The sequence below is a fragment of the Protomyctophum bolini genome (genome assembly GCF_963924005.1).
Source record: "Protomyctophum bolini genome assembly, chromosome: 3".
In the NCBI taxonomy this organism is placed as follows: Eukaryota; Metazoa; Chordata; class Actinopteri; order Myctophiformes; family Myctophidae; genus Protomyctophum; species Protomyctophum bolini.
Genome location: NC_137864.1, coordinates 2,548,988 through 2,692,689, shown reverse-complemented (window position 1 = coordinate 2,692,689; position 143,702 = coordinate 2,548,988). Strand labels below are relative to the sequence as shown.

The 143,702-nt window shown below is 44.9% G+C and overlaps 4 protein-coding genes and 1 pseudogene across 5 annotated transcripts; all 5 read right to left on the bottom strand.

Moving 5' to 3' along the window:
- Positions 1 to 3,325: 3,325 nt before the first annotated feature.
- Positions 3,326 to 9,121, bottom strand: LOC308313422 (acidic mammalian chitinase-like; the record flags this gene model as incomplete). The annotated part of the gene is made up of 11 exons (XM_080760519.1): positions 3,326 to 3,342; positions 3,902 to 4,043; positions 4,536 to 4,658; positions 5,870 to 6,055; positions 6,497 to 6,620; positions 7,029 to 7,153; positions 7,748 to 7,895; positions 7,985 to 8,038; positions 8,455 to 8,659; positions 8,757 to 8,786; positions 9,097 to 9,121. 11 exons carry the CDS (start codon positions 9,119 to 9,121, stop codon positions 3,326 to 3,328), a joined length of 1,179 nt encoding a protein of 392 aa, XP_080616645.1.
- Positions 9,122 to 19,626: 10,505 nt separating this feature from the next.
- On the bottom strand, positions 19,627 to 20,240 carry LOC308313421 (protein rapunzel-like; annotated as a pseudogene). Its single transcript has one exon. The product of its transcript is annotated as a protein rapunzel-like (transcript).
- Positions 20,241 to 24,150: 3,910 nt separating this feature from the next.
- Positions 24,151 to 25,605, bottom strand: LOC308313420 (phosphatidylserine synthase 1-like; the record flags this gene model as incomplete). Its single annotated transcript, XM_080760518.1, has 1 exon — positions 24,151 to 25,605. One exon carries the CDS (start codon positions 25,603 to 25,605, stop codon positions 24,151 to 24,153), a length of 1,455 nt encoding a protein of 484 aa, XP_080616644.1.
- Positions 25,606 to 47,507: 21,902 nt separating this feature from the next.
- strn (striatin, calmodulin binding protein) lies at positions 47,508 to 107,367 on the bottom strand. Its single transcript, XM_080759751.1, has 18 exons — positions 106,915 to 107,367; positions 85,793 to 85,896; positions 83,256 to 83,329; positions 81,384 to 81,468; positions 73,832 to 73,993; positions 72,849 to 72,984; positions 66,575 to 66,737; positions 64,353 to 64,445; positions 61,899 to 62,045; positions 59,039 to 59,172; positions 57,867 to 58,042; positions 55,460 to 55,507; positions 54,641 to 54,762; positions 53,717 to 53,902; positions 51,858 to 51,998; positions 50,416 to 50,517; positions 49,560 to 49,646; positions 47,508 to 48,147 (listed from the first exon to the last, which is right to left on the bottom strand). The coding sequence occupies exons 1-18, from the start codon at positions 107,176 to 107,178 to the stop codon at positions 47,978 to 47,980; spliced, it is 2,394 nt and encodes a 797-aa protein (XP_080615877.1). The 5' UTR covers positions 107,179 to 107,367; the 3' UTR covers positions 47,508 to 47,977.
- Positions 107,368 to 109,211: 1,844 nt separating this feature from the next.
- On the bottom strand, positions 109,212 to 111,582 carry map1lc3c (microtubule-associated protein 1 light chain 3 gamma). The gene is made up of 4 exons (XM_080758342.1): positions 111,492 to 111,582; positions 111,333 to 111,388; positions 111,080 to 111,186; positions 109,212 to 109,917 (listed from the first exon to the last, which is right to left on the bottom strand). The coding sequence occupies exons 1-4, from the start codon at positions 111,547 to 111,549 to the stop codon at positions 109,728 to 109,730; spliced, it is 411 nt and encodes a 136-aa protein (XP_080614468.1). The 5' UTR covers positions 111,550 to 111,582; the 3' UTR covers positions 109,212 to 109,727.
- Positions 111,583 to 143,702: the final 32,120 nt, after the last annotated feature.

The following is a 143,702-nucleotide window of genomic DNA, read 5'->3' as shown; positions in this document are numbered from 1 at the left end:
GAGGAATGAGGAACCACGGGTAAAAATAATAAAGAAATTAGTAGGTCAGTCTTCATTGATCGCCATGGAGAATTTGGCGGCCGGTGTAGACATGAAACAGGATTAGGCAACAAAAATGGGAAAATAAGTAATAAAGAATATTAAAAATAAATACAAGTAGTAGTCTTCCATAGCTGACCGGAACAGATATGAACGATAAATATATCACCATATTAACATATCTACAATATAAAAAACAAAAAAATACTGCATGCTCTTTAGAGTATAACTAAAGGACTGAACCTAGAATGAACCGTCCTTGAGGCCATGTGCTTTTTCAATGTGTTACATTAAACACTAGAGATAAACATGGAACAAAGATGTTTATCTTTTTGCTTGTACAGCAAAATAAATAAAGAATAGTAACCGTTTGCGGTAAAAATTGTCAGCCAAAAAGAAACACCAACTTGCGAGGCATTTATGTTTACACATACAGGTAGTCTAACTTAATTGCATCCACCACCACTAAAAAAGAAAACCTAGCAACTCCAAAACAAGCTAAAAAAGGTATTATAAAAGGCGTTTTAATCACTAGGCAATTTTAATATAGGATATCCTTCGCTCATTATCCTAATGGCTTCTCTTCATATACAGAATAATATGTTCAGACTGTCAGCCAGCCTACACAGTAAGGCTCAGTATACATTATGTACATCAATCAATAGTAAATATAACAACCTATAGACCCACACCCTCTGTCACTCCCTCCATGAACGAGTCAGTCGTTTCTGTTTACTGATGATTTTATTGAGCTCTCACTCTCAATAGACCAACGTCAAAACTGATGAACACACAATGAATAAACAACGATCAGTACATGAACAAACTTAAAGCGCATAAACATGACGAACATGACAATATAATGACATACATGATGAACACATGGATTTACCTCACTGGCTGCATAAGGGGGAATGAAGGGAATGGAATGACAGGAAACCCATATGAACAACAACAAACCTCAAACTGTAACAAAAACAAATGGCATCAATTAAACTCATATACAAATCAAACATACACCTTAAATGTTGACAAAGAACGTAAGACGTTGGTTCAGAAACAAACAAACAAACCTTGGTTAATGACACGCTTCTCTCAAACAATTCATGTCCTTCCGTCTCTACACGGAGGCTTGACAAACAATGTTGTGAGCCATCTCTGGTTGTTCAACACCAAATAAGGACATGGCACCGGACGTGACGCAATTCCAAATTACCTTTCCCAATATAATGTGAAATAAAACAAAATAATGACAGAAACATATTTCTGGCAGCCAAACTCCCACCAAATCACATCTTGGGATTTCATTCAGGCTTAAGTTAATTTTCAAATATTCACCACAATTCAATAAATCACAATACTGCTTCAAGCAGTTCAACCACACCTTAAATGTATATACAAAAACTTGACTTCATTAGTCCCAACCTTTTGAACTCTGAAATCATGTTTGAGAACCTTTGAGTTGAGTTTAACCTTGACCAGTTTTCAAGTTGACCTTTGATCTGTCTGGTGGTTTACCATTTTTCCTCTCTCCCACCTTGACATCTCTCAAGAGCACTTCTTTCCTTTTGAACTCGACATTTTTCTTTGCATTCACATGCTCCTGTGACGAAGTAGACCATCTCCTCTTTGTGATTTCCTCGTTTGCATTCACCTGCACATTGAACACTCTTTCGTCTTTGGGACCCTTAGTCGCTGGGGCCCTTACTGTCACAGGCCTTGTTGCCTCTGTGCTCGCTGCTGCCCTCTTGTGGACCGTGGTGACAACAGGTAGCTTGACGGGCCACTCAGCCTTCTTGTTGAGCTGGAAAGAAATCGAAGCGCTTATGCTCTCCCTTTGAGCCTCCTTTTTCTTCCTCTTACCCTCTTGCATGCTCCTTTCCTTTAACTCACATGAGCTCCCACCATGACCGGCTATAACGCTCCAACCTAAATCTGTCCTTTGAGCAAAAGGTTGGTTATCCTTTCCACATACCATTTCTTTAGGCATTAATGCTTGTAAGCAATTGCAACCAACTAACTGCAGAATAACCGCTGCTCAGGAACAGCGAAAGGAGAAATTAAAGCTACTTGAGGCAGAAGATATGACTAAGGAAAAAGACTGTTGAAGAGATAAAGGGACAACTTAAACGATTGGAGGAAATGAGACGGCTAAATGCAGCCAAGGCAAGTCTTAAAGTACATGTACCTGAGCAACAGTTTCCATCACAGGGCATTATGCACCAGCAACTACCAACAAGAGGTGTGATCACAAGTGAGCCTGATGATAATAATAATAATAATAATAATAATAATAATAATAATAATAATAATAATAATAATAATAATAATAATAATAATAATAATAATAATAATAAAACTTTATTTGTATAGCACCTTTCATGACATGAAATGCAGCTCAAAGTGCTTTACAGAAAAATGGAGACTAAAAGAAAAGCAAGGCAACAACATTAAGACTTACTGATATACCTCAGAGTACATCGTTTCTGGCCTGTTTAAGACTTATTGATAACCTCAGAGTACATCGTGTCTGTTTAAGACTTAAGCAATATTACACGAGAGGGTGTTGTTTAACGTGATTATTGCCACGACAGTGATGCGGTATAGTCGAGTTCCGCAAGCATCACTGAATACTTTTCCGAGAACGAGAGAGAGACAGACCCCCACCCCCCCCCCCCCCCCCCCCCCATCCCCCCCCCATCCTCCTCCTCGGGAGAAACCATGTAGAAACAGGAGGGGAGCTGGGGAGAATCGAGTGTTGTGGTGTTGGGTGAAATGTGACTCTTCTATTCACACACACTGTGTCCATTTTAGATCCCCTGACATCTACACGTAAAGGAAGCGGCCCCGCCCATAGACCGCCGCCTCTTTTCAGGAGGGGGGGGGGGCTTTTTTTCCCCCTCCTCTTTTTTCCGGATCACCTACCCGGATCTTTGAAGATGCGATCGGGGCTACTTTATATATTGTCCGGGCGCATACAAAGATGAACTATAAAGTATTCAATAAAAAGGTTATATTTGCGTATAGACCGGCTGACAAATGACGTATAGATACTTACTTAGCAAATTAAGTGATTTCTTGTTTTCTTACATGTTTATTATTATTATCAAGAACTGAAGAAAGTATAACGGAAGTAAAAACAATCGGATCCCAGTAATAACTTGTTTTGAATTGTACAGTTTTATTTCCATCAGTGATCAGTATAGACAGAACTGTGAAGGAGCAGGTCCTTTCCCACCACGCACATGGGCCTGCGTCGTGGTCTCTTGGACCATCTCAGCCAGCTCTAAGCAGCACTGCAGCCTGCATGACACGAGGAGGAAGAAGAGGATTATGTCTCAAGAGGTGGAACTCTGTACTGGAAATATAGGCCTATACGTAGTATTGTCACCGCTGAATTAACCCAATAACCCACAATACTGTAGAGCTGTTATCCATTATCTGAATAATCAGACTTGTGTGTAGGAGCATAGCCAGAGGTCAAGTACTTAACACCTCAGAAACAGGCACAGATGTATACGGCCTGGTTCTATAGCCAAGCTTTGATGCTGCTTGCCCGATCTGCAGCACCGTTTCCCGGGTCCAGGAATGTCTTTTACTCCAATTTAGCAATCCTGACTCTCACGGTATATGGTAGCAATCTCTAAACAGTTTTGAGGGTGTGTGTTCTTGTCACTAAACTGCCCCTCTCTGCCACCTTTCCCCATGATCAATCTGAAGTTTGTATTGCGTGCGTGCGTGCGTGCGTGTGTGTGTGTGCGCGCGCGCGTGTGTGTGTGTGTGTGTGTGTGTGTGTGTGTGTGTGTGTGTGTGTGTGTGTGTGTGTGTGTGTGCGCGCCCACGCGTGTGTGCGTCATGTTACCAGAAGCTCCGGCTCCCAGGCCCTTCTTGAGGGCATTGATCAGAGGGTATTTTCCCTGGCCACAGAAATTGCCACTGAAGTCGTCCTGGTCAAGAGTCCAGACCATGGCTCCACCAAAACCACTCCTCTTCAGCCAGCCAACCTGTACCAGTTAACAGTAACCAGTTAACCTGTACCTGTAACAGTGTACCAGCCAACCTGTAGCCTACCAGTGCGTTAAAATAAATGACAAAAGCAGGAACTACTTGGCCTACTTGTGCGCGAGCAGAGCACGCAACTTATATCTGACGCTTGTCAACTTCCTCCCTCGTAAATAACTTAAATCCGTTACGTCATCCACACATGTCACACATGTTTTTAGATAAACATACATAGTTACGTCATCACCCAATCCCTGATTGGCCGAGCGACGCCACCAACACACGGCCCCAAGCCAATCGGTTCGAGGGGCCACCGACATACGCAGCAAGCTGCAAACTTACGCTCTGATTGGCCGAGAGACGCCACCAAAGACAATACACATTCCCTGATCCCAGACATACGCAGCCGAATACAGTACTTGCGCCGCTCTGCTCGCGCAAGTAACTAGTAGTGTCTACAAATCTGAGCGATTATGTGAAATGCTGCTATGCACCTTGCCCTGATAGCTGACAACGTTGTCGAATCCAACCCAGGTCTGGCTGTTGTAGGCGTAAGGCACCTGCTGGGCGACATCCCAGACGTCTGTGACTCCTTGCTGGTTCAGGAAGTGGCAGATCTGAATGAAGCAGAGACAAGCCATTAGAAAACAAATGTGAAATCTATACTGTATGTATTAGTTTCTATATAGAACGCAAAACCTTGTTGTTGCACTGGAGACGTGTACAATCTCTGCCTCTGACATGGCTGTACAAGTCTATTTATGTGCAGTTTGTTTTGGTGAATGCACGTCACCTTTTGCCTATACATTTCCACCTATAAGAAAACATCTGATATTTAACGGCGACAGCAAATACCAAATATAAATGTCATATAGAGTAAAAAAACATACTTTTTGTAAGCGAGGATCATATCGTTTTTGAAAGTGAGGCAAATCTAGCTTGTTTTGACACAAAAATAATCCAAGAAATTAGTGTTCAAAAAGGGGCGGGGGGTGGGGGGGTTTCCAGCTGACCGCTACCGGAGAGTTATGAGGGCATACTGGACGCAGTTGATCACCGTAATCAATTGATATTAAAATAGGCGTCAAAAGGCGCAATTGGCGATGGGTGAGTTAAATACCTCATAGTAGGCCCAGGTTCCAGGGTGAGTTAAATACCTCATAGTAGGCCCAGGTTCCAGGGTGAGTTAAATACCTCATAGTATAGCCCAGGTTCCAGGGTGAGTTAAATACCTCATAGTAGGCCCAGGTTCCAGGGTGAGTTAAATACCTCATAGTAGGCCCAGGTTCCAGGGTGAGTTAAATACCTCATAGTAGGCCCAGGTTCCAGGGTGAGTTAAATACCTCATAGTAGGCCCAGGTTCCAGGGTGAGTTAAATACCTCATAGTATAGCCCAGGTTCCAGGGTGAGTTAAATACCTCATAGTATAGCCCAGGTTCCAGGGTGAGTTAAATACCTCATAGTAGGCCCAGGTTCCAGGGTGAGTTAAATACCTCATAGTAGGCCCAGGTTCCAGGGTGAGTTAAATACCTCATAGTAGGCCCAGGTTCCAGGGTGAGTTAAATACCTCATAGTAGGCCCAGGTTCCAGGGTGAGTTAAATACCTCATAGTAGGCCCAGGTTCCAGGGTGAGTTAAATACCTCATAGTATAGCCCAGGTTCCAGGGTGAGTTAAATACCTCATAGTATAGCCCAGGTTCCAGGGTGAGTTAAATACCTCATAGTAGGCCCAGGTTCCAGGGTGAGTTAAATACCTCATAGTAGGCCCAGGTTCCAGGGTGAGTTAAATACCTCATAGTAGGCCCAGGTTCCAGGGTGAGTTAAATACCTCATAGTAGGCCCAGGTTCCAGGCGTGGCGGTGAATTGACCGGCAGGTCCCGGTCCAGTGCTTGGAGCACCGATACCGGTGTTGGAAGAGGAAGCCAGTTTGAAGGTGTTACCGTAGGTGGCGAAACCAACCAGCAGCTTCTCAGCTGGGGCGCCCTGGTTCTTCCAGTAGTTCATAGCGTAGTTCTATAATATGGACAAGGAAACAATATACAGCATAGCCTTTCAGCACACATTTATTTTCTCCCGTGCTGTCCTTGAACACAGTGGTGAGTTGTCTACTACCATCTTCCATCCTTACGGTATCTGACCGACACTCCAGAGCGAGTGAAATCTTTTATAACCACCGTTTTCTTTCAGCGTCTGTGTCTCCAGTCCTGTTGTTGGCATAACTCTACTGTAGGCTATGTCTGCGACGGACGGGTGAGTCAAATTATTAATTCATGCGGGACCTGCGTGTCATAAAAAACCCTGACCCGCGCAACATTCTGCTCTGAAGATGCCCGCCGCCATCGGATTTAATTTCGCCGAAAACGTGGCTTCAAATCGGTCTGTCGCGGTCCGGGTCTGTTCTAGAAACCAATGGGGTTCACTGTGTTTTGAATGTCGAGGAACCTCCACACTCACCACGTTGAAGTAGATCATGGCACCCTTGTCAGCTGGGCCCTGCCACACAGGACTGTGCTCTCCAGTAACGTGCGCCCAGGGGCCGTGGAAGTCGTAGGTCATCACATGGAAGTAGTCCAGGACACTGGTGATGAAAGGATGTGCAGGAGTCAGGGGGATTTGAAGAAAATATTAGTGAAAGTGCATAGGACAACCAGGAAGGTCCAATTGTTCCGAAATCTATGATATCATTTTCTTTCTTTTTTTTCTTCTTTTTTTAAGGTCCCGCACCGACCGCACACTGTCTGGGGAAACTGCTTAAAGGATGCTATTTATTAAATTGTCATTTCTGATTCTGAGCGACTGTAAAGACGAATCGTATCAGCGGGGGAAGGAGGCGTCACATCATATTCAGAGCTTTCGTTGCACCAGACCTGTATGACGGAAGCATTAAAAAATTGTATGAGCTCAACAGACACAAATACAATATAGCCTATAATGCCCATGCGGCCAAATACTTGTTTGTATATGTTTGTGTGTTATCTATACTGACGCTCCGAGCTGGGAAACTTCGTATCCAGCGTCGATCACTCCCTTGTCGGCAGAGACGGCAGCGGTGAGTATCAGACGAGGACGGTTGGTCCCATGAACTTCAAGCTCGAAGGCAGCCAACAGATCCTGCAGAGAGACAAGGAGGTGGTGAAGAGAAAGATTTCCACAAATGTCCAACATTTTACATATAGGACGCCTCAGGCCGTCATAAGGATTCTAACCGACAGGTGCCTTGGACGTCTGTGGCCGTCCTATAGCACACCCTCAAAGATACGGGGCGAGATAAGAATATTCAGAATTTTTCCTATTTTCTTTTTTGGCATTTCGCTTTTCGCTTGCCGTATATGCTAACGCTCTGTGCAATTATTAGCTTGTCGTTGACTCCCATGTTAGCGGGCGGAAAGAATGACTCGTATCTCCTAATCCAGGGCGCTCTCCGTGGTGTTGAATGCGGATCGATATGCTGGCGCTTCATTTCTGCTCCTCATCCGTCTCTCCCGCAAAATATGAACGCTTTTTGGATCATATATTGTATAAATTAATGGGATGTTTAGGTCAATTTGTCAAGTCAACTTTTTTAGGAAAGTGTTTCCGGTTCATGGCTTTCAGAGTAAAAGCGATCAGACAACTCCGGCACCTGCAGAGCTCCTATTTTGATGCACTTCCGGCACTAAAAGTGTTTTAAGGTGGTTATGTCTTGTAACATGATAGACTGCTGACCTGACACAGGACGGTGAAGAGAGCCTTGTCCACACCCTTTGGGTACTCCCAGACGATGTCCAGACCGTCAAAGCCTTGATTACGCAGGAACGGGACCACGCTTTCGATGAAGATCCAACGGTTAGGACTGGACACCATGGATGTGAACCTGGGGGAGGGAGAGGGAGAGAGATTTATCCAAAAGAGTCAAAGAAAGAGTGCCTTTACAGTATCTGAGGTTTCATGTTTAATACTCACTCAGAAGTGAGTATTAAACCACCAACGGCCAGCAGGGTCTTCAGAGCGCCGTTCCTGGACAAAACAAAACAAAATTTTAAATCACTTTGAGTCCTCACACCTTTATGTCAGCCTGATATGTAGGATAGAATAGATGTAGAATAGATAGAAGTGACACGCTATACGAGGTTGTATATCTGCTATTTGTGAACAGCCAAAGTATGAACTAATGGTTAAAGTGGTTCAAATCTAAAAATGACATGCAAATTTTATGGCTTGATAAAAGCATGTATCTTCCCACAACAGCAGCCAGGAGGGTTGAAGCATCACGTCAACTGGGAGATTAAAAACATAGCCTTAGATTTTGTGATCATGTGCATGATAAAAAATATAATGTTTCAGAATGTATGTGTGTGTGTGTGTGTGTGTGTGTGTGTGTGTGTGTGTGTGTGTGTGTGTGTGTGTGTGTGTGTGTGTGTGTGTGTGCTCACTGCTTCTTGAGAGCCCGGAGATGCATATAGAGTTCATAATCGTTCCACTCAGTGGTCGTGATCTGCATGTTTTTGTCTATTCCAGCGAAGGCGTAGACGATGTGGTCACAGAGACACGGGTCAATGTTGGTGACCATGTACTTCCCAGCACCGGGACGGTACTGTCCCCAGTTGGTGAAGTAACATGAGAGGATGTAGGAGGACCCTGCAATTAAGGGACGAGTGACAAAATAAGGGCTTGTTGTTGATGTTTTAGTTTTTTTGCCGTTTGAGAGTAACACACCAAGTGGACAAAGTCTTACCTAGCTGCACGTGCAGCAGGAGAGCCAGTCCTGCAGAGAGAGAGAGAGAGAGAGAGAGAGAGAGAGAGAGAGAGAGAGAAAGTGGAAAAGGAGTGGTGGTTGGGTCAGTAAAGGACAAGCACTAAGATTTATCCTCCGGTTATTAATCTATATAGTATATATGACACATAAATCCTTCTACATATTATTATAATCATCAGTTATATATGAATCATACTGTTAAACAACTATTTCGAACAGAAAAGTATATCCGTTTCATGGTAAATCTAAAGATACAGTTCATTTCCTCTGCTGCTCTGCACAGAAAAATGTTTTCCTCAACAGCAATTTCTCGACTTACCAACGCAGATGAGAAGCTTGCCCATGGTCCGTCTGTACAACTAACTGACGGCCAGAAGCCTCTTATATACCTTCTCTTCCTCTCCATATCTGTAAAACATGTTTGATCTGGCTTCGTTATTCTGATAAATCATTTGTTTGGTCAGGAAGTTAATTGCCCTTTTCTGTTTTCCACTGGCATTGTTAATTGTGGCGATAACTTTCAAGTGTTATTCAACAATGATATGATTTGCAGACAATTAGAAGTCAAATGAAGGTTATACAGGTTTGTATACATTCCACCGCACGCACTTTCACAAGGCTTCATGTGCAAAATGTGCAGTGAAAGATGATGATGAAAGTTTCTTTAGGAAAAAAAGACCCCTTGAGATGTACCATCTCATTTTCGAGGGGCTCCCAACACAGATACATGTCACAATCATTATTGTACATGTAAACAATAAAACAAAACAAATTCAAATAAAATAAAATATTGAAATAAAGAAATAAACAACACAAATAAACAACACAAGATATAATGGCATATTTACCGATAGCAAGAACATACAACTTTTAAGTAAGAAGACAGTGCACTTTTAAAAACTGTGAATGTTGAGATGGATCTAATGTTAGCTGGTAAAGTATTCCAGTCTGTAGGGGCTTTAAAAGAAAAGGAATGTTTACCAAATTCAATACTAACCAAAGGTACAGTAAAGTGTCTGTCCGGTCTTACAGTGGAGAATAACTATACATTAGACTAAGGTAGACATGGAAAGGCTACTGATGCACATTAACACAAATGTAGTCAATCTTTTGTTTCATGTTCTTTTTATCTGGATGATAAGAAAAGATAAGCAACACTAGCCTGAGCTAACGTGTTAGGTTTCTGGTCTAGAGAGGGGCGGGTCGCGGCTGAGATTTGCGCACGCCCTGATTGGATCTCATCGATCTGTCCGTCACCCCCGGACCCTCCTCTCCCCCCTATAGAGCGCCGCAGGCCCGCCCCCTTTCAGAAAAGCGAGTGGCCCAGGAAATGAAACCCCAATGCATTCTTCCATCGGCACTTCGAATATAATTTATTTAAAGACGGTTACGCCGCGGACAAAGCCAATTCGGATCGTGACAAATCATGACAATGAACACAGTGTTTTGGGACGATCAAATAATTTATAAGACGAAAAACAAAACAAATAGTGTTGTCTCATGCCTTTATTTTCTTCTTTCTAATGATTTGATCGTCCCAAAACATTGTGTTCATTGTCATGATTTGTCATGATCCGAATTGGCTTTGTCCGCGGCGTAACCGTCTTTAAATAAATTATATTCGAAGTGCCGATGGAAGAATGCATGGTGGTTTCATTTCCTAGGCCACTCGCTTTTCTGAAAGGGGGCGGGACTGCTGCGCTCTATAGTGCACGTCACATCATTTGGAGCGACGCCCACCCGGATGGGTTGACTCCCACTTTTAGACCAGAGCGGCCAATGCGTTCCTCCAGGCTTTAAATTTTTGCATCAACAAAAAGGAAAGCCTGGTACCGAGGCTAAGCAACACACACAAACACACACACACGCACGCACGCACGGTGGAGGTTGGGGTGGAGGAGGATGGCAAATTTGAAAAATAGCGAAAATAGCCAATCTACAAGTGCTGTACTCAAGAGTCAAAACCCATGCTTGGTCTGTCGTGGAGCAGGACAAACAACTTGTTTGAGCGATCGCAGGTGTATTTATACTGTGGTGATTGACCAGGGATTGGCTGTGGTGAGAGGAGGCAGGTGTAGTGGATACAGGTGATTGTGAATGGGGGCGTGGCCAGTGAGTGGAGGCGGGAGGTGGTTGAGAACAGAGTGCGGCAGTGTTATGCAGAGGCTGGTCTCCACTCCTGAAACTATGTTGATAAATACAACCACCCTTCAATGTGTTTCAGTGTTATGCAGAGGTTGGTCTCCACTCCTGAAACTACTTTGTGTAAATAGTAAATACTACCACCCTTCAATGTGTTTCAGACAGTGTTATGCAGAGGGGAACAGAGCGGCATTCCGACGCATCGCCGTTCCGACTCCCCCCCATTTCGACACACCCCCATTCCGACGCACCCCCATTCCGACACACCCCCATTCCGACCCAACACACAACCCCGCCTCCCCCAGCCCCCACCAAGCACCCCACCCTCCGAAACGGCGTCCGAAACGTAGGCTACACAATCACCCCCCCCCCCTCCGGAATTTAAACACCGCCAACGCACAGGGAAAGGCGCACGTGTGTGTGCGCTCGCGCGTGCGTGCCAATTCTCACCTTTGTCGAAGCATAGGCCTATTAATCCGACCATTTATTACATTAAATAAAGATCTGTCTCGGCTGTTCATCTGTCCATGAAAGCAAACGGCACGGTCAGGATGACATGTGACATGACAGCGCACGAGAGAGAAAATAATAATAATTGACTGCATACGTAGGCTATAATGAGTCCAGGCATCCCTGCAGGACACCCGCACCCTCCGGGCGTTCACTCCATTTGCTCGTGCGTACATGTGTGCGTGTCGTGTGTGTGTCAAAGTCAAAAGTTTTTTTTTTTTTAATACAGGTCATATTTCTATCCTTTTATTAAATACAAATAAACTTATACATGATGTACATCTGTCTCGCCTGTTATTACTTATTCTTGCTTTGTCTGCCATCTGGAATAGAGAGATTCCGTTTTTTTCCGGAACCGGTGAGGAATGTAATTATGTAAAGGGAGGCTGCCTTGCGCACAGCGAGAGAGCGAGAAGCTGAATAATTCCGGGAAAGTGCCTTCTTCTATGATTGATACTTTGATAGGACAGCCCACTTAATTTCATATATTCCCACTGTAGGCTGCATGTCAATTTTTGAACAGTGTAGGCTCTATCGTTTAATGTTGTCTCATACACATCTGACAAAATCTGAACTGGCTGTAATTCTTTGCTTCTTAGCAAAACTGAACTTGTATGCATAATTACATGCTGGACATATCTGTTGCGTGTGTGACTGTGTGTGTGTCTTCAATTATGTGCCCACGTCACCACGTCATTGCAACATAGGTAGGCCTATAGTAAATTTGACTTGCGCACCAGAAGGGAAACAAAGAAAAAGATGACCAAAGACGGTGAAAAGTGGAAGCGCTCTGTGAAGTCCTATATGTGCCACACTGTAGGCCAGTGATACTCAACCTCAGGCCCGCGGGCCACATCAGGCCCGCGGGACCATTATGACTGGCCCACCAATGAAAATCTAAAAAAAAGAAGAAAAAAAAATCTGGAAAATGAAATAAAAATAAATAAATCTGAATGAAGTTATCTTTAATTACATTATTATAAGTAATACTATTAGAGTTGTACTATTACTCGAACGAAAATAAAAGCTTGGGGGGGGGGGGGGGGGGGGAGATGCAATGCAAATGAAAGACATATACTGTGTATCCCTATTCCCTGACATAATTTTATAGCTAAACGGACAGAATTCTATTTTATTTGAATGATGAAACCCAGCTGCCATTAATAGTTGGAAATGGAAATTGCGGAAATGGAAATTGCGGAAATTGCAATTGCGGAAATTGCGGAAATGGTGGACATGGAAATTGCGGAAATTGAAATTGCGGAAATGGAAATTGCGGAAATTGCGGAAATGGTAATTGCGGAAATTGCTCTTCACTTATAGCTATCTATTTTCAGGTAGATTGTTTTATTTTACTCAGTCAGCCATAGCACTACTCATTTTTTTTCATGAAAAAGGTCATAGCTGGGTAATCTATTTTCAGGCAAATTGTGTTTATTGTATTTTATTTTACTCAGCCATAACAATTTATTTTCTGTTAACCAACTTGCTGGCTGGCAGGCAGGCAGACAGCTACTCATAGACAGGCAGACAGACAGACAGCTACTCATGGAGAATTGGACAGGCAGGCAGTCAGACAGCTACTCATAGACAGGCAGACAGACAGCTACTCATGGACAATTGGACAGGCAGGAAGGCAGACAGCTACTCATAGACAGACAGACAGCTACTCATGGACAATTGGACAGGCAGGAAGGCAGACAGCTACTCATAGACAGACAGACAGCTACTCATAGACAATTGGGCAGGCAGGCAGACAGCTACTCATAGACAGACAGACAGCTACTCATGGACAATTGGACAGGCAGGAAGGCAGACAGCTACTCATAGACAGGCAGACAGACAGCTACTCATGGACAATTAGGCAGGCAGGCAGACAGCTACTCATAGACAGGCAGACAGACAGCTACTCATGGACAATTAGGCAGGCAGGCAGACAGCTACTCAGACAGGCAGACAGACAGCTACTCATGGACAATTGGACAGGCAGGCAGACAGACAGCTACTCATAGACAGGCAGGCAGACAGCTACTCATAGACAGGCAGACAGTAAGACAGCTACTCATTGACAGACAGAAAAATAACTACTCATGGACAGACAGGCAGGCAGGCAGGCAGGCAGGCAAAGAGCTACTCATGTTATGTTATTATAACAGCTACTCATGTTATGTGCAATAATTTGTGCAGTTATGGAAACAGCTCTTTGTGTTTATGCAAGAAAATGTAACACATTTATTTATTTACATATTGTGTGCATGCACATTGTACTTTGATACATTTTGCGAAAATAAAGCAATTGAAAGAGAGAAGTTATCAAGTATCATTAATGTCGTAATTTTATCTACTGGCCCCTGGCCCCTTGCCATTTTTGTAATGTGGCCCACAGGTAAATCTATTTGAGTATCCCTGCTGTAGGCCTTTGTTATATTATGCAGCATAAGCCTAAAGGTGTATCAGCGATGTGTACTGCACTGTACAGTCCATATATTTGATCTTTATTAACCTATACTGAATGTCAGTCTCCAGCTTTTCTTCAGATTGTGTACACTGATTTACTAATTATTATGACACATGTAGGCCTATACTGCACATTATGAAATCCACTTATGTTGAGATTCCTCTCTGAGCAGCTTTAAGCTGCATGGCTGTTGGTTTGTTCGTTCCTACTAAGTAACGGATTTTGCTTATTCATACAGTACCCTCTACAAGCCAGCACATTTCAATGTTTTAAGTTAACATGCTGGAAAAAATAACAGATTTACAAGCTATCGACACATATAGGCCTATATATGTACAGATTTGAATGTTAGCTTTTTTTTTTAGTATGCGCCGCCGCGCAAAGTTATGCCGTATAATGCATTGCAGAATGCAGCTACATTCACGTCTTGTGGTCTGCACCATGGGTGGATATATAAGCGTTGTTCAAAAACGTTTGTATGGTTGTCGACAAGTCCTGCAAAGGAGCGATGCACTTATTGGGCTATGCAATAAGTCTCTCTCTAGTCATGGGCTTTAAAGCGAGCTGGGCAGTGCGTGTCTGTGATCTGTTAGAGTGAGAGAGAGTTCAAATCGTGTCCTCCTTTTTTCCATTAGAATCAGTCCTAAAAGAGAGACCGGGTTCGCACTCCGGGTTCGCACTCCTTTTGGGTGTGGAAGATAGGCTTAAGGCTGCGCATTAGATAGGCCTACTACTCACAAGTAAGATAACATGAAAATATTGGATTAGTAGCCTATTCACAAGGAAGATTGAAAATAACAACAATACAAAGAATCATAGCCTAGGCCTATATAACAACAACAACAACTAATAATACAAATAATAATAATATGATGACAACAATGTTTATAATAAAATATATGTGACAAGCATTATATTATTGCGTTTTAATATTCCCACTGCAGGGCAACACGTAGGCCTACGTGACTGCTTTGAGGTTACGCAGCATGCAGGCTATATAATATCTTATCGATCATTGAAGAAGACTCGCTGTCCGGCAATCATACTCTGTCATCAGTATAATAATAATAATAATAATAATAATAATAATAATAATAATATAATAATAATAATAATAGAGATAGAGTCTGTCCGTCAGACAGACATCTCGACCGTACGGAAAAAAGGCCGCCTCCCCACGCACATGCACGGAGTGGGGTGGTGGGGGGGCTGGATTGATGTACGTATCGGAGGCGGGGGGGGGTCGGAGTGGCGGGGTCTTTCCCAAAGTGGAGAAACCCCGCCATTCCGATCAATAGGGTTCGGAATAGCGATGTGTTTAATCGTCGGAGTGGCGGGGTCTTAACCAAAGGGGAGAAACCCCGCCATTCCGATCAATAGAAGTCAATGATCGGAATGGCGATGCGTCGGAATGCCGGTGTGTAACCTATGCAGAGGTTGGTCTCCACTCCTGAAACTACTTTGTGTAAATACTACCACCCTTCAATGTGTTTCAGTGTTATGCAGAGGTTGGTCTCCACTCCTGAAACTACTTTGTGTAAATACTACCACCCTTCAATGTGTTTCAGTGTTATGCAGAGGTTGGTCTCCACTCCTGAAACTACTTTGTGTAAATACTACCACCCTTCAATGTGTTTCAGTGTTGCTGTAATCACACACACACACACACACACACACACACACACACACACACACAATTTTACCATGCTGTTTGTTATTTTCTGTCGTTGAATAATGCATAAAGTTGAATAATCAAGGTGTTTTAATGACTTAAAGTGTACATTCACTTGAAAAGTCTAGCTAAAAATGATGTTCGTAATTCGACCAATTCGTCTTCTTATAGTGGCTCAGTGGTGTTTAGTGAATATTTATTTAGGTATTATTATTATGATTTGGAGAATATGACCAAGAAAAATCTAAATATTATGTTTTATACTGTGCAAAAATACATGGCCGAAGGTAGGTATGGGTGCATGTTTCCCAAACATTGATTGATTTTGATTGATAAACTACTGACATATCATGACAGTGTATATCATGGTCGGTATCATGTCAGTATCATGGTCATTGTCATGGTCAGTATCATGGTCATTGTCATGGTCAGTATCATGTCAGTATCATGGTCAGTATCTGGTCGGTATCATGTCAGTATCATATCATGACAGTATCATGTCAGTACCATGATAACATGATAACATAACATGTCAAATCTACCACCAATGCCACGTTGCATTGTGACAAGTTTTGGGCTTTTCAGGATGCAACACATCGTCTTACAATGGAGTATAACTATAAATGGCCAGGGAAACTCCCCCCTGTCAGGTGAAAAGAAGCAGCTTGGACTCCTCATGCATAGAAGGAAGCATGAGTTCAGTCCTCTGAAATTTGAAATAAGTGCAGTACAGTTGGTAGACTGTATTTGGGGTATCTAAACCAGATATATATAATTGAACTGTCATGATGTGTATAAACCATTTAACTGTAGGACATTTGTATGTTGAGAAATACTGCAAGAGACATGTGTTCAGTCATATATGTTCTATGTGAAATTGTGAATGATGATAAAATACAGTGTTTGTGGATTAATACAGTGAATGGAGACACAGCAACACGTTGTCATTACTGTTCATTCAGTTAATCATCTTTTCCCGGGATAGTACTGTGGCTTGCAAGCTCTGGCTCCCAGGCCCTTCTTGAGGGCGTTGATCAGAGGGTATTTTCCCTGGCCACAGAAATTGCCACTGAAGTCGTCCTGGTCAAGAGTCCAGACCATGGCTCCACCAAAACCACTCCTCTTCAGCCAGCCAACCTGTACCAGTTAACAGTAACCAGTTAACCTGTACCTGTAACAGTGTACCAGCCAACCTGTACCAGTTAACAGTAACCAGTTAACCTGTACCTGTAACAGTGTACCAGCCAACCTGTAGCCTACCAGTGCGTTAAAATAAATGACAAAAGCAGGAACTACTTGGCCTACTTGTGCGCGAGCAGAGCACGCAACTTATATCTGACGCTTGTCAACTTCCTCCCTCGTAAATAACTTAAATCCGTTACGTCATCCACACATGTCACACATGTTTTTAGATAAACATACATAGTTACGTCATCACCCAATCCCTGATTGGCCGAACGACGCCAACAACACACGGCCCCAAGCCAATCGGTTCGAGGGGCCACCGACATACGCAGCAAGCTGCAAACTTACGCTCTGATTGGCCGAGAGACGCCACCAAAGACAATACACATTCCCTGATCCCGGACATACATAATGAGACAAGTTGCAATAAGGAAAGGAGGTCAACACAGAGAACACATGTACAAACGGTTACAGAAGAAATCACAGCCAATAGAATTGTGCAAGATGGTACTAATACCTAAGCCACAGGAACGTAGCCTACAGTTCAATACAAGGTCTGCTAAGAGGATTTTATAACCCAAGAGAGTACTATGGCTTGTTTCCATTAAGGTAACTGGTGTCCTTCATATTAAATGAATCTGAACATTAAAGACAACATTTGTCACCACAACAATATCGTTATTGCAATGTGTACTGTATATTTAATATACAGTGCAAATTGCAACAATGATATTGTCGTGGTTCAATGTCAACAGTGCCACCTCATAATTGTAAAGTGCAAATACAATAATTGAATTTGTGTTTATTAAGTACTTGGGTTAGGTTAGTTATAATTAAGCATAATGTATGTCAGAAAAAAGGGGAAAGAAATAATATTAGATTAGGAACCGTTAAGGGAACCGTTAGGAACCGGAACCGTTAAGAGGGATCCGGTACAATTTGTAAATGCCATTACTATATATTGTAAAATACACAGGTTTTTAATGTACTTATTTCACTCCTAGTATGTAGGACTATTAATTGTTTTAAACCTAAAAGAAATACCTTAAAATTATTATTAAATTAAATTATAATTTATTTGTATTTTTAGTTTGTGTTTATTTGAGACAGACCGATCTGAGCAGATTGTTGTGGTTTCACTACTTTATTCCCGTTTGGGGGTCATACCTATGTTCCCTCAGCCCTATGTTCCCTCAGCCCTATGTTCCCTCAGAAGGAGCATTGGTCAGAGGTGCGCTGGGGGTCGGGAGAGGGTGGGTGGTTAGGTTTAGGTGTCTGCCCCGGGGGAGGTTAGGGTTAGGGTGAGGGTTTGAGGTAGGTTGTCGATCGGACCGTCGGCATATTGACACGGACCCGAGGGAACATAGGGCTGAGGGAACATAGGTACGGTCCCATTGTTTGTATACATAACAATAACACAACACATGATCACATTATACACTTACACAACACATATGAGGGCAACCTGAGTGTCTTCAGTTGGCCCAAGTTTCTTGTTGGTGTTAATTTTCTCATGTATCTTTTATTTTACCACTTTAGGATTCAACACTGCAACAAATAACTGTTGATTAACTGTTGATGACAACGAATACAAAGAACATTTCATAACTGTCTACATATTGTCGTATCTTGTACTCAGGGTTTGTGGATTATATTACCAATTCCTTGGTTTAGCCACTTGGTTGAAATGCATGTCCATCATTTACTAGATAAAACAGCTTCCATACAATCAATTAGTTCCAGTTACAGCATGTTTAGGCCTCCCCGTCCAAGGGCACAGAGCGCCTGGTTCCCCATTTCCCTCTTCTCTCTGTCCTTCTCTAACTCCCATGCTTCATTCCACAAACATCAAACAGCCCATAGTGGGTCTAACCTAAAAACAGGGCTTACTTTTTCGATAGGTTGTGTGTGTGTGTGTGTGTGTGTGTGTGTGTGTGTGTGTGTGTGTGTGTGTGTGTGTGTGTGTGTGTGTGTGTGTGTGTGTGTGTGTGTGCGTGTGTGTGTGTGTGTGTGTGTGTGTGGACAGCTTGCATGTAAAATGACCCTCCCCTGTCCCCAGAACAAAGGTCTTCCAACATTGATTGATTGAAATATTTATTAACAGTTTGCAGAATTACAGTATACATTTCAAGCACAAATTCAATACAAAGACTGTTAACTGTGAGTGGACGACCCAATTAAGCATTACACTTGTTTAAAAGAGGGTCCACCATGTTCAATTCATCAAAACATTTGAAGACGTACAATTAGACACTTCTATATAGTCAAAAACAGAACAGGAATTCATCATAAAGGAAGCAAAAAGGGAAAAGAAACATACGTATACAGTGAGGGGAAAAGGGGGGGGGGATTCAGATTTTACGGGGGCCAGTTTCAAATTGCAGCCGTCCGTAGGTGCCCTTTGAGAGCGGTTTTGAAAGACTCTTAATGACTGTTGGTAGGGCGTTCCACATTTTGGTGGCATAGGAGCGAAAAGAATGGGTCTTCACCTTAAAGCAAGATGGCTGGCCCTTTCTCTATCAGAAGCTAAACAAATCATTGTTTAGGTTAAAAGCAATTCTGATCAATTATGACATACTTTGAGAGACATAATGTCAAAATATACAACAATATCATCGTAGTCTGGCAGAAACCTAATATCTCCATATTTAAACTTTTTGTTTTTTTCTTGTAAATGTATGGCCTGTTTTGTCATACAAAACAGTCTTGTGCAAAAGTAGTGAAAATAGATGATGCATTGTGAGCTTGTAGATCAACAATTTTAGCTATTTTTGAAACATTTTGAAAGAGAAAGTAGTTACCGGTAAGTGTTTTTTAATCAGACATACTCATTTATCTTATTCTGCACATCATCCATCTTCGTGGACCAGTAGCCTACTCCATCAGTAGTCCATCTTCTTCCTCACCTGGACTGAACTGTGTGGCCGGGCGATGAGGCCGATGCAGAAGATGATTTTGAGACGGGTGCAGAGACGCTCCATTGTGTGGCGGTCGCCCCCTGAGTGCCTCAGGTACACTTCCAGGATTGGTTGGCCGAAGAGTTTAGACGTGCCTACCACACCATCGTAGAGGGAGTGCAGGTTCTGGTCAGCGAGGTCATTGTTGTAGCTCTCCTTAAAGTCACGCGTCTTTCTCTCCCGGTTTTTAGCATCCAGTTCCAGCATCTCCATGTACATCCGGAACTGGTTCTGCAGTCTCTGCACCACAGGACTGTAGCCTACTGAGAATTCACAACTTCTATCTGGATCTGCAACAAGGCGTCGTTGTTCTGCTGGGACAGCGTGTCAAGGGCACCTTGGATCGTGCCAAACTGAAGCTTCAGCGTGTCGATGTCTTCATCGTCGACGTGGTTCAGCACCAACCGGATAAGGGAGCCAGCCATACCGAAAATAGGGTGCACCGTGGCTGCTGCTGTAGAGATGGCGGCCACACAGTTCAGTACCGTAAACAGGCCCTCCTTCAGGCTGGAGCTATCAGCACTGATCTCCGCTGACATGATGGAAGTCTTTTCTCTCACAATCTCCCTCTCCAAAGTACCAATCTGTATAGTTTATTCTTCCTCTTCCCACCAATCCCTGCTCGGAAACAAATTCAGCGACACTTTAGCCTTAATATGTCTTGACTATAATATGTGTGAGTCCGTCGCACCACAGTTTCCAAATGACAATGACGTGCATTTGTTGCCAGATCCTCTATTAAAGGGCCGCCCTTGGCTACCTCCTGAATAACTGACCAATCAGATTGCTTGCATTTCTTTGAGCGGACAGGCCATGTATTGACATGCAGTGATGACCACTGATGACAAAGAATGCATTGAATAGTTTTCTGCTCTTAGTACGTTATTCACTTACCAAGAATGACAAAATGAAACATTTACTTACCGTGTATTAAACAAAACAGAGGAAATAGTTTATGGCATATTAAATGGTTATAGTTTTCCTGTATTTATAAATGTGATTCATAATCATAATGACGTGTGAAATATAGCTCACTCATTCTTGAGATGAGTGGAAAAAACATGTCCCACACATAAGAGCCTTATTTATGTTAAAAATAAATAGATTCATAAAAATAAAAGCTTTTGCAAAGTTATATGTAATACAGTTGTGTATTCTTATGACATTAATTTCATTATACTTTTTTTTTCATATTCTATCTGAATTAGTTAAAAGCAGGCTCTGTACCCACGAATGCCTGTATTTAGCCTGTCCCCAGCAAGTGGTCACAATTTCAAACTGCCAAAAAAGTGTCTAATACTGTCACAATCACATAAATATACATACTAAATGAAAGTAGATTGTCAACATAGCAAACAATATACACAGTTAATTTATATTTTCCAATAAATATCTCATATCAAATGTGTGTCCCACGTCTCCGTCAACTCCGCCAGGTTTTTTAAAAGTCTTAAATTAATCAGAAAATATTTTTAGATTTTTGCCTGAAGACTCCTTTTCCAAGTCCTGTTTATATTTGTTGCAACAGTGGAGCACCTGGTCTGACAAGCATTCAATTGTTTGATATTTTAAACAAACAATGTTGATATCAATGTGGTCACAGCTTTTACATGTCAACTCCGTCAGGACATTATCATGATCTTTGTTAAGAATTCCAAAATAATGTTTAGTATTTTAGTTTAGGGTTAGGTTTATAGCTAACAACTGAAGAAAAACACAAAATGGCTACATTGTACTACAGAGGGTTAAGATGAAAACAAATGCCATTTTGTCAACTCCGTCAGACATCAACTCCGTCAGGTTTTGTGTCTGACAGAGTTGACATGTATCTGACGGAGTTGACAAAAGTGTTCCTAAAACAATAAAATTATAGCTTTTGAATAATGGGAAGTATTCTAATTTGGCACACAGTTAGAGCATGCGTCAAGGACCATTTTCGGGAACATCAAGTACAATTTATGCTTCGTCCCTCGATGGTGTCGTCGCGCAGGCAGACCTCAGTCGCATCCGCGATGCGATGTGAGCTTGTATATCAGCTGTTATCTGTGTGCAATACTGTTGCGCAATGAAGTATAAATGTCTCCTATATAGGCTGCACCTCACTAGCCCGACAGGTTGAATGAACTGAAACCAGCGCTCCCCGGAAACCCAAAAAAACAGGTTTGGAGATCTGTTGGAAATTGATTACTATATAGAACAGTCACCCGTGCGCGACCGTCAAATAATTGGTCTAGCGGATCGAAAACACGTCCATTGTCTGTCCATCAGAGGTAAAATATACAATGTGAAAAGTACATTCATTGTGTTCTGGCTACTTTATTCATTCCTATTGAATTATTGGAGGGTGTGCGCATGCATACAGTGAGTGGCAGATCGAGTGGCAGCGTGAGTGACAAAGTGAATTTAATGTTGTTTAAAGTCATTCATTGGAATCAAAAAGGACTTTTCTGTTTGGATGTATGGAGTGTCAAGGCCAGGAAGTATATAGTGTTTTGCCACTCAGTATATAGGCATTCCCGCATAACTTCCGGGTATTTTCTCTATGTCTCTATGTCAGCACTGCTCAGCAGTCAACACAGCAGTCCACACACACACACACACACACACACACACACACACACACACACACACACACGGCACACATGACACAGTGTACTGTACATACTGTACGTATGGAATACTGTAGGCCTACATAAAACAGTGCTGAAAATGTGTGGTGTGGGTTAGGGTTAGGGTGGACATATAGTATCAAAGTATAATTATCCACCAAATATCTTTGTTGAAAATAGCTGATCTACAAGCTCATAAGTGATGGTTCTTTGTGGAGCCGGCATTAGCCTTTAGAAAAGAAACAAATAAATACACATTTAACACTTAGCTTGCTATAACGATTCCCTCAGCCATGGAACCTGTGATGCCAATGCTGATAGCATTGGACGACCAACCTTTTCCAAGGCCGACAGCAAATGTTCTCTTATGGAACGATTCCATAGTCTCATGGTCGCAGCCTACGTACTTCCTGTAGGCGGAGACGACACATCTGCGGTTTCCCCGCACCAAGCTTCTACTATACAGTGACTGATGTTAGTCTGCCTCAAACGTTTTTTAGTAACACTAACATTACAAATAATAATGCCCGGAACATCGGGATGAACCTGTGTAGTTTATGGCTGCTCCAACAGTAGTGGCAACATAAGAAAGAATGGCATGTCAAAATATCTATCGCTAAGCATTAAAGTATGAGGTATAAAGTACAGCAGCCTTGTGTTCCTAAAACAGAAAGATTGGGTATTTTGGTAAGACTGACGTTATGTATATCTTTCAGGACCTTTCACTGCTTTGTCTCAACCATTACTCAATGGCTCTGGTCTCAGCCACCGCGGTAGATATTTTGACAATTTTTCTTTTTGAATGTTGCCACTACTGTTGGAGCAGCCATAAACTACACAGGTTCATCCCGATGTTCTGACCGTCCTGACCGGAGTGTTGTGGGATGAATCGGGGCTGCTTGATCTATTGTCCGGGTGTGTGGAAAGGCGATTGAAAGTAATCAATAAAAAACATGCAGCTAAACGGAGATCTACGTGTCCCTCATCGGACCGTTGGGATTGGAACCACGTAGAAAACCGGTTAACGCATTTGGGGTGTTAAGAACCATGTTAATATCTTTTGGCATACTTAAACAGCTGCAAATGAGTAAACATGTCCATGAAGGGTTTCAGGCAAAGTAACTTAAAATTTAAAATAAAGTGTACTATATCCTAAAAATCACACCCGTGTGAAGTGAGGGCCGCTCTTATCATCGTACATCATCATGACGTAACATGTCGATTTGCACACATTGTGACGTCAATTCTCCATTCATTGTCAATGGGAATTTAATGTTTGTGTAAGAGGAAAATCTACACTAATAATATAGGAGGGGCTAGTGCCCCATCGAAAAGTACAATATTTTAGATTTTTACTACAACATCCCACTTAATATTTCACTTTGAAAAATCTTTTGGTAATTTTATCGCATCACTTTTTTATTTATTTTTTTGTTTCCACCTGAATGGTGTTTATTTAAGTTGTTAAAGGGCATTTCCCATTAAAAACATGCACTTCTGGGGTCATTTTAACAGTCTCGTGATTTATCCATTTCAGTTGAGAAATCACACTTGTGTGATGTGAAGTGAGGGGCGCTCTTATCATCTTACATCATCACATTCTGTGCCCAGCCAATCAAATAACCGACACACAGACCTGGGCATCGGAGGGGCTAGCGCCCCCTCACTTCACACAAGTGTGATTCTTTTAAACTATAGGAGCCTATAAGCCCTCGACACGCGATCTCTGCATCAGTCAGTCCTTGTCCCTGGCATCATAACCATGCCCATATATGGGCAAAAATAATAATAATAATAAAAAACACTGATTGTTCATCTCACTCCCAGTGTGTAAGGACCTCTACTCCTCTCCAAAACGGTCTCTCGCCGCCAGGAAGACGAGCGACCACTTTGTGGAAGCCAGCGGCGATCCAAGTAAAGAATACAGAATATTGAATCTGACTACCAGGCCATTGTCGTCTGCCTCCAGCTCACCTTTAAAACCCTCCGCCTTACAGTCAGCAGACTCTGTGTAACTGCTGTCCTCACATTCCAACAGTCTCTTCTCCTCTCTGCTCGGACTGTAGCGCTCTCCGTACCACACCATGCCAACCAGGCACAGGCACGTGATGAGGGCCACGCACAGGAGCCACAGGACCACCGAATGGATCTGGGTCTGAGAGAAGAGGTCCTGTCCAAACTTCACGCACACCAGGGCCTCCAGGAAAGCGATGGCCCCGAACACCCAGCACTGCGTTCCGACTCGCTTACACTGGGCGTCCGTGAGGTACGCGTGGTACTGCCTCACCGTGGGCGCCGTGATGGCCAGCAGCAGCAGAATGCGACACCAGCTCAGCGGGTGCTTCGCGGGGAACACGAAGATGTGCTTCAGGAAGAACGTGTTCAGCTCCGTGAGCTGCCAGACGATCATCAGCACGTAGACGCCCGCGAAGTGGCGCGCCGACGACTCGGGGCCGAGCCAGCGCACGCACGTCCAGCTGGCCGGCGTGAACTGCAGCGCCGCCCGCCTGATCTTCCCCGCGGTGGTGTGGATGTCCATGATGCCCGCCCACTGGTACGCTCTCATCTCCAGGAAGCGGCAGAGGGTCATGCCCAGCCAGATGCCCACGCCGTTGCACAGCAGGATGTCCAGGATGAGCTGGTCCCACCAGCACTCCGCGAAGTTGGGCAGCAGGTGCATGAAGAAGAGCTCCGTGACCTCCCAGGTGATGCTGATGGTCCAGCACAGGCCGTAGCTGCGGACGAGCAGCGCCTTCAGCACCCAGCCCCCGAAGTGGCTGAACGCAAAGATGTCAAAGTGGCTCCAGATCCGCTCCGGCGTAATCACGTGGCAGTTGGTGGCGTACTCCATCACGTCCGCCTCCCGCCTGGCGTGACGCAGGCCGGGGTCCAGCCAGTACAGCATGTGCTTGACCTGCGTCGGGTTCAGGAAGACGACGGACACCAGGAAGAGGGAGTAGAGAGCGCTCAGCCCGAAGACCAGCCGCCATATCGCCGGGTGAGGCCTGGTGAACGGGCCGTTGGGAAACGCCAGGACGCCGATGACCAGGAAGAAGGAGACGAACGCGACGAGGCTCACCCACAGGTTGTCGTCGGGACGGGCGTCGTCCCGCGCGAGCGCAAAGTACATCAGGCCGAGCACGGTGCACGCGAGCAGCGAGATGGTGCGCGGCCTGTAGAAGAAGTCCAGCGTGATGTTCTCCACCTGCTGCTCGTTCACCATTCTGAAATGCATCCTGTAGTTGACGTGGTCTTTACTCAGGGTGCGGGACCCGCTGTACACGGACACCGCCATCGCTTCCCCCAGAGTGTGTGAAGCCTTCTCCAAGTCAGACACACCGCCGTCAGTGTACGTCTTCCTTGGGATTATAACGCTTTGAATTGAGAGGAATGCCCGACACTGCACCTCATTGGTAAAGTACACAAATGGACACCTATAAAATGATACACTTCTTTAGGTGTGCGCTGCTTACTTATTCGTATTGGTTCAGTTGCACAAATGTCCCCCAAAGCATGGATGGATGGATGCCTGTTCATCTATCTTTTATCTATATGGGGAAATCTGTGTATCGTGAGTCCTTCCACAAATCCTAAGAACTGGACAGTATCGATTGACTTCAAGCTCGGGTGCGAGTGTCACCGACGACCAGGGGGAGTGACGTACGAATCAGTCAGATCAGCGGTTGTCCAGAGCTATCTATATATCTATAACGCGGTCTGTTTGTGTATACCCTTTATGCCGACATAAGGAGTTCCATGTATCTGTCCGTATATGTCTGCCTGGGTCCCTTTTATGTCCATGAGCTGTATGGAGATCGTTGATGTCATCAAAATGACATCAGGGAACGTGTTGTGAGTTTTCAGGTCACATTTCCCAATTACTTGCGCAAGCAGAGCGCGCAAGTAATCATTTCGCTTGGTCTCTTCAAAGTGAAGCCAAGTTTTTTTCAACCGTAACCGTGGTTTGCTGGGACCAGTTACAACATTATGTCATCGTTGAGAACTGGGACCAGAGTACATGGTGTGTATACGTATGTAACTGGTCCCAGCAAACCAGGCACAGACTTACGGTTGAAAAAAACTTGGCTTCACTTTTTGGAACCAAGTAACCACAGTATACTGCTAATCAAATTACAACTACATACTCTGTATGTAGTTGTAATGTGATTTGTAATTTGTAAATCTGTGCCTGCATGGTCTGCTGGGACCAGACTACACAGATGACCATATCTCTTACGTCATCACTGAGAGCTAGTCATACATATACACACCATGTACTCTGGTCCCAGTTCTCAACGATGACGTAATGTTGTAACTGGTCCCAGCAAACCAGGCACAGACTTACGGTTGAAAAAAACTTGGCTTCACTTTTTGGAACCAAGTAACCACAGTATACTGCTAATCAAATTACAACTACATACTCTGTATGTAGTTGTAATGTGATTTGTAATTTGTAAATCTGTGCCTGGTCTGCTGGGACCAGACTACACAGATGACCATATCTCTTACGTCATCACTGAGAGCTAGTCATACATATACACACCATGTACTCTGGTCCCAGCTCTCAACGATGACGTAATGTGGTATCTGGTGGGACCAGATTACACAGATGACCATTTCTCTTACGTCATCACTGAGAGCTAGTCATATATATACACACCATGTACTCTGGTCCCAGCTCTCAACGATAACGTAATGTGGTAACTGGTCCCAGCAAACCAGGCACAGACTTACGGTTGAAAAAAACTTGGCTGTCACTTTTTGGAACCAAGTAACCACAGTATACTGCTAATCAAATTACAACTACATACTCTGTATGTAGTTGTAATGAAAAAAGTAGAACACGTATGTATACATGTAAAAAATTAAGATCTATATATCATTCTTATGTACAGATCACCTAAAACAAACCTTTCGGAATTAAACACATTTCTCAAAAAAATGGTAAAGTATCTATCATCTCCGACTTCCACAATTATGATAATAGGAGATTTCAATGAAGACCATTATACTGAAAAAGATATAAATATAAAGACCTTCATGTCAAGATTAGGCTTTAAACAATTAAATACAAATCCAACTACAGATTTCGGAAGTATTTTAGATCATGTATATTTCAACAAATTTGAAAGTATTATTACAGAAATTGAAGTTAGAGACACATATTACTCTGATCATGATTTAGTATTAATATCACTATAGTACAAAATGAAATACATTTAAAACAATTGACAATTTACAATAAGTAATAAAATAATTATACTGTATAATATATTTTAATTCAGTTTATATACCATTTTTTTCATCACATATCAATGATTCATTTTTCTGTAAAAAAGTAGTTAGGTAGCAAATAGTTACACGTAATGATTATACATTTCAAACGTTCCTTCACAGAGATACTGAGATGTGATAGTTTCCAGCGGTCGAAAGTACTTGCGCGCTCTGCTTGCGCACTAGTAGGCCATTTATGGCCTACTAGTGTGCAACAAGCAAGTATGCACTCGGCAGAGTGCAGTTCTAGTTTCTGAAATATTTTTTATGCTTTTTATATAATAAATTAATAATAGCAGGGCACTCACTGGCAGCTAAAAACAAATAATCATATCCATCCAAAAACACTAGTTACTGTAGTAGTTGTAACGAAGGCTCTCACGACCTCTCACGAGAGTTCCATAACATAGACATCTAAGCGTTGACATCGGGGTCAATGTATAGAAACTCCATATATGGACATGGACAACTGGTATCGTCATCGTGACGAGCCTCCAGCAGTGTTGTTTTTGGCAGCAAATTTCGATTTTAGTTTTAGTCATAATTATAGTCTTTGGACTGAAACTTCATGTAGTTTTAGTCACATTTTAGTCACCTGGAAATGTCTTAGTGTTAGTCTAGCTTTAGTCACCTAAATCTACAGGTGATTTAGTCGACTAAAATGTGTTTTTGGTGGGCCTTGATGCCGTCGTAATGCGTGTTTTTACACTTGCTGAAAATAGCCGATCTACAAGCTCTACAAGCTATTTTCAGCATGATGGCCTTATTTATCTGTTAATGCAATGTTGTTCTCCCTTTTTGTATTACTGTCTTAATGTGATGTTGTGTGTTACAATGGTTGTGTTCTTGAACGTCCCCTTTAAGCCACTGATTACCTGCTCAGTGCCAGCCCTGTCAACGAATGGGTGGAGCTCCACTGGCTATAAATGGGGCCAGAGGATTCATTTCAGAGAGACTGCAAAGAGGACAGATAATACATACACAGAGAGGCTTGTGTTGTGCAGAGTGAACAATGAGTGAACAATGAGTGCAAGTGTGATTATGCAGAGAGGCGAATTGAGAAGGAGTGGAGCAGCATCAGTGGGGATCGTGCCGGACCGAGACGCACCAGAGAGACTGGGAAACCAGACCAGTGCATAACGGAACGCTGCATGTCAAACCATCGCAGCGGTCGGGATAACCCCGGCCGTGTGTGTGAGTAGCCTACTGTTTAAGCAGCGTTCTATAGCTGCTGTGGGCTTCTGTACAACAGAGATACTGGCGGCTCTGTTTTTGTGTACTTACAGATCCATGAAGGAGGAAGTGGATGGATTTCGATGATTTAGGACTGGATTGGGGTTGCTTCCTCTGCCCATGCCTGGCTACCTTGTTGTTAGACTGACTTGCACACTGCGTAATTTGCACATTTTGTACTCATTAAAGGATTCAACCTCATACGAGCTTGTAGTAGGTCTGCTATTTTTGAAAGTGTGGCTCAAATCTTTAAATATATTATTTCAGAGTGAACATTTTTTAACTCATATCTTTGCTTCTGGGGTGGGGGGGGTCCCTGGAACAACATATTTTCAGATGGGGGTCCGCTGCCAAATTCAGACAATTCTGGGGGTCCTTGACATGAAAAAGGTTGAGCAACCACTGGCATAGAAACAGACGTTTTTCAGAAAACTATTAGGATTTAGAAGGGCTTTGTCCCAAGCAGTCTCTACCGTGTGGTTTGGGCTTTAGGGGCTCCATCTTGTGCCACCCCTTAGTTTTCTGAAAAAGCTATGTTTCTATGTCAGTCGCACCCAGGGCCGGCCCTCCCATCAGGCAAGTCAGGCAATAGCCTGGGGCATCAGGAGGGGACGGGGGCAGCAGAGCCCAGTCACAGATACTTTCGCTTTCAAGCGCTGCGCGCAGCAAAACAGCTGAGCTGACGCTGTGGCTGTTCTGCTCTGCTGCCTGCCCCCCCCACCCCTGCTACTAAAGCCAGCCAGCCAGGGGTGGGGGGTGTGGCCGGTGGAATGCCCCCTCCCCCGCCCCCAGCCTAACCTACAGGCAAACGGGCAAACGGCATGGTGCACTGATGGGGAAAATAAACAAATAAAGTACTGTGTTGTCCACTCGTCGTGGTGTTTTTTTTGTTGGTGTTGTGATGTCCAAGAGGCCAAACCAACCCTCTGGTCATCAGGGAAGAAAGAAAAAAATGGTATGAATGTATGAATGAAGGTATGAATGTGATTACTAAACAGTGAATCATGAATAAACTGTCTAGTTATTTGAGCTAAACAAGTAGCAACAAGCTAGCTGCTACTGCATGTTGTGTTGTCATTGTCACTTGTCAGACTTGCAGCTATTAGCTAGCTTATTTAGTTGAGAATGAGTAAATATATGGGCATATAATGTCAAATAAGTTAATTTGATAATTTCCCAAGAGCCCAACTTTATTTGTCCCCCTGAGGGCAAATGGTTTTAATAATAATAATAATAATACATTTTATTTATATGGCGCCTTTCAGGTCACTCAAGGTCGCCTAACAAAACAGAAAAGAAATACAATACAACAAAACAAGTTTAAAATACACACAAAGGCCTGCAGCAGACTTCTACTCAAGGTGGGAGTAGGCTTGTCTGAAAAGGTGAGTTTTGAGGTGGGATTTGAAGGTGGGGAGTGAGTCCATGTTTCGAATGTCGGGGGGAAGGCTGTTCCAAAGGCGAGGGGCAGAGCGGCTGAAAGCTCTACCCCCCATGGTGGACAAACGAGCTGGGGGAACAGTGAGGTTGGTGGAGGAGGCAGACCTAAGTGACCGGCTGGGAGTGTTGATATGGATGAGATCAGACAGGTATGGGGGGGAGAGGTTATGGATGGCATTGAATGTGTTGAGGAGGATCTTATAATCTATGCGGGATTTGATGGGTAGCCAGTGGAGTTGGTGAAGAACGGGGGTGATGTGGGAGATGGCAGGGGTTTTGGTGATGATGCGGGCTGCAGCGTTCTGGACCAGTTGGATTTTATGGAGGAGTTTGTGGGGGAGACCGAAGAGAAGGGAGTTGCAGTAATCGAGGCGGGAGGTGACCAGAGAAAGGACTAGGATGGCAGTGTTGTTGGGGGTGAGTGAAGGGCGGAGGCGGTTGATGTTGCGGAGGTGAAAGTAGGCGGACCGGATGGTGTTATTGATGTGGGTATGGAAAGATAGGGTGCTGTCGAGGACGACACCCAGACTCTTGACCTGGGGGGAGGGGGAAACCGAGGAGTTATCTATGGTGAGTGTAAAACTGGGCTGCTTGGTGAGTGAGGATTTAGTGCCAATGAGGGTTAACTCGGTTTTATTGCCATTTAGTTTGAGGAGGGATGAGGTGAACCAGTCTTTAATTTCATGAAGACAGGCACAGAGGGAGGGTGGTGGGAGGGTGGAGGTAGGTGTGGAGGAGACATAGAGCTGGGTGTCGTCCGCGTAACAGTGGAAATTGACGTTGTGTTTGCGGAATATTGAGCCAAGTGGGAGGAGGTATATTATAAATAATATGGGGCCAAGGACAGAGCCCTGGGGAACACCAGAGGAGAGGGGAGAGGAGTGGGATATGAAAGATTTTAGCTGAATGAACTGAGTGCGGTCGGAGAGATAGGAGTGGAACCAGTGTAGGGGTGTGTCAGATATGCCAATGGAGGCTAGACGGTCGAGGAGGATGGAGTGTGAGATGGTGTCAAAGGCTGCAGTCATGTCGAGAAGGATGAGAATGGATAACTGTCCAGAGTCGGCTGCTAACAGGAGGTCATTGGTGATTTTTATTAGGGCTGTTTCTGTACTGTGGTGGGGGCGGAAACCGGACTGAAATTGTTCATATAGGTTGTTGTTGGAGAGGTGGGCCTGTAACTGAGTTTTGTTTACTTTTAGCCAGTAAGCAAAGCCAGCCCATTGTTTCAATTTCAATCTCAACAAATTGTACACTCAAAGTTAGTAACTTTGAATTTAAATTAGTCCTGTAAGGGTTCATTTGGTGGTTGGTTTAATTATTATATATATTTTTTACAGTGATTAAAATTATATGCTATGATACTGATATTATTTTTTAGAATTGAGAGAGGATCACAATAGAGAACCATTTTGTGGAACACTCTCCTATTTAATACTACCACCAATTTATAATCTGTTCAGTACATATTACATTTGTATTATTTAAAAAAATACCTGTTTTTAATGGATAACAATATAGAAGCTTTAGTCTGTGTCTAATGTTGACTTGTCCATTGCATATGTCTGCTGTTACTATATAGAAGTGTATTTGTATGTCTCTAAATGTTTTGATGAATTGAACAAGGTGGACCCTGTTGTAAACAAGTGTAATGCTTATTTGGGTCGTCCACTCACAGTTAACAGTCTTTGTATTGAGTTTGTGCTTGAAATGTACTGTAATTCTGCAAACTGTTAATAAATATTTCAATCAATCAATCTGTCGGGAAGAGCCTAGTTGCCATCCCAACAGAAACAATATGTATTTTTAACATTACTCTACATGATCTTGCATTAAGGAGTCTCAGGTCAGGTCAACAAACTGGTAAGAATTTGAAGCGTCAAAATTTGAAGAGTGCATCATGGCACCATGGCGGCGGCGGCGGGGGGGGGGGGGGCATCAGGAAATATCTAGCCTGGGGCAGTATTTTAGTCAGGGCCGGCCCTGGTCGCACCTGAGAGGAGAGGAGAGGAGCTCACATGACACCTTGAAACAGGTGTGTGTAGTTGCTAATAAAATGTCTTGACACACACACACACACACACACACACACACACACACACACACACACACACACACACACACACACACACACACACACACACACAGGTGGACCCTCTTGTAAACAAGTGTAATGCTTAATTGGGTCATCCACTCACAGTTAACAGTCTTTCTATTGAGTTTGTGCTTGAAATGTACTGTAATTTTGCAAACTGTTAATACATATTTCAATCAATCAAAACACACACACACACACACACACACACACACACACACACGTGTGTCATTGCATTATCATCACATGTGACAGATTGCTCAGGCTCCATTTTGACTCCAGCTGAAACACAAGACTTTTACACGTCTCCACATAATATGGAGTTCAATAGTTTTACACATTATGTCAGAGTTACAGACTTGTAAGGGTCCATTTGGTTCCATGTGTGACCATGTTTGAGGGAAGTAGGGGTGCATACATTTGAATTTCTCCGGTCAGCCTGACTGTTTATTGTTGTTGTTGTTGTCAACATGGCTCGGAAGAGAATGAGTGATTTCTTTGGTGGGTCTTTTCCACGTGAAAATGCACGGAACGCGCGTGCACGAGGCATGAGGCACATGCAGGCGCACCCCCTACCAGACGCTCAGCCCCTGCTAGTGTAAAGTACTTTCCGCGGGCCTGTGTGGCATTATGTTCTACTTCAGCTATTGGAAAAATAGCAGATCTACAAGCTCCCCAGTAAAAGTATAGTTTGCTACTTGAGTTGCTATTAAATGCCTTGATGTCATATTCGACCATTGGCTATCCTTTTTAAACTCTCACATTTTGTTTTAAAATCATGCTTTATTGTTATGCTACTTTAACAGGCTTAAAAACGCATCTTGCAGGAAGAGACAATTAATGACAGAGCTTTACAGCAGAAGGCCTATTATACATATGGCTTGAAAACTGACCCTATAGTGCAGGGATACTCAAATAGATTTACCTGTGGGCCACATTACAAAAATGGCAAGGGGCCAGGGGCCAGTAGATAAAATTACGACATTAATGATACTTGATAACTTCTCTCTTTCAATTGCTTTATTTTCGCAAAATGTATCAAAGTACAATGTGCATGCACACAATATGTAAATAAATAAATGTGTTACATTTTCTTGCATAAACACAAAGAGCTGTTTCCATAACTGCACAAATTATTGCACATAACATGAGTAGCTGTTATAATAACATAATAACATAACATGAGTAGCTCTTTGCCTGCCTGCCTGCCTGTCTGTCTGTCTGTCTGTCTGTCTGTCTGTCCATGAGTAGTTATTTGTCTGTCTGTCAATGAGTAGCTGTCTTACTGTCTGTCTGTCTATGAGTAGCTGTCTGCCTGCCTGTCTATGAGTAGCTGTCTGTCTGTCTGCCTGCCTGCCTGTCCAATTGTCCATGAGTAGCTGTCTGTCTGCCTGTCTGAGTAGCTGTCTGCCTGCCTGTCCAATTGTCCATGAGTAGCTGTCTGTCTGCCTGTCTGAGTAGCTGTCTGCCTGCCTGCCTAATTGTCCATGAGTAGCTGTCTGTCTGCCTGCCTGCCTGTCTGTCCAATTGTCCATGAGTAGCTGTCTGTCTGCCTGTCTGAGTAGCTGTCTGCCTGCCTGCCTAATTGTCCATGAGTAGCTGTCTGTCTGCCTGTCTATGAGTAGCTGTCTGCCTTCCTGCCTGTCCAATTGTCCATGAGTAGCTGTCTGTCTGTCTATGAGTAGCTGTCTGCCTTCCTGCCTGTCCAATTGTCCATGAGTAGCTGTCTGCCTGCCTGTCCATTTCTCCATGAGTAGCTGTCTGTCTGCCTGTCTATGAGTAGCTGTCTGACTGCCTGCCTGTCCAATTCTCCATGAGTAGCTGTCTGTCTGTCTGCCTGTCTATGAGTAGCTGTCTGCCTGCCTGCCAGCCAGCAAGTTGGTTAACAGAAAATAAATTGTTATGGCTGAGTAAAATAAAATACAATAAACACAATTTGTCTGAAAATAGATTACCCAGCTATGACCTTTTTCATGAAAAAAAATGAGTAGTGATATGGCTGACTGAGTAAAATAAAACAATCTACCTGAAAATAGATAGCTATAAGTGAAGAGCAATTTCCGCAATTACCATTTCCGCAATTTCCATTTCCGCAATTTCCGCAATTTCCATTTCCGCAATTTCCGCAATTTCCATTTCCGCAATTTCCTCAATTTCCATTTCCGCAATTTCCGCAATTTCCATTTCCACCATTTCCGCAATATCCGCAATTACCATTTCCGCAATTTCCGCAATTTCCATTTCTGCATTTCCGCAATTTCCATTTCCACCATTTCCGCAATTATAATTTCCGCAATTTACATTTCCAACTATTAATGGCAGCTGGGTTTCATCATTCAAATAAAATAGAATTCTGTCCGTTTAGCTATAAAATTATGTCAGGGAATAGGGATACACAGTATATGTCTTTCATTTGCATTGCATCTCCCCCCCCCCCCCCAAGCTTTTATTTTCGTTCGAGTAATAGTACAACTCTAATAGTATTACTTATAATATGTAATTATAGATAACTTCATTCAGATTTATTTATTTTTATTTCATTTTCCAGATTTTCTTTTCTTCTTTTTTTTTAGATTTTCATTGGTGGGCCAGTCATAATGGTCCCGCGGGCCTGATGTGGCCCGCGGGCCTGAGGTTGAGTATCACTGCTATAGTGTACTGTTGAGTGAGGCACTCAAATTGTAACAATTTAGATAATTGTTTTACAAGAGGCAAACTCACTGTTGATTGTTTTTGTTTAGTTTAGTTTGTTTTAGATTTGATGATACTCTGCTCATTTGTTCAGTGGTTAAAAGAAGGACCCCCACAAGCCCACATTAAATATGTAGCCTATTTGGCCATGCACCCGCATTTGAAAAGATGTTGGTTTACATAATAATAAAAAAAAGTATGTCATTTTATTTTCAAAACTAGACTAAAATGTCAGGGAGGGACGTGGGTGTTATGTCTGACTGACAGCTGTTCGATGGTGCTGCACTCATTGCATGTTCCTGCATGCCTGTGATGATTGGGGGGATTATCTGGGATCGATTACTCCAGTCTCTTATACAACAGATGATGTGATGCTGCTGCTTCTGCCGTTGTTGTTATATTTACTCTAAATTTGAAAGTAAAGAATACTTGTGTTAAGCTGTGTCATGGTCCACTGATTTACAAACACAATATTGGCGACGAGGATGGCTGCTTTTTCTCTTCCACCACCTAACCCCTTCCTGGAATTGCCGGGCGAGTCTCCAGTGCCCTGGACTCGCTGGAAACAGTCCTTTGAAACATGGCTAGTTGCTATGGGGCTAACCGGTGTCGGCGCGGCGCGCAAAAAGGCGCTGTTGCAACACTGTCTGGGAACGGAGGGTCAACGGGTGCTCGGGACGCTGGAAACTGAGCCCGATACGGACTATGACGCCGCCGTGGTGCTTCTACAAGGACATTTCGCGGCCCCGCAAAGCGCTCTTCTCCGACGCTTTTTGTTCAGACAACGACGCCAGCTGCCCGGTGAGTCTGTTCACCAGTATGTGGCTAACCTGCGGGGGCTGGCTGGCTCGTGCAAGTTTGGCGTGCTGCAGGATGAAATGATCCGAGACCAATTGATTGAACACACAAGCAACGTGAAAGTACGTGAGAGACTGTTAATGGAAAAGGATGAACTGTTGCTGTCCGAGGCTGTTGCTATTGCCTTTAATGTTGAGAGTGCAACTGAGTGTGCAGCTATGTTAACTACACAACAAGTGGCCACATTCAGCCGTACGTCCGACCACTCTCTGCTCCCGCCACCGCCACGCAGCGATGCAACGGACCCTGACTCCACAGCTGTGATGCAACTGGAACGACGTCAGCGGCCCCGCCCACAACCACAACCGCAACAACAGCCCTGCGGTAACTGTGGGTCTAGGACGCATGCATCAAGAGCCCAGGACTGCCCTGCCCGTGGCCAGTCGTGCCGTAACTGCGGTAAGCTAAATCATTTTGCTGCTGTCTGTCGCTCTGCCCCGGTCCAGGACTCCCAGTCTGGTCCCACTGTTATCCACAATGTGACCTCGGGTGCGGTGCCATTCAAGTCGTGTTCAGTTTACCTCAATGATGTGTGCTGCCGTCTGCTGGTGGATACTGGTGCGGGCTGGTCTCTCCTGAACATGGATACCTACAATAACTTTTTCAGTTCGCTGCCCCTGTCCGCGCCCTCTACTGCCCTGTATGGTTATGGGGGGTCAGGCATCGACCTGGTGGGGTCTCTCCAGGTGACTGCCCGCTATGGGACTAAGACTGTGCCCGGTTGTGTCTTCCAAGTGGCTCGCCAGGGGGCTAACCTGATGGGTTTAGACGTGTTCACCGCTCTGGGGTTCTCTGTTCTGGATACGGGGGGGTCGGCCATTATGACGGTCACCACGCCATGGCAGCAGAAATGGCCGTCTCTGTTTCATGGTCTGGGTTGCCTCTCTGCTTTCGCCCACCAACCCCTCATCGACCCCTCAGTTAGATCTGTCATTCAGCCACTGCGCCGCATCCCACTGGCCCTACGTGACGGGGTCTCAGCTGAGCTACAGCAGCTACTGGAAGCTGGTATCATTGAACCGGTGGATGCTTCGCCCTGGGTTTCGAACCTGGTGGTGGCCAAAAAGAAGTCGGGGGGCCTGCGTGTCTGCGTGGACCTGCGTGCAGTTAATAAGGCAGTGGTCCCAGACCAGTACCCCCTCCCCACGTCAGAGGAGCTCACGGCTCAGTTCTACGGCTCTACAGTGTTCACTAAGCTCGACCTCAGACAGGGATACCTCCAGGTGCCTCTTCACCCCAGCAGCAGAAACCTCACAGCCTTTGTCACACATGCCGGGGTGTTCCGCTACACTCGGATGCCGTTCGGCCTATGCTCCGCCCCTAGCTGCTTCCAGAAAGTCATGGTCTCTGTGCTGGCTGGTATACCGGGCGTGGCCGTTTTTCTCGATGATATGGTGGTGCATGGGGCCACTGCTGACGTTCATGACCAGCGACTCGACATGGTGTTTGCTGCCCTGGCCAAGCACAACCTTACTCTCAATACTGACAAGTGTGTCCTCTCTGTTCCCGAAATTGAGTTTGTAGGGTTCCGGCTGTCTGCAGGTGGCATAACTCCACTTAATTCCAACTTGGACGCAATTCAGGCCATCCCAGACCCCAGCTCAGCTTCCCAGGTTGCCTCATTCCTGGGCATGACTGGCTATTATTTGAAGTTTCTCCCACAGTACTCTGACACCACAGCCCCTCTGCGTCGGCTGCTGCGCAAGGACGAGCCTTGGGTGTGGTCTCGGGAGTGCAGTGATGCTGTGCGTGCCCTCAAGACACAACTTACTTCTTCCCCAGTGTTGGCCCACTTTGACATAGCCAGCCCCACCCTTGTGACCTGTGACGCATCGTCTATAGCTATAGGAGCTGTGCTGTCGCAGATCCAGAACGGGGTCGAGAAACCCATCGCCTTCGCCTCCCGGGCCCTCAACCCGACTGAGCAGCGGTACTCCGTGGGAGAGCGAGAGGCGTTGGCCTGCATCTGGGCCTGTGAGAGGTGGCATCTCTATCTCTATGGCCGCTCTTTCACTCTCAGAACTGACCACCAGGCTCTTACGGCGCTGCTGTCCACGTCCGGGACAGGCCACAGACCACTCAGACTGCACCGCTGGTATGACCGCCTCCGTCAGTACAATTTTGATCTGAAATTCACCCCGGGCAGAGACAATGTTGTGGCTGACCTGCTGTCCCGATCTGTCCCCGCCCCGGCCCCGGCCCTGCACGTCGACACTGACTGTATTGAACGGGACATTGTTCACATGTTGCATGCGCCCCTTCAGACCACTGTCTCTCTGCAGGAGCTCAAGGACGCTTCTGAACAGGACCCCATCCTTTCTGCCCTCCGCACGTACATCCGCGATGGCTGGCCTCATGTGGTCCCGGGGGAGCTTGCTGCGTTCTCCCGTGTGCGTCCGGAGCTCTCCTGTTGGAACGACACCTGTGTGGCACGTGGGCAGTGCACAGTGATCCCTGGTGCCCTGCGTGCACGCGTCTTGTCCATGGCGCACGAGGGCCACCTGGGCATCGTGAAGCTGAAACAACGCTGCAGGGACCTGGTCTGGTGGCCAGGGATAGATCGAGACATCGAGGCCTTGGTCAAGGACTGCGCTGCCTGCCTCGTTAGTGGCAAGACAGGCCGCCAGCCACCCCCTCCCCTGCAGCCTCTCGCCTGGCCCTCTCAGCCCTGGGATCACCTGCAGCTGGACGTCTGTGGTGAGATCCACGGGGTCCCACACCATCAGCGCTTCCTGATGGTTGTCTACGACCTGCACTCAAAATGGCCGGAAGTTGCCCCTACTGGTTCTGTGACCTCTCGGGTCCTCACCGACTTCCTGGACTCTCTTTTCTCCCGCTGGGGCCTTCCTCGGACCATCACAACGGATAATGGCCCCCAGATGGTGTCCGCTGAGTTCACTGACTACCTCCAGAGCAAGGGTATCCGACACGTGCGCACTGCATACTACCACCCCCAGGCCAACGGTGGTGTTGAACGTTTCAACCAGTCTCTGAAAAACGGCATCAGGGCACACAGGGCCCAAGGGTGCTCGTTTTCCCAGGCCCTCCGTCATACTCTGCTGCACTATAGAGCCACCAAGCACTCGACCACGGGCGTCTCCCCGGCCTCCCTCATGCTGGGCCGGGAGCTCGCTTTGCCCCTTGACAGGCTCCGTTCCACTACGCCCATTTCTCCGCCCCCTTCCCCTGTGGTTAGAGCCTCGGTCTCCCGTCAGCAGGCCCAGATGAAGCGCCGCTACGATCAGTCTAAACGGGCCAAGGAGCCGCTCATCGCCGCCTCCGACTGGGTCAGGGTCCGTCGGCCTCACCGGGACAATAAAATGGCTTCATTCTGGTCTTCCCCCCTTCAAGTTGCTCGCCGGCTGGGCCCCGCCACCTACCTCCTCAACGATGGCTCTCGTTGGCACTCCAGCCGTCTTCAAAAGGTCCCTGCTCCTCCTGTTGACACGCCTCGCTCTGTGGATTACGCCGTGACTGCGCCTCTTTCTGTGGATTATTCCGTGGCTTTGCCTATTCCTGCACAGGTCATGGACATTCCTGGGCCTGCTCGGCCTCAGGCCTGTGCCACTCCGCGTCCTGCTCGTGTGCGTTCTCGCCCTGCCCGCTTACAGGACTTTGTGTCGGGACTGTATGCTTGAGTTTTTGCCAGGGGGGGGAAAATGTTATGTCTGACTGACAGCTGTTCGATGGTGCTGCACTCATTGCATGTTCCTGCATGCCTGTGATGATTGGGGGGATTATCTGGGATCGATTACTCCAGTCTCTTATACAACAGATGATGTGATGCTGCTGCTTCTGCCGTTGTTGTTATATTTACTCTAAATTTGAAAGTAAAGAATACTTGTGTTAAGCTGTGTCATGGTCCACTGATTTACAAACACAATAGTGGGGACGAGATCCAGTAGAACTAAAAGGCAAGAAATGTTGTTTAGTTTGATAGTTTCATCAATATTGTCCAGCAACTCTAACCTGACGCTGCCAGATCCAAAAAGCTTGCTACACAAATTTGTTTCACAGCTTATTTGGATCTGGGATCGCGGAAGCAAATTCGATGACGGGGCTGTTCCTTTTTTTCAAGATACATGGTAGATGATTGGATGGGAGCGTCTGTCTATCACCGTGTGGGCGTGCAAACACAACCAATCATATCGACGTGTCTATATACCGTCACATCCGCATCCCGCCTTTAGCTCACGCTGATTGGTTCGGTGCGAAGCAGATCTGACTCAGGGCTCAACTCTGTCAGAGATCCCAGATGAGTGTTGTGTTGGGGAATATGTTTCCGCAATACCGCCCTCATCTGGCAGCGTCAGGTTACAGCAACTCTACAACTGACCTCAAACCCTTAGATCTCCATATATGGAGCTGACCTGTTCTGACATTCCATATTATGATGTTGATCCATTCCTTCCCCATCCGTCCATCCTTCCTCTTCGATGTCTCCATTTAAACTCTAGACGGGCCCGCCCCAAAGTTATTAGTGCAGCCGCGCCCGGCAGCCGGCGAAAGCTGGAGTTCTTAACAGGCCCGGAAAGTAAGATCGGTTACCCCCCCCCCCCCATTCCAAAGCGCCATGCAGCGCTGGCCCAGCAGTCTGCTGTCACCCAGGCAGATATGTTTATTTGACCCCCCCCCGCCCCATTCCAAAGCCCCAGCGCTGGCCCAGCAGTCTGCTGTCACCCAGGCAGATATGTTTATTTGACCCCCCCCCCCCATTCCAAAGCCCCAGCGCTGGCCCAGCAGTCTGCTGTCACCCAGGCAGATATGTTTATTTGACCCCCCCCCCCCATTCCAAAGCCCCAGCGCTGGACCAGCAGTCTGCTGTCACCCAGGCAGATATGTTTATTTGACCCCCCCCCCCCCCATTCCAAAGCCCCAGCGCTGGCCCAGCAGTCTGCTGTCACCCAGGCAGATATGTTTATTTGACGCCCCCCCCCATTCCAAAGCCCCAGCGCTGGCCCAGCAGTCTGCTGTCACCCAGGCAGATATGTTTATTTGACCCCCCCCCCCCATTCCAAAGCCCCAGCGCTGGCCCAGCAGTCTGCTGTCACCCAGGCAGATATGTTTATTTGACCCCCCCCCCCCCCCCATTCCAAAGCCCCAGCGCTGGCCCAGCAGTCTGCTGTCACCCAGGCAGATATGTTTATTTGACCCCCCCCCCCCCCCATTCCAAAGCCCCAGCGCTGGCCCAGCAGTCTGCTGTCACCCAGGCAGATATGTTTATTTGACCCCCCCCCCCCATTCCAAAGCCCCAGCGCTGGCCCAGCAGTCTGCTGTCACCCAGGCAGATATGTTTATTTGACCCCCCCCCCCCCCCCCCCATTCCAAAGCCCCAGCGCTGGCCCAGCAGTCTGCTGTCACCCAGGCAGATATGTTTATTTGACCCCCCCCCCCCCCCCCCCATTCCAAAGCCCCAGCGCTGGCCCAGCAGTCTGCTGTCACCCAGGCAGATATGTTTATTTGACCCCCCCCCCCCATTCCAAAGCCCCAGCGCTGGCCCAGCAGTCTGCTGTCACCCAGGCAGATATGTTTATTTGACCCCCCCCCCCATTCCAAAGCCCCAGCGCTGGCCCAGCAGTCTGCTGTCACCCAGGCAGATATGTTTATTTGACCCTAGCCATTCCAAAGCGCCAGCGCTCGCGCAGTGGCTTCTCGCCCTCACGCGTCTTACTGGTTACTGTTATGCAACAGTATAGAGACTTCAGCACACAGACTCCTTGTTACACCACTGCCTTTAATGCCACATAATATACACTTTATACTGTGTTAATAAATACATCTGCTTTTAATACTTTAAAACTGTACACATCTCTGCTTTCCCTTCTTTACATATAGTCTAAATATACCTGAAGACAAAAGTTAAAAAGTTTTTTTTTTTTTCCCCCCCTTCTCCTTAACACAAGCAAATCAAACTCCCCACAGTTTCCCCGTCATTCCTGGAACACTGCCTGTGTTTTTCACACCAACACATTTTGGTAAAACAGCAAGAATCTTTTTTTTTTATGTTTTAGTACGACTCCAGATGAAACCATGCAGGAACTCGGAATGTGTGACCTATTGAATTCTGCTACTCCTGGGGGGGGGGTCTCTTGGAGTTTAATAATATTGCTCCATCAGTATATAGGGCCATGGCTGCAAAACTACAATAATCAATATCATAACATGAACAACAAAAGACCTAAGGAGTGGCAGAATATAATGGGTCACGCGTTTCAGCATAAAACACCCGTTATGTGTGGCTCAGAGCTGAAGGTGTGGACTGTACAGTAGTGTCTTATATCTACAAACCACGACACCGATCCCTTTACCAATGGTTTCAAGTAAAACAAGAAAAATACCTCCATTCAAAAATAGATCTACCTGTATATCACAAGGATTATTATTACCTCTTCAAACAACAAAGAAAATACATGGAAAGTACAGTAAGTAAACACAAACATAATCTAATAAGTGTCTCCAAAGAAAAAGAAGAAAATTACACAAAATACAATTTCTCTGCAAGTTATTTAAAGTGAATATAAACAATGAGAGGAGGGAGCTTTGTGTCTAGCTCTGCAGAATGAAGAGGGCTGTGTGATGCTAAGCGCTTTTACACACAGGAGAACTTTAACAAAGCCGCCATTTTCTCTCGTCATGATTGAGTGTCGAGTGTTTTTGAACCGATCACATTACAGGTGGTAGGGCCGTCACAATAATCACATTTTAGTTGACAATTCATTGTCATACAACTAATTGTGATTAATGATTTAACGGAGTTATTTTAAGGAACATGGCGCTAAAGCGCAATTACTCGTTTATGTCGCTTAAATAACCACGGTTGTTGCATAACCTCCAGTTTGTTGGCATTCAACACTGGGACGTACAAATACAAATTTCCTTTTAGGTTTTGTCAAAACCTTCATGTATGTCAAATGTATTGTTGCTATCGGGCAGAAACAATTGCCAATGTAAAAGCCAACACATGCGTTGTGAGCCCGCAAATCTGCTAATTTCACTTCCAGACACGGACAAGATTTTGCTCTGAAAAAAACGTACATACGCCCAGGATATTTAAAGTGGCTAAGAGAGAGTGGGCAACAATGTGAAAAATAACGATGAAAATCAGACATTCTTTGTTACAATCTCACACACTAGCAATCAGTAATTTATGTAATAATTGTGACAGGATTAGACAGCCGTTTATCGCGGCAGACAGACTATAATATAATATACTTATACTATACTATAAATATACTTGGTAGAATTATTTTGGCTTGAATTACATTTAAAAAAAAAAGCATTAATAAATACACAGAAAATATAATAATGAAGAAAACAAATTCAAAATAAGATACATGGAAACATAAAAAAAAGAAAAGTGTCAATGCGCGATTCAACGCAGTTTTTCCGTTTTAAAAACAGCAGCGTTTTGTTTTTAAAGTTCTAAACACCTAATGGACCTCGCTTGGGGGGGGGGAGGGGAGGAGAGGAGCAGTTTGTTCCAACATCTCAACATCAGAGTTTTACAGGATAGTATAATATTACAAGAGAGAGCACATCAATCAGTATAATATGACAACTGTCGTCTCATATAGTAGCTTGAACAAACAAAACAAATGCAGAACATCCTCAACATTTCCTATAGGTTTGGAATAATAGCGTCACTATAGATATATTTAACGACACTCCAGAGTCTCCGACCTGTAACCTTTGTGATGTCATTGGAGCAAAAAAAAAAAAAAAATCTATATAGAAAAAGAAAAAGAAACATAACTCATTAAGATTTAGTGACAAAACAAACTGCTTAGTCATGTGATCCGTCACAAATACAACCAACATCGACAATTCTAAAAAAGTAATTTCCCTTCGGAGACGATCAGCCTTGATTATTTACTCCGTGGTGCATTTCGCTTTCTGACCAGATCGGTTCTTGTCGGCAAGCAACAATGTTGTGCGATGGAGTATGAATTAACCCATTTTGTACGGGAACCCCTTTTGGTGTTAGCATTACGTTATGCTTTAGCTATTTAAAAAATAGCAGATCTACAAGCTCATATAGCGCGCCACCGAGAGGCGCGCTACGAGCTTGTAGGTCTGCTATTTTTGAAAAATCGAAGAACGACTGACATTTTTTAAATCTGATCTCAGGTCAGAATGGGTTAATCGGACCAGTGTGTGTGTCCAGTGGAAACCTCGTATGAATCTGATCTCAGGTCAGTATGAATTAAGATTTGGCCTGCGAGTATAATGTGATCGGGAGGACGTTTCTTTTCTCTCCATTTAGAGCTGAAATCACCCCTCACTGGGGTACCAGATCAGACTGCTGTGAATATGTAGCAAATGATATAGATGAAACATGAGTCCACATGGAGTTCTCATTCTGAACGAGATTCCACTTTAAATGAGCTTGAACGTTAACTGAAGTGAAATCGTCTACAGCAGTGCTTCTCAAACATTTTCTTGTCGGGGACCCCCAGATTAACGTGTATGTCCTTGGCACGGATATGAAAATATATCCTGCCAGGGACTGTAGGGCATTAAGCAACTAGTGGACTAGTAAATCCACTAGTTGACCTTGCTGGTACTATAGTTGACTAGTTGATAATAGGTAGTTAAACAACTATAGTCAATATAGTAAAAATGACTAGAAGTGAATTTTTTAGAATCTGATCTCGGGTCAGAATGGAAAACTGTCAGGATGTATAGAAGAATTTTTTTTTAGAATCTGATCTCGGGTCAGAATGGAAAACCGTCAGGATGTAGAAGACATTTTTTTAGAATCTGATCTCGGGTCAGAATGGAAAACTGTCAGGATGTATATCAGATTTTTTTTTTAGAATCTGATCTCAGGTCAGAATGGAAAACTGTCAGGATGTAGAAGAATCTTTTTTAGAATCTGATCTCGGGTCAGAATGGAAAACTGTCAGGATGTAGAAGACATTTTTTTAGAATCTGATCTCGGGTCAGAATGGATGGCAAGACGAGACGACGCGCTGCTGAAGCTTGCTCCCGCTGTGCAGGTTGGGGTGCCTTCAGGGTTCAAGGTTTCTTTATTTTTTTGTCTCCCAAGGGACACATTTCTCGTGGACCCCTTGCATGGTTTCCTCCACCATCCGTGTATGAATGTGTGTGAAATCAATGGGTGAATGTAATGCACAATCTCTGTAAATGTACAATATTAATGTAATTATTACTATACTACCGTTATTACCATTACTATTATTTTAATTATTATTACCCATAAACACGTGTGTGTGTGTGTGTGTGTGTAGTCTATCCATGGACTGCTGTATGCCATCGTCATGATGATAAAGCTGGTTCGGGGAAGCCGACAGGGAACTCCTTCGTTAAAGACCTGCATTACGTCCATTTAACCCATTTTGCGCGGGGACCCATTTTGGTGTTAGCGTCATGTCGTGCTTTAGCTATTGAAAAATAGCAGATCTACAAGCTCGCGCGCTATGAGCTTGTAGGTCTGCTATTTTTGAAAAAATCGAAGAGCGACTGACGTAGAAGACATTTTTTTAGAATCTGATCTCGGGTCAGAATGGAAAACTGTCAAGGATGTAGAAGACATTTGAGAAGACATGGAGTCGGAGGCACTGCGACGAGAGCAGACTGGCTACAGAGCTATGCCTGTTCAATAGAGTACTGTAGCGCCACCCTTTGGCCAACGGTCGTGGGCTTCGCCTCACCGTTTGGCATGGCCCTCTACCATATTGCCACGTTTCGCGAAAACCGAGTGCACGCTTAAGCCAGAACTGCTATTTTTGGCAGAAAAAAACCAGACAAATGCAATAAGGGACCAAGAAGTATATCTTCGTTCGGGCGCTTGGTCCCTTAATGAATCCATCCATCTGCTGCAGAGCCAATCAAACAAAGATGTGGGCGAATGTCTCGTGAACAGGAAATGGGCACGACACCTTCTCAAACCCCTGGACTACAGTTATGCACAGCAGTAATGTAAGGTATATTACTTCTAGACTCATAAACATGGAGAGAAATGCCCCTTTAGTTTATATATGTCAGTGTGAAATGATCACACCGATTGCGTTGCGAGATTGCGAGATCCCGCGGGAACCCGACGCAGATGTTGTGGGATCAGACGTCTCGCTCATTCTATGCATCGCCTCCGACGCGAGTTCCTCCAACGCGAGATCTCCGTTCTCTCAAAGAGTGGAGGAGATGGAAGGACTGGACCACATCTAGTGTGGTGGTGGTGGAGGAGATGGAAGGACTGGACCACATCTAGTGTGGTGGTGGTGGTGGAGGAGATGGAAGGACTGGACCACATCTAGTGTGGGGTGGTGGTGGAGGAGATGGAAGGACTGGACCACATCTAGTGTGGTGGTGGTGGTGGAGGAGATGGAAGGACTGGATGGACCACATCTAGTGTGGTGGTGGTGGAGGAGATGGAAGGACTGGACCACATCTAGTGTGGTGGTGGTGGAGGAGATGGAAGGACTGGACCACATCTAGTGTGGTGGTGGTGGAGGAGATGGAAGGACTGGACCACATCTAGTGTGGTGGTGGTGGAGGAGATGGAAGGACTGGATGGACCACATCTAGTGTGGTGTGGTGGTGGAGGAGATGGAAGGACTGGACCACATCTAGTGTGGTGGTGGTGGAGGAGATGGCAGGACTGGACCACATCTAGTGTGGGGTGGTGGTGGTGGAGATGGAAGGTCTGGACCACATCTAGTGTGGTGGTGGTGGTGGAGATGGAAGGACTGGATCGACCACATCTAGTGTGGGGTGGTGGAGGAGGAGATGGAAGGACTGGACCACATCTAGTGTGGTGGTGGTGGAGGAGATGGAAGGACTGGACCACATCTAGTGTGGTGGTGGTGGTGGAGATGGAAGGACTGGACCACATCTAGTGTGGGGTGGTGGAGGAGGAGATGGAAGGACTGGACCACATCTAGTGTGGTGGTGGTGGTGGAGATGGAAGGACTGGACGGACCACATCTAGTGTGGGGTGGTGGAGGTGACCTGATGTGAGAGGGTCACTTCTTAGGAGATCCCTCCAGTCTCATGTGGCTGAGATGATGGTTACAATAAAAAAAAATAAACCACCTCGTTCACACGTTCACCACTGTCACAAGATGTATACTGTAGCTCTCCTAAACGGAAACCAGACCCCCCCCCCCCCCCCCCCCCAAAAAAAAGGCACATTCACATTAAATATTTTCAAAACAATAACAAAGACACAGGCAGTAGTGTGTGTGTGTGTGTGTGTGTGTGTGTGTGTGTGACCCACACAAACATAGGCTTCCATTTGGTGAAAAGATGTTGAGGGAATCAGCCCAAACGGCTCGTGCTGCTCGTTTCATCCACACCTCGTCCACTAGTACTCAGGCCAGCCGTTCCTTTAGGACGGTCCACCCATTCCTTTAGGTCCACCCAGGCCAGCCTGGGTCCTCCTGGGTCAGCCCGAGTCCTCCTGGGTCCGCCTGGGTCCAGGTGAAAGGACTCAACAACATTTTTCGTACAGTTTTACTGTATGAAGTATAATGCTGTGATTCTGTTTCCATTTCAAGGTCCCCCCCCACACAGCCTGATATGCGTTATCAAACCACGAAACACCCCCCCCTCCCCCCCTCGGGGTCTTCTTTGAGCTATATATGCGGCGTCGTTCGTCATAGCTCTGCTGTCGCAGCTGCGGCGCACCTAGAAAGGAAGCGTATAACTCTGATAGTGTGCGCACATTCTTTTTTTTTTTGCTGCACACACACACACACACACACACACACACACACACACACACACACACACACACACACACACACACTCTCAGAGTTATACAGACCCGTGAGTAAAGGGGTCCAAAAAGCTCGGGAAATATTTTTGTACACGCTCAAGACCTTTTAACCCATTCTGAACGGGAACCCATTCTGGTGTTGGCATCATGTTATGCTTTAGCTATTGAAAAACAGCAGATCTACAAGCTTGTAGGTCTGCTATTTTTTGAAAAGTCGAAGAACGACTTGACATTTTTAGAATCTGATCTCAGGTCAGAATGGGTTCATCAGACCAGTGTGCATGTCCAGTGGAAACCTCGTATGAATCTGATCTCAGGTCAGGGCGTACGTCGTCGTCATACGAAGACCTTGGCGAGCGCGTCGGCCCCGGCGCTCCCGATGTAGCACTTGGTGGGGTGGAACGCCACGTCGTGGATGGACTCCTCCAGCTTCTTCCGGTGGGCCGTGAACTCCTGGATGCACGTCTTGCTCTCCATGTTCCACAGGCGGACGGAGCAGTCGTGACCTGGTGGGTGAGGGAGGGAGGGAGGGAGGAGGACCTTAGAGTATATATACACAATAGAGAAGACACCCAAGTTCTCCTCCCGTCCACTTGCATTGAGTTGCTCAGAAGCGCATGAGGCGAATCCACTCCTCCTTCCGGTTTAGGAACAGTGTGCATTCTGGATGGATTGTCCTCAAACACATGAACGCGCGACGACCGGCGGAGTGGACGGAGCCTAGTGCGCGTTCATGTGTTTGAGGACCAAACCTTACCAAACTGCAATACCTTCTTCGGCCACTATGTCCATTGCGCTTCAGGATTTCCTCTGGGTGTCTTCTCTATTGTATAATAACTCTATGAGGAGGACAGACAGACAGACAGTAGAACCGGCTATTTTCCTAATGACTTTGACAAAGAAACTAATTTAATGAATAATGAATGAAATGTAATTTTGTCCAATCTTATAATGGTGGCGGGGTAGACGGTTAAAGGGACACTTCACCCCTTTTGCAACCAGAGCTGATTTTAATGACGTTTGTTGGTAGACAGGCAACACTTTCCTGGAATGTTTGTGTGGAATATGCGTTTGTAGATCTTTTAGTATTTCAAAGTGTCCATGATGCCATGGACACTGGGCTAACTTCCTTCCTGGACTACAATTCCCATAATGCTTTGGTGGGCTGTTTTAGTGAGACAACATAGAAGTATAAGTGAGCACAGTGTCCATGACATCATGGGCACTTGGAAATACTAAAATATCTAAAAACACATAATACCCACATAAAAGCCCCAGGAAAGTGTTTCCTGTCTCACAAACATCATTAAAATAAGATCTGGTTGCAAAAGAGGTGAAGTGTCCCTTTATTACAATATACAATTTGGTGTGGTTTTATTTGGTCTCTCTGCTCTTCTATTGAGACATTTAAAGCCTGTGTCTGAGGTGGACACGACCTTTGACACAATCTTGTTTCTCCCCAGAGCAAGCTGGCGGCCATATGCAGGCTCTTTTAGCTCAGTGGTAAAAATGTCAGCACTTTCAAATCCGGGGTAGAGCAGGAAAAGTTACACATAGTGCAACTTTAACCCATTCTGGACGGGAACCCCTTTTGGTGTTTTAACTAAGCATCATGTCATGCTTTAGCTATTGAAAAATAGCAGATCTACAACCGCACCGAGTGGCGCGCTACGAGCTTGTAGGTCTGCCATTTTTGAAAAATCGCAAAAATGCGGCACAAATCTTTGAATATATTCTTTCAGAGCGAACATTTTTTTAAATTCTGACATCAGGCCTAAATGGGTAAAAGTATGCATTCGTTTACACAAGTATATTTTGACTCATTTCTTAAGTTCCTTCTCATTGAACCCAGAGATCTGAGTTCTTTCTTCCATCAAGCATAGTTCAGAAACCAAATAAGAGAAAAGTGAACGCTCACTCCCAGACATCAGATAGAGTCCGTTGGGATCCACAGCAAGACATGTGACCGCATCCAGATGGGCCACCATGGAATGAATCAGTTTGCCTTTCAAAGTGGAAAAAAGAAAAGAAAAAAGAAACACACACACACACACATTACATCTCTTACCTCCACACTGTAGTTTCCATTTCATTATTAATTCATAATTAACGCTCTCATGGACTAGATTTATACGTCACGATACGCTGCTGGTTGTCATGCGACGGACATAATAGCAGATCTACAAAAAGGCAAATCAGCAAGCTCACGACTCACGGTGAGCTTATCAGTGTTGTTTTCGTCGACTAGAACCAGACGAAAAATGTTCCGTGGACTACCTTTTTCCACTGGCGAACACTAAATGGAGACTACATGTAAACTAAGCTATGACGACTACATCCAAGACTAAATATACTGACGATTTCGTCAACAAATAAAAACTAGGCTAAAATGTTAGGAAGGGACTAGTGGACAAGAGATCCAGTGTAATAGCAGATCTACAAGCTTGTAGATCGGCTATTTTCAGCAAGTGGAAAAAGAAAAGAAAAAAACAGTCATTACGACGGCATCAAGGCCCACCCAAAATACATTTTAGTCGACTAAATCAACTATAGTTTTAGTCGACTAAAACTAGGACGAACACTAAAACATTCCAGGTGACTAAATGTGACTAAAACTAAAACGCAAGCTATTCAAAAGACTACAGCCAAAAACAACACTTCTGGAGCTTATAGATTGTGGTGCTCAAGTCATCATAGATTACAAAGTTTCACTTTCAGCAGCAGAAAGAATAAAGTATAGCTTTGAACTGTGTGAGCCGGCTGAGCTGGGTTACCTGTGTTGTTGTCAAAGAACTGGATGTGTCTGTCCTCCTGGGCTGTGATGGTTATCGGCAGGGTGGGGTGACTCAACACCCGGTTGATCCTACAGGTGGCGTCTGTGTGTGTGTGTGTGTGTGTGGTGGAGGGGGCATTAGAAGGATGTTAGTACTGTTTTACATTTCATCATTAGCAGACACAACCGGCTATGAATGACAAATGCAAAGCATTTTCTAGAGAACCGACGATACGTTTTGAAAAGTTCTTCAAGCTGTTGTACTAAAAAAAAAAAAAAAAGCAGCACAGACAATATAGCTGCTGTATAACAACAACACATATATAGAAACGACACGGCAAACGTATCTGCATATATAAGTACAGTATTAACAAAAAATGTAGTTTAATAATTATTATTATTATTATTAGTATGTGGACAGAACCCTGATGGCAGAGGACCCCTTGGTAGATAGATGAAGCAGGCACCCCCCCCCCCACCACCACATATATGCACATTTTCATATTAAACTTGTATTAAAGTTTTCCCATCGATTTTATAGATGGCTTCATAGACTTGGTTGACAGTACTATCATCGGTTTTGTGTACATTCATCTGATCAGATGAATATCAAATATCGAAATACTGAATAAAGCAACTTTAAAAACAGTCTGTGGTGCTCACAAAGTACACTATATGTTACTTAAAATGACCCCGAACAATACTCGTTCTGCTCTTTTCCCCCTTCCTTAGAAGCTCTCAGTGTGTCGCAACGTGACGCATTGAGAGCTTGTAGATCGACTATTTTATAGACGCTACTGGTTAATAAAATAAAAAATAATTTGGCGGCACTATTGTAGACCATACAGTGCTGACCATATTTTGAGGGCCCAAAAGGTCAAAGTGACTGGTGCAGGAATAACAATAATAATAGTAATGTCTATTACCAGGCTATAGGTCAGGAAGGCCATCAAATAAAACAATTACGTTTGTCCAGCTGAGAGCCTTCATTTGATTTCAAGGGTTAAGGATCATTTTAAATGTAACAATGTAGAATATGCAGTGAAATTATTGCATTTTGGGGCGGGAACCCCTTTTGGTGCTTTAAACATTATGTTATAATTTAGCTATTGAAAAATAGCAGACCTACAAGCTCATAGCGCGCCACCGAGTGGCGCGCTACGAGCTTGTAGGTCTGCTATTTTTGAAAAATCAAGAACATGTGGTGCAAAGAAATAAATATTTATTTCAGAAAACCGGAATCTTTTTTTTTTAATTTCGAGGTCAGGCCTAAATTCAGAATCTCAACAAGAGACACTGGTGTCTACATGAGACGGAGGAGAAAGTGGTACAGTCATCTGACTGGCATGCCATTTGTTTTTTGAGGTGGCCCTTCCCTGAAAGTCCTACCCTGGCCAGGAGTTAATGTATGTACCGTACCGTACATACTACTGTACATAGTACCTGCTAGACCGGCCGAGTCCAGCTTGAGGAGGAGCTGCTGCGTCTCCATGTTGAAGAGTCCAATATGGCCGCTGTTGAACGAGGTGACCATGTGTGCCGGCTCACTGCGCACCAGGTCCACTGACGTGGGCACACCCAGCTCTGAGAGACGCACACACACACAGTCACGCACACACACACAGTCACACGCACACACACACACACACACACACACACACACACACACACACACACACACGACTAAATCAGCTGTTCTCAAACGATTTCATGCCAAGGCAAGGAGGCCCACATTGATAAGCGGAAATGTTTTTCTTCTATAGAAGAGTTTTTAGAAATGCTCAAAACATCAGATGTATACATCTGATATATTTTAATAGCATAAAGTGTAAAATATGGATAAAAGTGGTTTAAATGATTGTGATGCTGAATTAACACTTATTTTTTTTTCATTTCGCAACAGACCGTGTGATGACATAGACTCCTGATTTCATTCACCAGTGAGTGATTTGGGTGCCGCGTCATTAGTCAGAAGGTTCATTGTGTTCCTAAATGACTATATCCCTATCTCTCTAACCTTAACCCAAACCTAACCGCAACCACGGGAGCAGCGCATGTTCGCCAACCGTAATGCATGTTCGGACTGACGGGACTTCGGATCTACGGGCAGTTCCCGTGATTTCCATTGCTGCGCATGTTCCTCCAAAACACACCTGATTTAAATTACAGGGCTATACCGTTATGAATATATCACCGCCACCTGGCGCAGGTCGTCCAAATGATCCATGGGTCGGCGGTTCGAATCGCGGCTCCTCCTCCTGTCTACGTGTGTCGAAGTGTCCTTTTGGGGCAAGACACTGAACCCCAAATTGCTCCCGATGTGCTGGTTGGTACACCTTGCATGGCTTCCGCCGATGTGTGTGTGAACGGGTGAATGTAATGCACAATCTATGTAAAGCGCCTTGGATAGAGGCGCTATATAACTGCACCGTTTACCATTTATTTGGTTACAAACGGCTACAACTACAACCCATCTCAAACCCTCACCCTAACCTCCCACGGGGCAGCACACCTAAACCTAACCTCAACCCATGCCTACTCTATAACCAGTGACTAGTCTAAACTAAATATGCCCCCCCCCCCCCCCCCTGTTTTCTCTATAGACCGTTAATTGCCCGAGATCCACATTGAAGCTATACGGGGATCCACCGTTCCAACGTGTTGAACCCGAGACACCTCGGAATTCAATGTCGTCATTCATTTATTCAATGAAGTAATTATTTCAATTCCTTCATAACGGAGAGACAGGGAACCCGAAGGAAGACGGGAAGGCCTTTTGCAGCACAGGGTCTCTCCCAAAGGGGCCAGCTATGCACTCCAATGTTGAAGCGCTGGGCCCTAGTGGTAACGAGGAAGGACTGCAGGCGGACCCGTGGATTCTTGACGAGGAAACCCCGTGCAACCGAGCGCCCAATGTAAAGCCCAGGTGCACTCTGGGTGCACTTCCGCATTTGGACACCACTTCAAATTTGGTGTCCAAATGCGGAAGTGAAATGCTGAATCAGCGAAAAGACGGTACTTCCGGCAGCCTTCCGGGTGCTTCAAAACGCCACTGAGCAACTTCCACTGACATGAATAGCGGAGGGGGCGGAGCTTCGCGCTAGTTTAGTCTCTATCCTTTTAATACTCTATGGTCTCTCCAGACAGAATTGAACCAGTGACGTTTACAACAATGTCGGTGGGACTCTGCACGCTATCCAGTCAGCAGCGCCCCCCCCCCCAGTGGAGGCCGTCATCACCACCATCAGTATATCACCATCATCATCATCACCATCATCGTGCATGGTCGTCCTGACCCTCACCTCCTGTCTGGTTGAAGACAGCCAGGGAAGACAGCGAGGAGGAGGAGGAGGAGTCCGCAGCAGCGTCCCACAGCCTCACCGTCCCGTCTCCGGAGCAGGACAGCAGACGGCGATGTGCCGAGCTGTACACCACTCCCCACACGGCGTCCGTGTGGCCGCTGAGGCACCCGCGCAGCACCCCCGGCTCTGTGTATACGCACACACCAGGACACACGGAGGACACACACACACACACACACACACACACACACACACACATACGGAACGAGGAAGATGGAGAAACGGAGAATGAAAGAGAGAAACGGAGAGACGCACACACAGAGCGAGGGGCGGACGGACGGACGGACAGACAGAGATGGAGCAAAAGAGAGAGAGAGAGAGAGAGAGAGAGAGAGAGAGAGAGAGAGAGAGAGAGAGAGAGAGAGAGGGAGAGAGAGAGAGAAAGACAGTCAGCCAGGGGATAGGTGAAAATAGAAAACAACAGACACAAAGATTACTCACTTTCACCCCTATATACTACGGTAATAGTGGGGGGGGGGGAAAGCCAATCGATGCATTTGTATCTATTTAACAACATTTTAAAGAATTACCATTCTGACTTCTTGAAACATTTCCGTCTCAAACAACCGTTTGAAAATGTGTCCAGAATAAAGCGACCATTGCAGGGTTGATGTATACGAGAAGTCAAAACGTAAACCCATTTTGGGTTTTGGTGTTAGCATTACGTTATGCTTTATAGCTATTGAAAAATAGCAGATCTGCAAGATCTTGTAGGTCTGCTATTTTTGTAAAAATCGAAGAACGACTGACACATGGAAACACGGCTTTTTCAGAAAACTGTCAGGATGTAGAAGACTTTTTTTTTATTTATTTTTTTTTAGAATCTGATCTCAGGTCAGAATGGGTTAAACGTGTGGAGCGTACCATAGGAGTCGTAGGGGTCCACGTTGGGGCTGGGCGTGTTCCAGCACTGGATGGTACCGTCCACCCCGCCACTGAAACACTGGTCTCCGGTGGAACTCATGGTCACACACAGCACCGCACCGCTACAACAACAACAACAACAACACAATATGGTCTGTGTTATTTCACATTCACCACAACCTCTCACAGTCATGTTCACACAGTAGAACAAGTAAGACGCGCGGACGCGGGAAAGCGAACGCAGCTCGTAAATTGCAATAACAATTACAATAAATAACTTTTTTTTTTTTAAGTTCTTTATTGTTATTTTTTTTGTACGTTTTTTTAAAAGTTTTTTCTTTTAAAGTTTTTTTTTAAAAGTTACGTTTATTTTGTGTGGGATACAGCTGCGCCCTCTGGTGGGGGGCTGGTGGTGTTACAGCGTGACACACAAGAAATGAGACATAATTGAAATACAAGCGTACAGTATACCAATATTAACCAAGTATATATATATGCCTAATGCAGTTATTGTGGTATGTGTACAGTAGTGCGGATGTCGTTACTATTATATGTACATGGCGGCGTAGTTATATATAATATATTACACATTATTTATGTTCATCTGCGGCCAAGTCGGCCTCTCGCGCTTCCGTCTTCACAGCCGCAGCAGACGCTGCGCTAAAACCTATAAGTCTCGGCCACAAGAAACCCATGGGCTTACGAGACTGCGATGTCGATGATGAGGAAAGTCGTTGTCATATGTAGTTATAAGTAAATATAGTTCCAAGTAGTCGTATATGCACAATTGCACATAATACAGTAGTTCAAAGGACTCACCAGTGAGCTCTGAATGTGTATATAGGTTCGACGTCCAGAGCGGCACACCTGCACAAAACCAAAACAAAGAACATCTGGGTCAGGTGGTTCTGAACAAACCACCTCCAGGCATCCATTTTGTAGGCTCACCATCCCCTCGTGGGCTCACAGTAGCTACCACCCCCAAAGAGTTCCTCCTTGCCGTCTCATTCGCTAAACTTTCCCTCAAAGCCTGGACAACATGAAATACACACATATATATATATATATATATATATATATATATATATATATATAAATATATATCATCAATTAAAATAGGTTAAAGAAAGTTGTCATTTGCTCACGTGTAAGGTGCATGCTTCCAGGGAGTTACAAGTTAAAAAAGCCTTGACACTAAAAATCAGCACCAAACCTCTTTGCCGAATATAGCCCGGTCTACGCGGCTGCGTTTTGACGAGGGCTGTGGACAGTTGTGCAACCTGCCAATCATCATCAGAACTGTGGTTTCTATATTTATTTACTTTCCCGGTGATGTCACTGGTATGCAGGTTTCTGAAGGTTTCTGAAGTGTCCACAGCCCTCCTCTGACACACAAAGAGAGGGAGTAGACAGAAATGGTGCCATCTTATAATGAGCATTAGGACCAATTATATTATAATATATATTGAATATTGGTGAAAGGTCCGCCAGTAGTATCATGGGGGGGGGACCGGGCCTTCTGCAGTAATATACACAATTGTTGTGTATATTACGCTCAGCAATATCCTTCTGTGCTTGACATTGTTTTTTAAACCATGCTTTCGACCTTCTACGATTGATTGTTATGTTTTAATGACGTAGCGCTCTAGGAGTTTCCCTGTGAATAAAATGTCCAATAAAAAAAAAATCAAATGTATTATTATTGTCGTTGTTGTTGTTATTAAGTTCAAAACAAAGCACATCATAAAAAGCAGCCCAGGAACAGACAAGAGGTGATGTAGAGGCAGTAAATGAGGAGATGGAGAACAGTACGGTACAGTTCTCAAACGTTTTCATGTCAAGGACCCCCCCCACATTGATATACTGTATTGACTAGTTTACTAGTCGACTAGTAAATCCACTAGTCCACCTTGTTGGTACTCGTTGACTATAGTTGATAAGACAACAGGAGGGGGGAGTCTGGCTAAATGGGAATACAAAGTCCTTAGCATTGCAATCAGCTTTGGTATACGAGCCAATCCGCGAGCGAGGCTCGGGGCTCTGTGATTGACAGCGCACGCTGGCCAATCGGGAACGATTTGAGCAGTCGACGACGTGTGCACTGCACTGCACTGCACTCCTCGACTCATCTCGTTCGCCACAACAGAACAGGGCGGAGCTATAGTGGCTATAGCGGTGACGTCATACAATTTCCGACAATTATCTTCGCAGAGACGGCAAAAAAAGTCGTTTACATTCGATTCGATTCAGCCCATAACAAATTAGATTTTCGAAATAAACGGAGACTGCTAGTGTGGCAAGAAGATTTCACTGCTGCTGCTGCTGCTGTGTGCAATGCATAGAGTACTGTACTGCTGTGGGACAGGAGGAATGAGGGAGTAGGAACGCTGATTGGCTGAAGGGGCTGTCCGTCAACGTTACTCTCCCGCCCCCACGGCTAAACAGCCACACACTGCGATTATGCCAGACTCTCTCCCCCTCGGGCAGAATGCAAATCCGGGGAGGGTTTTACCCAGGCTAGTTATAGTCACCAATGTACACAGTTTTTAAATGTGCAAATATTTATCACCCCCCCCAAAAAAGGTAGTTAAAAACTCTTTCAGCGCCACCTGGTGGTCACCAGTTTAGGCTTTGAGTGCCAATTTTCCCATTATAAAGAAAGAAAGAACTTGTAATTCTATTATGCACGTAATGTGCATGTCATCACCTGTACACTTTGAACTTTCAAAATATGGTTGAAAAATTCCCAAGGGAGAGAGACGTCTTAACGCCCGCGGCATCCATTTAGTAAGTAAGTCAATTTTATTTATAAAACACCTTTCTTAACAATGTTACAAAGTGCTGTACAGTGAACACAATAAAATCAATTCAATAATTAAAACAGGACAGTACAACAAGCAAATAGGAACGACATAATCAAGTCAAATAACATCAGAAAAATGTTCCCGAAATAAAATTTCAGCAAACTTTAAAAAAGTATTGACAGACTCAGCATTTTTCAAAGTGCAAGGCAGGGCGTTCCATAGAGTATAGTGCAACTACTGCAAAAGCACGGTCACATTTACAAAGACGGCAATAAGACGTCTTGTCGTCCGTGGCACCTATAAAGAGTCAACTGTACTACTCAACTAGTCGACTAGAGTAAACTAGGCGACTAAGTCAACTAGTAAAAGAAATGACTAGAGAAGTGAATGCCCCCCCCCATAGTGTCCGTTACTATACTTACTTCTTGGCAGGAGAGGTCTTGTGCAGGTTCCACAGCTTCAGGGTGCAGTCCTCCGAGGCCGTGACCAGCACGGGCTCCACCGGGTGGAAGGCCAGGCTGCGGATGGAGTCGAAGTGGCTCCGCAGTGTGTACTTTGGGCTCCAGGTTTTCCTCAGAGCGTCCTGGTTGCTGGCGATCTGGTGTGTGTGTGTGGGGGGTGGGGGGGGAGGACACATTATTTAAAACCCATTTTGACCCTAGATCAGATTTAAAAAAAAAACGTCTTACAGTTTTCTGAAAAAGCTATGTTTCCATGTCAGTCGTTCTTCGATTTTTTCCAAAAAAATAGCAGATCTACAAGCTTGTAGCGCTACGAGCTTGTAGATCTGCCATTTTTCAATAGCTAAAGCATAACATGATCTGCTAACACCAAAAGGGGTTCCCGCCCCGAAAATGGGTTAAAACAAGCTATTATTTTTTTTGGTTTGTGTTATAGTTGAACTAATTATATTAACCCATTTAAAAAATATGTCTGTTATTTTCCAATAGCTAAAGTATAACATAATGCTTAGTTAAAACACCAAAAGGGGTTCCCGTCCTTAAACAAGCTATGATTTTTTGTTTGCGTTAGTATTAATAGTTGAACTAGTAATTATATTAACTTTTTTCTTTTAATAAATACAATTTAATTTTGACTATGTTAATACAATATAACTTATATAATTGGGGTGGTTGTATTTGGTCGGGAACCCATTTTGGTGTTAGCATCATGTCGTGCTTTAGCTATTTAAAATCACACCTGTGTGAACCAAGTGGTGCAACTCCCCTCTCTCTCTCTCTCTCTCTCTCTCTTTCTCTCTCTCATTAGAGACACAGCACTACCCCTCTCTCTGTTTCTGGCGCCCCCTACTGGTATAAATGAGTAACATACTCGTGCTCATAGACACAGGTACACAGGTACACGGACAAAGCTGGATGTAGAAGTGGTTGCACCACTTAAAAAATAGCAGATCTACAAGCTCATAGCGCGCCCTTGTATAGGTCTGCTATTTTTGAAAAATCGAAGAACGACTGACGTATAGAAGACATTTTTTTTAATCCGATCTCAGGTCAGAATGGAAAACTGTCGGGAAGTAGAAGACATTTTTAGAATCAGGTCAGAACCGGTTAAGAACATGGAGATGTGTGCTCACGTCGTAGGCCAGGCCCTCTGCCTCGTTGGCCACGGTGAGTCCGGCCAGCTCTCCCAGTCCCATCTCACTGGAGTCTGCCTCGTCGTGACCCAGGATGAAGGTTTTTCCCGAGGAGGGCAGGAAGGTCATCACGTCTACTGGGACAGACGCACGCACGCACGCACACCCACCCACACCCCCCCCCCCCCCCCACACACACACACACACACATAGATCTTAGACCTTTTGGTGTTTTAAACATCATGTTATAATTTAGCCATTGAAAAATAGCTGACCTACAAGCTCGTAGCGCGCCACCGAGTGGCACGCTACGAGCTTGTAGGTCTGCTATTTTTTGAAAAATCATGTCCAAATGTGGTGCAAAGATTTGAATATTGATGCTCTTTCAGTGCGAACGTTTTTAACTAAAACCTTTGCTTCTGGGCATTTCTTTTTCAGACGGGGGTCAGCGGCCAATTTAATATATTACTGGGGGTCCTTGACATGACATATTGAGAACCACCGATATAGAAACATGAGGTTTAAAATATATTTTTAAAATGTCGACGGCCGGACGTAGCGCGTGGAAGGGACACGTTATTTCCGACCAGTTCCTTTCCCCTCCATCAGGCGCCCCGGCTGGCCATGAGGGGGAGGTAACTTCTTTCTTTCATCAAAGTAGGGCATCGATTTCAGAAAGAACTTCTTTCTTTCTGAAATCAATGCCCTATATACTTTGATCAATACTACAGTCAGTACAGTCCCATGCAAAAGTATCAAAATGACCATCTAAACAAGCTCAGAAAAACTATGACCCTTCGTTTCGAAACTTGTGGATCGGCTCTACTTTCGAATCCTGAAAAGTAACAGTTTTGAACATAATGAGGTTCACACCAGTCAGTCGTGCCTAATTTAGGATATCGTATATATTATATATATATATATATTTATATATATATATATAAGATCCATTCTCCTCAGCAGGGAAAAGACTGAGATCGAGACTGAGATCAGAGACGGAGGAGCCGATGGAGCGTATGGAGAGTATCGTCTCCGCCTGGTGGAAAACTCATGTATTGTGTGTCCCCAAAAAGTGTTACTTTTCAGGATTCAAATTCAAAAGCAGCAGATCTACCAAGCTCAACAAAGTGCATATACACTAAGTATATGGAGATAAGAGGTTTCTGCCCGACAGTGTTGTTTTTGGCAGCAAATTTCTATTTTAGTCATATATAGTCTTTTGAATAGAGACTTAGTTTCAGTCACATTTTAGTCACCTGGAATGTTCTAAGTGTTTAGTCTAGTTTTAGTCGACTAAATGTCATACGATTTTAGTCGACTAAATCTACAGTTGATTTAGTCGACTAAAATGTGTTTTGACAGGCCTTGATGTCGTTGTAATGACATATTGTTCATTTTGGTTGCATGCTGAAAATAGCAGTCGCGACGCGTTGCGAGATTGTATATCTGCAATTTTCAGCATGCAACATCATAATTAAATTTGCGGATGATACCACAGTGATCGGACTGGTAACCGACGGTGATGAGAGGGCCTATAGGAGGGAGATAGAGGATCTAACTCTATGGTGCGATAACAACAACCTCTCACTTAACACCAATAAGACCAAAGAAATCATTGTAGACTTTAGGAAGTCCAAAGGTATCCACACCCCCATTTCCATCAAAGGGTCATCTGTCGACATAGTTGATAACTTTAAATTCCTGGGCATACACATCACAGACACATTCACATGGTCACTCAACAACGAGTACATCCTCAAGAAGGCGCAGCAGCGACTGTACTTTCTGAGGCGCCTTAAAAAATTTGTCTTAAGTACTAAAGGTCTAGTGAATTTTTATCGCTGTATAATTGAAAGTGTCTTAACTGGCTGTTATCACAGTGTGGTACGGTAACACGACCGCTCAGGATTGCAATAGGTTGCAGAGGACCATTAAAACAGCAGCTAAAATCATCGGCACTACAGAATTACCCAGTCTCCATAACATCTACACCACGCGCTGTATGAAAAAAGCCCATAACATCATGGAAGACACCAGCCACCCCGCAAATACCCTGTTCAAACTACTCCCTTCCAAAAAACGCTACCAGAGCATCAAATCTCGTACCACCCGTCTCAGTAACAGTTTTTACCCCCAGGCAGTCAGGCTGCTGAACAGCTGACCTCGAACTGTATTGCACTTCACTTCACTTGCACTTTTCTTTTCCTGTTTTTCGTCTTTTTGTTTTATGTCCTGTGTATGTAAGATTGAGAGTGCTCTGAGCAAAACAAATGTCATTGTATGTATACTCTGTATTTATACAATGACCTGAACCTGAACCTGAACCTGAACCCAGCATAAAACTGGATCTCTTGTCCACGAGTCCCTTCCTAACATTTTAGTCTAGTTTTTATTTGTTGACGAAATTGTCAGTATATTTAGTCTTAGTTTGAGTCATCGTAGATTCGTTTTTATTTAGTTTTAGTCAATGAAAAAAGGTAGTCGACGAACATTTCTCGTCTTAGTTTTAGTCGACGAAAACAACACTGCTACCCGACAGCAGACATAATCTGCATCAGAAAGACCTTCTAGGAAATAAGTGTCTAAAACTAGACCAACACTAAGACATTCCAGGTGACTAAAATGTGACTAAAACTAAATTAAGTTTCAGTCCAAAGACTAAAATAGAAATAGCAGATCTACGAGCTCGTAGCGCGCCACCGAGTGGCGCGCTACGAGCTTGTAGGTCTGCTATTTATTTTTTTTAATCGAAGAACGACTGACGACTAGACAAGCTCTTTCAGAAAAACTGTCATTTTCAAACAGACATTTTTTTTTAGAATCTGATCTCAGGTCAGGACATGTTCTCGGACATCTTCACCTTCTTCTGTCCGTCCCACGTCCTGCTCACTGATCCTGGGTACGCTGGGTCGGGGAGAGGGCGGAGGCACCGAAGGCTGCAGGGACTGGAGGTCCTCCGCCTCCCGGAGGTTAGCCAACATGTCCTGGAGTTTGGAACGGTTTGGTCCTGATGACAGGAGAGCAAGACGGAGTCGGTTTAGGGTTTATTTATTTAGCATGTAGTACCAAAAAAAAGACAATAACATAATCAAAGAACAAAAAATACAATGCAAGGAAGGGAAGAAGCCCAGCTGGCTTATTTGGAATCGTTTTCCTGTAGGAAGAGGTAATTGGTTTAAACAGATTAAAAGTTCATAAAGAACAGTACATAAGTCTACAAGTTGGCAAAGGGGGAGTAAAGAAATAAAAGCACAGACTGCACAAAAAACAGAAATAAACAACAACAACAACAACAACAAACACACGAAAGAAAATAAAACGCATCAAGGTAAAACATGTAAAGTACAGAGAGGAAGAAATAAGATGTTTCTTTAGAGGTTTTTTTTAATATTGGCAAGGATAATGAGGATTTAAAGGTAGAGTAAGTGATTTCACTTAATTCAAATATCACTTATTTTTTTGTTTTGTTGTGATAATCCTCTCTACTATAGAGTGTGCTGACCATATAAGGAGTTCCTCCCTGTCCCCAGTTAACCCCTGGGGGTCAAAAAACCTTAGGTTTCGTTTTTGACTCTCTATCCTGATTGGACGAAGGCTTAGGTCCCACAGCCAAAAACGAAACCTAAGGTTTTTTGAGTGAAATCACTTGCTCTACCTTTAAGTGAAGCATCTAGGGGAGTTCCATAGATGAGGGCCTCTAAATGTTATTAATGTAACGGAGAAGAGGAGAGAGATGAGGGGGATGGAAGGAGGATGGAAACGGCCTCTAAATGTCATTAATGTAATGGAGAAGAGGAGAGATGAGGGGGATGAGAAGGAGGATGGAAACGGCCTCTAAATGTCATTAATGTAACGGAGAAGAGGAGAGATGAGGGGGATGGAAGGAGGATGGAAACGGCCTCTAAATGTTATTAATGTAACGGAGAAGAGGAGAGAGATGAGGGGGATGGAAGGAGGATGGAAACGGCCTCTAAATGTTATTAATGTAACGGAGAAGAGGAGAGAGATGAGGGGGATGGAAGGAGGATGGAAACGGCCTCTAAATGTTATTAATGTAACGGAGAAGAGGAGAGAGATGAGGGGGATGGAAGGAGGATGGAAACGGCCTCTAAATGTTACTAATGTAACGGAGAAGAGGAGAGAGATGAGGGGGATGGAAGGAGGATGGAAACGGCCTCTAAATGTCATTAATGTAACGGAGAAGAGGAGAGAGATGAGGGGGATGGAAGGAGGATGGAAACGGCCTCTAAATGTCATTAATGTAACGGAGAAGAGGAGAGAGATGAGGGGGATGGAAGGAGGATGGAAACGGCCTCTAAATGTTATTAATGTAACGGAGAAGAGGAGAGATGAGGGGGATGGAAGGAGGATGGAAACGGCCTCTAAATGTCATTAATGAAAAGAAAAAAAATAAGCTTCGTTAACCCATTCTGACCTGAGATCAGATTCATACGAGGTTTCCACTGGACACACACTGGTCTGATGAACCCATTCTGACCTGAGATCAGATTCACACGAGGTTTCCACTGGACACACACACACTGGTCTGATGAACCCATTCTGACCTGAGATCAGATTCTAAAAATGTCAGTCGTTCTTCGATTTTTCAAAAAATAGCAGACCTACAAGCTCATAGCGCGCCACTCGGTGGCTCGCTATGAGCTTGTAGATCTGCTATTTTTCAATAGCTAAAGCATAACATGATGCCAACACCAAAATGGGTTCCCGTTCAGAATGGGTTAATGACAGTTAGAGAAAGCAACAAGCTATAGTGCCAGCAGCAGAATGGACAAGCCAACTTCAATTAAGCAATATCACACACGAGAGGGTGTGGGCTAGCGTGATTATTGCCACGACAGTGATGCGGTCGGGAACGAGACGGAGTCGAGTTCCGCGAACATCACCGAAGTGGTGAAGAAGTCCACACCAAAACACATGTGCCCTGAATCAGCCCATATGACCCTGTCCCAACATGCCGTACCGTATATATGTTGTGGCCTTGGATTGTTGCTCCCTGGTTTCCATTTCCACCACTCACACATCGCACATAGCGGTTTGTGACCCTGGAGCTGCCGTTCATACAGAAGTGTGTAGGTCTGCTATTTTTTGAAAAGTCGTGAAAATGCGTCACAAATCTTTGTAAAATTGAACATATTATTCTTTCGGAAGACCCTTTTTTTTGTTCTCTCGACGTCAGGCCTAAATGGGTTAAACTAAAGGAACTGCAGCTCAAGGGTGACAAACAGTGTATGTGTGAGTACCAGGCAGACAGACAGACAGACAGACAGACAGACAGACAGACAGGTAAACTTACTCTTCACCCCTTTCTTGCCTTTGCGCTCCTTCCTGTACTCCTCCTTCAGCTGGGCTATGAGACCCTGGTCCACCTCCCACTGCGCCTCCTTATCTACACTCAGCGGGGAGCAGGAGGTGACGTGAGGGGAGGAGAGGAGAGGAGAGGAGAGGAGAGGAGAGGAGAGGAGAGGAGAGGAGAGGAGAGGAGAGGAGAGGAGAGGAGAGGAAAGGAGAGGAGAGGAGAGGAGAGGAGAGGAGAGGAGAGGAGAGGAGAGACGCCGGGGAGGTGGCGAAAGGAGAACGGGAAGCGGAAGGAGATGGGGAAGAAGGAGGAGGAAGAAAGGGAAAGTGAAGGAGTGGAAGGAGGAGGAGAAAAAGACAAGAGGAGGTGAAGGAGGAACAGGAAGGGAGCAGGAAGGTGAAAGGAAGAGCAAGAAAAAGGAGGCGAAGGAAAATAACAAGCGGGAAGTGGAAGGGAAAATAAGGAACAGGAAAAGGAGGTGTCAGGTTGTTTCAGGATAAACCCCCCGTGCTATGCTATTTCCTGTTGCTGATAAGAGTGTCGCAGACAGTCCCAAAGTAAGCAGACGTGGCACCACTGGTTGTGAGCTTGTAGGTCTGCTATTCTGGGCGTGTGATACACACAACGCAGTGTGAATCGGGGAGGCATCAGGGATGTTTTTTTATGGTAATACAGGAGGAGACAACATAAAGGACATGCGGCGTTCACATTTCTGACAGAAACAAAGACGTCAAAACAAAACATCTGGTGACTCAGCTGTGCTGTAAAGAATCAATCAAAAGCCATTGACAGTTCTGCCTTCAGCACAGTGCAATTGTAACCCATTCTGACCTGAGATCAGATTCTAAAAAATGTCTTCTAACATCCCCTGACAGTTTTCTGAAAAAGCTATGTTTCTGTGTCGGTCGTTCTTTGGTTTTTCAAATTTTCAAACCAAGACATTATTTTTTTATGTTATTGTAATCGGATAACAGAGCACCGAAGTCTGACGTCAATTACCAGTAGAGGGCGCAAATCCACGGGTTCACGTACTTTTTATTTGCATTGTAATCCCCATATAGGGCGATTTTAGATCGCCTCATATAAGAACTGTGTTTGGAAAAAAATAAACAAATCACCCAGGCCGCTTCACTTCATATGGATATGAAGAATCAAATGACTGAGAGAAAACGCTATATACTGTTACCGCTACTCAATTAGTTACATTTTCGCTAGAAACAGACTGTATCATATTATGACTGACTGACTGTCGCAAGCGATACAGAGACAACCTCCCTGATAAAAATGCAGAGACGGCTTGTTTATTTTCAGACAACACGATTTGAAGATGACCCCCCCATGTTGTTCTCCATGGAGGAAATGACTTCCGTTGAACCAGGGGGATCGAGGGGACGAGCGGGTGACTTCAGGACTTCGGCGCTCTATTACACTTCTTGCCTAAATTATGGCTGGAGTCAGTCGTCTGATTGGGCAACAGGTACACGAGAACAATTATGGAATATGGAAAAGCATGCAAAGGAAAGACGGGGGGACGGTTGAGAATGAGCAACACAATCAATTGCTCCCTCCTGAGGGCCCTTTTCAGAACCATCTGAGCAGCAATCACCTGGGTGAAGCTAAAGTGGAAGGATAGTATTAAAGGACAACTTTAGTTTTTTTTCAACCAAGGTTCATGTTTTAGGTTGTTATTAGCGAAAGTAAAAGGTGAGCGTTGATTTTCTTTCATTTGCTTCTTTCTTTTGTTTTGGGGATTTTAGCAGTTTTTGACATGGGGGGGCGGGGGCATTCGAGCATGGGGCTAAATATGTGTTTTTCTTTTTTTTACAAAATATTATGGCAATTTTTTTTAATTTATTATTTACTATAGTCTTAATAAACCCCAAGAAATTACATCTGACCACAAAAGATCACAGGATCTATTGAATGTGACAAACTGACATATTGAGCCTATACACACACACAATATAAGCCTTCCCCCCAGTAGGCTATACCTTCACATTCAGTAGATCCTGTGATCTTCTGTGGCCAGATGTAATCTCCTGGGGTATATTAGGACTATAGTAAATAATACAAAAATTAATAACCGTAAAAAATTAGCAGACCTACAAGCTCGTAGCGCGCCACCGAGTGGCGCGCTACGAGCTTGTAGGTCTGCTATTTTTTACAATTTATTTCGACGTCAGGCCCCAAATGGGATAAATATAAAACACGGTTCACACCCCAGTCGCCGCTGTCCTCTCCGCTCTTGGACTCCACGGAGCTCTCCAGCTCGTCAGGACTGGACAGGAAGTCGAACCCCTTCAGAGCCTCCTCCGTGTCGGGGTCGTCGCTGAGGTCAGAGGCCGTGCTGGACGGCGTCGACGATTGTTTCTTCCTGACCAGCTGTGAGAAGAAAAAACAACAACAACAATGTTATGATCATGAGAAAGATGAGAGCTGGGAGGGAGGCCATGCATGGGGCAGACCAAGCACGAAAAGGGGGGATAGTGTAGTGTAGTGTACATGCATGTATAAATAGGGATGGGAAGACGTGGCCATTTCATGTCACAATTATTATCGTGGCCAAAATAAGTGTGGTCAAAATATGCTTGAAACTCAAAATGACACTTTTGTTAAAACAGTTTAAAGGGGCCCCAGACGGAGGTCTCCGTCCTGCTAATTAGCACACTCTGACGCAGCGGCGTCCACTTCGGGAGTGCTTGATAATAATAAGATAATTAGATAATAATAATTAGATAATAAGATAGCCAAAAAGCACCCACTGATCTGAAGGCTGAAGCTCCCCTGGTGGTCACCAGTTTAGGCTTTGAGTGCCAATTCTCCCATTATAAAGAAAGAAATAATTTGTAATTCTATTATGCATGTAATGTGCATGTCATCACCTGTACACCAGATTAGAGGAATTTTCAAAATATGGATGAAAATTAAAAAATATATATTTTTAAGAATATTTTTAAAAAAAATCCCAAGGGAAGACGTCTTGTCGTCTGTGGCATCCGGTACTTAATTGGCAATTAGACGTCTTGACGTTTTTAAAGAGGGGGGGGGGGAGCGTGATTATGATTATGATGATTATTATTATTATTATTAATTACTAAACTTCTACATCTTTAAAACAGACATTTATTCATCACCTATATCATACAGAAACATCAAAATAAAGTACGGCAGTAGTATCGCATTTGATCGAGATTTGTCAATTATACTGTTATTGTTATTTCTTAGTTTTGGCTCAGTTATTACAAAGTTGTGCAAATAATGATTTTATTTTTTATTTTAGAATAATTATTTATGAGACTTATAGCCCTTTCGAGTTTTGTTACTATGTGAATTACTCAATTTCTGACCACACGGTGACCCGTATCACTTGGCATATGGCAGAAATGGATTCAGCACATCAAAATCATAGAAACAACCCATTAACACACTGCCGGAAGTGCTTCAAAATAGGAGCTCTGGGTGGCCGGGGTTGTCTCAGGGCTTTTACTCTGAAAGCCAGGACCCGGAAACAATCTACTAAGAAAAGTTGACTTTACATTGCTAGCTTACATTGCGATCATTTTAATATGATCCAAAAAGCGTTCATATTTTGCGGGAGAGACGGATGAGGAGCAGAAATGAAGCGCCAGCATATCGATCCGTTCATCACCACGGAGAGCGCCCTGGATTAGGAGATACGAGTCATTCTTTCCGCCGCGCTAACATGTAAGTCAACGGCAAGCTAATATGAGCCCAGAGCGTTAGCATACGGCAGCCGAAAGGCGAACGGGCCAAAAAAAATAAAATAGGAACAATTCTGAACATTCTTATCTCGCCCCGTATCATTGAGGATGCGCTAGGACGTCCAGCGACGTCTAAGGCTCAGCTTGTTTTTAATCCTTAAAGGAGAACTGACACGCCCCTCGGGAGCTAATAACTGCTATCAAACAATGCTATCATGATTCTGACGTCAGGGTGGCGAAAGCTTTCCCCAACGACTTCTATGCGGGCTCGCCGGGCTTGGTGGCCGTGGTAGCATAGCAACTTATGCTACTATTTTGGTGTCACATTTAGCTTGAATACTGGGTGAAAGTCTCATTCAAAAAATTAATTTTTCGCAACATTGTTCAGGTGAACTGTGTGTTTATGCTTGTTCATTGTAATAATCAATATCGCTATGATTATTTTATTTATCGCCGCGTCGCTCCGCATGACAACATACAGTCTAGCCCGTCTCAGATGCAGGCTGCACACACACGGACGGACGGACGTATAGTCTCTGGTCAGGTCCCCGCATTGAACTGGGCATGTGTGTACGCACACACACACACACACGGCTATAGTGCATGACAGCGGGGAAGAGAGCTACAGACGCCCGAGGCAGATTCCGTGCCATTGCGTGTGTGTGTGTGTGTGTGTGTGTGTGTGTGTGCGTACACACATGCCCAGTGGCTAGACTGTATGTTGTCATGCGGAGCGACGCGGCGATAAATAAAATAATCATAGCGATATTGATTATTACAATGAACAAGCATAAACACACAGTTCACCTGAACAATGTTGCGAAAAATTAATTTTTTGAATGAGACTTTCACCCAGTATTCAAGCTAAATGTGACACCAAAATAGTAGCATAAGTTGCTATGCTGTGTGTGTACACACATGCCCAGTCCCCCGTAGAGGCTCATGATCTCGTCCGCAAGACTATGCCTCGGCATAGCGATATTTATTATTACAATGAATACAAACATAAACACACTATAGTTCACTTGAACAATGTTGTGGTAACTAACTACGGTATTACAGAGTGAGAGCGAGGGTGTACATGTCAGCCTGCGGCTGAGAGGGGAAAAGAACAGTAGTCGCGCTGCTCTCACAGCGGCCAGACAACAGCAGACCGTCCGTAGTCGCGACTGTCGCGCTGCGGGGCTGAGAGGTCTCAGAGCGGGCAGACAGGGGTGTTGGCGACCGGGGGAACATGGGACTCCAGTCCAAAATTTGCGCTTGTGCTGCAGTTCCCCTAAAAAACCCCACGCCAACCTCAATTGCATTCAAACTAAGCATTTCTGGCGAAAAAATAATTTTTTTCAATTACATTTATAGCCAATATGACGCTAAATGTACCGTCAAAAACGCTAGCCTGACCTATAGCCACTTGTTGCTAGCGCCGTAGCCCCGTTTCAAACTGTTTCAAACTGTTTTCAGTCAGACCACGTGATGTGCTGTACCACCCATATTAATTTCGGGGCATGTCAGCGGACCTTTAAGTCTTACGTACAGAAACTGTTCAGCACAATTATTTATCAGAATTATAGCCCATATCCAGTTTTTTGTGATTAATAATTATTACTAATTACTACATTTCTGACCGTGACCCGTATCGCTCAACATACGGCAGAAATGGATTCAGCACATAAAAATCACATAGAAACAACACATTAACTACTTTTCCTCAAAAATGCCTACATAACAGGCTTCAGGCATTTCCGGACCGGTCTATGTTGGGCAGAAACCACTAATCTCTAGATCACACTGGCAAGGGTGCCCACACTTTTTAGACTTGAGATCTACATTCAAAATGACCAGCTCAACCAGATCTACCCACCAAAAAAATAAATATAGGTCTATTATCCCATTGCTGAAAATATAGTTACATATATTAGACAAACGCACTTGGGAGGGGGAATGAAAACAAAAAAAATAAGTAAATAACTTTGTAATACTGACGTTTGTGAGAAACTCTCTTGAAAACAAAGTATTGCATTTTGGGTTTGAGCTTCCTTTTTTTTTGTCTATTAATCAAATGAATCAAGTGAAGTCACTTTAATTCAAGTGGGAGATGACAAAAATATTTTTTGTTTTTATTTAAATTATATATTTTAGGCTGCATGTCATGTGGTCTACCTGCACAGCCTGTGTGATCTACTGGTAGATCACGATCTACCTTTTGGGCAGCCCTGCGACTACAGCGTCACACAAAAGCATAAAAAGTAGCAGATCCACAAGCTCGAAACCCTGGCGATGCATTCGATGCATTCTGAGCTCGTCGGTATGCTTATACTTTTGCTATTCTCGAGTCGATATGGTGTACGAAACCGTAGCTAGGTCCAGGATGGTCTTGTCTTCATAGTCGATATGGTGTACGTACCGTAGCTAGGTCCAGGATGGTCTTGTCTTCATAGTCGATATGGTGTACGTACCGTAGCTAGGTCCAGGATGGTCTTGTCTTCATAGTCGATATGGTGTACGTACCGTAGCTAGGTCCAGGATGGTCTTGTCTTCATAGTCGATATGGTGTACGTACCGTAGCTAGGTCCAGGATGGTCTTGTCTTCATAGTCGATATGGTGTACGTACCGTAGCTAGGTCCAGGATGGTCTTGTCTTCATAGTCGATATGGTGTACGTACCGTAGCTAGGTCCAGGATGGTCTTGTCTTCATAGTCGATATGGTGTACGTACCGTAGCTAGGTCCAGGATGGTCTTGTCTTCATAGTCGATATGGTGTACGTACCGTAGCTAGCTCCAAGATGGTCTTGTCTTCATAGTCGATATGGTGTACGTACCGTAGCTAGGTCCAGGATGGTCTTGTCTTCATAGTCGATATGGTGTACGCACCGTAGCTAGCCCCAAGATGGTCTTGTCTTCATAGTCGATATGGTGTACGTACCGTAGCCAACTCCAAGATGGTCTTGTCTTCATAGTCGATATGGTGTACGTACCGTAGCTAGCTCCAAGATGGTCCTGTCTTCATAGTCGATATGGTGTACGTACCGTAGCTAGGTCCAGGATGGTCTTGTCTTTAGAGTCGATATGGTGTACGTACCGTAGCTAGGTCCAGGATGGTCTTGTCTTTATAGTCCATATGGTGTACGTACCGTAGCTAGGTCCAGGATGGTCTTGTCTTTAGAGTCGATATGGTGTACGTACCGTAGCTAGGTCCAGGATGGTCTTGTCTTTATAGTCCATATGGTGTACGTACCGTAGCTAGGTCCAGGATGGTCTTGTCTTTATAGTCGATATGGTGTACGTACCGTAGCTAGGTCCAGGATGGTCTTGTCTTTATAGTCCATATGGTGTACGTACCCAGGGCTCGACAGTGCGACTAGGTACTCGCATTTGCGACTAAAAATATCACTGTGCGAGTTGTAAAATTCAATTTGTAGCACAGGTGCGACTACAGGATTTGACCATTCAATCGTGATAAAGACAAGTCTCTGTCTACAGCAAGTGTACATTCTATAGTCGTGGTTCTATACCTAAATTTATATTTCTGAACGGCGGTGTCGTTCGCCAAAAAGAGAAGAGCTACAAGCTAACAACGTTCATTTGAAGATCCGTCCCCTTTGCTCGCACCTCCCCTCCCTGTGTTGCTGCTCCGTGCTCTTCCCTGTCAGAGCGAACTCAACGGGATAGCATTAGCATGATAGCACAGATTCAGAAGGAATTGCTTGGACCCCGACACGTTATTTGCAAAGTTTGTTTGTAATGTTCAAAGTTCAAACGTATCTTACTTTTAACCAAACGCGGGTGAAACAGCGTGCAGCCGTGAACGCACGCGCGCGCACACACATGGAGTGGACGGATTGATGTTTATCAAAAACAACCCTTGTTTAGCGTTTGCTTACAAAAGCGTGTGCCCAGCGTAAATGATAATGTGAATGACCGAACTGGCTGGATTACCGTATTAATATCAGTCAGTCAGTCAAAGCCAAGGAGAATGTTACAATACTAATTCACCATCGAGCAGCCTCTGCACTGTCTGAATGTCACACTAACATGATAGAACAGCAGGATAAAAACGGATAGCCTGTCTATCCATCCATGAGCAACATATTATCTATCTAGCTCTGGTCCATAGCTCTAATGTGTTGCACGTATTAGAGGTATGGAATGGAACAGAGCTACTATCGATCTATCTATAAGTATTAGCATAAAACAAATTGATCATATATATTATATGAAAACAAACATATCAATGATATGATGAATATCACTATTTTGTGATAATTGCTGAAAAGATAGTGATATAATATTTTGACATATTATTTCCACCCCTACCTCATCACTTCATTAAAGAAAAATCACACCCATGTTAAGTGAGGGGCGCTCTTGTCATCATACATCTTCAGATATCATCTCATACTGGCCAATCAGAATGCCTGTTGCCTGTGATTGATTAGCTGATTTGCTCGTTTACATATGACATACATTTTCCCTTCAATGTCAATGGCGTTTAATTTATGTCATATTTAGCAGAATTTTGACGTAATTTCTCTGTTGATCGTCAATGGCTCATTTTGAGATGTGTGGGGACAAAGGCTGTATATAGGAGGGGCTAGCGCCCCTTAAAAATACATCATTTTTCATCGTGCTCCTAAAATAATTTGTGTGCTACTAGATTTTTCAACTTAGGCGCACACGTGCTACTTGGAAAAATGCTAAGCGTCAAGCCCTGTACGTACCGTAGCTAGGTCCAGGATGGTCTTGTCTTTAGAGTCGATATGGTGTACGTACCGTAGCTAGGTCCAGGATGGTCTTGTCTTTTCCTTCGCTGTCATCATCCTCGTCTTCGTCGCTGAACTCCGCTGCAGTGTTCTCTATGAACTTAAACACCTCTAGAACACTGGCCGAGTCAGACATGCCTGTTTTACTGGGGAGAGAGAGAGAGAGAGATACTGTTAAAACTCTTTCAGCGCCACCTGGTGGTCACCAGTTTAGGCTTTGAGTGCCAATTCTCCCGTTATAAAGAAAGAAATAATTTGTAATTATATTATGCATGTAATGTGCATGTCATCACCTGTACACCAGATTAGAGGAATTTTCAAAATATGGATAAAAAAAAAAGAAAAAGGGAAGACGTCTTGTCGTCCGTGGCATCCGGTAATTAATTGCCAATTAGACGTCTAGACGTTTATGGCTACCAAACAGTTTTTAATATTGGCCTGAAAAAACATCAGTAGACCTCAAGGTGAAGTAAATGTAATCTCCCTTCTCCTTGTATGCGTTTCATTTGCTGATGACATGTATTGAGTATAATGCCACAGACGAGAAACAGTTTAACCCATTCTGACCTGAGATCAGATTCTAAAAATGCCTGTTTGAAAATGACAGTTTTCTGAAAAAGCTATGTTTCCATGTCAGTCGTTCTTCGATTAAAAAAAAAATAGCAGACCTACAAGCTCGTAGCGAGCTTGTAGGTATGCTATTTTTCAATAGCTAAAGCACAACATGATGCTAATACCAAAAGGGGTTCCCATGTATAAATTATGGATAAGGGGTCAGGACAACGAGGCCTTTTCGTGGAGGGGTCAGAATGACATTTTGGACTTAAGACTGTTTTTCGTCTGTGGTACTCAATTGCATACACAGTAACGAGTGACATAGAAACATAGCCTTTTCAGAAAACCGTCAGGATGTAGAAGACATTTTTTCTTAGAATCTGATCTCGGGTCAGAAATGGGACGGTGTATATATAGATAAAAGTGTATGTGAACAACCTGACCACGCCGTGGTCCTTCAGTGAGGGCGGCTCCGTGCCGTTCACCATGGGTTCAGGCCTCCTGTCCCCGGCTGCGTCCCCCGCCAGGCCTAGCAACGCCCGGACCCTCTGAGACTTCACATCCAGGATGGTGTCCGTGTAGCCCACCTCCTGGAGATACCTGAGAGAACACACACACACACACACACACACACACACACACACATTTTGACATTCTGACGTCGAAATTAAAAAAAAACGTTCGCTCTGAAAGAATATTATATTCAAAGATGTGTGCCGTATTTTCACGATTTTTCAAAAATAGCAGACCTACAAGCTAGATCTGCTATTTTTCAATAGCTAAAGTATAACATAATGCTTAGTTAAAACCAGGGGGGGGGGGCAGTCAGACAGATATTTTGTGAAGCCACTAAGGAAATCGGGACATCCTGAAAGTTCATATAATGGCCTGTTGTGGCGCTGTCATTGGGCCCAAAAAAAAAACCCATATCCCCATAGAGGTCCATGTATTTGGGCCCAACTTCACCTAGACTGTATTACCTTAATAAACATGGTCATGAATACTTTCTGCCTCCAGTCACTAGTTTAAAATCTCATTTCTCATGTCATAATATTCTTTTTGGAAAATTATGGTCCAATTTATTAAAAAAAAATGACCATAAAGTCACATATGTTCTGTGGGGTGTGGCTACCGTTACAGTCTATGAACGGGAGCCACCCCCCCGTTCGAGTCTAAATAAAAACCAACTAAGAAGAAGGGGGGGGGGGGGAAGTCCCGCCTCGTTGTCTGGGCCAGCCAATGGGCTCAGCTGGGCCCAAACGGATCTAGAAAGATGGCGATTTACAATACAAAGGACTGACAGGCTTCATTTTACGTCCATATCAGACCCGGCGAACGCTTTGTCCATTGTCCTTTTTTTACAGTCTATGGTTAAAACACCAAAAGGGGTTCCCGCCCCCAAAATGGGTTAATAATTTTATTTTATGTCCACATAAGAGACACAATACACAGGGACACAAATATTTACAAGGTGCTGTACAGAGTGCAATCAGCAAATCCCGGACAGATACCCACACGCCCCCTTCAGGGGGTACAAGTAACAGCGTCTTCGCCAATATTTGGCGGCTACCGATAGTGGAAGAGATTACGCACGCACGCACGGTATACTGTATATTGTACATATAGTGTTTGTATTTGTTGAGGACATGTATTATTGTGTTAATTTTGTATGCCATGTTGAATACATAGGACCACAATGGAAACAAGATCCGTTTAGCTTCTTCTTTGTCTGACTCAGTAACAAGTGCTGTGCCACATTTTCTGACTAACAAAGTACCCTATTGGCCTGAATATAAGGGCAATATAATGGAAATATCCTAAAAAAACGGGGTCGAAATAGACTATTTGACATTAAATGTTCTTTTTCCCCCCACTAACTAGTCTTGGAAAATGGGGGTCGTCTTATATTATAATCAGAGTCATCTCATATTCGCCGCAATACGGTATTCAATAATCAATCACACACACACACACACACACACACACTACAGCACCAGACTAAACAGATTTGACAGGTTACGTTACTTTTCTCTTTCCTTTTCAACGAATAGTTCCGTTTTCTTTTTCCAAATAGCAATAAAAGTCAGTCTAAATTAATTGAGTTGTCCAGTATTGGGTAGATACTACGAGTTTCAAAATCGTATTAATCACAGCAACACTTCAAAGTCGTCCTAGCTTTTAAAGGAAGTCCTCTCTCTCTTGACTGTGGTGGGAATGAAACAAAACAGCTGCTTTAAAAAGACATACATAATTGTCTAACCGGCATTTTCACAATAATGAAAAGCATGCCGTTGTGACCTAAACACTGATGTACACGGTGTGGAAGCGTGTTCGCTCTCAGTCGCAGTAGTGGCGAGTGGTTATATCTCTCATACTGGCTACAGCAGAGTAATTGTACACACAATTTGCATGCCGTTTTAATGCATTGGTGTGCTGTACTATTAAGCTGCCTGCCGTCATATATATGCAGTCGTCCTATAGAAGAGACGTACCGATCTCAAAGGCTCAGAATGGGTTCTGCAAATGCCTGCCAGCGTGTCGCGGGTTCGGATCCCGAACCCCGATGGCTTTTGATGCGTGTCACTCTCTCGCCGTTGCGTTTACTGTATGCCATCAATAAAGGCAGAAAGGACCCAAAAAGAAACTAATGAAGAGAAAGGGTTCTTATGATATTGTTGCACTTGACTACTACGCTAACCTGATCTAAATAATCCCTGAAACGCTTGCGAATGCCTTCGCCAGGCATTTTTGATCGTTGCGGTCGGGGAGGAAAAGAAACCTTTTATCTCCATATTGTAACTTTTTGTGTTTTTCTATTAAAGGTAGAGTAAGTGATTTCACTCAAAAAACCGTAGGTTTCGTTTTTGGCTGTGGGACCTATAAGCCTTCGTCCAATCAGGATAGAGAGTCAAAAACGAAAACTAAGGTTTTTTGACCCCCCCAGGGGTTAACTGGGGACAGGGAGGAACTCCTTATATGGTCAGCACACTCTATAGTAGAGAGGATTATCACAAAAATAAGTGATATTTGAATTAAGTGAAATCACTTACTCCACCTTTAAATGAATGCCCTACTTGGTCATTGGCATAACTACAGTATCACACATCACACCGCACCTCGAGCTTGTTGCATATCTGCTAACTTTGCTATTTTTTTTTAAATTTGAATATCGAAAAGTAACTGTAACTGAGGTTTCCACCCGACAGAGATGATGTATAAAATTAATAACCGGGTCGTTTTTTTTATGCGGTGAGTTACTGTGTTTACAATGGATGAAAAACCTTGTCCTAGCAAAGAAAGCAACATCCTAGAACACAGTCCTAGAACACTTCTGCTTCTCAATGTGTGCTCCAGGGACCACCTTGAGACCCCGATCTAAAGGACTGATAAATAATTAGAAACAAAATGGACGCATATGGGTCTGTAACTCTTGTTCCAAAATAACTTTAGTTCTAGAACTGCTTCCGTTCTAGATCCTTTGAACCTTGGTGCCGTCATGGAACTGAGAGTGTAGAAAAGGAACCAAATTGACATGTACCGGGCCCATTTACCTTTTTGGTTCCATTTGTACACTCCCAGAGTTGAAATGAACACTGAGGATTTTAAAGTCGTTGATCACACTACAGCGTCACACAAGAGCATCAGAAGTAGCAGAGCCACAAGCTTGAAATGCAGCGCGACCGTATACTTTTAGTAGCCTATTAGTATCGGTGTGGTGTGTTGTGTTCCACATGCAGTGAGCTTGCGTGTGTGTGTGTGTGTGTGTGTGTGTGTGTGCACATACATTAGAATATTCATTGTCTGGGTTCTGTTGGCAGCAAACCTAAGGCAGAAAGACATTCTAACTGTATTTTTCTTTTTTTTTACAAATATTGTGCAGCCGAAGCCTGTTGTATAGGCTTACCATACGTCCTCTTTTGCCCCGGACAAGTCCTCTTTTGGGGGACTGTCCGGGCAGTCCCTGGGAGTTTTATAAATTCCTTCAAATGTCCGGGGTTTTACACTTATCGCCTGTAGTGTATCGCTACGCTCACAGACCATTCAAACCAATGTGTATTACAATGCACGTTCAATGGTTCGTAGTGGAAAAACACTGTGGGAGGCGGACTTTCAGCCCGAACCCCGGAATGTGTATTATCCATAACTGCATGCACGCTGCCTGACAGCACTGGTCCTGACAGCAGGTCAGGGAAAGGCTCGCTGGCTGCTCTGCCGTCTGCAGATAGACTGTTGTGTTGTCTGCTCTCCGTGAGGAAAGCTTGAAATGCCAAAGAACTATCTCATCATTGACATGCAGAAAAAGTAGGCTACTGTTTTCTTAGCTTTGTGACTGACCAATGAGATGCAGATTGTATTGTCTGCAAAGGAACTATGTGTCTGTCACAAATAAAAGTTCTGTCCTGCAAGCCCATGTCAACCACACAGACAAGGCAGCCGTGCGCGAGGCGAGTCCTTCTGCAAATTAAATTGACCGAATATTATTTTGAACAACCTAGCAAAGCATAAGATATGATGGATTGGAGAAGCTGGTCTCTCTTACTATAAGAGATAAGCCATTGCATACAGGTCAGGTTCTCAAACTTTTAAATTTCAAGGACCCCCATAACTCTGAGAGTAAAACCAAATGGACCCATTTGGAGTCCCAATTGATTCCATTTGTACAGTATCAAGAGTTAAAAGTTATAAAACGGTCCATTTGGTTCCACTTGTACACTCTCAGAGTTACAGACCTGTAAGGGTCCATTTGGGTCCATGTGTTACACTCTCAGAGTTACAGACCTATAATGGGTCCGTTTGGGTCCATGTGTTACACTCTCAGAGTTACAGACCTGTAAGGGTCCATTTGGTTCCACTTGTACACTCTCAGAGTTACAGACCTGTAAGGGTCCATTTGGGTCCATGTGTTACACTCTCAGAGTTACAGACCTATAATGGGTCCGTTTGGGTCCATGTGTTACACTCTCAGAGTTACAGACCTGTAAGGGTCCATTTGGTTCCACTTGTACACTCTCAGAGTTACAGACCTATAATGGGTCCGTTTGGGTCCATGTGTTACACTCTCAGAGTTACAGACCTGTAAGGGTCCGTTTGGGTCCATGTGTTACACTCTCAGAGTTACAGACCTGTAAGGGTCCATTTGGGTCCATGTGTTACGCTCTCAGAGTTACAGACCTATAATGGGGGGGTCCTTGGATCACACCTTTGAGAGCCTGCTTTAAACAAATATAGAGCATATTTGATGAGAGGATTTGATTTTGGAGCATCACTTTTTTTGTTATAGATTATTTTGCAATCTGAATTTAATTCAAACAGAACCGCGCACGCACGACACATGCACACGCGCACGACGTGCACATGCACACCGCGCATGTGTCCTCTTTTTGGTCATTCAGAATATGGCAACCCGACTGTTGTACTACAGAGCCGGAACCGATTTCAGATGCTAACGTCCGTTGCCAAATTTTGTGTCGTAGTCGTAGAAACACCGATTACCGATATCGCACGGGTATTTCGTAAAAACCGTGCAAAATCATTAAATAAAATTGAAAAAGCAACAACCGAATGAAATAAACACAAAATAAAACATTTAAATGTAACTGTGCAATTAACACAAAACAAGAAAATGTAAAATACACATGATTTAACCACTTAAGAGCTATTCAAGCGTTTTCAAAAATACAAAATAACAATGTTTTTGTAAACCTGGGACACAACGGCTGCCTATTTGCCAGTGTACCTAATGGCTGTGAGAAAAAAAAAAACATACCTCTAGTCTAAAAAAAAAAAAATCAGTCACAACATCACAGAGAAGGAAGAGACGTTCCATACTGTACCTCCCCTGTGGAGATAAAAACCCAAACGTACGACTCCACGACTCCAGAACCACGGGAAATACTAATGTACAGTATACCAGCTCCACACACACACACACACACACACACACACACAGACACACACACCACAGGAGAGGAGAAGACAGAGGAGTAAAGATATCCTCTCTCTCTGTTTGTGTGTGTGTGTGTGTGTGTGTGTGTCTCTCTCTCTCTCTCTCTCTCTCTCTCTCTCTCTCTCTGTACCAGCCTCTGCGGTCGCAGGAGGGCTGCACGCCTCGACACAATCCTCCATTCACAGTTCCCGTCAACCGCATATGCATGCACACTGTCCCTACACAAAACGTGGAAACACACACACACACACAGCCACATAGTCACAAAACATGTGTGCGCGCACGCGCGCACACATACACAGTTTTCCCACACAATGATTGTGTGTGCACATCACTTACAGTACATTAACGACGGCAGTTACCACACACACACATATATATGTATCATGAGCTACGTCAAAAGTTATTTAACAGATGTAAAAATATAGATTTGATGTGGTTAAGTGATGCAGAGCGACTGAGATGGATTTTTGAACAAAAGATATTTGCATTAGCAGAATATATAGAGAAAGCTTGGGACATAAGGACAAAGAAAACTTATATGTGATGTATTATATTATTTTATTTTATGATAATGTATATTTCTGTTTTTTGTTTTGATCAATTGTGTAACTTCTGTGTGAGAAGTGAACGTGATATTGTTTATGTTGTTGGTGTCTTATAATCCCGTAAGGGATGGGTCTTAATTGACAAGACACGAAAATAAAAATTCATTCAATTCATTCATTCATTCATTCATTCATTCACACACACGTCTGTCCCGAGGCTATATCAACATAGGCATTGATCATATTTAACACACTAAACATGCAGAGAATACTGATCATATTGATCAAGGTGTAAGATATATTGATAACATATACTGAACAAGACAGTAACAAGGGTGTTTGGTACAAGAGTTTAAGTTAACCCCTTCCAGTCTGGACTGAACCACAACACTCTTTGCTCTGCATCTCTCTCTCTCTTCCAGTCTGGACTGAACCACAACACTCTTTGCTCTGCTTTTCTTTACACTTCCTCTCTCTCTCTCTCTCTCTCTCTCTCTCTCTCTCTCTCTCTCTCTCTCTCTCTCTCTCCCTCTCTCTCCCCTCTCTCTCCCCTCTCTCTCCCCTCTCTCTCTCTCTCTCTCTCTCTCTCTCTCTCTCTCTCCATTTCCAGGCAATTCGTGACCCGGGTTCAAGGGTCACACAAACTGTCTGTGGTGTAGGCCAGTGCCTGCCTCACACACACACACACACACACACACACACACAATACAGTCTTTGTCCACGCCAGGCCCCCCCCAGAGCGGCTGGGAAACATTGAAACCGCCCCACCCAGCTGGCCAAAGCTGGAACTGCAGGCGGGGAGAAGTATACATGCACGAGGTTCTCTTTGTTTAGAAGGCTGGAGACCGTGTCCCTTAGCCCATTCTGACCTGAGACCAGTTTCTAAGAATGTCTTCTACATCCTGACAGTTTTCTGGAAACGTTTTCTGAAAAATCTTTTCTATGTCAGTCGTTCTTCAATTTAAAAAAGAATAGCAGATCTACAAGCTTGTAGATCTGCTATTTTTCAAACACAATGCTAACACCAAAAGGGGTTCCCGATGGAGGGGAAAGGAACTGGTTGGAATAACGTGTTCCGTCCAACCAGGGAAACTCCCCCCTGTCAGGTGTAAAAGGAGCAACTTGGACACTCATGCACGAAGGAAGCATGAGTTCAAGTCCGTTGCTCTCCCCTTGTCCCCCATATATGGGGATTAGGTTGACGGAGGGTGTGTAGAGCCCAGGATCACATTAGATCATTGAAACTGGGTGAAGATGGGTTGCAAAATCGTGGGATAAAAAATATAAGTAAAAAAAAGAAAAGCAGGCTGGAAACCGGTTTTCCCTACACATCAAGACACTGGACTACAAAAGCGCATGCTTAGGTTACAACACAATGGACTGACTTTGGCTTCACTGTGTGTGTGTGTGTGTGTGTGTGTGTGTGTGTGTGTGTGTGTGTGTGTGTGTGACTGTGTGTGTGTGTGTGTGTGTGTGTGTGTGTGTGTGTACTAACTGTCTAAGTAGTTGCCGTCCTTGTTTCCAGCTGAGTTGATGAGAGCTGTTGAGAGGACTGGGTTCATCACTGTCATTTCCTTCATCTGAGAGGGAGAGAGAGAGAGAGAGAGAGAGAGAGAGATAGCACAAGAGTGATTGATTGATTGATTGATTGATTGATTGATCGGTCTGTTCTCACTCTACAGAGCTCTTTCCCTTCCGGGTTAAACAGGAAGGTGGGGGCCTTTGTGAGGGAGTACAATACCACTCGCATTAGCCAAGGGGCCAGCTAAGCACTCCGATGTTGAAGCGCTGGGCCCTAGTGGTAAGAGGAAGGACTGCAGGCGGACCCGTGGATTCTTGACGAGGAAACCCCGTGCAACCGAGCGCTCAATGTTCAAGCCCAGCTGCACTTCCGCAAAATGCGGAATCAGCGAAAAAATGCGGAAATAGACGGTACTTCCGGCAGCCTTCCGGGTGCTTCAAAACGCCACTGAGCAACTTCCACTGACATGAATACTGGAGGGGGCGGAGCTTTGCGCCAGTTCAGTCTCTATCCTTTTAATACTCTATGGCATCAGCTCACAGCCTTTAGCTAGCAGTACAACCAGTTACATTAGCTCACAGCCTTTACCTAGCAGTACAACAAGTACATTAGCTCACAGCCTTTAGCTAGCAGTACAAACCAGTTACATTAGCTCACAGCCATTAGCTAGCAGTACAAACCAGTTACATTAGCTCACAGCCTTTAGCTAGCAGTACAACCAGTTACATTAGCTCACAGCCTTTAGCTAGCAGTACAAACCAGTTACATTAGCTCACAGACTTTAGCTAGCAGTACAAACCAGTTACATTAGCTCACAGCCTTTAGCTAGCAGTACAACCAGTTACATTAGCTCACAGCCTTTAGCTAGCAGTACAAACCAGTTACATTAGCTCAAAGCCTTTAGCTAGCAGTACAAACCAGTTACATTAGCTCACAGCCTTTAGCTAGCAGTACAAACCAGTTACATTAGCTCACAGCCTTTAGCTAGCAGTACAACCAGTTACATTAGCTCACAGCCTTTAGCTAGCAGTACAACCAGTTACATTAGCTCACAGCCTTTAGCTAGCAGTACAAACCAGTTACATTAGCTCACAGCCTTTAGCTAGCAGTACAAACCAGTTACATTAGCTCACAGCCTTTAGCTAGCAGTACAAACCAGTTACATTAGCTCACAGCCTTTGGCTAGCAGTACAAACCAGTTACATTTTCTTAGCGATGCGGTACAAATTGACAAATGTCGGGTGCACGGCGGCCCACCATCATGGACAGCGAACCTTTGGAGATACGGCGCTTTGAAAACCCTGTTATATAATGGAGGCTCAACGGAGCCGGACTTAAAAATCCCATAGCTGGTGCGGGGACGGAGGCTCTTCATACTGTAGCCGGAGCAATGCTAAAAAGGCGGACGGGCGCGTTCATATATGGAGCATACGGTTGTACGAACATACGCGTAGAAATAGATAGCACCAGTATAGGCACCATTAGCCTAGCTACGTTTATAAACGTAGATGGCACAGAAAAAGTGAAACAACGTTAAACTCACTTTGTCACTCACTTTATGCATGCCTTAGGTTTTCTTAAAACCTAAAGTCTCTTGAACGTGACATGGCAGTCAATGATGATAGCTAAACAATGAGTTGGCTTTAGAGTAAGCTTATAATGTACATGTAATATCACACACTTCCTTCACACATATTCCTGCAACTTTCACCAAAAAAAACAAAAAAACAACATCAAATAGAATTGTATTACAACATAAAACATGTCCACAGCCCGTCATTTATCATGTTCACAATGCGAATGACTATTCTGAAGAAACACAGGCAGACAGACAGGCAGACATACCAGAGTCATAAGAAGGAGGTTTCGTGTCTCCCTGGTTGAGTTCCGTCCCATATTTCAGCTTGTGGTATTTGGCCCTGAGGACACATGCACGCGCACACGCACACGCACACGTATTATTCTATTACAGCTGACACTATGTGGCTTTACCGTCATCACACACGTAATCATGAAGAGACTGCAAAACTGGCCTAAAAATAGACATACAATGTTAACCCGTTCTGACCTGAGATCAGATTCATACGAGGTTTCCCACTGGACACACACTGGGTCTGATCAACCCATTCTGACCTGAGATCAGATTCTAAAAATGTCAGTCGTTCTTCGATTAAAAAAAAAAATAGCAGACCTACAAGCTCGTACGTGGGCCACTCGGTGGCGCGCTATGAGCTTGTAGATCTGCGTAGATCTACATCTGTGTGTGTGTGTGTGTGTGTGTGTGTGTGTGTGTGTGTGTGTGCGTGTGTGCGTGCGCGTGTGTCCATTAGCCCTATACTTTGATGAGGTTGATCCGTTCCGCATGGAGCCTATAATCTCACGAATATAATCTCATGAATAATCTGATTATGGGTCAATGAGGGGTTAAACTAAATGAAATAATTGGATTACCGAGGTGAACATTTAATAATCCCCCCCCCCCCCCCCTTGAATTGTTCCACCTTTTTTTTTTGCTTTGCGAATGTATAGACGTATGCTTTCCCATGACAATAAAACTTTGAATTGAAATTTAGAGAGCGCGTGTGTGCGTGCGTGCGTGCGTGCGACTGCGTGCGTGTGTGCGTGCGTGCGTGCGTGGCACACTGAATGAGTGCTGTGGCAGGGGGGGGGGGGGGGGGGGGGGGTGTTTGGTATACTAGTTTGGGTCCATTTCCCTCCATTAATCTTGACTACATGTGTCAGGAACTCGGGGTCATGAACCCGTGTCAGCTGCACACACTTATTTGAACGTGTGTCATTCCATTTCCCACGATCATTTGTGTGCAGTTGTGTAACCTGTGCGGGTCTGTGTGTGCGTGCGTGCGTGCGTGCGAGACAACTGAGGACCAAAGGTTCTGATTTGTGCCATAAGGTACCATATTTTCTAGAATGAAATAATGTCAACGCAGAGAAGCTGGAAGTACCCTCACTAAAAACGCCGGGACACACGTCCCAAACGCTTCTCCCTTCTGGCTCCAAAACTGTGGAATGCACTTCCCATTGCAGTCAGAACTGCAGCATCACTCCCAATCTTCCGCCGTAGTCTGAAAACCCACCTTTTCAGACTCCATCATGGCCCATAGCACTTACCCTATACCCCCTTAGATAGCATTTCTGTAGACTTGGATAGCATTTGATACAGACTTATAGCATGTTATGTAGACAGCACTATAATTGCATTGTATGTAGTCATAGCACGCCATAGTACATATGTATAGCATAGTAGTATATATGTATAGTTTATATGTATAGTTTCATTATATAGATATTCCTTTCCTTTACTTTCTTAGCTTACGCATGTTTCATGATAAATGCTTTTATGTGATGTATTCCCATGCTTTTTTTGTTCTTGCTTAATGTAAATCGCTCTGGATTAAGAGCGTCTGCTAAATGCCTAAATTGTAAATTGTCTAGAAGGCAGTAGTCATGCAGTTCACAACAATGTATTGTAACTATCGAGGGCTGCAAGATTCTTGTTTTTATAATTGTTCAATCATTCAGGGACCCCCAGGAGTACTTTCCAGGTAGTTGATATGGCGTCGCAATACATTTTACCACTTTATTTTTAGTTGGCTATTCAAAAAATATCGGATCTACAAGCTCACAGTGGAACGTTTTTGTTTTAATCTTCAAGTTAAGACGGTCTCTTTTCCCGGGGGTCCCTGTGGCACAAAACATTGTCAGATGGGGGTCAAACACATCATGTCAATGTGGTGGTCCTTGGCATGTTAACCCATTTTGGGGGCGGGAACCCCTTTTGGTGTTAGCATTATGTTTATGCTTTAGCCATTGAAAAATAGCAAAATAGCAGATCTACAAGCTCATAGCGCGCCACTCGGTGGCGCACTATGAGCTTGTAGGTCTGTCTATTTCTTTTCAATCGTTAATGTGGCGAAAATCATTGAATATATATTTCAGAGCGAACAGAGCTAAAATATTTGCTTGTGTGGGGGAACTACATATTTTGAGATGGGGGGGTCCGTGGTCCAATAGAGATCATTCTGGGGGTCCTTGACATGAAATAGGTTGAGCACCACTGACATAGAAAAAGGAAGGGATGTCGGCACACTCAGTTGTAGCTCCCAGGAAATGTCTTTAATTGTTACAGTTACAGTTTATTAGTAACAATAAAGCGCTACAACTCAAGCGTGCGGACATCCCTTCCTTTTTCATTGTACGTATTTTTGACCAGCACCTGTGGAATTTCTGGAGATGTGCGTGCTTCCTGTCGTATCCCACAACAGACATAGAAATATGTTTTGTTTTTTCCAGAAAACTATTAGGATTTAGAAGCCTTTTTGGGTTAAATAAGCAGTGCGGTTAAACAATGTTTGCGTACCTACCTCTCTTGTTTCAGAGCGTACTCCAGCATCTTAATTCTTCTGACCAGGTCTTTCTTCAGATTCTCCTGACCTCTCCTCTCCCCCTGCAGAAAGGCTATCTGAGCCTGCACACACACACACACACACACACACACACACACACACACAGGTTAGCCTATAGATGTAGGACAAATTATGCAGAGCCAAAATATGTTTATTTTAACTTGGTCTGATATGCAAGACATTTTCTGTAGTTCATTGCAGAATACAACTCAGGATGTAATCCAAAAGAATTTTACAAATCACATTTTCACTCCATCTCAACTTTAACCCAAATTTGGGGTGGGAACCCCTTTTGGTGTTAGCCTCATGTTATGCTTTAGCTATTGAAAAATAGCAGACCTACAAGCTCGTAGCGCGCCAGGTCTGCTATTTTTTGAAAAATGGGTTACGTTTAAACATGTTTAATTATGTTGCATCGTTGTTGTAAAGTAGACCAGAAGGCAAAGCTCTCAAAAAAAAACAGTCAATCTAGTTTTGTGACACATTTGCAGACACAATTTCGGATCGTTTGTTGGTTACCATAACCCGGAAGCCTGAGGTATATAACCCATTCTGACCTGAGATCAGATCAGATTCATACGAGGTTTCCACTGGACACACACTGGTCTGATTAACCCATATCTGACCTGAGATCAGATTAAAAAAATGTCAGTCGTTCTTCGATTTTTCAAAAATAGCAGACCTACAAGCTCGTAGCGCGCCACTCGGTGGCGCGCTACGAGCTTGTAGATCTGCTATTTTTCAATAGCTAAAGCATAACATGATGCCAACACCAAAAGGGGTTCCCGTACAGAATGGGTTAATATACTATGCATAGGATCTGTCTGTGCGCTGTTAGAAAATAACCTAATCTACAAGCTGCAACTATACAGTAAATAAATCAGGCGAAACCACAAACCTCTTCTTTTTCACTCCAACTCCCATTTCTCTTGTGAGGACCAGGACAATTGTTGTCCTTACTTAGGGGTGACTATTTCACAAACTCTTGGCCCTCACAAGTACAGTATAGTAATATACAGCAGCCGCAGCAGCAGCACACACTCAAATGCATGTACTGTCAATGTCATGCACGCATACAATGCTGAGAGAGTGGTCAGTGAATTCTGATGTGTGTGTGTGCGCGTGTGTGTGTGCGCGCGCTGCGCGCGCACACACTCATAAACAAACAGCAGACAGACATGAGGCTCAATGGACATAATGAGCTACTCACTCACCTGTCTGTCTGTCTGTCCGTCTGTCAGTCAGTCAGTCAATCACGCAGCAAAAAGACACAGCAGAGACTACAGTACACAGAACAAACACAACAAAACAAACAAACAGCATCTTCAGTCACCCTGAAAAGCCAAGTCAACATGTCAAGAGAGAGAGAGAGAGAGAGAGAGAGAGAGAGAGATGTTCTCCACAGCCTCGGAGCAGCAATGATGACAAAAAAAAAAAAACCACAACAATCCCTGTTATGATGTAAGAGGAGAGCGTGGAACATACGGTATAGCTCTTGTCCCGGAGGACGTGAGTGGCCTAGATGCCATGAGTGTGTAGTAGGAGCAGACTTTTTTTGTTTTGTTTCCTCTGAACCAGTTCATCTTTTACTCAAGGTCCGGGGACAACAATGCCTGTCGCAAGCCGATGATGTTATTCATTTGTCCATGTGTGGTTCAGCCACATCCTTGTGAACTGAGTGGTGCAACTCCCCTCTCCTCCTCCCCCCCCCCCCCCCCCCCCCCCCCCATCCTCTCCTCTCCTCTCTCTCTCTCTCATTAGCAGGCAACAGTGCAGCACTAATACCATCTCTCTCTCTCTGTTTCTGGCACAACAGCGCCCCCTGCTGGTACTCATTATACTGGCTCATTAACACATGCATAGGTGAACGCGGACATCGCCGTTCCTTGGAGTGGTTGGCGCCACTACGAAAACAACATGACACTTTCTATGAAGAGCATCAAAACACATATATAAAATTATATTAGAGATGTCCCGATACTGTATCGGGAAAAGTATCGGATCGGCCCTTATTTGTCATATCGGGTCATATCGGTATCGGCGAATATGCCAGTCTAGTAAGCACCGATCCGACACGAGGGGGTAAGGGGTTGACAGTCACTATATGGCAGGTAAATAAAAAGTTGGGACATGTGGAGTTTGTGCACATTTGAGTGAGAAGTCTGCTATATAAACACAACACGAGATATATAGCTAGATAGCTATAAACGCGACATCCCTAAATTATATTTACATATATATATTTTTTATTATTTTTGTATTCATTATTCATTTATTAAGAATATTTTGATTTGATCCCATTATTTTGTAATCCATTTCCGCCCGGTGCCAATTGCCTAAGCTCTAATCTTGGGCCCTATATACTCTCCCTCTGCCAACCTGGGATGAGCCCCAAAGTGAGCTCCTGCTTCCTCCAATGCGTGAGGAGTCAGCAGGCCGCTTCTCATCATCATATTATGTGTTTTCTAGGGGACACGGGGGAGAACATGCAAACTCCACACAGAAAGGCCCTTTCGCCAACCCCACCAAAAGGATATGGGCACTGATGACGCGGAGGAGAGAACAAACTCCCCCGGCACCCACAGCGTTGGGAATCGAACCCAGGACCTTCTAGCTGTGAGGCGACAGCGCAACAGACACTGTGCCCGCCGCAAAAAAAAGGCCCACCTTGCGTCTCCACACGGCATTAACCCATTCTGACCCGAGATCAGATTTAAAAAAAATGTCTTATACATCCTGAAAGTTTTCTGAAAAAGCTACGTTTCTATTAGGGCCGGGACTAATTGCGATTAATTTAGATTAATTAACTACAGAAAAATTAACGCGTTAAAATAATTAACGCATTTAATCGCATATTTTGTTTTCACCGCCGAACCGGAACGTTTCTCACTGGGCGCACGTTTCCACTTACCTAAGATGCTGACGCACCCAGCAGCAACATTGCTGTCTGAGCATTCACTTCCGCTAGTACTAGACGATAACAACAAACTGAAACGGCACACGTTAGCATGAATGCAGACCCAAATAAGAACGCGCAGCTTGGGAAATTTAGTGGGAAATTTAGATTTAAAAAGCGAGCGGATGGAAGCGTGGACAGAAATGCAGTTGTATGCATATTATGCAACAAAGAATTTGCCTATCACCGCAGCACATCGTCCCTCACATATCACATCAATGCCAAACATGTTGCTGCTAGCGTGGAAGTTCACGTTACTCCGTCTTCTTCAACGTCGCAACCTACACTCGACCTGATGCCTGGTTTCAGAGGCAATATGACTAAGTCCAAGTCTGACAAAATAACAAACTCCCTGGCTTACTGGGTTGCAGTCAACTGTAGACCACTTGCGGTGGTCGAAGATATGGGGCTGCAAAAAGTGCTACAGATAGCTTCGTCTGACACAATAAACAATGTTTTGTTGCTGAAGTTTATGTATTCACTATTCATTCCTTTACTCATAAAGTCATAATCCATTTGAAAAAATTGCTTTCTCACTGTTCTCGGGTCAAATAATGATATGCGATTAAAATGCGATTAATCTAGATTAATTAATCGCAAAGCCTCTGATTAATTAGATTAATTTTTTTAATCGAGTCCCAGCTCTAGTTTCTATACGTCAGTCATTTTTCAAAAAAATAGCAGACCTGAGCTTGTAGATCTGCTATTTCTCAATAGCTAAAGCATGACACAATGCAGGGGTGCCCAAAAGGTATAGATCGCGATCTACCAGTAGATCACAATGGCTGTGCAGGTAGATCACATGACATGCCCCCAAAGAATATTTCATCTAAAAACAATGTTTGGCATCCGCCACTTGAATTAAGTTGACTTGATTGATTGACTGACATGAAAAGGGCCTGTCAGCTCAATGCAATACATTGTTTTCAAGCGTGTTGCTGCGCACAAAATGTCAGTAGATTACAGATGAAATACGAAGAAAAAAAACTCTACCTATTTCATTTCTCCCCTTTCCCATTCCAAGTGCATTTCTCTTAAATATAATGCCCTGCAGCGCCGCTATTCCAAAGCCATTTTCAGCAATGGCATTATGTTTTTGGTGGGTATAGATCATGTTGAGCTGGTCATTTTGAAAGTATAGCTCTCAAGTCAAAAAAAGTCTGGGCGCCCCTGACATAATGCTATAACACCAAAATGGGTTCCCACCCAAATTGGGTTAAGTATAACATGAAGTCTTTTTTTAAAGACACACGTCCGTCTTCATTCACGCTCTGGAGACATGGGACGGACGCTAAGCCTTAAGACGTCGTGGGAACCAATATAACGACCATCTGAGCTATGGTGGGGTCAGCGGCGCCGGTCAACTGGAAGCTGTGGCCGATGATGTGATTTTATGAGGGTTAACGCAACATTTGGACTAAACTAAAAGCATCTGAAGGTGGTTCTCAACCTGTGGGCCAAGGGGCACGGTTGATGGCCCATTGTAAGCACAATGTGCCATTTATAATTGCTAAAATCAAAAAAATGACATATGTTTTTCCCCAGTCTTCATCGGTTAAATGCCGATAATTAATTCCAAAAGGGCTTATACCGTAGATCAGCAATTTGTCAGTGCATGACGGCACCAAGGTGCAAGTTACTAAGTGTAACTCAGCTATATATGATCCTTAAAAATGTCCTAATACTATAACCCTAACCTCCAAAAACCTTTTGTAACCATGAAACCATTTTTCTTGTGAAGACCAGGAAAATGGTCCTCATAATGTCTATTTCTTGTATACGTGCGCACGCACGCACGCACGCGCACACACACACACACACACACACACACACACACACACACACACACACACACACACACACACACACACACACACACACACACACACACACACACACACACACACACACACACACACACACACACACACACACACACACACACACACACACACACACACACACACACACACACACCAGGATGACCATCATGGCGTCTTATCTGCCGATTACTTACAAATAATTGCAATTAACATATTGTTTTTTGCAAACAAAAGTAAAGTAAAGTAAAAAACATAAATGACTGACATATAGGTATTTAAATATTTTTTTAATAGCTGATCTACTGTACAAGTTCACGCTTTGCGTGTTAACAAGGCAGAAACCTTTAAATAAAACAGCACTGGACTTCTAAACACCCCCTGCAAACTGGGTGAGTCAAGATGCTGGGTAACTATGGCAACGATGGCAAAGAGTTGAGAGAGTACAATTTGATTCAAAGACATCAGACACACTGTGGAAACTGAAGACAGACAGACAGGTCGCCGAGGTTACAGATGTTACAGTGTCGTGTCCACACACACATCCATCACACTACTTGCTAAGTTTAGCTGAGGCAAGTTTTTATTTTTTCCGTTAAAAAACCCATTCTGACCCGAGATCAGATTCTAAAAATGTCTTCCGAAAAAGCTATGTTTCTGTGTCAGTCGTTCTTCGATGATTCAAAAATAGCAGATCTATACAAGCTCGTTTTTTTTTAACTATTTTTCAATAGCTAAAGCATAGCATAATGCTAACACCAAAAGGGGTTCCCGCCCCAAAATTCACCCAAAACATATATTTTGTGTAACCGCGACCAGTGACGCGTTATGAGCCGCGTATAAAAGGTTGGTTTGATTAAAAAACACAATCTGGGAAAATAATTCGAGATAAATGCATTTTAAAAAAAAGTCTGTTTACATGGAGGAGGCGGACGGAGGGGACTTTTTTCCCCCTTCCGTTTAATTTCCTGTTTATCAATCGCCTAGCAACTGACAGCTATTCATACGGTGGTTACTAGCGCAATTAAAAAAGGACAACTTTAGTTGTTTTCAACCGCATGGTTCATGTTTTAGGTTGTTATTAATTTGCTGCTTTCTTTCGTTTTAGGGATTTTAGGGGGCATTCGAGCATGGGGCTAAATATGTATTTTTTTACAACATTTTATAGCAATTTATTTTTTTATTATTTACTATAGTCCTAATAAACCCCAATAAATTACATCTGGCCACAGAAGATCACAGGATCTACTGAATGTGAAGGAGGCCTATACTGGAGGTAAGCCACATGTGTGTCATATATGTCAATTTGACACATTCAGTAGATCCTGTGATCTTTTGTGGCCAGATGTAATTTATTGGGGTCTAGTAGGACTATAGTAAATAATAAAAAAATAAATCGCTATAACATTTTGTAAAAAATACATATTTAGCCCCATGCTGGAATGTCCCGGTCAATGGCGGTGAATGTGTTTAATAATATTATTATTACTGACATAATTTTATAATACACAAATATTTCCCTGAATCTTGAAACAACTCATATTTAAACTAGTATAGACGGATATTCCTCCTGCTCGTCACTGCACACAGAAGTACTGCATACACTTGGCCTCAGTGTTTGAGTGCAAAATACATTTTGAGCATGTGCTCTTTTCTTTCATAGGCTGCCGTCTAGACTTTAAGCCAAATTCCAATACCCAAAATCTCGGCTACTCGCTCACTCGCACTCAGTCACTCCAGCAAGGTGGTGTTATGGTGGAATTGGTGACCTGCTGACATATGTGACAACCGTGTAGACGATAACATAATGTAAATGTGTCCTAATGTAAATTGTTGCAGTTTGTTCATTAGCAGAGTTCAACCTAACTGTATTTAGGCCATGTATTTAAAGACTTCCATGTAATAGTTGTGTGAACAAGATGGTCACATATTTGGCATGTCACCAATTCCACCGTAATTTGCCATGCTGGAGTGAACGAGTGTGAGTGAGCGAGTGGCCGAGATATTGGGTATTGGAATTTGGCTTTAGGCAGATATTTTGTGAAGCCACTAAGAAAATGGGGATTTCCTGAAAATTAATATAATGGCCTGTTGTGGCGCTGTCATTGGACTCAAAAAACCCCATAGCTCCATAGAGGTCCATGTATTTGGGCCCAACTTCACCTCGACTGTATTACCTTAATAAACATGGTCATGAATAATTTCTGCTTCCAGTCACTTGTTTAAAGTCACATTTCTAATGTCATAATATTCTTTTTGGAAAATTATGGTCCCATTTATTAAAAGAAGGACCATAAAGTCGCGTATGTTCTGAGGGGCGTGGCTACCGTTACAGTCTATGAACGGGATCCCCCACCCACTCGAGTCAAAATAAAAACCAACGAAGAAGAATGGGGGAAGTCCCGCCTCGTTGTCTGGGCCAGCCAATGGCTCAGCTGGGCCCAAACGGATCTAGAAAGATGGCGATTTACAATTCAAGGACTGACAGGCTTCATTTTACGTCCATATCAGACCCGGAGAACGCTTTGTCCATATTTGTTTACAGTCTATGGTTAGAACTAACTAATGTCTAGAATGCACTGAGGAAAGGAGAGAGAGGAGAGGAGAGGAGGGAAGGAGGGGAGGGATGAGGAGGAGAGCTGCCCATACTAGTTCCCCAGGGAGCTAGAATAGGTCAACCTCAAACAGATGCTTTAACCCATTTTGATCTGAGATCAGATTAAAAAAATGTCTTCTACATCCGACAGTTTTCTGAAAAAGCTATGTTTCTATGTCAGTCTTTTTTTTTCAAAAATAGCAGACCTACAAGCTCGTAGCGCGCCACTCGGTGGCGCGCTATGAGCTTGTAGATCTGCTATTTAGTAGTTAAATATAGTTAAAGCATAAGTTTCATCTTGTGATGAGATCGATCATGACATGTGATGATGTAGCATCAGCGTAGGTCTAAAGGAGGAGAAACTTTAGACGTTTTTGATTTGATATTTAAATTTTAAATTTTTGTGTGGGTCACTGTCGTTTGACAAAGTATAGAATAGGTCTTGGATGTTTAATTAGATTCATCGAAAACGATTACATTTTAGTTTTCATAACAAATGAATAAAAAGTGATTATCGATTATTCAATTCATCAAAAAGGTAATCAACACTGCAGTGAACACGCAACATTGTCGCAACATATATATATATATTAGGGCCGGGACTTTATGCGATTAATTTAGATTAATTAACTACAGGCGGAACGTTTCTCACTGGGCGCATTTCCAGTACTGAATATGCTCATTAGGCTGCTGCACCGCCTTAAGTTGATATTCTTTCAGACCTCCAGTTCTAGGCAACACAGAATGGGTATATTAATGACAGTAAAATGTTGAAAATGAGTGGTATCCTGTAGTCACTATTCATTGATTCACTGGGATACCAAAAAACATTTGAAAAAAAAAGGTTTCTCGCTGTTCTCAGGTTGAATATTGATATGCGATTAAAATGTGATTAATCTAGATTAATTAACTACAAAGCCTCTGATTAATTAGATTATTTTTTTTAATCGAGTCCCAGCTCTAATATATATATATATATATATATATATTAGCGGTGGGCATAGATTAATTATTTTAATCTAGATTAATCTCACTGCAATCCTGGAGTTAATCTAGATTAAAATGGCTCATTTGAACTCGAACGGGTTTCTCAGGCCAGCATGATTTTTAGTCAAAAAAAAAAAAAAAAAGGTATGATAAACATGAGAATAGGTGATGTTATAGGCAGCTGCTGCTGCTTTATTGATTGGCCCCCGATTCGTGAAAACAGACTGCCATGATGTAATTAGTGATTTGGTATAGCACATTTTAAAAGGCTGTCATATAGGCAGCCTGCTCTTAAATATATTCTTTCAAATGAGGTTTGTGCTCAGTTTCTTTTTAATGAATTGATTCTCAACTATTTGAATAAAGGGTGTATACACAATAGTGAAATTAACCGCTGGGAGAGAGTGTACCAGTGCACTATAGGCTGCATGGCATCTCTCTCCATATTGTTTGATAAAAGGCATATAAAAAAAACGTTTCTTAATGAAAATATACACTTCACAGAGTATAGACCACTTGGAATTTGAACAATCGCTTTAGGATTGCCTGAGTATATGGCACGAGTTAAATCTCAACTTTTTGCGGGGACACGCCATGCGCTGAGGACTTTGTGACGGTTCTTGTGAGGACCTCTGCTTGGATTCGTGGTGAGTGTGCGCACCGAAAATGAGATCTGCAAGCTCACAACGCGCTGTAGACGCGACACTTGGAGCTTTATAGATACACAAAATGACAAACATTTCACAGAATATATACCACTTTGAATTAAAACAATCGGTTGTGCTATAGACCGAGTATGGCACGGATGAAACTATAGATTTATTTTGGGGATGTGGAGGATTGGTGTTTTGCGATGAGGCCACGGTGAATGAGGCTGACTAAAGGCCCATATACATAGTCTGGATTTGCGGTGGTTATAACCTATTGGTGACCACCGAACTACAACATGACGTCACGAGCCGACACCAGCCCTTCTCTCTGTTTTTACTCACCACCGCTCAACGTTATTTCAGCTCCGGTGGTCAGCTCACCACCGGAGCGGTGGTCACCTCACCACCGGAGCGCTGGTCACCTCACCACCGGAGCGGTGGTGAGCTCACCACCGAAAATAACTATATATATACTGACGAGGGCGAGTTGCAGACCCGGCTTTGAGAATAGATTAACGGCGATGTTATTTCTATCGCGCGATAAGAGTCTCGCGTTAATGCAGCACATACATATATGCGTGCATGCATTGTATTTATGTATGCATTCAAATGCATGAACAAATGCACACACACACACACACACACACACACACACACACACACACACACACACACACACACACACACACACACACACACACACACACACACACACACGTATATGAATTACGGAAAAGTTGGAGAACCACTGATTTAAATCAGTGCCTCAGGCCTTATTGGCTCAATGTGATCCCCCTCACTGCCCTTTCGCTATGAGATCAAACCAACATCAATCAGTTGTTCCTGTTGCTGTTCTAAAAGCAACACTCATCTCCCTCCCACGCCGTTCAGGTTACCACAGAGTGGTGTTCCCAGTCCCAAACTATAGAAGTTATCACCTCGGCAATCTAATGTGACGTTACCCATAACACGATAGCACGATGTATGGACAAGTGCACTACACGTGAAATCAGCCACCATCTGTGCCGTTTCTGCAGCAAAACACAAGACTTGCGACACTACAATTGTGAGCAAAAAAAAAAACAGGGGTGAAATTATGTGTTGGGCAAGAAATGTGACAACATTTCTGACGTACATTTCTACCTCTCTTTTGCCATTTTCAAACCTAACCCCTAAAGCCTGAAATGAACACTTAATAATACTTCATTAAGACTTAAGACCTGAGGCCGATTCTACAAATAACTTAACACGCACGTGCACACAACACACGCACACACGCACAAATGGAAGACTGAAGCCCATCGCACACCGTCTGCGCGTTGCCGCGCGGCGCCGCCTGGAAAATAGAACTGTGTTCTATCGGCGCGCCGGGCGGCGAACGGAGCCGGTGTGCAATAGGTTCATTGAAAATAATGGAGGCGGCCGTGTCCGCCGCGCGGCGGACGCAGCCGGTGTGTGGTGGGCTTGAGTTAAGTCGTTCATGAAAGCGTCAAAGTTAAGTATAGGTGGGAGTATTCTAGTGTGTTAGTACAGTAGATGGACAGCATATAATACACCCACGGGGTTTAACCAGCCAGGCTATTGAGAGAGCCGTCAACAGTAATTCAACTGGAACACGGATTGAAAAACAAAAGAAATGCACGGTAATAATCCAACACTAAGTGTAGCAGAGCCCAACCGATGCCCCATTTTGCGATCCCAATGTTGGAGGGTTCTAGAGTAGACCACACAGATTACCAATGATTTGACTCATATCTTGTCAAAATATGCAACATGAATTATAATAAATTTGGAAGAAAGAAATCCATAAATGAATTGTCTGTCGGGTGGAATCATACTGCTTTGACGATCTACGATATAAGCACAGCTTCAAAAGTTGGGAAGAGGTTCTAAGAGCATCTAAATTAACGTGTGTGTGTGTGTGTGTGTGTGTGTGTGTGTGTGTGTTCCTTCCTCCAGCACTCCAGGTTAACAGCAAATCATGAGCTCTCAGCCAACCTCATGTAACGTTGTATCCCTTCTTCTTTCACATCCTTTTTTTTTTACCCCATTTTCTCCACAATTTAGTCGTCATGCCAATGCATTCCTTCCCCACACACATTTCTGTGTTGTCACTCACTATACTGTCGTATCCTATACCTACCGACTCACCTGCCTGCCAGTGAGGGACTCGGAGCCCCCACCGGAAGGACGTTGGGCCTTTGTACCTACAATCCTACATGGTCTCCAGAGTCCTAGTTATTTGTACCTACAACCCTACATGATCTCCAGAGTCCCGCCCCATGCAAACACTCCCTGCCGACAGGTGCAGCCCATAGAGTATTAAAAGGATAGAGACTAAACTGGCGCGAAGCTCCGCCCCCTCCGCTATTCATGTCAGTGGAAGTTGCTCAGTGGCGTTTTGAAGCACCCGGAAGGCTGCCGGAAGTACCGTCTATTTCCGCATTTTTTTCGCTGATATCAGCATTTGGACACCAAAATTTGGTGTCCGGAAGTCAAGAAGTGCGGAAGTGCAGCTGGGCTTTAACATTGAGCGCTCGGTCGCACGGGGTTTCCTCGTCAAGAATGCACGGGTCCGCCTGCAGTCCTTCCTCTTACCACTAGGGCCCAGCGCTTCAACATTGGAGTGCCTATAGCTGGCCCCTTGGTGCAGCCCCATAGGAGTACATTGTCACGAGTCACGACTATAGGTCGTGTGTGGTTATGATTCATTATGAGTTATGTAGTGGTATGAGTTATGGCTGTTATTTTGGATTATAAAAATATATATATGTTTATTGCTAATATTATATACCGGTATATATGTATATGGTTGTATTGTTATAGTATATATGTATGTATATGGAATTATCGTAGATGTCTTCTAATATATATATATATATATATATATATATATATATATATACCTGAGCAGCAGTTACGTTATGAACCTGTATTAGACTAACTCTCCTCCCATGCAGAGTATACTAATGGGTCTTCAGACAGAATGATTGTCATCAGCTGTGTGTCTGGGGTACTCCGGTTGGCCATGACAGTGGAGGACTGATCATCCTCTCCGATTGGCTGACGGTCACGCGAGGGAGCTAACGGCCGTAGCTCTCACACTACTAAGCCCCTTCACCCCCAGACAGGCACCACTGGGGAAACATCTTCCATCCGTCGCATTACTGTCGCACCAACTGTTTTGCCTCATTTTGTGAAGTTGAACATTTGTTTAGAGACGTTATTTCCCTTTCCGGAAAGGAATAACTTTATAGTTTTGTTTTGAGATCCGTTTATTGTCTTTCCTTTGAGTTTAAGAGCCATTTATTGTAAACTTGTTGACTATTATAATTTATTCATCCTTACTTCTGAATAAATTCTTGTATTAAGACCTTGGTTTCCGTTTCTCCTCCATATGTTGCATTACCTTTTACCCCTAGACATATATGGTTTTGTAACAACATGCCATGACCAATATCACGCTCCAGGCCCGGCGGCTTCCCTCCCCGCCCCATGAACACAGGCCATTTGTGTCCGTGTATAGTAGAGTAATAGACGCTCGACAAAGGCCGGATGAACGACGGTGCATTCAAACCCCACAACCTCCGTTGGTGGTGGGCATAGGGACTTTACCAACAGTGCTGTTTTTGGCAGCAAATTTTGATTTTAGTTTCAGTCATAAGTCTCTCGAATAGCTTTCATTTAGTTTTAGTCACCTGGAATGTTTTAGTGTTAGTCTAGTTTTAGTCGACTAAATCTACAGTTGATTTAGTTGACAAAAGATTATTTTGGCGGGCCAGCCATGGTGTAGCTCAGACTGACTGTCACGCGAGCGCGCGCACACACGCACAAACACACACACACACACACACACACACACACACACATTTGGACCGTGTCCGGAGGAGGGAAGCTGGAGTGACATTTGTCACTGCACATAGTCACTGCACATAGTCCCTGCACATAGTCACTGCACATAGTCACTGCACATAGTCACTGCCTGTCAATGAGGGGTCCTCACTGCAGGTGAGCCACAACAGCTGGGGCAAGCAGTCAGTGGGAGGAATGAATTTGCGCATATACACTAAATTGGGTGAAAACACTACTCTAAATGTGATGGGGGGGGGGGGGGGGGGGGGAAGAAAAGAGAAACAAAAAAACAGTAAATATTTCCAACTGCCTTGTGGTTTCCTAGCGGTGTCTTTTATATCAGCTACGGTTTCAGAGCGATGCCTTTTTCATTCATTTACAAAAGCCATGCACTGGCTGGTTCACACATTGTTTCATAGCTCAAGAGTCGAGACCCAAAAGGAGAACGAGGAAACAAGCTCACAGCATGTTGCGATAACGCACGCTGTGAGCTTGTAGATCTGCTATGTTCACTATACTTCTTATACTTGGAAAAGGAAAAGTGAAGATGACCAGTACATGACCCCACATTACACACGGCAAACATTCTTACATTCATCTCAATTAAATTAATTTGCGTCAAAAACAACTCCTCTCCCCGCAAATCAGTGTCACCAGTGAAATGCACGTTGGGACGGACACAGATTAATACTGGGACACACTTTTCCGCGCAACAGACCGCGGGGAAAACAACTCGGACCCCGATACTATACTATAGCTATACTCTTGCGTCAGTCGACGTAACTTCTTCTTTGGAGAAGCATCGCGGCCAACGCGGGGGTTGCGTGGCACAGGCACCTGGAAGCCAGCTCTGACAGTTGGGACGGGGGGGGGCATGTTAACGTGAACACACGCGCCGTTTCGACACCACACTGTCCGCTCCCTCCTCAACCACCGTGCCATATATTTAGGCTACATGCACGCCGAAAGCCCGGCCACTGACTACGACAGGTTACAGCCCTGCGCGCACCCAGCGTGACACACTGAACATCAGGGACGGATTAACCCCTACGAGGGCCCCTGGGCCGGTAATATTTTCAGGGCCCGTGCGCGCAAACATTTTCGTGTTTTTCCGTGTTTTTATCATCTTTTTAACCTAAATGTAACACAATCAACAGCCAATGAAGGGCCCCAGGAGCCCTTTTCAGGGCGTCAAACCTAGTACCTCACGGTCCAATTTCCCCAAAGGGCCCCTGAGAGCCAAGGGCCCCTGGTCCACGGCCCAATGGCTAATTTGTCCCTGCTGAACATCACCGTCACAAGTATTCATATGTTATGATCCAACAGATATTTAAGTGCACAGGATTGTAACTGTTGCCAAGGCAATATCACATTACCCACACTGGACATCATTTGCTGTTCATATATTCAGAACGGGTCTAAGGACTAGTAATGATAAACAGCAGTCATGTTCTGTCAGCGTATATATAGGCCAATGTTGAAATGTACCATCAACTTCAGTTGGATCACTTTAAACATTATGTTGTAAAACGAAACGAAAACATAGTATAGGGCTGGGTGTCAGCTATGACAACAATTAAAAAAAAATAACGATCAAGTCAAAAAGTGAAACTAGCTGATCTACTGTACAGGCTCACAATGCATAGCAATAAGTGTTGTGAGCTTATAGATCGGACATTTCACAATTTGTGGGGTTTTTTTTGGATGGTATACATAATTATTAATGGCTGAAATCATCAGCAGATGGTATATGCTTCGGCGCGGCATACTACGTATATAGCATATAACGGTATACTACACCACTGGTGGTTAATCAGACTCAATTAAGTCAATTAAAAAAGATGTATTACATTTTTTTCTCTCATCAATTAATTGATATATACTGTAAGAGGAAAGAAAACCCATAAAAACCTTGTTTCTTGATTATTCGGTTTCGAGTACATTTCCTTTATATATATATATATATATATATATATATATATATATATATATATATATATATATATATATATTCATTTTCATTTACATGTGCCATGTTACGGTGTCCATGAGCAAAATGCATTAGCTGCTTCCAGGCAGCTCCATCTTGTCGTGCCTAGATGTTTCTGGATGATGGCGAACCAGATTAAGAAGGAAGCGAGAGTCCTTTCTTCTCTGACCTGCTTTACAAGACAAGCCTCCTGCTGTGGGAATTCCAGCAGACAAAACCAGGCGAGTCGAGGGAGATTTCCCCCCGCTTCGAGATGCCAACAGCCATACTCTGAATGGATGGGGGGGTAAAAGCAGCATCTTCTCAACGCCTACACTGAAGACTGAAATAGCGTTGCCAGCCTTTTCCTGGATTGAACGCGGAGTGTTCGCGGAACAGCTGCCATGTTAAGTGGTCAGACGGATGGGACGCGTGCATCTTTCAGCGCGTATTTGTTGTAATTTTAATGATCAGTTAAATCGATGGTGTTCCAGCTTGGATAAATGAACGGAAACAACACAGAATGCTTTGTTTGTAGCCGAGGTGTTTCTGTCTTTGACTAACAGTTTCAACCTGGTGTCTCTATTTTGAGCATGCAACAGCTGGCTGTGCAGCACCTGGTACAAACTGTCAATTAGTTGAGTTATAGCAGGTTCCATTTACACTAGTATACCCATGTTTATTGCTATTCAACTTGTCTAGTATGTTGTGATAGTTAAGTCAAGTGAATCATGGTGTGTGCGATATGAAATGTCCAGTACGTCCCCAGTGTCTCCCCAGTGGCTGCAGTTTCTCCCCAGTGTCCCCCCCAGTGCCTCCCCAGTGTCCCCCCCAGTGCCTCCCCAGTGTCTCCCCCGAGTGCCTCCCCAGTGTCTCCAATAGCAATACAAGAGCAATAATACAAATTATTCTTCATTTATTAATATAATTAATTAATCTAATTAATGAATTAATCACGGGGGGCCCAGCTCCATGCCAAAGCTTTTTTTTTCCTGCAGGAAACACTGTATTGAAGATAAAGCTGAAAATAGGCGAAGTGCTCCTATACAAATATAAAACAGGAGAGCTTTTTTATAAAACGTCACATATTCCGTGTTCAATAGTGAGTGGTCCTCCGGGCCGTGTGTATTTACAGCCGAGGCCCGGTGAAGGAAAGGAAACCGAGTGGTGATGCCAAAACATCCGCTTTAGGGCAGGAGGAGGATACAAGGAGGAACGGGGAGGAGAGGAGAGGAGAGGAGAGGAGAGGAGAGGAGAGGAGAGAAGAGGGGAAGCAAAGAGGAGAGCAGAATGAAAGGAGGAATGAGGAGGCGATTAGAGGAGAGAGGAAAGGAAGAAGAGAGGAGGAACAGAGTACGGCGCGATTCATACTCCTGTTTTAGAGCCGAATATTATTATTTAGAGCTCTGTAGAGCCTATACAATGTGACGTCATTTGAGGTTCGGGGGGGGGGGGCTTTACCGTCCGAAATCATTTCGGCACTACAGCGATAAAATAGGAGTATGAATCGGCTCTAAGAGTTCCATCCCACTCACAAAGCACTCACGTGCGCGCACACACACACACACTGACATACACCCAACACCATGCTTCAGCACCCCCCCCCCCACCCCCCCCCCCCCCCCCCAGAGACTATAAGACACTGTTTTTGGTTTTTTATACATCGTTGCTGTTGGGCAGGAACCTCTTATCTCCATATTCTGACTTTTTGTGGTTTTCCGTAAATTAACGCCCTACTTGATTCATACCACACAAAAGCCTTAAAAAGTAGCAGATCTACAACACTGTGCTGCTTTTGAATATGAATACTGAACCAGTTTTGGACATGGCATGGTATGACAATGAGGTTTCCACCCGACAGACAAGAGACGGTAATATTTTCTCGGGTGTAATTGACCGACAGAATATGCTCAAAACAGGTGGCTATTTAAAGACTGGCCAAGCTGAGAGATGCACAAAGCATTGCATGAATTACATAACCCAACATGCCGAGTGATGTTGGCAGGCGGATGCATTAGAGTATATTTAAACCATGTTTCCATAGAGCTTCCACGCAACCACAAGAGTATGTCTAACATGTACAGTAGGCCCATTAAGGCTGGTATGTCGATATTGTATCGAAATTGTCTTATGGGATATGAGAGATTCTAAAACGGTTAGTCCCAATACTTGATTCTGATTGGCTGATTGGACCGTGTAGTAAATATCACAATAATGTACACCTTAATATCAATGCCAGGTGCGTACAGTGATCCAGCATATCTGTATAGCTGAACTAGGGAAGGGAAGCGCTTGATTTCCTTACAAACAGGCTTCGATGCACTGCCCGCGCTCATACGACTGTGAATGAGTGACTCCAGGCGGGCTTGTAAAGACAGCAATTCCCCCCATGAACAAATAAATATGCTCTCAAAATGCACGCAGCCATACAAGTGAGCCTTTATCCGCAGAAAAGCTTGAGATCGTAACGTAAACTCTTATACATAGTTGACCAGGGATCCCACAGACAGACCCCTATACTAGGCTCCCTGCCGTTTCCGCGCGACAAATATCTTCCGACACAAATAGCAGATATACAAGCCGTCGCACCAAATAGGGATGCAGGGGTTCATGTGGTTTAACCCATTCTGAACGGGAACCCATTTTGGTGTTAACATCATGTTATGCTTTAGCTATTGAAAAATAGCAGATCTACGAGCTTGTAGGCCTGCTATTTTTGAAAAATCGAAGAACGACTGACATTTTTAGAATCTGATCTCAGGTCAGAATGGGTAAATCAGACCAGTGTGTGTCCAGTGGAAAACCTCGTATGAATCTGATCTCAGGTCAGAATGGGTTAAATACATTGCTCCGTCCACTGAGCTACAGGACATCTGTCATGAATACAGTCAGTAACAGGGAAGGCAGAAATGTGTGTATTGGAATTTGGAGAGTGGGTTGTTCATCTCCTGTACTCTCTCTCTCTCTCTCTCTGTCTGTCTCCACCGGCACTGACAGACTTTGGACTTTTGAAATGGAATGCAGGGCTAGTCTATAGTCTAGTGCACCATCAGAGAGAGGAACACATAGAAGCAGAACAAATCCATTAACGCTTCAAATTGGTTTTCTCCCCCCCCCCCCCCCCTCTTCACTGCCTCTGCCGGCGGAACGATCGCATCCCGTAGTCTGACCCTGACATTCATGGGCCCTCTCCCTCTCCTCGACTGTCCTGATAAGCTTGGAGGTAAATGGGAAGGAAAATTAAAACCAAAATCCTTTCTGCAAGGTCCGGGCGGGTTGGTGTGGGTGACGTGTGTGTGTGTGATGTGTGTGTGCAGGGGGGGGGGGGGGGTCCTGTCTGCAACCTCAACTTCAGCACTGCCTCCACTATGCTGCAATCCACCGGGACTACATTACTAAACCATGCAGGAGGACAGATTGTAATTGGTTTAGAAGGGGTTTGTAAAGGTAAATGGTGCATAAATGCCACCACGTGCCATATGGTCATTAATTCAGCTCGTCAGAAAAGGCCCATCCCTTCCAGCTTCTTCGCACGAGAGAAGATATTACTGAACACAAACAGGCTCAGCTGTACACATTAGGAGATGCACTGTCCAAGTATGTGACAAAGGTGTGACTTTCAATTCACACGCCAGAGAATAAATGGCAAATGGACTGCATTACATAGCGCCTTTATCCAAAGCGCTGTATGTGTGTGAATGTAAACACGCACACTTTAATCATTTATGTCCACATAAGAGATGGAATACAAAGGACACAAATATTGACATGGTGCTGTATACAGAATGCAGTCAGCAAAACCCGGGGTACAAGTAACAGCGTTTACGCCATATCTGGCGGCTACCGATAGTTAGATAGATAGTTCGTATAGATAGTCCCAAGAGATTCGACAGAATTGTGCAAGACTGCTTTTTTGTTTGGCATCCCAAGTTGTTGGAAGCCTCTTACAACCAACCTATATACACATGTCCTAGGCCAAAGATAATCACAAGTAGATTGCACCTATAGCCTAGCTCTGTGATGGTCTGGAGGAGAGTATTAAATGACTTGTCATAAAGGCTTTTTCTAAAATAGAAGACCACTTGAAGAATGAAAACTGATCGGTTCCCTTCATTGACAACCAATTCCAAGACGGTCGCTCTACCTCTGGAGCCACTGCCACTCCCCAAAATAACCTGATGTTCAACCACATGTGGAACAGGTGACTTCATATAAGTACTTGGGTATTTGTTTTGATTCTCAGTTAAACTGGGCCAACCAAGTTGATTCCCGTTTGTTCCCGAATTAACCAGCGCATGTACTTTCTGAGAAGGCTCAGGGTCCATGGCGTGTCAACAAACATCATGCTACTGTTCTATAGGGCGAACATAGATCCCTCATCATCCCTTATGGCATCACCACACCGTTTGGTAACCTGTCCGTCAAACTCAAATCCCAACTTCAAAACCTATAGTCAAGAGGGCTGGAGAAATTATAGATATGCATGTTCTCTTCAAAAGATATTTGAGAGTACAGTGAGGAAGCAGGGCCTCAAAATCACCCGAGACCCGAACCACATCCTCCATGAAGAATATGAGTTGATGCCTGGACGGTACAGATGACCATACTGTAAGCTCAACAGATATAAATTCTCCTTCGTTTGTACTGTCAATCAAAGCACTCAATAACGGATAACTAACTACTGGGGGGGGGAACGGGGAAGACCATATGATGGGAGAGTGCGATACTGTAATACTTGAACCTCTTGATATATTTGCACAGTGTGGGTAGGATAATTATTTTTTGTACTATGAACTGTATTCTTTTTGTACCATGAACTGTGTGTGTATCTATGTATGCCAGTAATGTATAACGCTGTCTCTTGGTAACCCAAGACAAATTTCTCCTCGGAGACAATAAAGGCTACTTGAATTGAATTGAACCCTAGTGTGACTATTGTGGACGCGAACATTCAACGAAAATAGCCAGTCAACAATGTGTTTTGTGGATCTGTCATTTGTGGTTTCGTGTAGAGGGGGAAAAGGATGGGGCCTAGTACTACAGACCCCTGGGGGGCTCCAGTCACCTGCATTCGCAGGGTTTTTTAGTGATAATCAATGCATGCGGATGTACTGTATATCACACTGGGGGTATTAAGATGACAAGAGAACAAGCAAGGATGTGCCGATTACAGAACTGGCTCTGAATCATTCTGGGACTGGGACTGTTGTAGAACTCTTCTTGGTGGTATTGTGTACTACACACTACAGGGAAACTTTGACAGGAAAAGACTCGCTCACCGTATAGAAAAATAAGTAAAACGTTTCGGTGCTAAGAACTTCGTCAGTGCTATGGTGCTACTACACACTACAAGCACGACTGGCTGCAGTGTGTGTGTGTTGCAGCACAGTAGAACACGATCACGACACCAGAGCAGCATTTATTGCCTCCTACTACTACGCAGCAGCAGCAGCAGCAGCAGCACAGACAGACAGAAGGAGTATACAGCGTTATGGACAAGGATTTCTCCTGGCATCCCTGTGGTGTTGCATTGAGATTGGTGACCCGTGGAATTCTGGGAGTCTGGAGGACAAGGTTGCTACAAACTGCAAATTATGTTTATGTCTATGGGTAGAGCGGCCAGATGGGAACCACGACTCGTGGTCCACGAGGTTCCCAGTTCAATTCCGATTCCCGGGCTAGTGTCGAGTTAGTGTCGAAGTGTCCTTGAGCAATACACTGAACCCCTAACTGCTCCAGATGTGCAAGTTGGTGCCTTACAGTTTCCTCTGCCTGAATGTGTGTGAAATGGGTGAATGTAATGCACAATATAAAGCAAAAGAAATGCATGATGACGCTAATTTAGTCACCTACTTCGCTAGCTCACCAATATTGGAATAACACAGATAAGACCGGTGAGGGGGCTCGAAGCAGCAGTCAGTCAGTCCATCAGTCAACTCACTCACCACAACTGAACATCATTCCCAAAAAAGTGATAGTAGATCGGCTATTTTAGCCGGAAATAGGTCTTAGTTGGTTAATGTAATTGTTGTGTCTTAATAATCCAAATCTTTAAAGTAACCATAAGCTGTCAAATAGTTGTAGAGGAGCAAAAAGTACAATATACCTACAAATGTACCTACTTGAGTAAATGTGCTTCATTACTTTACAGTTCACACCATACCATTGCTCACCACCGCAACTGGAACGCTAACTTAATCATTCCCACCAGCCGCATTAGAACAGCACCTTCACGCCGGGGATCAGTTACCTGCAGCTCGGCTCGCTCCACCTCCCACTGGGCCCTGTCCACCTCGAACCGGGCCCACTCGTGCTGTAGAAAGTGTAATGTCCCCGGGACGCTGTAGTGAGCGCGGACCGCCTCTCCCCCCGCGACGCCGTCGGCTCCTCCGCCGGGCTGCAGCGGAGGGACTCTGGCACCGCCACCGGTGCCGCCGCCGCTGGGCTGCGAGGAGGAGCCCGAGTTGTTGTTGTTATTGTTGAAAAACACACCGGGACCCGCCTGCTCGTCCATATTCGTGATGGCCGGGCCGGGAGGGGGTCGTCGGTTCCGCTTGGTTCGGTTCGGACCAGCGGCGCTCTCCTCGTCTCACCCCAGACGTGATTCGCGCGGCACGGTGTCCGCTGGCGTTCCTGTGATGGTTAAAAAAGCAACAATGTGTGTGACACTAGCAGCCCTCCCACTTCTCTTTGCTACTGGGCACGCACCACCACAACCACCACCACGCTCGCTCGTATGTCGGTTACGCCGAAATTGGTGACTTGTCGAATTGTGCGACGCCTTGGGGAAATTCTACACCCGCCAAAGCGCCACCTTACGAGCATTGAGACAATTTAATAGGTCACCGATTTCGGTGCACCAGTTCCAGTGGTCTCAACCCGCTGAGAGCTGATGACGTTCCTAGCTAAACTGACGCCCCCGCTCAGCCCGCTGCAGGATATTCTCTCACAGGATTGGCTGTTACTGGTGAGTGGCGTGGAGGATAGCTAATTGTCGGCGAATGCGTGTTTCGACGCGGTTCCCAAACACCGTAACCACGAGATAAGTCTGTGACTGCCATTATTTTTAATTTACTACTACTATGAAGAAAAAAAATGTTTATGAAAAAGTGCACACTTATTTTCCAATACAAAGGCAAAATATATACCGTATATACACGCCTGTATGCCTACTACGTGTGCCTTTAGGTTTTGTAACCACTGTTTAAAGTGATTTCCATGTTTTATTAACACTAGAATATTAGGCTATGTTCTGCAAATAGATGTGTGGAGGGAAAACGGAATGGGCCAAGACCCAAAATAAAGCCAAATTGGAAATATTGTTTTTATGTGGTGTCATTTTATGGCACACTATCAAGATTAAGAAAATAACTTGGCGCAGTTCATGCGAAAAAGTATAAACAGTATAACAAGTTGTCCAATGCAAGACATAATGTACTGTAGGCTATAGGCTAGATGTGTTTGGGATGTTCTCTAGTTATGGACCAGTCAGTGTATAACCCAGCCATGAATCACATCATGTGATTCACATGCAAGCCATGTTGACTTGAAATCATAGACTGTAAAAAAAAAAATAGGCATATAGCCTAATGCAAGACTTAACGGTACAAAGATAACAGTTGTCATGTCCATTCACTAATAAAAATCTACTGTACATCAAAGACACCATCAAGTGATTTCACGCAAACACTTCTGGGAAATTCCCAGAAGTGTTGGTGTGAATTATACAGTGGGAATCATTCTAACATCTATACTTGTAAGTTCCTTGGGCTTGCGTGTGCAACCCAGAGTCAGACAGGTTTTTATGTCGCTCGTTTCAACATTTGATATATTCATTCCTATACCGGTAGACCCACTACAACTTCAAACCAACTCATTAAAACACCCGTCCTGTGTTCTGGCGACTGATATTTGCAATTCTAATGCACGAGAGGGCTCAGACTTATTATAGGCTAGTTCATTAGTTGTTTTTTTTGAGGAGCGCTATAGCCTCCTATGCCCAGCTTTCCAGGTTTGTGTAAACGCAAACATTGGCTTGTGATTAGCTGATCAGATCCCATATAGCGATGATTTGATTGGCTGAGCAAAGTATACATATTGAAGACAAGAGAGGGCAGAGAAGTGATTGGACTTGTGATGATTTGATTGGCCGAGCACGGTCGGAATGTAATGTATGATAAGAGCCATGGACAAAGGTAGACGACTCTTCCAGCTCTGGGGCGCATGCATGTCAAAATTGAAGTCACACTTTTCCTAAGATAAGTCGGGGACGCGCCGGGGATTGGCCAGTATAGTCACTTGAGTGACCGCGAGACACATGGAGGAGTCGCACGAGTGACGTCATTTGGGCATTGCGATAAAAAAATTAAAATAAGTTTAAATATAGAGAATGTTTCTGCCCGACAACAAAATGCACTTGTTACTTTCCACCACTGACTGCATGCAGACTAAGTGGGTATAGGTTCTGCTGGGTTGTTCTACCAGCCAACAACTGAACAGGACCAAGTCAAAACAAACAATTATTAATTAAAACTAGACTGCAGTAGATATAGTTAAAGACTTCAGATTTATTACACAGCAAATTTAAAAAAGAAAAAAAAAAAAACACAACTTGTACAACCAATGAAAACTTTACAAAGCAAATATTAAAATATTGTATACAATAATCTTTTATATTTACAACTGAAATGGCTTTTTGGTCCAGATGAGCCTTCACCCCAAAGTGTTTCTTCCGTCAATTCCTCACACCACAAAGCCTCAAATTCATGGAGAATTGTTTCGTCACACATTCCTCAATGACGCAAATGAGAATATCGATGCATTGAAGAAAACGAGGGTCCAACTCAGCTGACTCTGTATAGGAGCCAGCAGAGGAAAGGGGGCACACCACCCGACAGCCGAGCTATGGACCGGAGAAGTGTGGCGGGCAGAGAGTCCACTCTCGCATTGAAGGTTCCAAAAATGAACAGCAAAGCTATACAGATTTACAAAATCCCCATAAATTAAAGGCCTCGTGGGGTGAGCAATTGAAAGTCCTTTCGGGGGTGAAGCAGCCCTTTAAAATTAAAATGAGTCCAGTTTCTCCTTCTGGTCAGAGCCAAACATCTCCTGGGAGGCGTAGGTCATGTAGAGGAAGCCATCCTCGTCCTTGTGGTCCTTATAAACTTCCGCCATGCTGAGGGACATGCTGGCCAGACCGCTGTTGTTGATTAGAAGATAGAACGCCTGACTCTGCTTCAACTCCATGCGATTTCTGGGAATGACAAAGTAAAAACATTCCACAATGACATATCCACAAAACAAAGCATCAAGTCTGCTTCAGGTTTGTGCAATTTCTGGAATGCAGTAGTCATTTGAGGGGGGGAAAAGCAGGAGTCATTTGAGGGAGTATAAAAGCAGGAGTCATTTGAGGGAAGAATAATAAAATGGTGGCAAAATAAAGTCAAAACAAAGCTCAATTAACAAATCGCTAATCCACAAGATCACAACTTGTTGAGATACATTTTAAATATTTTTTGGAAAAAGTTTACCCAAGTAAATTCCAGCAAATAGGGTCACCATATTGAAAGTGGTAATGAAGCATATGGTTACATATAAGAAAACATCTATAGAACATGTAAAAATGGAATTCAAGGGTGTGTAATTCTGATGCACTCTGAAATATCAGATTAATCTGCAAAAACAAAATCCAGGTTTGCTGAAAATAAGATGCAAGATTAAATGCAAATACTAGGAGTTGGCAATTGCCATTCAGTGGAGCCCCAAATGACACTCATGCTGGAATGACAAGCATAACATTCACAATCACACAACAAGCATCAAGTCATGACTCAGTCACAAGTCCTGCAGAATGGACCTTCTGCACGGTCAAGTATGCAGTGTTCACTTAACTCTGTATAGACTACTTTACTGACAGTTTATCCAGTTACAACTTGAGAATGATCTTCTTTAGGTGTCCATTTGTGCACAGAATATTGAGATAAATAACACTGACAATTTTACTTTGTGCTCAATATTTGTTATGCTATTATAAGTGTTAAATGTGTATATTCCCATAAACATTTAGACGGGTCTCCCTCCCATGCAGTGCTTCAGCTCTTTAGTGGATAATAAATCTATAATATAAATCTTCAGTCCAGGATACCAATTTTGTCCAATCAGGAGAGAGAAGAGAAGAAAATTAACACAAGCTAGCAGTATTAATTGTGTGGAGTTGATTGGATACATTTGTAACCTGAAATGTTATTTTCCGTTTACTTTAAGAGACAAAAACGGGGAGAAAAAAAAAACTTCAGTCAGAAAATCGGGGGGGGGGGGGGGGGGGGGTGAGTTGTAAAACATATTAGACAACACTGTATGCACTTGACCATTTCTTTTGTAAAACCCACTGAAAAGGTTAGACATTCGACACTGACCTGATAATGGTAACAAACTGAGTCATGGTGAGTTCTTGGGGCACCAGGAATTTGGTCTTATCCAGAGGCGGTAGGTACTTCTCCCTCTGGTACCGTTCAATGATAACCTGCAAGTTCAACCAACAAATCAGCTTTATTTGTTGTAATAAACTTTGTTGCAGCTGTATCATTCGGTAAAATGTAAACTAGGCTATATGCCATGGCAATGGCTGCATGGAATAAAGCATCGCATCAAAGTTTTAAATCCACTTACCGGAATTTTGTTTGGGAATTTAGACCGTATGCCCGAAACTTCTTGTTTTCTTGTAACTGGGGAAGAAAAATAAGTATACAATACATTGTTTCGATGAGATATTTTAAAACAATCAAAAAAAGAACGGCATAATTACTTGGATTCGTTATTTATTTTTACCCAGGCTTTTCCTCTGTTTGAAGGGCTTCGGCGTGTGTGATTTATCAAACGGAGGCATGCTGATGTATTTTGCGTCCCTGCTCTGGCTGGATGAATGACTGAGGAAAAAGAAAAACAGCTGTCACTAATAAAGCCTCGTTTATATACATCCCGGTACGACGGTGTCGCTGGCATAAAAATAACCGAATTACAAGCTCACAACGCGCCGCGCCGCGACTCCCTGTGGGCTTGTAGATCTGTTCTTTTTACAAGGAGCGACAACCCTCGCACTCCGCATCCGAGAAGTGACGAATCAGCTGATTGCCACATGGGTCCCTCCCTAGGCTATATGTCCAATGATTCTGTCGAGTAGACCACCAATCAATATGGGTATTCTACATCCCATAGCCCGGATAACACAATACTGACTGACAGGAAACTAACTTAATAAACAAATGCATAAATAAATAAAAATAATAATCAAAAGAAGAAGAAGTAGAAGAAGAGGAAGAGGAAATATAAAAGATAAGGTCTATAGCCTATAAATAGCAATAAATAAATAGGCTATACATAATGCAAATTGATTATTAATTATATCAGACATTTGCAATGTCGAACTTGGTGGGAAATGACATTCAGCCAAGACATTTTGAGGCAACATATAATAATATAATATATATTGTGTGAGTGCACAGTGACTTGTGCTCACACAAATATATAAAAAGAAGAATAAGAAAAAAACAAGCTAAATTAAGGGACATAAGCCGGAATGTAGAATAGCCACAATAGCCTGTAAAGGTTTTCCAGGAAGAAAACTGTAGAGTGTAGACCACTAGACCCATGTTCTGCTGCATGCTAAGACTTTCTCCATGGACCCCCTTGGGTTCTTGAAGGGCCAGGGGGTCCCCAGCTAAAGTAGTGATTATATGAACCAAATACAGGTCTGTAACTAAGAGAGTGTACAAATGAAACCATTTCCATGCGTGCACATTACAATGTCTGAAAACAGATTTACAGGTTGAAGCATGTTAAGTGAAAGTGGACCCAATACAGTGTAAAGTAGATTGACATTGAGAAAAAGTGTGTCGTAGACATAATCACAGGCACAGTCCCTCCTAGTAATCGACCAGTAGATGGCAGCATTAATCCACGACCACCACCGAGACAGTTCCCTTCATTGCTCAGAGTCAGCATAGAGCAACATGTTTGGTGAATTGGTGTTTTGAGTTGGTGGTAGGCCTACTATGTTTTAACAAAATGACTTGGACCGTGTGCACCTTATATAGTTCATGTGGTTTAATTGGGTTTGATTTGCTAACTAGTAGTAGCCTATCTGATCTATCAATTAGGGCTACAGACCTGTCTGTCTGTATAGCCTAATATTGATAAAGATCTTTAAAGTAAGTTAACAGTAGGCTAGTTATAGTAGCCCTATATTTTGCCTCAAGAATTAAGCAATTGAGGTGTTTGTCCACAGAGGGGCGCTCATGCCTTGCAACTGAATACTGAATGTCAACTGACTGAGTCTTTGACGATTAGAAACTGAAACACACTCCTAAAAGCATTCCTTTATTGTAGCCCTACTTGTGATACTGTTGTTATGGACTGAAGCCCTTAGGAAGTTGGCGTAAGTAGTTCAGTTCAGTGAGTCGACATTCCATCTCTTCTTCAGTCAGGACATCAGACAGAGAGAGTATAGCGAACATTAAACAGTGTCCAGTCCATTAAACGGTAATAGAATTAACAGAATTGATTACGTCCACAGTTTATCAAGCCGAATGAAAACTGAGCCTCGTCACGGCCATTGCAGCTCAATGGCTTTCTGTTGCCACATTAAATGCTGCAAATGACGTGTTATAGATGCTGCTGTAGCCGCATGCACACACAGCAGAGAGGCAATCGTGTGTGTGTGTGACTGTGACGTGTGTGTGTGTGTGTGTGTGTGTGTTTGTGTGTGTGTGTGTGTGTGTGTGTGTGTGTTTGTTTGTGTGTGTGTGTGTGTGTGTGTGTGTGTGTGTGTGTGTGTGTGCGTGCGTGCGTGCGTGTGTGTGTGTGTGTGTGTGTGTGAGAGAGAGAGAGAGATCAGTGTTCTAATTTGAAATGTAATGAAACTGCCAAACTTTATAGTAAGTAGTCTTTATATAATTTGCATTTAAAGTGCAAAATTATATATGATTCACAAGTAGGCTATATATGACTATGAGTAACAAAATATAGTTTAGTTTAACTAAAATTAAAACAATAACTAACTTAAACTGTATTGTGGTAATGTGGTTACAAACTATCTAAAACAAATTAAACCCATTGAGAAAATGTCCTTAGTTTTAGTCTTTGTCAATATTTCATACATAAGCACCCACTTCGAATGATATCAACCGAAAATCACCACTTATATTCTTATATCTGGACATTTTTAAGTCGCTAACCCACCACATAAAAGACTATAGTATAAAATACTACTCAATTAGGACTGGTTGTCTGAGTTTAGGACTCGCCACAGTGGTGTCCGGTGCAGTGACGTAGAGTCTGTGGGGGCCAGGGGGCCTCGGCCCCCACGAGGAATTGGACCAGGGATCTTGGCCCCCGCATGAGGAATTGGACCTGAATATATTCGTCCCGTTTGTGCCGCGCCCGTTTGCGCAATTCTCGTCTTGCATTGACTTTGTATGTAATCACGCCGCTCTAACCATCCAAGTCTGGATGGTTTTCCTCACTCCAGGGCGTGGGGTGGTGGTGGGTGGACCGCGTTGCCTGTCCGCTTGTACACATGCAGATCAGGCATTGAAATGCTAATCTGGGTGCTTGTTTTCACCTCCCAGTAGGTAAGGGTATGCATGCATACCGTATACTGTACTCTGCTTAGGGCTATACTTGTTCACAATGAAACCTCCACCAGCAAGAACACCCTGGCTGGCAACAGCGATGCCAGCCTGCCGTTGAAACCTCCCGCCGTCCCAGCGACAAAACACAGAACCTGCCGAGGCGGACAGGACTAGCCTGCAATCATGGCATTTAAACATGCTCATTCTGTTTATAATCTAAACACTGTGACACGTTTAAAAAGTGTTACAAATAAGGTCCGGTGCATGAGACAAATATCTCTGTCTCGTATGGAAGGCGATAAGAGTCTCTCGTGAGGAGCGTAGTGAATCCTGCTTGCATCTCCCCCTCAAACAGCCACTGCTCGTCACAATGCCGATGCCAGTCGTCCATATGGAGTTTCTATATTGACCTGATGTCAGCGCTGGATGTCTCTGTGGTCTCCATATATGGAACTCTCGTGAGAGGGACTGAGAGCCTTCCTTACAGCGCACCCCCAGATTTCAAGTAGAAATCTGTACAATATCAAGTTCAGTCAGACAACTCAAGGAGGATGTAATATATATATTTATTGAATATAGGATAATCAATGCAATATATTTATTATGGTTTGGCGATGTATTGGATCTGCTTTTTAAGTACTCAGGTCAAGCGCATCAGTCCCGACGCGGCGCGCTGACTGAGGTTCCCTGACTGAACTTGCTCTGCGCATGTCTACGACAGGCGCAAATGCTGATAAGGCTTGAACCGTATACGTCGGCCCTTCAGGGGCTGTAATGCCACCCCATATTTCATGTGGAAATCTGTACAATATGCGCTTTCCTCCTTTGATGTCGGTAGATGATGAAGAACTGAGGATCAAACCCAATGCCACCCCGTTGAGGGATGGGTAGCGGTGGCCTAAGGGACAGAGGAGCGCCCTTGTTGCTGAAAGGTTGCCAGTTCGATTCCCCGGACGGGCAGGAAAAATCTGGAAGTGATTGTCATCACTCACCCAACACCGCTGAAGTGCCCTTGAGCAAGGCACTGAACCTCCAACTGCCCCAGTGGAGCTGCTTAGTGGCCAACAGTATAAGACTGTGGTTGTACTGGTCAGCTCCCAGGTTTTAATGTGTGTGTGTGTGTGTGTGTGTGTGTGTGTGTGTGTGTGTGTGTGTGTGTGTGTGTGTTTCTATGTGCAGGGCATTGCTGAAAATGAGCACTTGTGCTCAGCTACTACCATGGGTAAATAAAGGAGAAAAAAGAAGATTGATCAAAGTACTTAAAGAAGCATTCAGTGAAAAACAAGATATGCACATGCACACGCTCTACAGTGGGGGGACGCGCAACAGGCCAACAGCACGCACACCAATGTCCCGCCTCCACTCGATCATGATTGGAGGAAGACCCCTCTCTATCCTGATTGGATGAAGGATGGGCCCTATAGCCAAAAACGAAACCTAAGCTTTTTTTTGTTCACCCCAGGGGTGAACTGGGGACTGGGAGGAACTCCTTATATAGGGCGGAGGATTATTATCAGAAAATAAGAAAAAGAAAAGTGATATTTGAATGAAGTGAAATCACTGAAGATACCTTTCAGGACAGGACATTGTATTGTATTTATGCTGTGTGTGTTGCATGGTCTTTTATTGCTGTTCATTATGACCTAGAAGGGCATGCAGGGGCAGAGCCCTCTGATTAGTGTTGAGCAGCATTGAGTGCATCTGTGTGAGCTATAAGCTCAGTCAGAACAAACAGAGCAGAGGTGAAGAGAGGAGCTCTTTCATGTCAGAGAGTCAGCTCCACAAAAGATAAGAAAGAAAATAATATAAAAAAGAACAATATTTTAACTAACTCTCCTAAAATAATTGGCAGAAGGCGCACACGGTATGTTACATGTTGTTTTGTTTGTTTGTGAACAAAGATATGGACATTTCATTGTGTTTATGTATTGTGATTGTGAATGTGGACAGTTCATTGTGTATGGACATTTCATGGACATTTAAAAGGACAGCATGATTGACTGACAACAAGGACATTTATATTTCATGTTTATAATTCATGGCGTTCATAAGGATATTATTTGTTTTGTGAAAATAAATACTCTTGAGATATCAGTTGGAGCGTTGTCAGTCTGCTGGTTGAAGAGCTTTAGGAGCGGTTATAATTACCTTTAACCTCAAATAGTATAAGAATCAGTGTAAACAGGACACTGTCCCTTTAAAAAACCTTTAGTCACCAAGGCAGCAAACTCTTTAGAAAACTCTTTAGAAAAGTAATTTGGACGACATGAAAGAATCCACACCACACCGGGGAAAAAAAAATGTATAGTAGAAAATGAGTGAAGATACAGTAATTCAATTCTCAAAGAATGTATTGCGCAGATTCGGAAAGTACCGAATTAGTGTTTCTGGCATTGTCCATGGTTTTCAAGAGGAAGATGTCACACTGTGGTTGTTAGTTCATTGGATGGGGAGAGCCCATGTCCGGGATGTCAAGGGTCAAGGTCAAGGTCAAAGATGTCACTTGGCGAGGGCCGACGTGGAGGACGCTGGCGATGGTTGGCAGCCCCTGATTGGTCCGGGAAGCGATGATGGTAGTGACGTCGAAGTTACAAGACCTAACAGCACCTGTTGTATCTGGGACGGGACGCTGCTGTTGGATGGTGCTGGAACCTTTAGACCACTTGTGTTCACCTATAGTTCATACATGGGCAACTGGCGGCCCAGGGGGCCACTTGCGGCCCCCAACCATCACTTAATGTGGCCCGCAGGTCAATATCTGAACATTTATATATTATTGATTTCAGCAAATGACTATTTTAAAATAGTTATTGTCTCTTTTTTTGTACGTCCAATGTATTTGTATTTAGTTCACATTACATAACTATAACTAAATGCATTTGACATTACATAAAAAATGTTACTTTTCAGGATTCCAATTCGAAAGTAGCAAAACATTCAGGATTTCAATTCAAATATAGCAACAAGAGCTGATCTACTTTGATTTGAGCTTGTAGATCGGCTATTTTTGCTACGGCAGAAATATGCAATGTGGCCCTATAGCCTCTGGAGTGAGTGTGGACACATATAGTGGCCCTCTGCATCGTCAAAGTTGCCCACCCCTGACCTATAGTTAATTGACCCCTCTCTCCTGCAAAAACACTTTCCCCTGTTAACCGCGGGCGAACGCTGTCCCTATCAGCAATGGCTGATAACGAGGCTACAGTGTCAGACTGAAATCAAATCAGGGTCCTACAGTATTATGACTTAGCCGAGACATGGGGATGCAGGTGGCGTCAGAAATATCATAAAGGATGACGGGGCGCCCTGAAATATTTGTATAATTTGTATAATATAAACCAGAAATAGGCCAGATTTAAAATGATTATGGACTTCTGTCTAAACCGGACAAATATTATTATGAAGATATGCGGCCATAATGGAATTGTCTTAGTGTAAACAAATTATATGTATATCAATCGTGGACTTTGGGACGGGGCTGTACTAGCATCTGACGACCGTAGAGCGCCAGGACCATCAGGCCCTGGTGGAGATAGGTGTCCCATGCAGCAGGCTCTGGTGACGAGGTGGGTCCCCCTGGTGGAGATGGGTGTCCCATGCAGCAGGCTCTGGTGACGAGGTGGGTCCCCCTGGTGGAGATGGGTGTCCCATGCAGCAGGCTCTGGTGACAAGGTGGGTCCCCCTGGTGGAGATAGGTGTCCCATGCAGCAGGCTCTGGTGACAAGGAGGGTCCCCCTGGTGGAGATGGGTGTCCCATGCAGCAGGCTCTGGTGACGAGGTGGGTCCCCCTGGTGGAGATGGGTGTCCCATGCAGCAGGCTCTGGTGAAAAGGTGGGTCCCCCTGGTGGAGATAGGTGTCCCATGCAGCAGGCTCTGGTGACGAGGTGGGTCACCCTGGTGGAGATAGGTGTCCGTCCCATGCAGCAGGCTCTGGTGACAAGGTGGGTCCCCCTGGTGGAGATGGGTGTCCCATGCAGCAGGCTCTGGTGACAAGGTGGTGTCCCCCTGGTGGAGATAGGTGTCCCATCATGCAGCAGGCTCTGGTGACGAGGTGGGTCCCCCTGGTGGAGATAGGTGTCCGTCCCATGCAGCAGGCTCTGGTGACAAGGTGGGTCCCACGACTTCGGGACCCTGCACCGTCTAGCGTCATCGCGGCCTGGACCGCCAGAGCCTGGAGGCCAGTGTTGTTTTCGTCGACTGAAACTAAGATGAAAAATGTTCGTCCGACTACCTCTTTCCACTGACAAAAACGAACGGACACTAAATGAAAACTAAGCTATGATGACTAAAACTAAGACTAAATATACTGACAATTCCGTCGACAAATAAAAACTAGACTAAAATGTTAGGAAGGGACTATATAGTAGAAGAGATCCACTATAAGTCATTTTACTCTTGTTTGCATGCTGAAAATAGCTGATCTACAAGTTCGTGACTCGTTGTGAGCTTGTAGATCGGCTATTTTCAGCAAGTGTAAAACCACTCATTACGACGGCATCAAGGCCCACCAAAACACATTTTAGTCGACTAAATCACCTGTAGATTTAGGTGACTAAAGCTAGACTAACGCTAAGACATTTCCAGGTGACTAAAATGTGACTAAAACTAAATTAAGTTTCAGTCCAAAGACTATAATTACTAAAATCGAAATTTGCTAGGTCTCATAGTAAGTGCTCACTGCATTCGCAATCATTTTATAGGTGTCCATTTGTGTACCAATGAGGTGCAGTGTCGGGCATTCCTCTCAATTCAAAGCATATAATCCCAAGGAAGACGTACACTGATAGCTAGGCGGGAAATAGAGATGATAGTTCAGTTGGTGATAGAAGCATGAAATTTGGTACAGATGACCTTTATATGACCATAAGTGATAATCAACCTCGGGCCACGCAAAATTCCTCCATTTTCCAAGATGGCCGCCAGTTTGCAATTTTGACCTATACGTTATATTAATCAGCTTAGCAAGGCTGCTCACTTATGGGAGTTTGCGCCCCCTAGCGTAAACACAGAAGCATTATATAAACTCACAGACAATTTTGGCTGGGACTTTGAGACGTGATGACGTTGAGAACCGCCCACCGGTGCGCTAGTATAAAAGCGCGTCAACGTCCCTTAGTCTCCATTCATTTGTTTCTTCTCATGTGTGTAACACAGCGCAAGCGAAGTCTCCCTAAGGTTTAAGCATCTGAGTTATTTCCACAAGGACGAGAAAACTTCTCGGTACCGCGGAAACTGCTTTCCTAGAGGCTTTGAGAAGTAAAGAAAAACGGTAAGTCCTTTTTCCTTAACCAAGGTTAATAATAACTTGGTGGGTAATGTAACTTGTGTGGTGGCTCGAGCCCTGCTAAGTTTCTTTACCCGTGTGACGGTCTTTGACACGGCTAGCAATAGCGTGTTTTTGCTTCCACACAAACTTCGGTGACTTAAGGTCCCGGACGTGTGACGGGCTAGAAACGGTCTCGACCCTTTGCTAGTTTCCACACGTGTGCCGGCATCGGTGGCTGCTACCATTAGCCTGCTATAGCCGACACAACACACGCACGTACCGCGGCCTCGAAGCCCGTGACAGCGTGGTGAGCTGCACAAAGTATAGTAATATTTCTGCTTAGCTTTCACGTCTGTGTCGACGGCCTGCTTTAACAGCTAGTGTAGCCGACACAGCACACGCACGTCCCGCGGCCCCGAAGCCCGTGACGGCGTGGTGAGCTGCACAATATATAGTAATATTTCTGCTTAGCTCTCACGTCTGTGTCGACGGCCTGCTTTAACAGCTAGTGTAGCCGACACAGCACACGCACGTCCCGCGGCCCCGAAGCCCGTGACGGCGTGGTATTCTGAACAGCATATAGTAATATCTCTGTTTAGCTCTCACGTTCGTGTTGACGGCCTGCATTAGCAGCTAATAATAGCGCTTTTTTTTCGGCCTCCACATACAACGCCCCGCGGCCCTTCTGGTGGCGGCGCGGTATTCTGAACAGCATATAGTAATATTTCTGTTTAGCTCTCACGTTTGTGTTGACGGCCTGCATTTAACAGCTAATAATAGCTCTTTACTCGGCCTCCACATACAACGTCCCGCGGCCTTTCGAGCCCGCGGCAGCGTGGTGGTGATCCGAAACGCGCAGCCTTGTGAAACTGGTTGATTAAACTCGCGGTTACTGTTGTAACCAGGGGTATATGAACCAGCGAGCCTTGCCTGTAACGTGTTCGCGCAGCCTTGTGAAACTGGTTGATTAAACTCACGGTTACTGTTGTAACCAGGGTTATATGAACCAGCGAGCCTTGCCTGTAACGTGTTCGCCCACGAAGCCTCCACCTACGTGGCTGCTTTTAACTCTGCTCTTCGTTTCCACGTGCTTCCTAGCCTCGTGTGATGGCAGAGACCACGTCCCGTCGCCAACGCCGCCACGCCCGGGCGGACGCTCACAGCCAGTGCATACAAAGGGCGTGCAAGTCCTGCAAGGGCCTGCTCGCCCATGACGACTTGCATGACGAGTGTCTCTACTGCCTGGGCTATGGCCATGCTGTGGAAGCGACGGAAAACCCGGAGCGATGCCCGCATTGCTTCACCTTCTCCGACTTGCTGAAGCGTAGCAGGCAGAAGCGTGCCCACAGGGCGTACCGAACCCAACGGGACGCCCACGCACAGGGGAGAGAGGACGAGGCCCAGCGTCAGGAAGCCTCTAGGGAGGCAGCTGACCCTAACCGCTACTCTCCGAGCCTCTTTATCGGAGCCCCGACCCCTAGTGAAGCAGCCCGGGCTGTTGCACAAGGGACGTACGATGCAGAGAGGGGACGTGGGGCCACGCCTGAGGAGGCGGCCCACGCCGTTGCAACCTCTATCGCACAGAAGGCCTACACTGCCGCTCTGAAACAAGGAGCCAGGCACTGGTCCCCTGACATGGAGGCACCGCTCCCCGACGCCCCTGACATCGTCATCCTTGCAGACGACGACGCGGGCCGGGCACGAGCTCTCCCAGAGCACGACGCTGAGATGGACTCCGACGAGTCCTCATCTCAGGACTCAGCTTCCTCCTACACCTCTGGAGAGGAGGAGGATAACGAGGTGAGCGACAGCGAGAGCGACACCGGAATGGCGGTCCCGCCTCCAGTCGTCAAGACCGTTCAGGTGGCCGACGTCGCCGCCCCCATCGCGACACCAAGTGCTGCGACGGTTGCACCGGCCGACGCCGCTATAGCTCCGATGGCCCCAGTAGCTCCGGCCGAACCAGAGCTCCACTATGATAACACCGACATAGTCGACCTCTTCAAGAAGGCCACAATCCGCTGTGGACTGGTCTGGCCGGCCAGCCTCGAACCTCCGGTGTCTAAGGACACCCTATGCGAGCAGTTCCGCAAGAGGATTCAGGGCAACCCAGTGAAGTCCCAGATCAAGGCTGAGATCCCCCTCGATGACGGGTTCCTGAAATCCCTCATGACATCTTGGAAACAGCCTTACTCAGCCTCCACCTCTCTGACCGGAGGCATGAAGCTGCTGGATTGCGCGGGTCAACGGGAAGCAGGCCTCGAGGCCATGCCTCCCATGGACAAGTCCTTCGCCGGATGGCTCATGGGCGTTAATCCCAACGTCTTCCACGAGGACCCGGACTTCTCCTTGCCTTCGGACAAGGACGATTCCAAGATGAATAAGGCAGCGTACAGGTGCGCCTCGACTGCGGCCAGAGCGCTGAACGCTGCGACCCTTCTGCAAGGGTCAGCGTCCTACGTCCTGCTCGAGGCGGGTGACACACCTACCCCCGAGCACATGGCTGAGTTGAGGCGCCTGCACCTCGAGCTCCTCCGTCTCACTCAGGCCCAGACTGAGATGGTGGGCGGGACCATGGCGAGGCTTCTGGTCCTCGAGAGGGCCAGGTGGCTGGAGCTGTCCCCCAAGGTGGGACGCAACCCGCTGAAGCAGAAGGTCTCCACCTCAACGCTCTTCGCGTCCATGCTCGAAGAGATGCGCTCCCGCGACGGGCAAACGAAGACCGACACGGAGGTCATTGGCGCCTGCCTCCCGGCGTCCGGAGCACGGCCCAAACAGGCTCCGCCCTACAGGCCGTCCTACGATCGCCCCAAGGAAAGGGGCGATCGTTCCAGGTCCAGGACAAGCACCTTCACGGGGCCCAAGTTCCCTGCAGGTCAGAGGGCTCCGCCGGCAGCGGCCTCTTCCTCTCGTCCACCGCGCACCCGCAAGAAGGGCGACAGGCCTAGACGCCCCTCGGCGTCTCCGGCCGGCGGCCCCCGCAATGCCAGGAAGGGTGGACCACCCGGCGGGAAGCCGAAATAACCAGACCTGCCCCAAGGGGAGACACTGGACACTGTCTCCCCCACCCGTCCCCGAGTTTCTCTGAAGCGCAGCATAGCGGCCACGGGCCTCATGCAGGACGCTCTCCACGCAGACAGGAAGAAGACTTGTTTGTTGAAAATAAATGTCTCTCCAAAGTTTTCTGTACCACCACTTTCTTTAATAAAGCAGTGTTCTCTACTGAAAACCGGTCTCGTGGGTCGACATTTGAAACTCAAGGGGTTGGGCCCACGGCCCGGGCCTCCAAGGGGGCCTGTGGCTGTCGGCCAAAATGCAAGTGTAACCACCTCGGACACGGCACCAGAGCCCAGGGTCCGTACGGCAGAACAGAGGCTCAAGACCCGAGTTCCGACCGTACGTTGCGCCGCTCCGCCACAAAACGGCTCGGAGCTGGCTTCGACCCCTCTGGCGCTGTGTCTACAAGAGTGGAAACGTTGTGGTGCTCATCCTTGGGTGTTGAACACCATCTCGAAGGGTTACAAACTACAGTTTGCCAGAAGACCTCCCACCTGTGGGAGCGTTCTCTTCTCGCAAGCGAGTGGTCAGGCAGCCGAAATTCTCCAAGACGAGATAACATCTCTGTTGGAGAAAAAGGCTATACGTGTGGTGTCGGCGGAGCAGAGCAACACCGGGTTTTACTCCCGCTACTTTCTCGTGAAAAAGAAGGGGGGGGGGCATGCGGCCCATTCTAGACCTGCGGGCTCTGAACGGCTATTTGAAAGTGTTTCGCTTCAAAATGCTCACGAGCAAGGCTCTGCTGCGTATGATGCGTCGAGGGGACTGGTATACTACTCTCGATCTCAGAGACGCGTATTTCCACGTCCCCATCTACCCGCCACACAGGAAATTCCTACGGTTCGGTTTCAGGGGACAGATATACGAATATCTGGTCCTTCCGTTCGGACTGTCACTGAGTCCGAGGACTTTTGTGAAATGTACGCAAGCAGCCGTCGCTCCGCTACGTCAACGGGGCGTTCGGATAGCAATGTACGTGGACGATTGGCTAATTTATGCGGACTCAGAGTCGACTCTGCGACTACACACAGGATGGGTAGTAGATCACCTGACGTCTCTGGGCTTCAGCATAAATTACGCCAAGAGTGTCCTAATGCCGAAACAATCGATAGATTACATAGGCATGACACTGGACGCTGTGTCCTTCACGGCGCGTCTCTCCGACGAGAGCATTTGCTCGTTTCAGTCATGTCTGGCCTTGTTCCGGACAGGCAACAAGGTCCCGTTCCGGACTTGTCAGAGGCTGGCGGGTCTCATGGCTTCTGCGATATCCGTTGTTCGGCTAGGCAGACTGTACATGAGACCGTTTCAAAGATGGATGCAGTCGCTAGATGTGGGTCAGCATCGTCGTCATCAGCTTGTGCACGTGTCGATAGGGTGTTTCGAGGCGCTACGCCAGTGGAGAGGCACTCAGTTCCTCTCGGAGGGCGTGGTCATGGGGATGGTCACATCCCGGAAAGTACTCACGACGGATGCCAGCCTGTCTGGGTGGGGTGCCACCCACGAGGGCAGGACGGCCAGGGGTGTATGGAGTGGCAGCACCAAGTCTGCCCACATAAATTACCTGGAGCTGATGGCGGTGATGTTGGCGTTGCAGCATTTCGAACGCTTCATCAGCGGTTCCCATGTCCTGGTCAGGACGGACAACACGACGACGATGTGCTATATCAACAAGCAGGGGGGACTACGGTCCACCAAACTGCATGTGCTAGCACACAGACTGACGTTATGGTGCGACGAGCACCTTCTGTCGGTCAGGGCCTCCCATGTTCCGGGACTCCTGAACACGGGAGCGGATCTGTTGTCCAGGGGCCGGTACCTCTACGCGGCTTGGTCGCTGCACAAGACAGTGGCCAAGCAGATATGGGAGGGGTTCGGCGAGCCACGAGTGGATCTGTTTGCGTCGGAGGAAAACAGCAAGTGTCCTCTGTTTTTCTCCATAGCAGGAACGGCGCCGCTGGGCTTGGATGCCTTGGCGCACCGTTGGCCCCGGGGCCTTCTTTACGCCTTTCCCCCGCTGTCTCTCATCCTTCCCACACTGGAGAGGGTGAGGACGCAGTGCCTGTCGGTGATCCTGGTAGCCCCAGGATGGGGCTCTTGGAGGTCAGACATTGTCCCTCTCATGTACGATCGGCCCTGGCAGCTTCCAGTACGCAGGGACCTATTGACTCAGGCGGGGGGCGAGATATTCCACCCGCGGCCGGAAGATCTAGACCTCTGGGCCTGGCCCGTGAAAGGCTGAATCTTGGCGCGGAGGGTCTTCCCCAGAGCGTCATCAACACTATTCAGTGTGCGAGGGCGCAGTCGACCAGAGATGCCTATGATTTGAGATGGCGATTGTTTGAGGACTGGTGTTCACCAGCTCAAGTGGTGCCTTTTCAGGCGCCAGTGGGGGTCGTTCTGTCGTTCCTCCAGGACCTCTTGGATAAAGGCAGAGCCTTTAGTACTGTCAAGGTGTATCTGGCTGCTATCTCTGCCTGCCACATCGGGTTTGAGGACAAGACGGTGGGCCAGCTCCCGCTGGTACGCCAGTTCATGAAGGGAGCTAGTCGTCTCCTTCCGGTGACTAAGTCTTTGGTCCCTTCATGGGACCTTGCTTTGGTTCTGGACTCTCTGTCCCGGCCACCGTTTGAGCCCTTGGAGGAGTTGAGTATGAAGCTATTGTCGCTGAAGACAGCGTTGTTAATAGCTCTGGTGACCGCTAAGAGGGTCGGTGATATCCATGCGTTGTCCACGAGTGCGGAATGCATGAGGTTTAATGGGGATGCTAGGGTGGTCATGAAGACCAATCCGGCGTTTTTACCTAAGAACCGCCTGGCTGCCCCGGTACCGATGGACCTGGTGGCGTTCTGTCCGCCCCCCTTTGCCTCTGAGGAGGAGAGGAGGAGGCATAACCTCTGTCCGGTGAGGGCATTGAGGTTGTATTTGGACAAAACTAAGGCGACAAGGAAGACTACACAGCTGTTTGTCTCCTGGGATCCCAAGACTATGGGACTGCCTATCTCGAAGATTAGGCTTTCCCAGTGGATCGTGGAGGCTATAGAGCGGGCTTACTCTGGTAGGAATATAGTGCCTCCCATAGGGTTGAAGGCGCATTCCACGAGGGGTATGGCGTCATCCTGGGCCCTCTGTAGGGGGGTCTCTGTTCAGGATGTTTGTTCCGCTGCAAGTTGGGCATCGTCTTCCACTTTTGCCACCTTCTATAGGCTGGATGTGACAGCAGCGCCGATGGCGCATGCGGTCCTGAGCGTGGCCTCCAGTTAGTGGAGTGACTCGGCTCCCTGGGGGGACATTGGTCTTCTCCAGGGTGCTGAGCTGGTTGTTCTGTCGGCTCTTCTTAGGCGCTTATGACAGACCTGGGCCTGGTTGGCTTTCCCAAGGAGGGGCAGTAGTCCTTTTGGGGACGTACTGTGGTCCTTGCTCACAGATGGTACGGGCCCTAAGGGTCCGGACTTCGCGATGACAATAAGGGAGTTAATAAAGTCTCCCATAAGTGAGCAGCCTTGCTAAGCTGATTAATATAACTAGGGGTTACGTATGTAACCAAAGTTATATAACAGCGAGCAAGGCTGCTCACTAGGATTCCCTTCTTGTTGCTTGAGAAGAGAACAATTGTTATCGAATGGAGACTAAGGGACGTTGACGCGCTTTTATACTAGCGCACCGGTGGGCGGTTCTCAACGTCATCACGTCTCAAAGTCCCAGCCAAAATTGTCTGTGAGTTTATATAATGCTTCTGTGTTTACGCTAGGGGGCGCAAACTCCCATAAGTGAGCAGCCTTGCTCGCTGTTATATAACTTTGGTTACATACGTAACCCCTAGTTTTCGACTACACCAATGTGCAGGGCCTATAAAACTTAGAATTTCCCCTAATTTTGTTAAGAAAGTGAGATAAAACAATAACATTACGTTCCAATATGGCGGCATATTTTTCAAAATGGCTGCTGAGAAATTGCATAAATGTACATCTGCTCATGGTTAATCCACAGTTGGTGATACAAGCATGAAATTTGGTACAGATGACCTTTATATGACCATAATCGATAATCAACCTCGGGCCACGCAAAATTCCTCCATTTTCCAAGATGGCCACCAGTTTGCAATTGGACATATGGCGGGAAATAGAGGTGATAGTTCAGTTGGTGATAGAAGCATGACATTTGGTACAGATGACCTTTATATGACCATAAGTGATAATCAACCTCGGGCCACGCAAAATTCCTCCATTTTCCAAGATGGCCGCCAGTTTGCAATTGGACATATGGCGGGAAATAGAGGTGATAGTTCAGTTGGTGATAGAAGCATGAAATTTGGTACAGATGACCTTTATATGACCATAAGTGATAATCAACCTCGGGCCACGCAAAATTCCTCCATTTTCCAAGATGGCCGCCAGTTTGCAATTGGACATATGGCGGGAAATAGAGGTGATAGTTCAGTTGGTGATAGAAGCATGAAATTTGGTACAGATGACCTTTATATGACCATAAGTGATAATCAACCTCGGGCCACGCAAAATTCCTCCATTTTCCAAGATGGCCGCCAGTTTGCAATTGGACCTATACGTTTTGGACTACACCAATGTGCGGGGCCTATAAAACTTAGAATTTCCCCTAATTTTGGTATAAGATATGTCCTGGAGGTATTTCTACCAAGTGAGATAAAACAATAACATTAGGTTCCAATATGGCGCCATATTTTTCAATATGGCTGCTGAGAAATTGCATAAATGTACATCTGCTCATGGTTAATCCACAGTTTGTGATACAAGCATAAAATTTGGCACAGATTACCATTATATCACCCTAATTGATAATCAACATTAGGCAACGCATTTTTCAAGATGGCCGCCAGTTTGCAATTGGACCTATACGTTTTTCAATATGGCTGCCGAAAATTTGCAGAAATATAGGCCTATATGGTTATTCCACATGAACTTGTAACACATGTATTTGTAAATTACCATACACAGAATCCATTTATGGCACATTTTAAAGTAGGTAGGTAGGTAAGTAATAAGTATACAGAGATTGGCCTACTGGCAGTATCATATTCTGTCCTCTTGGATGTATATTCAACCAGTGTTTCCCAGGCTGCACCACAGGGAGGTTTCTGTATATTCAGCCCATTTTTTTTTTTTTTTTTTTACATTTTAAAGTGATTTTGTAGCTTTTGAATGACCTAAGTTCAAATAGGGTGACATATGTTAAATATTATTATATCACCATACACAAACTTGCATCCCATAAAGCTTAGTGCTTTTTTATTTTTTTATTTTATTTTTTATTTTTTAGTTAGAAATCTAGCAACTGCAACCACAGAGGTGTGTGCAAATAAGCCCAGACTTAAAACATTTGCAGCGGCCACAACATTCCTTTTTGCAACCACATCGCGTCAGCTCCTGGCATGATTTGGCCACTGCTGGAAGATCTGTCCAGTGTGGAAGCCAGGTTCTGTCTGTCTGGTGCCATCCCCAGTGGATTGGACTTGGCAAAACAGGACTGCACAAGAGTGACTGGCCCCATATATGTCCTGCTTGGTATGCAGCTCTCTTGCAATGTTCCTTTAGAGCGGCACTTGTTGGTGGAATGCAATCATATAATCGCTGCTTTCTAGCAAACAAGTCCAGTCGTGCCTCATTCACTTCCTTGTAGGAACTACTTTTATCGTACATGAGTACTACGAACTCCTCAAGGACTTGCATGTCTTCATCGGTTACTGCAACAGGTGTTGAACCTAATTTGGTAAAGACTGGGGATATTTTGTCAAACACATTCCATGTCTGCCATGCTGACCTTTTCCCCTTTCCATGGAAGGACGAAACAGTATCACATCCGCTGAATGCATGGAAGAAGGAAAGACCTGATGTCTTTGATCCCATAGCTGATGCAATTTCTTGAATTGGGATCCATCTGCGGTCTTTCCCCCGTCCAAAGTCAATCCACAGCTTTTTCAAGCCAAGACTTTGAAAAAGGGAAACTGCTAGGACAACAACGTCAGTATCTGAGCTGCAGATGATGGCATCTGACACACCATGATTTGCAGCATTGGCTGCATGAAGGAACATCCTTGTGTCAGCTTCCTCGTGAGTGCAACCTTGTAAGACAGACACATCTTGCTCATCCAAGTTGCAAAGTACTGCATTTCCCATTGTGACAGTAGTGCAAGTCTGTGAAAAACTGGAATTCTGCGTGGCCCGAGGTTGATTATCGATTAGGGACATATTAAGGACATCTGTGCCAAAATTCATGCTTGTATCGCCAACTGTGGATTAACCATGAGCAGATGTACATTTATGCAATTTCTGGCGGCCATCTTGGAAAATGGAGGAATTTTGCGTGGCCCGAGGTTGATTATCACTTATGGTCATATAAAGGTAATCTGTACCAAATTTCATGCTTGTATCACCAACTGAACTATCACCTCTATTCCCGCATAGCTGTCCAATTGCAAACTGGCGGCCATCTTGGAAAATGGAGGAATTTTGCGTGGCCCGAGGTTGATTATCACTTATGGTCATATAAAGGTCATCTGTACCAAATTTCATGCTTGTATCACCAACTGAACTATCACCTCTATTCCCGCCTAGCTGTCCAATTGCAAACTGGCGGCCATCTTGGAAAATGGAGGAATTTTGCGTGGCCCGAGGTTGATTATCACTTATGGTCATATAAAAGTCATCTGTACCAAATTCCATGCTTGTATCGCCAACTGTGGATTAACCATGAGCAGATGTACATTTATGCAATTTCTGGCGGCCATCTTGGAAAATGGAGGAATTTTGTGTGGCCCGAGGTTGATTATCGATTATGGTCATATAAAGGTCATCTGTACCAAATTTCATGCTTGCATCACCAACTGAACTATCATCCCCATTCCCGCCTAGCTAATAGTCCAAAACGTACTATTTACAGTTGCAGCCATTTTTAAAACTGGCGGGCCACCTTGAAAAATTTTGAATTCTGCGTGGCCCGAGGTTGATTATCGATTAGGGACATATGAAGGACATCTGTGCCAAATTTCATGCTTTTATCACCAACTGAACTATCGTGCATTGAAAACAGCTATTTCCCGCCTAGCTATGACTGCGGTGTCTGACTTGGAGAAGGCTTCACACACTCTGGGGGCAGCAATGGCGGTGTCCGTGTACAGCGGGTCCCGCACCCTGAGTAAAGACCACGTCAACTATGCATTTCAGAATGGTGAACGAGCAGCAGGTGGAGAACATCACGCTGGACTTCTTCTACAGGCCGCGCACCATCTCGCTGCTGGCTCGACCCCGAGTCGTCGGCGCGCCACTTCGCGGGCGTCTACGTGCTGATGATCGTCTGGCAGCTCACGGAGCTGAACACGTTCTTCCTGAAGCACATCTTCGTGTTAACCCGCGAAGCACCCGCTGAGCTGGTGTCGCATTCTGCTGCTGCTGGCCATCACGGCGCCCACGGTGAGGCAGTACCACGCGTACCTCACGGACGCCCGGTGCAAGCGCGTCGGAACGCAGTGCTGGGTGTTCGGGGCCATCGCTTTCCTGGAGGCCCTGGTGTGCGTGAAGTTTGGACAGGACCTCTTCTCTCGGACCCAGATCCATTCGGTGGTCCTGTGGCTCCTGTGCGTGGCCCTCATCACGTGCCTGTGCCTGGTCGGCATGGTGTGGTACGGCGAGCGCTACAGTCCGAGCAGAGAGGAGAAGAGACTGTCGGAATGTGAGGACAGCAGTTACACAGAGTCTGCTGACTGTAAGGCGGAGGGTTTTAAAGGCGAGCTGGAGGCAGACGACAATGGCCTGGTAGTCAGATTCAATATTCTGTATTCTTTACTTGGATCGCCGTTGGCTTCCACAAAGTGGTCGCTCGTCTTCCTGGCGGCGAGAGACCGTTTTGGAGAGGAGTAGAGGTCCTTACACACTGGGAGTGAGATGAACAATCAGTGTTTTTTATTATTATCATTTTTGCCCATATATGGGCATGGTTATGATGCCAGGGACAAGGACTGACTGATGCAGAGATCGCGTGTCGAGGGCTTATAGGCTCCTATAGTTTAAAATAATCACACTTGTGTGAAGTGAGGGGGCGCTAGCCCCTCCGATGCCCAGGTCTGTGTGTCGGTTATTTGATTGGCTGGGCACAGAATGTGATGATGTAAGATGATAAGAGCGCCCCTCACTTCACATCACACAAGTGAAAAAGATAAAATTACCAAAAGATTTTTCAAAGTGAAATATTAAAGGTAGAGTCAGTGATTTCACTTAATTCAAATATCACTTATTTTTTTGTTTTGTTGTGATAATCCTCTCTACTATAGAGTGTGCTGACCATATAAGGAGTTCCTCCCTGTCCCCAGTTAACCCCTGGGGGTCAAAAAACCTTAGGTTTCGTTTTTGTTCTCTATCCTGATTGGATGAAAGCTTGTGTCCCAAGGCAAAAACGAAACCTAAGGGTTTTTGACTGAAATCACTGACACCCCCTTTAAGTGGGATGTTGTAGTAAAAATCTAAAATATTGTACTTTTCGATGGGGCACCAGCCCCTCCTATATTATTAGTGTAGATTTTCCTTTTACACAAACATTAAATTCCCATTGACAATGAATGGAGAATTGACGTCACAATGTGTGCAAATCGACATGTTACGTCATTATGATGTACGATGATAAGAGCGGCCCTCACTTCACACGGGTGTGATTTTTAGGATATAGTACACTTTATTTTAAATTTTAAGTTACTTTGCATGAAACCCTTCATGGACATGTTTACTCATTTGCAGCTGTTTAAGTATGCCAAAAGATTAACATGGTTCTTAACACCCCAAATGCGTTAACCGGTTTTCTACGTGGTTCCAATCCCAAAGGTCCGATGAGGGACACGTAGATCTCCGTTTAGCGCATGTTTTTTATTGATTACTTTCAATCGCCTTTCCACACACCCGGACAATAGATCAAGCAGCCCCGATTCATCCCACAACACTCCGGTCAGGACGGGAGGGGCGCATTGTGTAGAATAGTCTCTGTAAACGTAATGGCGGCACCCATGTGGGAGTACATACAACAAAATCACACTGCATAACATCCGATCGGCTTTCCTCCACCTCTCCTCCTGTTTCTCCCTCCTCCCCTCCCCTCCTGTTTGTTTCAGGGGAGGGGATGGCTCCGCTCCCCTCCTGTCTGTTGGTCTTGTGTGTAGTGTCTGGAACATGGCGGCACCCATGGACACTATCATCATAACAGATCTATAGTCGGTCAGACTCTCCTTTTCTTCTGCATACTCGAACAAACAAGAAAAATCACGGATTGTATCGTCCCTCGGCAAACTCGGCGTGGGACAGTCATTTCTTTATGATGATGATCATCGGTCAGATGGAACAATGCAAATATGCGCTGTTGTGTTACTGGAGGGGCACAGCAGCACCACCGTCCCTCTGCGAACTCGGCTAGCCGAGTTGGAACGATACACAGTGACAGACACGTATACATACAGGGCTCCAGCGTGCGACCTATTAGGTCGCATATGTGACTTAATTTCTTAATGTGCAAGTAAAATTTGAACGAGGTCGCACCGGTGCTACTTTTTGCTTTCACTCCCAGCCTCAACGATGAAGCACGGGCATTAGCGCGATAATAAAATATTACTTTATTCTCGCTCATTCCGCGCCTCCTCTCTCTCTTTCTCGCTCCCTCTCTCTCTCTCTGCCTGTCTGTCTGCACCGGTCTGCACACGACACGCGTGAGTTCAACAGCGGCGGCGTGCTCACTGATCAACCCCGAAAAAAACGAACGTTTAGAAACTTTCCCCTTCACAATAAAAGCACATCAGCTTTCACATGTTCATTCCATATAAAGAAAAGACAGGAGGAAAGTGGGCAAGGATTATGAATTCGGTGGCATTTCACATTGCAAAAGGGTGCAGGAAGACTGGGCACGTGGGCACCTCAGTGTTATTATCCTTATTGGCCATTAGGTTGAACATGCCCATGCAGAAGATAAGGGGTGTGTCTCATTTCTGTTTCATATACAGTAGCCAAATGATGATAATAAACGATATGGAAAAATGCACTATAGGTTAATTCATTATAATAATTTCCCATAGAATGTGTGTGAGTGAGAAATATGTTATGTGCTTAATTTAAGGCATTTATGCTTCAGCCAAGAAAACCTTTGCTAGCCTTGGTGATAAGGTCATGTGCAGTGGTGGAAAATAACGAAGTACAATTACTTTGTTACTGTACTTAAGTACAAGTTTGGAGAATTTGTACTTTTATTGACTACTTTTCTTTTGCTGTATTTTTACTTTTACTTCGTTACATTTACAAGGAAAAAATCGTACTTTTAATGCGCTATATTTAAAATCGGACACCTCGTTACTCGCTACAAATTAAATAATAAAATCTTATATTTGTCTTACTGGAGGAATGCGCAGTTGAGAATTGAACAGGGCTGCTCCACTCTCAGATAATAGGGGGGCGGAGTTGTGTTCTGCTGCCTGGCCTGCTTTGAAGACGGCAAGACGCACACACTGTGTTTTGTCACACGCATTCAACATGGATGAACACGTTCATTTCTGGCGTGTGTGAACGTCACTTTTTCACGTTCAACTTTCGTTCAAGAGTGAGTGTTTCAATAGAGCCTTCCAGGCGAAATCCCCGGCACTAAAACACACCCTAAACATGCCTTAATATTTAGCGGAAAACCAACCAATAAGTCCCTATCCGACACAAATTAACTAATCTTTCTCAGCCGTCACTGGAGCGCGCATCTAGCTACTGCATGATGATCATGCACGCTGACAGACAGCAGACACTGTCCCAACTCCTAACACAAACACTGAGGGAACTTGTTGTTGTACACACATAATGTGCCACGAAAAATAGCTTCCAATAGCTTAGTTGGTTATTATCGCTTCGAGGAGGTACGTGTCCATAATATCGCCACGAACGGCCAACAAAAGACATCTCTCTTCCACAGTGAATGAAGCGCAGTGATGACTAATTTATTCTTCGCCGTACAAAGTGTTCCGTGCTGAAAATAGCTGATATACAAGCTCACAACTCGTCGCGTCCGGACACGTTGTGAGCTTGTAGATCAGCCAACCCCAGCATGCGGAGATGCAGGCTCTGAGAACGTTCAGAAACTTTTGCCTTCACAATAAAAGCATGCAAAAGCCCATATAGAGAAGGAAAAATAATTCGGTGGCATTTCACATTGCAAAAGAGCAATTTTTGTAAAATGTAAAAAATATATAAAAATTAAAGCAAAAAAAGAACGAAAAATAACTATAATAGTTCATTTTTCAAACGATGAACTTTAGTTCAAAATTTGGAATGATGAACTATGAACGGAACTAGTTCATTTTAAAAATGTTGAACTGTGAACTGAACTATAGTTCCTAAAAAAAAAAGAACTTTCCCAACACGATGTATGCTGTTGGGGGTTCTGTATTTTCAGTATTTGTATGCTATTTAATTTTTTGGAATAAAGCCACTTTTGACAGGATGACAATTTTGGAAATTCATTTCTTTGTATTCATTTTGAAAATCATTTTGTATTTTGTACTTTGTACTTGTACTTTGTAATTTTTACTTTTATACTTAAGTACATTTTACGCTGGGTACATTTTTGTACTTAAGTACATTTTATTTGAGGTACTTTTATACTTTTACTTAAGTAACTTTCTTAATGGGCACTTTGTACTTTTACTTAAGTAATTTTCAAGTAGAGAATCAGTACTTCTACTTAAGTAAAATATTTTTGTACTTTTTCCACCACTGGTCATGTGTTATTACAGCGCTGCGGTTGGTGCTACCTAATTTGTGGTGGCGCTACCAACTGAAAAGGTAGGTGGCACCAGTGCTACCTGTGAAAAAGTTAGTCTGGAGCCCTGCGTACATAGATGGATAAATAATGACAACGCGTCTTTGCATTGTTTCATCTGCCTGTCTGACGTCTGCCCGATCTGTCATCATCATCATCATAAAATATAAACAAAACAAACGTAGCCCCAATATGTTCCCTCAGTCCCTATGCTCATTCAGTAGCTCAGACAAAAGCCAATTACTGACGAAGGGTAGATGGGATCAATGTGTACTTTGACCTCGTAAAAGTAGACATTCAGGGCTTTCATTCGCTGTATAGTATAGGATATTTTGGTAAGATGGTAAAATCTTTTTTATATATAATATATTGGAGTGGACAAATTATGCTTTCTTTTGAGGTATGCAGTATTCTCGCTATGGACCGATTCCGTAACGGGTCTCATGGTCGCAGCCTACGTATTTCCTGTAGTTTCTACTAGTGAATGGAAAAGTGACTGATGTTAGTCTGTCTCAAACGTTACTCTTTTACCTGCTTTTTACTAACACTAACAATACAAAGATGCCCAGAACATCGGGATGAACCTGTGTAGTTTATGGCTGCTCCAACAGTAGTGGCAACATTCAAAAAGAAAAAGAAAAAAAGGATTGTCAAAATATCTACCGCGGTGGCTGAGACCAGAGCCATTGAGTAATGGTTGAGACAAAGCAGTGAAAGGTCCTGAAAGATACATAACGTCAGTCTTACCCAATACCCAATCTTTCTGTTTTAGGAACACAAGGCTGCTGTACTTTAATGCAATAGCGGTATATATTTTGACATGCCGTTTTTCTTATGTTGCCACTACTGTTGGAGCAGCCATAAACTACACAGGTTCATCCCGATGTTCCGGGCATATTCTTTGTAATGTTAGTGTTACTAAAAAACGTTTGAGGCAGACTAACATCAGTCACTGTAGTAGAAGCTTGGTGTGGGGAAACCGCAGATGTGTCGTCTCCGCCTACAGGAAATACGTAGGCTGCGACCATGAGACTATGGAATCGTTCCATAAGAGAACATTTGCTGTCGGCCTTGGAAAAGGTTGGTCGTCCAATGCTATCAGCATTGACATCACAGGTTCCATGGCTGAGGGAATCGTTATAGCAAGCTAAGTGTTAAATGTGTATTTATTTGTTTATTTTCTAAAGGCTAATGCCGGCTCCACAAAGAACCATCACTTATGAGCTTGTAGATCAGCTTAACCTGCTGTGATGAATGACAAAGGTGCACAGCACTGAGCGGGGCATGGGGATATGGTCTACTTTCTAACATAAATGTACTCGCCATGCCTGGGTTCACATTCTGGCAAGTGGACTCATATGGGCTAATAAGAGTGCTTCTGTAACACTTCCTACGCATCCCATATTATGTATACATCACACTGTTTCTCAACCAATGGCCCACTGACTACTAATCATTTCCTAATAATGACTCGAACAGACAATCGGTGCACTTCCCCATCTTGAGATTCTAAAGGCTCGTTCATATAGTCTGGATTTCCGGTGGTGAGGTGACCACCGCTCCGGTGGTGAGGTGACCACCGGAGCTGATATAACGTTGAGCGGTGGTGAGTAAAAACAGAGAGAAGGGCTGGGGCGGTGGCGGTTGGTTACGCTTAACCTTCACGGACCACTATTGGTCTATTGGACCAATGTTTCTCGAGTCAAATGCATTTGATACTGTCCATCACAGACACCACACCGCCCCTTCACAGACCTATTAAAGGCTGTAACTGTTCTGTTCAGGGTGTCATTTGGACCTCTCTGTCCAACACAATGCATCTCATAAATAATTGGCAATGGCATAACGCCTAAATTGGGTAAAAAGCACAAAAAAAATCCCCTGGATTCCTTGCATCATTAAGCAACTTCATAGGCCAGATTACATTTTTCTACCATTCTGCATTTTCTTCAAAACACACTCTTTGCTACTATACTATCTATATTCTTTTTCTCAAAAGATACCTTTTTCTCTCCCTATGACCAGGTGAGGGGGCTGTGTACAGGTAAATCTTCACCCCTGTTATTTATTTATTTTTAATTTGTATTTATTTATTTTGTAGTAATCCAATTTCAGGAATAGATGGCAAAGAGTAACTCTTTTATTTAAATTATCTTTTGCAGTGGAAAACTGCAAACACTGCATTATCAGGACTATTTGATACTTGAGATCCCACATGCACACTATTTTTTAAATACTTAGCTAATTATATATGCTGTAGGTATCCCCTGTAAAGGAATCAACATTGAAATTGTAGTTTGAACAATTATGTATATCTTGATAGTGTAAAATAAAACAAAATGGACCTTTAAGGTTTATTTTTACACTCGATAGTTAAAGATCTAATAAGGGTCCACTTGGTTACCAACTCTCCATAATCAACTACACTTTAAAAACAAGCCCAAATAATCAACTAGAATTTATTTTTGTCAAATACATTTTTATTAACAGGTTATAAATTATTATAAAATTGGTACAGTAGGCCTTTAGAAACAAGGCCAACTAATTATAATAAGCAAACATGGCAACACTGCTGGTTGACTAATGGAGGAATTAAGGGAAAACAGCGCCCCCTAAAGTCACAGATCACTGAACTAAAGGTTTGAAGCCCATTTTCTCTGATTGGTCTTTTTTCCACTACTCCTGCAAGTCATTTTTCTATAAGCCATATCTCCTCCGAACAACCAATATGTCAACTTGAAGCTATGATTCCCTGCTTTCATATGACATGAAAAAAAAAAAAGAAAAATCCAATGGCAGTCTCTCGATCAAATCTAGTCACACATGTGTCACCTGCAGGCCTCATCAGTGCGCTTTGTGAGGATGTGGTCTTCCAAGATGAACGTTTGATACAACCTGAACTCATCCTCCACCTGGTCCATATAGTGACCCCTCCAGGCAGAATAGATGGAAAGCGTCTGGTGAAGTGGAAATGGACAGATTTCCGTTTGGTTGTATGTCTGCCTGCCACCACAGCATGCATCAGCAGCTCATCATCGCTAAATGGAAATGTGTAAAATCATGTGTTCAGCTGCAGCTGAGAAATACTTTCTGACATCTCTGAAAAGTGGCTCCAGCTCTAGATGGATTTGAATGTCGGTGTCCTCGCCAATGGAGAGTTCTTCATCACTCAGCTGGTTTTCTCTTCTACTGTACTACTGTTGATTTGATGCCTCTAGCAATTTCCTCCATCATAGTGATCACATGCTCTGGCTGACAGAATGAAAGTATAGTATCTTGCAGCTCCAAAGTTGGCAGCAGGATTTGTATACAGGGTTCCTCTTTTTGGAGAATTCTGTTGCCAATGTCAAAAATAGGTATATGGCCCTTTTCTGAAACGGTGCATACACCTTAGACATGATGGTTGGTGAGGAATTGAAGTACCTTCTGTGGTTTTGTCAGAACCTGGTTCTCTTCCACTTGGGCTTGCTCTTTTTTCTTTTGTCTTTCTCCTGTATATAGGGCTCTCTTTCCTACTGCATCTTGCTTGAAGAGGAATGCAGATCAAACTCTGCATGCAGCAGGGTTGGTTCTCATAGAGGGGTTGACTGTAGTTTCCAGGCTATAGGGTCAGACAGGGGGGCATGGGCAGGTTTGGTGCTATACCAGAGATTCCTGGCCACGCCCCCTACTTCCGCTCTGGCGTCTTTTCTCGGAGCGTTGATTGTCAGAGTGTTCCTGTTGCCTTCATAGTGATTCTCTGATTAATAATGCAACAACCCCGTTTGAGCACAGGTTAATATGTTGACAAATATTGCCGATGACGAGACCCTCAAATATTTTGGTCCTAGCTGGCCTGGGACACTGGAAGAGAGAAGCAACATTCACAATAGTTTTTATTTTATTTTAATCATTAATCGATGTTGTGAAACAGTAGGTCTACACGCACGCACGCACGCAACGGTGTTTTATTCTAGACACGGTTGCCTGATAGCCTCCAACTTCATCAGCACTGTGCTAGTGTTGAAGTGTCTGTCTGTCAGACCATGGGAGTATGGGATTGTTTTGTTTCTTTTTTTTTAACCCACTATCACTAAACACGGGTAGAAGAAAAAAAATCACACCCGTGTGAAGTGAGGGGCGCTAATATATTCTAACTCATGTTGAGTGATATGTAATGGTGATGTAAATTAAGCAAAATATGTAAAACGCTTGGATAAAAGCGCAATATAAACGCACCATTCATAGCACAGTAACTTAAATCTTAATTTATCCAGTCCCTTTTTTCCTTATTTCTTGCGTTTTGAGACACCACCATTCTCAGTTTCTCACTGTATGCTATCAACGTTAATATTGTTCATATTCATTGCATTTGACATTACAGGACTAGAAAATCTGGAGCATGTGACTGACTAATCAATATGAAACCGATTTGAAACCACTTTCTATCAGTGCAGTCAAAATGCCACAATCTATAGGGCCAAAATGACATAGTTGTAACATTGCATTTTGTTTTCAGAAACGCCCAGTGTATTATAATAAATACAATAAAACAACAGGACATTTTAAACATTTACTCGTGAAACGACAGCAGCAGATGGCTTAATGGTGAGATTAGTGTTAGGAGTGTGTAACGATATATAGTAACTGTATCGAAATGACAGTATAGTATAATATTATCGAAAAGGAGGCAGCAAATATCGTATATCCTTTGACTTTGTATCGTATCGTTTTGCAATGGAAATAATCCGTATCGAATCGTTTTGCAATGTATATAATACAATTGTGTCAATACTAAGTATTTGTGCATTGTATTTAGCAATTTTAAGAAGAAAAAGGAAAAAGATGGGTTTCCATATCGCTACTTGGTCTATCGATAAATGTGTGTATTCTCTGTGTTCATGTCAAGGCGTGGGTTTGTCCACGTGTTCAAATACAATGTCATGGTCTGGCGCCCTACAGACCATGTCCCCATGTCAACCACTCCCACATTACATTCCCACTCTCAGTCCTTGCCACACACCTGCTCACACTCCCTCATTATCCCCACAGTGCCATGCCCCTTTCACACCTGAGGACACTTCTCCAATCATCCTGCTCCCCATAAGACTGGACTCATTCCACACAAACATTGCGAGTACATACTATCTGTTCCTGAGATGTTCCGTGCAGTCCTGTCTTCCTCGTGTGTCTCCGAGATTTTGATATTTTGGACATTACAACTTGGGCTTCTTGTAAGGTTTGCTTTGTGAACTGTTTTGCAACCCTGTTTTGAGTTTAAACTAGTTTAGCTTTTGCATTCCTTGAGTTTCCTGCTTACTGCTTTTTGTATTTTTGTTGTAAGCTTTACCCGTGTTTTGGACTTAATAAATAAGTTAATCTGAACTCTCTGCTTGTGGCTCTGCGCTTGGGTTCTGTCTCCTGCCGCTCGTGACAGAATGTACTCGCCACATTGAACCCAGCAGAGCCAAGCTTTTTCTTAGATCTCACCAGTTTAGTTTTTGGACTTTGATTTTTGTTAGTTTGAAGCAAACTGGAGAGGCCAGCCATGGCACATTATACCTGCTTTCCTTTTTCTTGGGAGGATTTTGGAGTCACTAGGGAAGATTTTTACGAAGACCCAGTGTTTCTTAATTCCCTAGCCATTTATTGGAGGAAGGACCCTGAGTTTGCCAGACTGGTGGCAAAGACAAGATGGGAATATAATGTTGGCCGCCCTCCTAAGGCTGCTCCTCGTCAACCCACTTGCACCCAGCCTGCTTTCCAGCCTGTTTTCCAGCCTGCTCACAAGCCTGATCTCCAGTCAATCAGGCTTGGGTTTGTTGGCCTCCAGCCTGTCGGTCCTACACCCACCTCTATTGACCTCACGTTCCCTGAGCCAACCTATGCTGACAGACCTTCGGCCCTAGACCCGTATTTTGGGTCTCGCTTGGCTATCTTCAGGGGGAACAGGTCGAGGGGGCGTCATCGCCATGGCTTCCAACAACGACAACTCCTGCCCTGCTCTTCGCCGCCCAGCCTGCCTGGCTCTCTGCTGCCCGGCTTTCCGCCGCCCAGCCTGCCTGGCTCTCTGCTGCCCGGCTCTCCGCAGCTCAGCCTGCCCGGCCCTCCGCTGCCCAGCACTCCTCCGCCTGCAGCCCCGTCTGCAGCCCCGGCTCCTCGACCTGCAGCCCCGTCTGCAGCCCCGGCTCCTCGACCTGCAGCCCCGTCTGCAGCCCTAGCTCCTCGACCTGCAGCCCCGTCTGCAGCCCTAGCTCCTCGACCTGCAGCCCCGTCTGCAGCCCTAGCTCCTCGACCTGCAGCCCCGTCTGCAGCCCTAGCTCCTCGACCTGCAGCCCCGTCTGCAGCCCTAGCTCCTCGACCTGCAGCCCCGTCTGCAGCCCCGGCTCCTGAGCCTGCAGCTCCGCCTGCAGCCCCACTTCCTGAGCCTGCAGCTCCGCCTGCAGCCCCACTTCCTGAGCCTGCAGCTCCGCCTGCAGCCCCACCTCCTGAGCCTGCAGCTCCGCCTGCAGCCCCACCTCCTGAGCCTGCAGCCCCATCTGCAGCCCCACCTCCTGAGCCTGCAGCTCCGCCTGCAGCCCCACTTCCTGAGCCTGCAGCTCCCCCTGCAGCCCCACTTCCTGAGCCTGCAGCTCCGCCTGCAGCCCCACCTCCTGAGCCTGCAGCTCCGCCTGCAGCCCCACTTCCTGAGCCTGCAGCTCCGCCTGCAGCCCCACTTCCTGAGCCTGCAGCTCCGCCTGCAGCCCCACTTCCTGAGCCTGCAGCCCCATCTGCAGCCCCACTTCCTGAGCCTGCAGCTCCGCCTGCAGCCCCACCTCCTGAGCCTGCAGCTCCGCCTGCAGCCCCACTTCCTGAGCCTGCAGCTCCGCCTGCAGCCCCACTTCCTGAGCCTGCAGCCCCGTCTGCAGCCCCACCTCCTGAGCCTGCAGCTCCGCCTGCAGCCCCACCTCCTGAGCCTGCAGCTCCGCCTGCAGCCCCACTTCCTGAGCCTGCAGCCCCGTCTGCAGCCCCACCTCCTGTGTCTACAGCTCCGCCTCTGTCTGAGGCATCCCCGGTGTCTCCTCCAAGGTCCTACGCATGGTCCCAGCTCCACGACCGCCCTGCAGACCGCGTGTCCTCTGCCTCGTCCCGCCCACCAGATGACATCAGGGTCTCGTCGCGGCCACCAGGCCGCCCACCAGATGACATCAGGGTCTCGTCCCGGCCACCAGGCCGCCCACCAGATGACATCTCGTTTTCGTCTCAGCCCCCAGGCCGTCCGCCTGATGCATTGTCTCAGCCCCCAGGCCCCCCACCCAACGCCTGGCATCAGCGTCCTGGCCGTCCACCTGACGTCACCTGCTCAGCTTCGGTTCCCCTCCTCCAGGCCCCCTCCACCCGCCCTGCTCTGTGCTCCAGGCCAGCGTGGTGGGACGTCTGGAAGCCGTCCCTTAAGAGGGAGGTACTGTCATGGTCTGGCGCCCTACAGACCATGTCCCCATGTCAACCACTCCCACATTACATTCCCACTCTCAGTCCTTGCCACACACCTGCTCACACTCCCTCATTATCCCCACAGTGCCATGCCCCTTTCACACCTGAGGACACTTCTCCAATCATCCTGCTCCCCATAAGACTGGACTCATTCCACACAAACATTGCGAGTACATACTATCTGTTCCTGAGATGTTCCGTGCAGTCCTGTCTTCCTCGTGTGTCTCCGAGATTTTGATATTTTGGACATTACAACTTGGGCTTCTTGTAAGGTTTGCTTTGTGAACTGTTTTGCAACCCTGTTTTGAGTTTAAACTAGTTTAGCTTTTGCATTCCTTGAGTTTCCTGCTTACTGCTTTTTGTATTTTTGTTGTAAGCTTTACCCGTGTTTTGGACTTAATAAATAAGTTAATCTGAACTCTCTGCTTGTGGCTCTGCGCTTGGGTTCTGTCTCCTGCCGCTCGTGACAGAATGTACTCGCCACATTGAACCCAGCAGAGCCAAGCTTTTTCTTAGATCTCACCAGTTTAGTTTTTGGACTTTGATTTTTGTTAGTTTGAAGCAAACTGGAGAGGCCAGCCATGGCACATTATACCTGCTTTCCTTTTTCTTGGGAGGATTTTGGAGTCACTAGGGAAGATTTTTACGAAGACCCAGTGTTTCTTAATTCCCTAGCCATTTATTGGAGGAAGGACCCTGAGTTTGCCAGACTGGTGGCAAAGACAAGATGGGAATATAATGTTGGCCGCCCTCCTAAGGCTGCTCCTCGTCAACCCACTTGCACCCAGCCTGCTTTCCAGCCTGTTTTCCAGCCTGCTCACAAGCCTGATCTCCAGTCAATCAGGCTTGGGTTTGTTGGCCTCCAGCCTGTCGGTCCTACACCCACCTCTATTGACCTCACGTTCCCTGAGCCAACCTATGCTGACAGACCTTCGGCCCTAGACCCGTATTTTGGGTCTCGCTTGGCTATCTTCAGGGGGAACAGGTCGAGGGGGCGTCATCGCCATGGCTTCCAACAACGACAACTCCTGCCCTGCTCTTCGCCGCCCAGCCTGCCTGGCTCTCTGCTGCCCGGCTTTCCGCCGCCCAGCCTGCCTGGCTCTCTGCTGCCCGGCTCTCCGCAGCTCAGCCTGCCCGGCCCTCCGCTGCCCAGCACTCCTCCGCCTGCAGCCCCGTCTGCAGCCCCGTCTCCTCGACCTGCAGCCCCGTCTGCAGCCCCGGCTCCTCGACCTGCAGCCCCGTCTGCAGCCCTAGCTCCTCGACCTGCAGCCCCGTCTGCAGCCCTAGCTCCTCGACCTGCAGCCCCGTCTGCAGCCCTAGCTCCTCGACCTGCAGCCCCGTCTGCAGCCCTAGCTCCTCGACCTGCAGCCCCGTCTGCAGCCCTAGCTCCTCGACCTGCAGCCCCGTCTGCAGCCCCGGCTCCTGAGCCTGCAGCTCCGCCTGCAGCCCCACTTCCTGAGCCTGCAGCTCCGCCTGCAGCCCCACCTCCTGAGCCTGCAGCTCCGCCTGCAGCCCCACCTCCTGAGCCTGCAGCCCCATCTGCAGCCCCACCTCCTGAGCCTGCAGCTCCGCCTGCAGCCCCACTTCCTGAGCCTGCAGCTCCACCTGCAGCCCCACTTCCTGAGCCTGCAGCTCCGCCTGCAGCCCCACCTCCTGAGCCTGCAGCTCCGCCTGCAGCCCCACTTCCTGAGCCTGCAGCTCCGCCTGCAGCCCCACTTCCTGAGCCTGCAGCCCCATCTGCAGCCCCACTTCCTGAGCCTGCAGCCCCATCTGCAGCCCCACTTCCTGAGCCTGCAGCTCCGCCTGCAGCCCCACCTCCTGAGCCTGCAGCTC

Coding starts and splice junctions, on each gene's coding strand:
- strn (XM_080759751.1), bottom strand. CDS start 107,178: ATGGACGAGCAGGCGGGTCCCGGTGTGTTTTTCAACAATAACAACAAC. Junction 66,738..72,848: donor CCATCCTGGACCTAGCTACG/GTACGTACACCA, acceptor TTCTTCTCACAG/CTGGTCAGGAAGAAACAATC. Junction 62,046..64,352: donor AGGCAAGAAAGGGGTGAAGA/GTAAGTTTACCT, acceptor TCCTGTCATCAG/GACCAAACCGTTCCAAACTC.
- map1lc3c (XM_080758342.1), bottom strand. CDS start 111,549: ATGCCTCCGTTTGATAAATCACACACGCCGAAGCCCTTCAAACAGAGG. Junction 111,389..111,491: donor CAAACAGAGGAAAAGCCTGG/GTAAAAATAAAT, acceptor TTTCTTCCCCAG/TTACAAGAAAACAAGAAGTT. Junction 109,918..111,079: donor CAGTTTGTTACCATTATCAG/GTCAGTGTCGAA, acceptor TGTCATTCCCAG/AAATCGCATGGAGTTGAAGC.